Here is a 143,084-nt window from a genome sequence, read left to right as displayed (position 1 = left end):
GGCTGCTTTGGAGGGTGGACTCAACAGAATTATACCCCTCTGAGGTTCCTCCCCTCCCCCCAAACCCCCATCCTCATCCTTCACCCCCAAATCTCCAGGAATTTCTCAATGCGGACCTGGCAACCCCACCCCAGGCCTTAGCTACCCTGGTTGTGTGAGCATCAGGAGAGCTAACAAGGGTAGTTATGGATCAATTCAAATCTCAGTAATTTTGAGAATGTCACCCTGGGGTTTGTTGCCATACGAATACTTCAGAAACGGTCTTTGTGTGAGGGAGCATATAACTCAATGCTGATTAGTTACCCCTTAATACTGGTGAACCATTTGTCATCTGGATTTTGAAAAAGCAGGTTCCCCCCACTTTTCACATTAATAAAGAGGTATCCCTGTGTTAAATCTGGGTTCTAACCCCCATTTCCATACTCTGTTCTTACCAAAGGGTAAGACACGCATAAAGAGGTAACGTGAACCCAAATGGGGACAACAAATCAGGAGCATAAGGCAGAAGTGATGTCTTGTCCATGTGGCATACGAGTAATGCCACAAGGGACATCCGCTGTGTAGAGTGAGAAGCACACCACAGCACAACCAACCTTCTGAAACATGGGATGCTGCCAAGACTCCCTCCCTCCACGGGGCCTCCTCCCTGTGGCAAGGCTGGCCAGTGGCATCTGGCCTGGATAAGCTGAGATGGAGCTTGAGGGCCCCTCCAGGCCCAATACTGTCTCGTTCGCCTGCCTCTCCTATGTGGCTGCATCCCTCCCTCCCCGCAGGCCCAGCCCTCAGATTTCATCCCCTCACTCTCCAGTAATGCCAAACAGTTGTCTGTGGTCGGAAAAGGCTGTTTTTAACCAACAATTTGGAAACTTGTGAGTGTGTTCCGAGTGTGACGGAGTAGAGGGAGCAGCTGAGAAGTTTACAGGCTGTGGAAGTGGTGCACAGAAAAACACACACAACATTTGTCTCTCTTATCCTCTCCCCAAAATATATCTCACTGGACACTGTGACACTAAGGTTACCACCCCGGCCTTTTTCAAAAGGCCCTATCTATTTTTAACTGGTAAAAAAGCCTGTCAATATGAGAAGCTGCTGTGACCCGGCTGCGGCTGCCACTAAGCCTGCCTTTCAAAAGCCACAAGCAAACCCCCAAGTTTTCCCCCTTCATCTGCACAGAATCCTGCAGACCACATGTGCAGTGCAGACCTGCACTGTCTTCAAACCCTACTGGCAAAGTAGCAGCTGACAGGAAGGTTGATGGGGGCTGAGGCATTTGCTCTTGCGCTGTGTGTTGCTCAGCTGACAGGAGCCCTGCCACTGCGCAGTGCACTGGTCCCCTCACAGGGTCCCTGTCAGGAGTCACTTTGGGCTTCTGACATGAGTGCACATTCTTGACAGGACGAAGAGAAGCACCATGCAGGAAGACAAAAAGAAGGAAATTGGGATAAACTTTTATTAAAGGGGAGGGATGGGTGTGTGGAGACAAATTTGTATTTTGCAGGGATTCCTTGAGTGTATCTCTTGTGTTTTCACCATTGCTCCCTGAATCCTTTCTAGCAAGAGGCCAGGCCAGACAATGAGTGATTCTGCACATGTTGAATAATGCACTTCCAATCCTCTTTATAGATCATTTGGAATGGATTTTTTTGCGTGCAGAACAAAAAATCCACCTCAAACGATTGATAAAGTGCATTGACAGTGCATTATCCAACGTGTGCGGAATCAGCCAATGTCAAATGTCACTGCAACAGTGTCCCCAGAGTAGTATAGTTTCCTGTCCCTATCCCTTTACCAATGCATCTCTTTGACCCATTTCCTTACAGTACTGCCCTCCTCCTGATTCAGTTTTGCATAGTTTCTAGAAAGCCAGAAAACCAAGAGTCTCTCTACACAAGACATCTTACATGGGGACGCTCAAGTGACTCGCTTTCTGTGTGGTCTTATATTCAAGTGTACTCTGCCTCCCTAGCTGTGCACGTCTATCCGCAATGGGAGAACAAATGTAAGATCTTTCACTTGAGCATCCCTATGTAAGATGTCTTGTGTAGAGAGACTCTGAGAGCTCTCCTAACCTCATCAGGCAGGCCATTCCACAATTTGGGGGCTACAACAGAGAGTGCACGTGCATCAGCAGTTGATTTTGCCCATTTGCAGGGCGGTACCTGCAGAAGACCCTATTTGGGTGATAGCAGATGTTGGTTCTAGGCTAGTTTGCACAGCACCACAGCAGCATCAATGTTAGGAAATGCTTGTTGCGTCCAAATCCCTTTCCTACTAGTGCCAGGCTCCTTTGGAATGCAGATCTGACAGCCGCCATTCCTAGTTCAAATACTCCAGTTATTTCGTTGTGCCAACTGAGTTCACTTCCATTTGGAACTTTTCACACATTTTCTGGACCTGAAGAATAAAGTTCAGTTACCACAAGCGACAGCTATTAGCCCGTGAAAAATTACCCAATACCTTATCTCTCTGTAGCAGCGGTACGTCCTGAAGCCAGGAAACCTGCATGAATCATGCTTTCAGAAGAATGTCCTCTCTCACCTTATATGATTGCATTGTTCCTGAGAGAGCCTGGTTGAGTATGTGTTAGAAACTCAAATGCAAAAAAACAGTTCTTGCATAATATACCTAACTAGCCCCTGTCTCTGTTATAGTCAGTTTAGTGGTGCCCCACTCCAAATAAACTACTGACAACAGATTTCTAGAATACCACTCACCAGTCAGGGAACCATGCTAGAAATATTTTAACATTGGTACACAGACTGTATTTCACCTGAAGAAATTATGAGCTCCAGCTAACACAGGCAGACTGCAATCTGAGGCAGTTACTCCTGCTAATTGATAGTGTGATGTATTCCAGCAAGCACTTGATGTAGCCCAGAAATCAACATGAACAAAAAAGCCCCTAAATAAAAAACAGAAGAGAAGACAGAGATCCCCAATGTTTTTGAGCCTGTGGGCACATTTGGAATTCTGCCTAGGGCTGCCAGTCCCCTCCCCCATCCCATGAAGCCTGGTGTAAGAGGGAAGCAGAGGAGCTTCTCAGCAGGATATGGTCTTTTGATCCTTTGCAGATACTAGAATGATGTTATAAAACTGGATGTGAGAAATTTATTTGGATGGAAACATTGTTTAACATTGATTGTGTATGATTTGATTGCTCAATGGTTAGAGTATTAGGCAGATACTTCTCTGAATTTAGTATTTATTGCTGTATTTATTGACCTTAAAGCACAGTGCACTTTCAACAGTAACTTGTGATGTTCTTATGTCTGTGGAATTGTAGCACGGTGCATTTTAATTATAAAACAGTTAAAAATCAGCAACTTTCTCCACGGGAGATCTTGTATCTTTCCACTGCTGCAGTTCTCCAGTGGGGGCAGGAGATCCTCCACTCCCAGCCTCTACCCCCTGCTGCCACTCACTTGGCTGGTGGGAGGGAAAGGCCCCAGGGAATGGTCCAGGTCAACATGCAGCAGGCATACTCCCCACAGGCGCAATGACGTTGTTTCTAGGAGTGACATTGCACCCGGTAGCAAGCATGATCCCACCCTTCACAGAGGTCAAGTTTGTGAAGGGCAGGAGCATGCAAAAGCCCCACCTGGCCCCACCCAATTTCTAAAAATAGTTGACAGGAAAGCTGCCAGTGGGTGCAATGGTGCCTACAGGCACCATGTTGGGAACCCCTGACCTAGGACAATGTCTCACATGTATACAGGGCACATCCAAACCAGAAGTACATAATGGCTTGATTTACATGTAATATCAAACTCTGGTTTGGCCCTGTGATTGGGGCATTTCTTCCTCTCTCTCCACTAAGTCATATAGATTACTTCTGTGCAGAGCTCTTGCTCCACACATGCCTCATTGTAGCAGATATAAATTTGGCTTCCGCACGACAACACTGACCTTCCAGATTTTCCCCAGCCGTATAGCAGTTTTCTCCGTATCTACTTTGGTACCATCTTTCCTGGAATATCATATCCAAAGTGGGTTTGGAAAAGTGAGAAGAGAAAGGTGTGGATTTCTGCACCTCCCCACTCATATCCAGTGCCTTTCCCCCTCCTGTCCATCACCCCCCCCCCCCCACAACTGCCAGTAAACTTTTTGCCTTTAAAAAAATTATTGGTAGTAAATATACCAACTACCTACATTTTGTTTAAAAGCTGGTTAAAAGCCCAATGGTGGTAGTGGGAAGTGAAAAGTTAATCTCTATTCAGAAGCTCCGTTTCCACTATGAAGATCTTCTTCACATTTGCTGGGGTGATCAGAGCAGAACAGAGAACTGTTCCAGACAGGGCTTTCTCAGCGGCGCGGAGGGCAATCTCAACTCCCCTCTGTCTGGAGATCAGGGGGTGGGGCCACCAGCCACGTGACCATTTTCAAGAGGTTCCGGAACTCCGTTCCACCGCGTTCCCCCTGAAAAAAAGCCCTGGTTCCAGGGCAAAGCACCCTTAAGGACTTTCACTTTGGGGGCAGTTGTAGCTTGTTGTATCTTCTGAATCAACAAATAAGAGTTGTGCTTTCCCTCCAAACGAGTGTCTGAAGAAGGGGGCTCTGATTCTCAAAAAAGCTTACACTCTGAAAATCTTGTTAGTCTCTAAGGTGCCACTGGACTCGAATCCTGCCCCTCCAAACTAGGATTGCAAACAAGCATTTGAAGCTGGTTTGTTCTTCTGTTTTGGACAGGGACTGCTGCCTGCCTCTTCTCAGTTAGGATGTAGCAGCACACCGTCATTTGTGTCAAAATAGATTCACTAACTGAATAATGGCAAAGACTGGGGTGTGTGTGTGGTCACATGAGCACAGATCCTGTAGCACCAAAGCACTGCATGGTGTGGTATCTTCTGCATCTTCAGACTAACACGCATGGATTTGTCTTCAATGCTAGGGTTCAGCATCTAAAGATGCAAATAGAGAACGCAAGGGGAGAGTGCGTTTGAAAGAGAAATGTCATATCCCACTGATTGTGCCGGTGCATAAGTACTGGCACAAAAGCCGAAGTGACAGGAGGCATGTAGACTGGCCTCCTCTTTGGTTTGCTGGGTAAGCAGCATCAGCACAACCATCTTTCACATAGGATTAAGCAAACCCACTACCACAGAAGCATGCACACAAGTGCAGCTACTCTGCACATAGTTACCCTTCAGGCAAAATCATCAGCGTTGTGTTTCCCTCTCCTCCATCTACCCCCCTGCCCGCCAGTTGATCATTTTTTTTCAGAGATAGGAATAAAGCATACCCTGCAGCGCAGACATTAAGAGTTTATTGATACCAAGATTTATGGACACCAGTTGCATCAAAGGTGGATACGACACCAAAGCATTACACTCCCTCCTCCCCAGTGGCTTCTCCCAAGCCAGACTCCCCTCCCTCCAAACCTTTGACAGCTGCATGAATGGCCTCCAGCACCAAAGCTTCTACTCCTTCACACATGTGCTCCCCCCTCTTCCTGTATTACATGCACCGAACATTATGCTCTCAGGGTGCTTCACTGAAGCTGGAGTTTAGCCTCAGCATATGTTTTTGACACTGTTGCACTGGAAGCGTGGGTGGCAGTGATAAAGAAGGATGCTGTGCGTGGTGACTTGTGAGTCAACTCAATGGGTCTAATTTCTGAGCAAACAGAAATGGGGTTGGCTGGCAGACAGAACTACAACCCTGGAAAAGCAAGTTGCACACAAATTCAAAACATCACATACTTTCAGCTGCACACAAACTTCGTGTTGATCAATGTGCATGCACATACTCTTGCGTGTGCACATGGGTTTGCTGGCAGTGCACGCATGCTCTCTCTCACACACACATGTCCCTCTAACCACACAGAAACACCAAATGACAGCAGATGTATCTGTTCCTACACACAAATGCTTGGGCTTCCTCTGCCCCCCTCCCCCAGGAATGACATGTGCGGTTGTCTGACACACATCTGGCAAGAGGGCTCTGTCGTTCCATCTGGAGGCTTGTGTAACACATTCCTGACACCATGGACTGGCTGTTCCCACGCCCACCACCCCCGGGGATGTTTGTGTGTGACTGTGAGTGCGTGCCCAAAGGGCAAAGCCAATTGGGTTGCCACAACAGCTCCATCCACACATGGAAACAGAATGGCAAGGAGGCATGTGTAGGAGTGCGCCATTCAGAGGTATGACAGTGATGCAGTGCTTGTGCCTCTGGTGTGGAGTCACTGAACCAACACTCTTCTACAATGACACCAACATGGTGTGCAGACAGTGTATGTGGGAGGAATGGTTGTATGGCTGCTCTCTGCAGCCTGGCACCTACCAGTGGCGACTCAAATCACTGCAGTGAGCTTTAAGAGCCCCCCTGCAACAGAGCACCCCTCTGTGACTGGCCAGGGTCACCCCTGACTCATCCCCAAGGCATGCCTCGATCCATTTGAACGCATTCAGTGACATTCCCTTTTCTAGCCCCGATGCCAGGGGGAAAGGACAGAAATAGCCGGGCCTGGGAGACTATGGGAGCCAGGGAACAAAAGGCATCATGCCGGGAATTCCAGGCACCAGGCTTCAAACGGGGGCTGGATCAGGGCAGGCTACAACTTTGCCAGGTGCAGCTGGAGGCAGATCTGAACCGGGAGGGGCAGAGGAGATAAAACAAATCTGACTAGATTTGCTCAGAGGATTGTGTTACCCAGGCCAAGGGTGGGGGAACAGAAAGGGTAAAGAAGGAGAACCAGAGGGCTCCCCTAGGTACAGAAGCAGAAGAGACAGAGATTTGGGGTCCGAAACCTCCCTGGCCTTCTTGACTGAAACTCCTTATCAGAAGAAGAAAACATCAACTGAACAGAACCTCCAGTTTCAAGAGGCAGTGTTATCTCTGAATGCCAGTTTCTGTAGGGGAGGGGGCAACAGGACAAGGCGTGGGTTGCCATCCTTCTGGGGCATTTGGCTGGCCACTGTAGGAAATAGGAACCTGGGCTAGATGGGACTGATCCAGCAGCATTCTTCTTATGTTCAGTAATGCTCTAACTAGTGATGTTGACATCAAGGCAGTGTGTTCTCTGCCGATTGCTGATTTGTTGTATGATATGTCTGCAAAGTTCTCTTTATGGTTGAATGTGCTGTACTGTGTTAGGCTTCCCATTGGGGGGTCAAGACACTGCAACGCTGCCGTTCTTCCAGGCCTGCTGCCCTCAATAAGCCTCTGAGCAAGCTTTCTGTTTATGATCCTGAAATATTGCTTCATTATGGCATATGGAAAAAGAATAAACAGCATACTTGAACATCATTTTAATCATGGCTGATATATTTTCTGACCTTTCATGCCCAGTCTGCACCTGCCCTAATGCTCCCATCCCACCTTAATTACATTTTGAGTACCCGGGAGGTGAGGTGTCCTCTAGGGAGGGATGTAGCCTCTGGTGCATCAGTTCTGCAACCCATCAGGGACAAATTAAAACAAAGGGGATGTGGCATTGGGTGGGTGGGGAGTGGAGATTTTTGAGGCCGGCTCCTGCAGCTGGAAGCCAGATGAGGGCAAGGCCTGTCACACTGTCACTCTTTGATTTGCATCTTCCTTAATCTTTAATTAATGGACAGGAAGAGGCAGGAACTTCCACCCGCTCCACGCCTCACACTTGATTCCCTTCCTGGAACCACCTGCTTTGAAATCCTGCGTTGCGCACTTCCCCAGGGCAGTGTCCTGTGTTCCATATGGGACAGAGAGGTGGCTGGAAGGTTTGTTTGGAATTACTCCTTGCAAAACCTCAGGCTTTCAAACAGGGCCCCTATAGAAGCTGGCTTGCTGTGTGCCCACACCTGTTGGTGAACGGAACTGCTGGCTCTCTCTGCACCTCCTGCGAGGAACCACCAGGCAGGGGGGGATAAGCAGATCCTGGTTATGACCTTTATGTTGGCCACTAAAAGGCCCACATTTTCCAGCTATCCCAATGGGTATAATTTGTTGGCTTTCCTTTGGCAATGGGCCATGGGAATTGCCGGCTCATATCCTATAATTTGCTGTTCTGAGTGGGTCATGTATCTTTACAGTCACGTCTACTTGGAGACTACCAATTGCATGTAATGGGAGCATGCGCTACCTGCAATCTGCCGAAAACATGCAGTCATCATGTTGTGTGAACAGGGGCTAGATGTGTATTTACCATGTGCTGTATAGCCTGGATACTCATTAACAGGAACGCTGAAAAATCCAGTGGTCAGTTAACATATACCAAAGCTGTATGTGCATGGTCAATACATACACTACCCCTGTTCATACAATATGGAAACTGCATGTATTGGGAGGCTTGCAAGTAGCACACACTCCTTTTATCTGTGGCTCCAACTGCATCTATTTGTATAGCTGTACAAGCTGCATAATATTTTATTTGTTTGTTTGTTTGTTTATAGTCTTGCTTTTCTTACTGAGACTCAAGGCAGATTCCACAGAAAAGTTCGATACAATCACCAGCTGGGGCTTCCAGTACAAAATACAATAGGGTGTAGACTGCAGAAATCTGAAAGCAAGCAGAAATCTGATACAGAGCTGAAACAATGGCTGTTTCCGCACAGCTTACCTTGCTGTGGAAAATAGTGAAATCTCACGCAAAATCAGGCGAGAAGACGCTGTTATCACATCTTCTTGTGTGATAACAGCGTCTTCTCGCGTGATAACAGCGTCTTCTCGCGAGATTCTGCGCGAGATTTCGCTATTTTCCACAACAAGGTAAACTGTGTGGAAATGGCCAATGCTGAAATAAAATATCAGCAATTTGACAACATAATAAATAACAGTAACAGACAGTGCATTTATTTATTTTATTTTACTTACTTTTTTTACATAATTTATAGTCTGCCATTCCCTCCAAAGGAGACCCAAAGACACTTACAAGGTCAGTCCATTATTTAAATCCATTATTATTATTATTATTATTATTATTATTATTATTATTATTAAAGTCAGTTCTGGCTGCTCACTTAGATGGCTTTAAAAGGGGATGAGACAAATTTGTGGAGGATAGATCTATCAAGGGCTATCATGGTTCTATGCTAAATGGAACCTCCATGTACAGACACAGTATACCTTTGAGTAATGGGGTTACCACCACACCACGTACTACTTGTGAGCTTCCAGAGGCACCTACCTGATAACCGCCAGAAACAGAATGCTGGACCAGATGAATCCTTGGTCTGATCCAGAGTGACATTCTTACCGCTGGCCCCCAGAGCCGCTGAAATTAAAAGGCCGCCTGGTTCACCCATGTAGGAGAATGATGGAGCCGTGAAGTGGTAGAGCAGATTGTGCAATATTTAGAAGTCCAATTCATGTTTTATTTTATAGCCAAAGTACAAGAATCTGGAGGAATTCCAGACCACATTTTATTTGGGGCGCAGGATAAGCCAGCTAGGGAAACAGTGAGGAAGGATTCTGTGAGGCCTTTTTTTGTAGACTGTGAATAAAGTTATACCATGTTCACTTAAGAAGACCCAGTGCATCTTCCTGAGTGATCGCAGCATCTTACAGACTACTGCTTCGGACCGCATGAACCAGATTACAACTTCTAAGGTTCCTTTGCACAGAACGCCCTGTGCAAATAGAAAACTAGCTCCTCAAGCAGCCCAGGTTCCTGGTAAGGAATTGGCGGCCCATGAGCAACATCAGGCTTTCCAATGATTCTTACTTATCCTATCTCTTGCTTCTGCCTTTCCTTTGGCTAAAAGATGCCTTTCAACCCTCAGCCAATCTTCACGAAGGCCGATTTCCTTCTGCAGTAGTTCCCGCCCCTCCCCTTCACACAGGCCCTTGGTGTGGCTGGGCAGGGTACCAATCTGGGGCTCCTAACCTCAGCCCGCTATAAGTATCCTGGAGCCAGCAATGAATTGAAGGAAGAATGTGGTTTGGCAGCCTGCCCTTGCTCTGTCCTAAACAGGCTTGCTAGTGAACTCAGATTGCCCACCACGGCTGCATGTGGCTTGGGGGTGATGTGAAATTCCTTGAGTGTTGAGGCCTGGGGCAAAAGTGAACCGCCTTGCAGAGAGCAGAGACATTTAAGATGCAAAACCCGGCTTGCCCAGAACGAGTCTTGCTTGAGGGTTCCTTGCTAATGAAAGAAAAACAATCCTGGGTAACCGGAGCGGACTCTTCAGTGGTTTGTCAAAGCCTTTGAAAACCTTTGCCCAATCCTGCCTACAGAAGTCCCCCTCCCTTCTATCACCCCACAAATGCTGGAATGGACACAAAGGAAAGAGCGCACTGGCCACAGGGCTGTGAGAATCTCATGATGCTGCATATGTCCCTCAGCAGCAGAAAAATGAAATCCTGCCCGCAAGTCATAGCTGACCTATGGCAATCCTGTTGGTTTGCTATTGCCTGCCTCTGCAACCCTGGTCTTCACTGGAGGTCTCCCATTCAATTACTAACCAAGGCCGACCCTGCTTAGCTTCTGAGATCTGATGACATCAGGCTCTCCTGGGCTATCCAAGTCAGGGCCAGCAGCAGAAAGGGGTACAGAACATGGCATCCTCAGGATCTTGCATTCTGGCTTTTTTTGAAAAACAAGTTTCTAGTCCCCAGAGCTGCAACAGTCAGCTTGGAAGAGTGTTAGCAATGCTTGGTGATCTCAGAATGCAAAGGAGTGTCTTTCTCTCACCACAGAATAAACCCAGCCAGTCCCTTTCTTTGAGATTAAAGGAAAGGTCTGTAGGCCAGGGCAGGGCTTAGAGCAACCCTTGTATGTGGGTGTTGGGAGGAAGATTATATTCTGTGACTTGGTTTGTTTCTTGAGTGTATGTTTGACTTGGCAAGAGGGCCTGTGAGGTATAATGGTTAGAGCTCTTGACTAGTATTGGAAAGATCTGGATTCAAATTTCCACTCCGCCATGAAGCTCTTTGGGGGATTTGGGGCCAATTCTGTCTAACCTGACTTGTGGGTCTGTTGTTCAAATGTTCAATCAAATGGAGGAGGGGAGAGAATCATGTATACTGCCTAGCAGGGCTTTTTTTCTAGGAATTCAGTGGTGGAACTCAGGACCACACAATGACGTCACTTTGGGTCAGCTGGAACAAAGGGGGGTTAAAGTTTAAGTCGTCCACAGCGAAAATGTGACCATTTTCAAGAGGTGCCGGAACTCCGTTCCACCACGTTCCAGCTGAAAAAAAGCCCTGCTGCCTAGACCTCTTTAGAGAGAGAGCAGGAGAAAAATGTACTAAATAAATAAATAATCAATTAATAAAGCTGGTCTAAACTCTTTTCAAAATGGGTTACTGAATCCCTTGGCCAGTAGATTCAGAAACTGTCCATTGTCTAACCATTTTTGGTTGGAATGTGTGGAACTGGCAATTTAGTGATCAGCCAGGAACTCGTCTAGGAACTAGACACGTTCTAGGAATATAGGTCTATTGGTGGCTGTTCTCAGTGATGACTGAATGGAACCTCCATATTCCGAGGCAGCGTATCTCCGCCTATCAGTCGCTGGGGCAGTCAAGGGCCATCACCCTTGTATATTTATACTATGCTTTTCTTTACAATGGGGACCCAAAGGGAAGTACCGTATTATCCTCCCTTCATTTTTGTCTTTTCACCTCCAGGTATTTTTTGGTTTAGCTAATAGCTTCTGAGATCTGACAAGATCAGGCTTACCTGAACGATCAATCCAGGTCAGGGAGATTTCCCATGGTATTTCATGGATTGTATTCTTGGCTTTGGGGGGGTTTACTTCTGGATTGACATGGCTGTAAATAACTGGTCACTTTCTCCAAGGCTTGGCCCACTGTCTGCAATATAGGAATACTAAGTAAGGCCTACTTTACAGGGCTGTTGGAAGGATTACAAGAAGGTAACAGAACTTTTCAGACAACACAGCCGTGCAGGCCAAAGGTCTGCCAAGCACACACAGATCCTCTCAATATGCACAATCACCATATTATGTGAAGAGGAGTAAAAACACTGGGTGTACACTGACCACTGGGTGTTACAGGGTTCACATTCACACATACTATGGCTGTATGCACATGATAAATATGCACATTGCCCCTTTTCACACATCATCGTGACAACACATATCGGGAGGATCATGGTGCATTTGAGCCCCAACATTTGCTCAGTGCATTTGAGCCCCAACACCTCTCTTTTTAGACCAGCCACTGGGCAAAACTCCACATGGAGTCAGGTGCCTGCCCACAGCATTTATCTGGGTGGCAATCATCAGGGGCCTGGCCCCTCCGGTATATTCTAGGCCCATCCCTTCCTTCTTTTTTAAAAAAGAAAAGTCTCACAGCTTCTGTTCATGTGAAGATATAAGGGAGAAACTACAGAAGGTTTATTATTACCCTGATTACTCACAAAGAAAAAAAACCCTGCTTTCTTGCTCTGGAAGTCCTGTGACTTTTCCATCCTTGGCCTGTTTGATTGGATCCAGCACTGCAAGAAGGAAGCCTTGCTTTTTGAAAGGGCCATCTAATTGAAATGTTTTATTACTGTTTAATGCATGATTTAAAGCATTAAATGGTACTTAGATTGGATTTTTGCACTGATTCATCCGAGTCCTGTGTACCCTTTCATGGGTACAAGTCTGACTGCAACTTCTGTCCTCTTCAGTGGCATATGTACCCTGAAACAGTTGCTTTAGGTAGCAGATTTCAAGAACAATCCTAAGAGCATCTGCTCAGAAGTCAATTCCATTTATTCAGTGGTGCTCACTCCCAGGAAAGTTTCCTCATGAACTATTGCCCATCAACTTCATTGGGTGCCCTGAAGTTCTAGTATTATAGGAGAGGCTGACAAAGCTCTGTCTGTTTTCTCCACCCTATGCATAGCTTTATAAACCTCTATTGTATCTCCCCTTAGCCATCAGAGTGCTATTAAAAGGACTGCCCAAATGTCTATTAAGATCCTGTTGTGAGAGTTCTTCAAATGCTTCAACCCAATGTGAAACCACTATGTTCAGAGGCAGTATACCTCTTATTTCCAGATACTGGGGGCCAACAACAAGATATGGCTGCTTTGATCATGATTTGAGGAGTGTCTGATTGGCTACTTTTGGTGTTGGAACTAGGTGAGACTTTGATTGGATCGAGCACTGCAATTTTTGTACACATACACAAAGAGCATCGAAGTTGCATGGAGAACTGGTGTGCTGTAAAGTGTCAGAGTAGGATCTAGGAGACCTCGTGAGAATCCCATTCTGCTGGGGAGATTCATTAGGTTGCCTTGAAACAGTCACTCTCTCTCAGCCTAACCCACCTCACAGGGTTGTGAAGATAAACTAAGTATTATGAATCTAATTTATAAATTTTTAAAATATTTTAACTATTTTCTTTCTAATATATTAAAGTGCAAAGTGCTAACAACGTGCAATAAATACATATAAACAATACATTCATATACTTAATAATCAAGCCACTCCATAACAAAAATAAATAGTAATAAATAGCTATTGAAATGTTCATAAATAGCTATTAAAATATTCAGTCACAGTCCAACTGGTGAAAAATCAATAAGCTGATAAATATCCATTTTTTCTTTTGTGGGTAGTAACTCCTGTTGTAAGAAACTTACAACCCTGTGGCAGGCGACCTTCACAATCCACTGTAAATCATTGTTCCGTCAGCCTGAACCGACTTGGTGACAAGCTATTGTACTGTATGTGACCTTTAATTTAACAGTAAAGTCTACGAAGAAGTGTGGACGCAAAATGGGAACTTGGAAATATGCTGGCAAAGCCCGTCGACTTTCTGATACATCTGGCTTCGGTGCTTTCCTGATTTATAAATAGCTATTTTAATTGCTATTTATGAACATTTTAATTGCTATTTATTACTATTTATTTATTTTTGTTATGAAGTGGCGTGATTATTAAGTATATGAATATATTGTTTATATGTATTTATTGCACATTGTTAGCACTTTGTACTTTAATATATTAGAAATAAAATAGTTAAAATATTTTTAAAAATTATAAATTAGATTCATAATACTTAGAGGATTTTGTCTTTTCACCTCCGAATATTTTTTGGTTTAGCCTGGTGGAGCCTACCTAGGTTAAGATCTCAGAAGCTAAGCAGGGTCAGACTTGGTTAGTAATTGCATGGGAGACCTCCAAGGAAGACCAGGGAGACAGAAGAAGGCAATGGCAGGCCCCCTCTGTTAGTCTCTTGCATTGAAACCCCCAACAGGAGGTTGCTATAAGCCAGCTATGACTTGATGGCACTTTCTACCACCAATGCCTTTTATGAGGATCAACCCAACAGCATGTAACTGGCCTGTCTGCTTAATGATCTCACGACAGAGGCAACATTCAAAAAGGGTTTCAGGTAGGTAGTAAAACAGCATGATTTGAGTCCAGTGGCACTTCAGAAACCTACAAGGTTTTCAGATTATAAATTTTTGAGAGTCAGAGCTCCCTTCTTCAGATTGTTCTAAAGAATGCTGCCCCTTCATTTCTGAAGAAGGGAGCTTTGACTCTTGAAAGCTATAACCTGAAAATCTTGTAAGGTGCCACTGGACTCAAATCCTGCCATTTGAAAAGGAGACCTTAGGGACCACAGCTCCTTCTTGTAACTGCTATGCCCCATGGCTCCATGTGCACCCCTCTGTATGTGCGAATGCGCCTGTTACTGTGACTGGTTGCTTGCCGTGCTACTCGCAGGAATGTAAGTAAATGTGTGGTTGTTGTGAAGTTTTGGAGTTTCGCCTGGAGGATCTGAAAGTTGGTTGTGTGTCAAGACTGGGATTCTTCTCTGCTTCAGTGTTCACAGCAGCTTTATTGTCAGCGTGATTGATGTGCCAATGATCTCTTGCCTTCTGATCCCCCTCCCCAACACACAAGGCTACTGCAGCTAACACCTGGGGCCACTCCCCCCATCCCCAAACCCCTGGGGGAGATTCCAAGGCCCTTCAAAGGGGCAGGTTCCTGCAGGCCCCAAATCCCAGCTGGTTTCTGCTCCCTGGGTGGAAACCCCCTCAGCGAGCATCCCAGGCTGCCAAGAGACACCACAAACAAACCACATCACACCTAATCCCCCCCTTGATCCCCAAGAATCAGCTTCCCCCTCCCCCCTTTCATGGCTTTGAACCTGAAGGAAAAGGAATAGATGAAAGAAGGACTGGTTTGGGGTGTGTGTGTGTTGATCTATTCTGCAATCAACCCAAACAACTCCCTTCTTACTCCCTCCTTCTGCCCACCCCCCATCCACAGATTCCTTAATCTTGCCACCCACCTCTGCAAAAGTGGCTCAGTTCCAACTAATGGGACCACTGCCATCCGTCAGTAAACCCCTCACACTGACACCCTCATTTACAATAATGCCCCTTAATCCCCACCAGCGCCTCCTTCCATCCCACCTGCCTCCCCCCCCGCCCCGCTTCATCATTTGGTTTCTGAAGGCTGATCAGCCCACATAAGTGTTGGCAAACTTCAAGAAGAATCACCCAGACTGTGGCCAGGTGCCCTCTGGGTTCAAGAGGCATTATCCCACTGAGTGCTAATCCCCAGGCAATCAATCGGCCGAAAACACAGCACCATTAAGCACACTTCAAGTTAAAGATTACTTTAGGCCTATTTCTCACTCACCTAAGTCTGGGCTATACCAGTGCACTGAGGACTCCTATAATGGATTGGTCCTCTGTACAAAAACAACCCCTGCACACAGAAAACAAGCAAGTCAGGGAGAAAGCTAGACTATAACATTTTGCTGACATCTAGTTTTCCATGAGGAATTTTTTCCCCTCAGCCTACAAGCTGAAGCCTCTCTGAGACCATATACTGAAGCACTATAGTGTAGAATTGGGCTCAGTGTCACAGTAACCCTGTGAGGTAGGTTACATAGGGTTGCCAACCTCCAGGTAGTGTCTGGAGATCTCCCAGAATTACAACTGATCTCCAGGCCATAGAGACCAGTTCCCCTGGAAGAAATGGCTGCTTCAGAGGATGGACTTTATGGCACTATACCCCTGCTGAGGTCCCTCCCCTCCCCAAGCCCTCCTTTCTCCAGGATCCACCCCCTAAATATCCAGAAATTTCCTAACATGGAGCTGGCAAACTTAGATAGGTAACATAAGAGACTGTGATTTTCCCTTTGCGGATGAGCAAGGATATGAATCTGGTTTTCATTAGGTGATGATGATACAGTATTGACAAGCGGGGGCCATGGGGTGTCATGGGAAGGGGCAACCATTTGAAAACCTCATCCTTCATCCCAGGGCTTTTTTCTGGGAAAAGAGGTGGTGGAACTCAGTGGGTTGCCCTCAGAGAAAATGGTCACATGGCTGGTGGTCCCACCCCCTGATCTCCAGACAGAGGGGAGCTGAGATTGCCCTAAACTCCCCTCTGTCTGGAGATCAGGGGGCAGGGCCACCAGCCATGTGACCATTTTCAAGAGGTTCCGGAACTCCATTCCCCTGTGTTCCCCCTGAAAAAAAGCCCTGCTTCATCCTTTACCCTTCTCTAAACTCTCATGAGGCTTGAACAGACTGACCTCAGTGTTGTGTAGTGGTTAGAGCGTCTGACTAGCATCTGGGAGACCCAGGTTTGAATCTCCACTCTGCTGTAGAAGATCACTGGGTGACCTTGGGCCAGTCACACTCTCTCAGCCTAAGCTACCTCACAGGGTTCTTGTGAGGATAAAACGGAGAAGAGAATGATGAAAGCCACTTTGAGTGCCCATTGGGGAGAAAGCGGGGTATAAATGGCATAAATAAATAAATGTAACTTTAAAAATTCTCCTCCTACTCTCTTTCCACACCTTAAATCAATTCTCAGCTGTCCTCAACATTCCATCCTTGCTGGGGCATCTCAGTACTTATCAAGTCATTTTGGCCTCCCCCTCACCTTTGGGTTAATTTACAATTACGTTTTCCTTCCTGCTCCTTCTCAGAGCCGAGGGGACTGTGGTATCTTCTGGGCATGGAGCAAAGGTCACTCTGTGTGTGTGAGAGTGAGAGTGAGAGTGAGAGTGAGAGTGAGAGTGAGAGAGAGAGGAGGGATAGTTGTGAACTTCCTGCATTGTGCACGGGGTTGGACTAGATGACCCTGGAGGTCCCTTCCAGCCCTATGATTCTGTGATGCCTACCTTGCTTGTGGGTGGTCCAGTGCTGCTGTTTTTATCACCTGGCTGGGTTCTGGCCACTTTAGTATGAGACAGGGTGAGGATCCAGCAACTGTTCCAAGCACAACATTTTAGTACCTTGTGAAAGTGATGCTTTCAAGCAGCATTTTGGACCCTGGAGGACTTCTGAAAGGTCAGCAAGGGGGGTTGACAGTTAGGGTGCTGTCCACTGCAGAACACGACAGTGGTGGTTGGGCAGAAATGCTTGGGGAAGCAGGTCAGAATAGCCTTTATGGTCCCTCCCACTGTTGTAAGCAGGGTTTTTTTTCTGCGGGAATGCAGTGGAACGGAGTTCTGGCACCGCTTGAAAATGGTCACATGGCTGGTGTCCCCACACTCTGATCTCGAGACAGAGGGAAGTTTAACTCCCTAAACTCCTCTCTGTCTCGAGATCAGGGGGCAGGGCCACCAGCCATGTGAACATTTTCGTCGAGGACGATTTAAACTTTTAAAAACTCTCCCCTTGTTCCAGCTGACCCAAAGGGACGTCATTGTGCAGTCCTGAGTTCCACCACTGAGTTCCACCACCACTTATCCCATAAAAAAGCCCTGGTTGTAAGCAGAGGCAGAGTGATAAATGCCAAGGTGTCCGCTATGACCTCCGTCCTCTTGCAGATGCCCCAGGTCTTGTGGGGGGATGAAGGCATCCATGGAGCATGCACGGCTTCCCGCGTACACTTTGAAAAGGGCTAATTCCTTGCCCAGAACATATTTATGTATCACTGTTTAATAATACATAGCAACAAAATAAGTTAGCATGCTAGTGGCAAATTACTTTATAAATAAAAAAATCAAACTTTTCACAAACAAGGATTTTTGTCTTCACCTGTAACAAAAAATGAATAAGTTTGGGGGGGGGGGTCCACAAAAATTTTAAAAATCAAAATGGGCCTCGTTAGGTTGATTATGTTTCATTGCAGCTGCTATCGGAATGAAGCTGGTGGTCAGGACTCACAACTGGGATGCTGCTTGGCCTTTGCTGGCCCACACCAACAACTTTATCCCCATACATATTATGGGGGAAATGAAGATCTTGGCTCGTTTGTTGATATCAGCAAAACCAAAATGGGCTTCTCTACGGGAACCCTCCAGTTTGCCAATGCAAATAGCTTGGCAGAAAGAAACCTGGGCTGTCACCTTGCTAGGAGAATTATTACCGAAGACCAAAGAAGAAGACTGTATCCACATGGAGAGGATTTGCATGTGCATTGCCACTGTGAATGCAGAAGCATGTGCATTGGCAATGGAACTCCCACGTGGGGTTTGTGCGCAAGCTTTCCTCCATCGGTCGTCATTTTCTGCGTATTTTCTATGGCCTGGAGATCTCCAGCCACCACCTGGAGGCTGGCAAACCTAAACAGGGAGGTGAGCACAACCACCAAATGTCTACCACAGGAGGTGGAACCAACTGCAAAATGTCAGGGAACGAGGTTACATGTAACTAGGGTTGCTGACCACCAAGTGGGGCCTGGAGACCTCCTGGAATTACAACTGACCTCCAGGCTTCAGAGATTAGTTCTCCTAGAGAAAATGGCTGCTTTGGGAGGTGGGCTCTATGACATTATACCTGATGAGTTCATTCCCCTCCCTAAAGTCCACCTTCCCAAGGCTCAACCCCACCAAATCTTCATGAATTCAAAGTTGTCAATTCAACACTTGAATAGTACTCTTTCATGTTTCAGGAAGAAGCTCTGCTTAACAGAATGCCTTTTAAACGAAACATATTGTTTTAAAATACTTCCTTGCTTTCACACCGTTCACCTTCAGTCACACAGTGAAGATCCTTCTGATGCGGTGGCAGCTGCTGCCAAAGCAACATTTTAAAAAATTTGTGCTGCCAATCAGATTGCCAATGGCCAATCAGAAGCCCTGTTGTGCAAGAGCCCCATCTGCCCCACCCCCTTTCTTAAAACATTTTGCAGGCACCAGGAAAGGTGTTGGTGGGTGCAATGGCACCCACAGGGAACCCTGCACTAATGTGTTACAGTGCTATAGCAATTACATGGTGGTGGAGAGTGCCCTGAAGTCATAGCTGACTTATGCTGCGCCCTGGTGGGGTTTTCATGGCAAGAGATTAACAGAAGTGGTTTGCCATCGCCTGCCTCTGCAACTCCGGTCTTCATTGGAGGTCTCCCATCCACTTACTAACCAAGGCCAACCCTGCTTAGTGTTTGAGATCTGACGAGATCGGGCTCACCTGGGCTATCCAGGTCAAGGCTTAGCAATTACATACTTTTTTTAAAAAGGTTTTTTCAAAAAGCCATCTCATGGCACAGCAGGAAAAATGGCAGCTACAAGGATTTGAAAGATGGAAAATGTTACTAATGTGGGCATCACCTTGGAAAATGTGCACCTTCTTGTCCACACAGCATGCTAATGTGCTTGGACTGCACTGTTCCCCCCCAAATCATAGCAAAACAGGTTTGGGAAAGAGCACAGAGCTACTGGAGCACAGTTAGAGCACAACATTGTGTGGATGCTCTCCCTCCCCCCAAAGCATGCTTCGACTTGGAGGTGAAAGCAAAGGAAATCCCTTGTGTGGAAGCAGCTGGTGTAACCAGATTCCCCATTCTGCAATGCAGGACTCACAGTTAATTTTCTCTTGGCATACACCTATTTACATCCTTCTTAAAATGTCTGCGGAAATATGAAGGTGCTACGATCCATTTTAAGCAGTCTGTGACCCACTTGCAGATTCCGACCCATCAGCTGAAGTTTTTAGGAACTCAGCCAGAGAATTTGCAGTAGCCTTATAAAATTTGCAAGACCTAGGATAATATCATGGTTAGAGTGCCAGCGTAGAAATGGGGAAATCTAGCTAGAAAGCCTACTCAGCTATAAAATTCACTGGGTGACCTAGGACCGGCTGCTCTCTTTCTCTGCCTAGCCTACCTCACAGGGCTGTTGTGAGAGTAATATGGAGGGGGCTTCTTGGAGGAAAGACATGATACAAATGTATGAGGGGAAAAATAATGATAGATGAAAACTGTCAGGATTCTCTGGGGAAAGCCTCAAACTTGTTTGAAACTGGTTTAAATTTTGTAGTGTCAACGTTCCGGGAACCACACTAGATATTAATTAGATAAGATGTGAAGATAGCATCCTTAGAAGACGACAAGACACACTCATCCCCATAATCTCTTTTTAGCTCCAGGACTTGACTCTGGGAAGTGGAAACAAGGAACAAAAAAGTGACCTTTGAACATGGACAGAGTGAATGTCCCTGCAAATGTGCCATCAGGGCCTGGCCTGGCACATGCTCAGTTTTCAGCTACTGCTGCTGGTTTCTGAGCATCAGTGTGCGTTTTTTAAAAAAAAATAGCAGCCACAGGCCACTGTCTTTTAAACACTCAGTGGGGGTCCTTTGGATTAATTACTCTGGAATAAACCAGGGACCATATCCTTGCTGAATTGCTAGCTGCTGCAAGGATTCTAGTTTCGAGATCACCACTGAGTGTTGCAGGCTGCTCTTGTTCTTAGGTTCTTTCAGTAGAGGAGGAGGAAGAAGGAGTCAAAGTGGCCATCTTAGAGTCGCCAACCTCCAGGTGGGGCCTGGAGATCTCCCAGAATTAAAACTGATCTCCAGGCGACAGAGATCAGTTCCCCTGGAGAGACTGGCTGCTTTGGTGGGTGGAATATGCCCTTGTATCTTGCTGAGGTCGTTCCTCTCCCAAACCCCAAGCTCCCCAAGGCTCCAACCCCAAATCCCCAGGAATTTTCTAACCTGGAGCTGTCAACGCTAAAAGCTTGATCGGTCAGTGCTTAATTTAAAAAAAAAAAAAAGAAGGGAAACGGCTTGGATTTCTGATTTTCCCCGCCTTTCCGGGAAGCTCTTCCCACTCAACGGCACATGCGCTGGGCACTTCCTGGGCACTTGGGGCGAAGAGAGCAAATGGGCCAGGCGAGACGCCCCCCTCCCCCCGCCCCCCGCAGAGCTGAGCCTCGCTGGCATCGGAAACCGAACCCTGGGCAAAAAGCCTGGTTAATACGTCTTAATATTGGGGAAAGTCCTGGGGTGGAGTGTGGGGGCAAACCAAACTCTTCCCTCTTGGGCGCAAACCAAACTCTTCCCTCTTGGTTGCCAGCGCACCCCGGCGAGGCACTCTGCACGTGTTCAGAGGCACTCGCGGCTCCCGCGGCTCCCGCCTCCTGAAAAGGGTGTGTGTGTGTGTGTGTGTGTGGGGGGGGGCTTGGCCCCAAGGCGACCCCTTCTCCCCCCCACCCCCGCCCGGCTTTCTTCCCGCTCCCTGCCGCCTCCTCGACTCCCCCCTCCCGCCCCGTCTCGGATTTCAAGGCCGGGCGCAGAGATGAGAGCGAGCGAGCGCGGCGCCCGCGGAGGAGCCGCCGCTGCCTCCCTCGGCCCTCCCCTTCGGGATGGGACGTCCCAGGGGCGGCCGCCGGTCGGGGCGGGGAGATCTGCTGGGAGCGGGGTGGGGATGGCGGGGGAGCCGCCTTCCCTTCTGCCTTCGGCTGCCAGGGGAGCGAGCGGCGGGGGGACGCGGAGCAGAGCCGAGCCGAGCGCGGCAGAGGCGGCAGCAGCCCGGGCGAGGAGCGGCCGCATCCCGTGAGAGCCGAGGCGGGGGAGCCCGGGCCCTCCGACGGGGCTGCCGCAGGTGGAGCTCGGGGCCGGAGTCGGAGGGGCGGCCGGGAGGGCATCCGATCTCTCCCCCCTTTCCCTCCAGGCCAGCCGAGCGCCTCGCCTGCCCGCCGACGGCTCCCCTCGGGGTCCGCTCTGCCTGCGGATTGGGGCTCTCCTCCTCTGAGCACCGCAGCCTCGCAGGCGCCGAAATCCCGTTGGGGATGGAAGAAGCCCACCTGGTCCCACCTGGCCAGGACAAGAACTGAGCCCTTCCGAGGAGACTCCTGCTCCGAAGAGACTCCGGATTCACACGAGCAGAGCACGGGCGTGGGAGGGGGACGCAGACGAGGGAGAGAGTGGGGGTGGAGGAGGACAACTGCAAGCATCGCTTCTGGCCAGAGATCGACTGCGTTCGGGATCTGTTGGGGAGGAATCCGAAGACAGGAAGGACGAGACCCCCTCAGCTACATGGCTGGATCCTCAGAGCCCTCGGGGAGATGATCTTCCCTGCACAGAACCCATCGGGTTCGAGATCGGGCAGGCAGCTCGGAATGCGGCGGACTCAGGAGGGGACCCTCCAAGATCACTCCGTCTGACGGGAGGGGAACGTGTCTTTGGTTCCCATGCGTTTGAGCCAGCTGGTCACTCGGGCCAGGAGAGGAATCCCTTGCCGCTAGCCTTGGGGATCCCCAGACGAGGGGGGCAGGGACATGTGATCCCCGACCAGATCAAGGCTCCTCGAGGACAGCAACTGAAAAACAAGTCAGGCGGATTCCACTTGCCCCTGCCCGCCATGGCTGGAGACTCTCTCAGCTAAACAACCCCCAAAGTAGGAATCCTGTAGAGCTGCTGGGATTGCCCGCTTCTCTGAGCTTCCTAGTGCCAAGCAATCTCCCAGGATCCCAGATTGGCTGGCACTTTGACAGAAGAGACCCACTCCCCACCCCCACCCACTGCAGCCCCAGCTGGGACCCTGGCTGTGCCAGCGCCATCAAGTGGTGGGGCAGCCTCAGTGCCCAGGGCAAAGGGGTGACTCTGTCCAGAGATGCCCTGGGTGGTCTTTGGCTTCCTGCTGCTTCTGCTTCGAGGGTCACGGGCTCTCCAGAGGGCAGGTGAGTGACTGGGTCAGGGCAGGAAAGGGAAACTGGGTACAGAAGAGGGAAGAAGTTGCAGTGTACTGAGGGGCAGGACTCCTGGGTTCTTTTACTAACCTGGAAGGGGGGAACCAACCACACTCCTGAGTCCACAGGTCTAGGGGGGGGGGCAGAACTCCTGGCTTTTCCATTTGTGGTGTATGTCTGTCTCTCCCTGTCCATAAGTGTGTGTAAGAATGTTAGAGAGCTTTCCAAAAGGGCAGTGAGGGTTTTTTTGAGGGGGGGGGGTGCTCTCAAGCTCAAGGGCATGACTACCCATGTGCAGAGCTGCTTGGATAGCGGGAGAGTGGGGTGGTGTTTTTTGGCATCAGGCCCTTTCCTCTCCTGGCCTGGCAGGACCCCTGCTGCCTCCCCGCCTCAGCTTGGCCCGATGAGCCCCCCAGCCTCTTCTGTGGCCACCTGTCCCTTGCCGACGGCAGACAGACGGAGCCCTGCTGATTTCACACTCGGCCCCAGGACAGCTGCTGGACCCCAGTCAACAGTCTCTGGAAGGAGGGAGCCTGTCGCCCCCCCCCCCCCCCGTCTGCCTTCACCCACACTTTCGTGGCCAGACGGCCTGTGCCTCTCTCCAGACTGCTTTGGCTGCTATCCAGGATACCTGTCAGATGGGAATCCCAAGTGCTAGAACTGGCTGAACAAGGTTGGGCAGGGTTATAATTGAGGAGGATGCCGTCCACAGTGGTGCTGACGGCAGGGGCGGGGAAGAGAATTTCCCCGCCAGTGCGAGATGCTCCCCCCCCCACAGAGGGGACCTACCGGAGGGGGTGGCCTTTGGGCACTTCCCCTGTCAGCTTGGAAAGTGATCCCAAGGTTTAAGTGACATTGTGTGGGAGAGCGAGTCAGCTCTTCCGGCATCGTCTTCAGTAGCATCCTAAAGAATGTGTGGGTTCTTTCCAGGGAGTGGGTTAGAGCAGGGAATAAATTCTAGTTATTCTCTCCCCCACATTGACTTTACCACTTTGCAGCTGGCCAGTGTGTGAAACAGGATGCTGGACTAGATAGATCACTGGTCAGATTCAGCTGGTACCTCTTCTGTGCTAACAGCAATGCAAGCAGGATGAATTTCTTTAAAGAGAGTAGATAGAGAGGTGCGGGGACTCTAGTCCCGAAGTCACAGCTTTGCATTTTGGAAAGTCTCCTTTCTGCTCCCAAACTGGTGGGGTGGTTCAGGACTGGGTCTACTGCCAGGAGGGAGGAAGCCTTGAAAAAGACTATTGGCATATGTTCAGAAGCTCTTTTTTTATAACTGCTGCACACTTTCCAGAGCTAAAGCCCTGATGCTGAAAACAGGTTTTGAAGCTAGACCCAGACACCAAGAAACAAATGGAGACGGAAGTTCCAGGTTGGTCCAAAGAAAAATCCACAGACAAAATCAATGTAACGCCCTTTCTTAAGCCCTGCCAATAGGACACAAGCTTTTGCATTCTCCAGAATTCCTCCAAAATTCCTCCTAGGGAAAAGCAAAGGGACTGAGCAGGTGTCTGCTTCCCTTCCTTTCACACAGCACTTTTTGAATTGCCCTCTTCCACTTCTGAAATTGTGTTACCAATAGCCCCCACCCCAATGCCACATCACTCATCTTTTTCACAGGTGGATGTGCAAAGCGTCTGGCACCTGCCACTGCATGCAAAGATCTGTGGATAGGGGGTATTTATACCAGTAGCAGAAGGGGGAAATGACAGCTCTGACCCGCCCCCCACCCATAAAACCGCAGGTAACAGGAAACTACCACTAGAACAAAGGAACGTGTCTTCTTGAATTGCCCACTGCCCAACCATACTGGGTGAGAGAGAGCCAATATCTGACAACAACAACCCCCCCCCCCCTCCATTCAATGAAGATCTTCCATTATGGTAATGTACTGCAGCCGGGTCAGTCAGTCCCCTTTATTATATGATCAAAAGTTCTCTTTCAGAGGTTACAAAGTACAGCCATTATCAAAGTTTGAACAAATACTGTTCAAACAACTTCATCATCCAGCATCTTGCTTCTTTTACAGACCATGCCATCCTAAGTAGAGTTACGTCCTTCTAAGTCCACTGAAGTCAGTGGGCTTAGAAAGGGTATAACTTTGCTTAGGATGGCATTGTGAACCTATTGCTGGACAAGTCTGGTATACTGGCCAAAAGGGAGGCAGATATTTTCTACCTAATCCACTCAGGTCTTGGGAGGTAGGAGGAGGAGGCCTTCACTTGCTCCAGGAACTTCTCCTTTCCTAGAAAGCCCCCACATTTGGAGAAACATTGTTTAAACAGCTGGATGCAAAGCTGAAATCTAGCAGGTAATGCTTTTCCTGACATGCAAATATTAGTGGATGGCAAAAAAAATATTCAACGACTGAATTTCTTCTTATTTATGAAAATCTAGTGGAAAGGGAGTTAGCAAGTCTAGATGCTACAGAGCGCAATATCCAGTTTCCTCTTGGTCCTCTTACCCATAACCAGCCACAGTTTCTATGCCTGTTTCAACACTGGCAAGGCATCAGAGGGCGCTGTGCTTCAGAGAGCAGTTCCGTCTGTATTTTCCTTCTCTGATCCTTATCCTCCCAGGGTACCCCCTTCTTTTCTTGCAGTGATGGTTTTTAACTCTGTTTTGGAGTGCTTACCTATATCAGCTTGATCAGCTCCTGCTGGCAATATGTTTTTTGAAGCCCTGTTGAAATCCATTCATTTTGCTACTTCTTAACTTATGTTACCCACAACAAGCGGCACAGATTTACATTTTTTTCTGCTTTTGTAGTACATGGGTGTGAGCTGCCCCCATGGACCTTTGGTGGTTGCAAGGAGAGAACTGAGGTTATTCTGGATTAATGAATGCACACTGGCAAGGCATATTCCTAAAAACAAAACCCTTTAGGGGGAAAAACTGAACCAGCCAGTAGCCACCTTGTGTTTATGAACTCTATCAGTTAATTATGGTCTCATGCTTATTGGGTGAGTTGGGGCTTCAGATTCCCATTAGCTATTATGATTTGGAACATGGAACCAGAGGGCTGGTACTTACTGGAGACTGATTAATTAGTGCAGAATATTTAGCAGTAGGCTATATCCATAAGATACTTGGTTCTGCTGAATTATTCATAGCTGTGCAAACAAAACTGATTCACTGCCTTCAGGCCTGGACACTTGGCCATGCTCACCCAAGTTACTCTGTAGGACATCCATCATTTGCTCTTATAATGAAATCTACTGCACAGATCAAATTGTCTGTCTTTTGAGACCTCAGAGATTAGCTGAATCTTGCGGGTTTTTCTCTCCCCATCTGTTGTAGTTTGCAGAGTGCCTTAGGTTTTCTCTGACCCCTGAGTCAACTCCTCTTTAAGATATCCCGTCTTGAAAAAGCCTGATGGCTCCTGAAGGTGGTTGGGTCATTTTTTGAGGCTGAGAGGTGTCTTGTAGATCGGTTATCTGTGCAGTTCAAAGCAGGACACAGACTGTATTTATAAAGTGGTATGTTTTGTAGTGTGTGTGGGGCGGGGGAGAGGGACCTCATTCCAATGTACACACAATCTCATACCTGCCAAAGTTTCATAGATGAAAAGAGATACTTTAGTATACTTTTTATCACCCTTGTTTTTACACTGTCTACTAGGATTGTCTACTGTTCTGGCAAAAATTGTGTCCTGTTCCTTTAATAGAGGTTTAAGGATATGTTATTTATCTCCATGCCATGCAAAACATCAGATTCCCATTTCTACATATGATGCCTCTATTAAAGGGACAGGACATCTTTCTCCATGCCAGTTTGCAACCGTTTTGACTTCTCTCCTCCCCATGGTTATGCATTGTGGAAAGTATTGTGCTGTGTGGTGCATTTCATTTAAAGGGGCAATTTATTTATTTGTGCTATTTTTAGTCCACCTTTCTCACTGAGACTCAGTGTAGGTGAATACAATCAATGGCCGGGACATTCAATAAACATTCAATAAAAATTCAATAGGATAAGGATTGCAGAAAAACAAGGAGAAATCTGATACAGACCTGAAAATAAAACAAAATGTAAGCAAATTGACATGACATATTGCACGATGTGGAACTTTCCAGTAGGAATATACCTACAGCAACAGAGTACACATTGTTATAGTCTACAGTCTCTGTCCCAATCCAGATATGGTTTGAAGGGAAATGGTACGGAACTTGAAACCACCTGATAGAGCTAAGTTAAGTCTGGATCAGTCATCTAGGGCAGTGTGTTGAATGGAAGATTGCACACAATGTGCTTTAGTGTTCATGTGCAAATGCTGTAAAATCAAGCTTCATCTACCTTGCTATCTCAGACTCAGAAGAATGGGTGGAGAAGTCTGAGGAATGGAAAGTAACAACAACAACATGCTTATATACCGCTCTTCTAGACAGATAAGTGCCCCAATTAGACTGGTGAACAAAGTCAGCATTATCATTATCCCCACAATACAGCTGGGGAGCTGGGGCTGGTAAATCCAATCACTGATTCTTAAAAGGAATTATAGCCCTGGGATTTTACTTCCACTTTTAGTATCACACCTTGTTTCAAGACACTCAGAATGGTGCAGATTTTCTTCCAGTTTTTCCTCACAACAATCTTGTGCGGTAGGTTAGGCTGAGAGAAAGAAAGTGACTGGCCCAAAATCATTGAGTGAATGGATCTTCCCAGTTTGAATTTGACACATTCGCTGTGTCGCAGTCGCTGTTTTTTTTAAATCATGCTCATAAAAAGGACATTTAAAAAACCCAAAACATCTTGCCTCACTTCTAAAACTCATCAGAGAAGAGGTCTGCTCCTTGCTCTTATGATCTGAATGGAGGGGCCAAAGCAAGCCCACACCCCTGCAATTCTGGAAAGGCTAGGTTCAGATAGAAAGAATATACTAGGCCCAGATCTGGCCATACAGGGCTTTGTAGGCAGATTGCACCATTTCCTTCTACGAAAAAAAGAGCGAATTAATGAAGTGGCAATTAAGTAATTTATTTGTCAAGACCATAAATCATTATAATGATAAAAGAGTAAGTTACAGTTCCATAAATCATAGTATTATGCATCATGACAACCCTCCATTTATGTGTTCTGCTTCAAGCTTTTGATGTGCTTTGGTGGCTCTGGAAGGAAAAGAAATGATTTTCTGTACAATGGGTTGATCTAAAGGTGCCCTTCCAAACCCTGGAAGATTCTTTCAGTCATGAAAAGAATCTGTTTTGGTGGAATCCTTTTGTAAGTGGAAAGGTCTTCCTTAAACTGAAAGATACCTTTGGAGTCAATGCAGTGTCCACGTTTCTGTCAATAAGTAACAATTTTTGGTATCATAATAACATGCGACAATGAGTTCCACGGGTCATTTGGGCATGGGTGAAGAAAGAGTCAGTATGGAGCAGGGGCTAGAGTGTCAAAGTGGATCCAGGAAAACCCATGTTCAGATCCTAATTGGATCATGAGTCTCACTGGGTGACCTTGGGCCAGTTGCTTTTTCTCAGCCTAAACTATCTCAAAGGGTTGTTATGATGAGGAGGAGGTTCAAATGCTGAGTTGATTACGGACTGTATCACTTTAGACTGTGAGTGGGGAACAACACTTTGGATGTTGCCCCTGCATAGAAAAACCCTGGAAACAGAAAATTAGCGTAACAGAGAGAAAGAACCTTTATCTACTTTGCTGGCTTTCTCTTTGCAGTTAGGGTTTTTTAGCATAGGGAAATATTTTAAAAAACGGGGTTCCACAGCTGCCAGCAGAAGTTATCATCCTTCCTACCCACATCAGCATCTACCACCTCATTCTGCTGCGTATGCTATGTGCTACCATACTTTAATCAGCTCTCAGACGATTCCTTATTTTTGTATACACAAAACACACACACCAAGCTCCTTCCTTTATAGCTTCTCTGGCTCTGTTCTTTTCCCTTTAGAGAGCTGAAGGGTGGGTAAACAGCATGCCAAGGCAGATTTCCCCCCCTTTCAAATTTTACGGTATAACACTTTCTGCATCAACTTGTCAGCAGAGTGTCTGCCACAGACTCACTTCTCTTGGCAGAGGATTGTGAGGTGTGTTTCAAGGCATACAGCTGTTGATTACATTTTTATCCTGCCTCCCTTCTAAGGATCTCAGAGCAGTGTACATTATTCTTCCCGCCTCTGTTTTAAGCTCACAGCAACCCTAATGAGGTAGATGCAGCTAAGAGGAAAAGCCTGGCTCCCAGTTGCCCCAGCTTCCTGACTGACTGAGGATTTGGCCCCTGGTCTCTGCTAGAACCTTCCATCGCATCACACCACACGGTCTAGGCCTTGACACTATCAACCTGTATGTGAGGGCCCGGCCTAGAACAGCCCCAGTGTTCTCCCGCATCCCCACAAGGCTGGGGGAAATCAGTGGTGGATTTTCAAGGGAGCTTGGCTGCTATTACTGATGCCCTTGCTGAAGAAGTGTCCAAGGAATTCCAGGGGTCCCTGGAACACACTTTAAAAACAAACATACTTTGAAAACAACCGTGTGAACGCACTCCCTGCTATGCGGATATATATTTAGTGAGGATATGTTCTGAATTCTTGTCTATCCCTTTCTGAACAGCCTCTCGGCCTTTCGACAGCTGCAGCCCCAGCAGAGGAAGCCTTTCACAATGGTCCCAAAATAACTAATCCTACGTTTGTCGGAATCGAGTTATTTTCCCTGGCCGCGTGCATTCACAGCGTATTTCTTCAGCAATCCCACCTCCACTGGCCATTGCAGAATCCTGGGCCATTTGCCCCTCTGATGTACCCCCCCAGTTCTTTGTCTGCCCCCCTACTCCCTCAAGGCCATCTCACATTCTCCCCTTCATCCCCCCCTCCCAAGACAGCCCCCCACTGGGCCCAAGCAACCGCTAGAAGCCTCAGCTGCCAACAGGCACCACCTGCTAGACTGCCAGGCTCCGGCCTCCATCGGCTTCTCCACATCCCCCCATCCCTTCTCCCTCCGGCCTCTAACCCCTTTTGCTTTATATCAGCCACCTGTTTATTATGTTCTCAGCTATTTCCATCCCGAGCAACAGGTGGGGCCTGCTTGTCCCCTTGGGGCTCTGGTCTGCTTTGGCTGGAAAAGCATCTGGTTACACCCCGAGAGGTTTGGGCTGGGGCGGGGGAAATGGTGACAAGGGAAGGGAAGCAAAACTCCTGAGTCTATTCCCAGCTGTGGAAGGTCTTTAATATGTCTGGGATCAGACCCGGAAAGCTCAGAGCCAGGACTTCTGGGTTTTGTGAGAGACACAAAGCAAATGGATATTTCTCACAGTCCCGTGGCCTGAAGTGGGGGTGGGGTGGGGGTGCGTTCTCTCTCTCCCACAGACCAGATTACATTGACACTTGGTATTGGGCCTGATTTGAGCTTGAAGGATTTGCACAAGGTTTATGCAAAAAGGGGAGATGTATAGAGTCCAGATTCTGCATCTATAACCTTTGCATTCTGCAGTCCGTTTTAAATGGGCACATTTACATGGGTTTGTAATTTGGGCAAATGGATATTGCTTCTGCTGTTCCTAAGAAAAGGGAAGGAGGTATGTCAAGCACTTGACATTGTTTCCTCTGACCACTGAGAATCTTGTTCTTATCCCCCAGATTATACTTTTGGTTATTTCACATTCCTAATACATATACACAGAGCACCCATTGCTGGCCACAATCCTGACAGATGGGCACTGCTGAATTTTTAAAGCAACAGGTGTGAGGGCTTCAACCGTAATTTCTGATTTGGCATCTCTGCCTCCTTGATTCTAGAGGACAGGCTATGATATATCAAGAGGGAGGGAGAAAACACTTTATGCATGCCCAGAAGTGCTCTGTCCTTTATTGTAACCACTACATGAGTTTGGGGGGATTGAAAAGAAGTTCTCTGGGGCTGAAAAATAGCTGATGAGGACTAGCTTGAAACCCACTCTTGGGTCAAAAGGACCAACTGCTGACCTTGACAGAGGTCAAAGGAATGAATGGAGGGGGGGGGATCCTATCTGCCTCCTCCTCCCTCCACAGCTTCGCCTGCACTTGACTATCTTGGCACGGCTGATTAAATGTGCCTTTGAAGGCTTTGATCCTCCTCCATCCCCTCCTCCCCAAGTGTAAGATCTAAAAAGGTCTCCTGTGTTTCTTTTGCCTACAGCCAAGGCTCACACGACACTCTCCACACCGATTCCCTTTGAATCTTCAAAGTCTTAGCATGCTTTAACCGATTACACATTTAGCATCTCTAATCTCTTTTGGCCCCCACCCTGGAGGCAGCCTTGGGACATGTCCCTCTTTTCTTTCAAGCTTGTCTTGTCACGCTTGCTCTGATGTTCCTCCAGCTCCGCATGGGGGGGGGGGAGTTGAGAGGAGGGGCAGCTGAAAGTCCCTTGTGAACTCTCAAAGAATGGGAGAGTCCTTCCCTACACAGGTCTTTTCAAGTCCTGCAAATCTGACTGATATTTGGGGTGCAGGAATGGCTCCAAGCCTTAGTTTGGATCTAGCCAGCTCTTTCGCTAAATTCTGCCCATCTTTATTATAGCCCTTGTCTCACATATGGCTTTTGTGATGCAGGCCCCATGACTCCAGCATAGCCTTTTTGCTGGTCAGATGGGACTCCCTTTTCCCCTCTTCACCAGTGGAAAAGCTGGCTGGATCCAGGCCATTATTCCTTTTTAAAAACAGGCCCAGGGGGACAGTGTTTTCCCTAATAATATGATTCCCCTCTGGAACTCAGCCACCAGATCTAGTTTTTCACCCAGTGCTTTAATTTGTGGTCCAGTGGGATCAGGAATCTGCTCATTTGCCCATCTCCCCAGGCCTGTTCTCTTGGGCTAGGGTTGCCAATTGACCAGGGAAAAAAATCGCTCTGGTCTGTTTTTGTGCCTTTAACAGCAGCTTGAGCGAAAGATATCGGCAGGTAAATTTTTTACCACACAGAAACAAATGCAACCAAATGCTAAGGTTTGCAGAAGCTTATTTACTTTTACCTCACTTTTCTCCCTGATGGAGACCCAAAGCAGATTACAGTATCATTTTCTTTTCCTTCCTTTCATCTTCACAACAACTACCTTGTAAGGTAGGCTAGGCTGAAAGAATGACTGGCCCAAGATCACCCAACAAGCTTCCATGGTAATGTGGTGATTTGAACCCAGGGCTCCTAGTTAGGCACACTTTTTTACAAAGTTGGTGTTCCTACTGGGGGCTGGCAGAAAAGGAGACAGGATGCCGGGTGTTTGGGAGATGTACAAACATAAAAGGAAGATCAAAAACAGCTGTGGAGAGATGCTGAAGCACACATGAAAAAGACACCTGCAAGTATTGGCAGTCCAGACATGTTTAGAAAATATCTTTATCAAGGGAAATTATACATATGATTTCTTCATGAACCTGTTCAACAAAGCTGCATGCGGCTGATGCTTCAAACAAACCCCATCTATGCCTGTTCCTCAGTGATCCTGTGGGATATGCAGAAACCTAACATGAGTATTACATGGTGATTGGCAACTTCTACCACCCCCATTGCATTTGGGACATCAGCTAAGAAAATCCACAAAGGATTCTTCAAGAATCGCCTTTTTCAAGAGTTTTAAATTGGCACGTCCACCTTCTCATAGTGCCACCTGGGAATTTTAGTGCCAGGGTAGGCAGGCAGCAGATCTTTGTCTAAACAATTGAGTGATGCTTTTGTGATGACGGTCCAGTTCTTGGACTGTAGATAGAGCTGGGCCAGTTGTGAAGGGGGACTCTTATTGATTTAAGCTATCCGTGAGGATGGTTACTGTTCGAGATCAAATAAGGGGATAAAGTAATCAAGTTCCAAGACTGCACCAATCATGGCCAGCCTCTACTGCTTGGTCTGATAAATAAGACTTTGAATCACTGATTCGTTCAACCTACTTCACAGGGTTGATGTGAGGATAAAATGGAGGATGGGAAAGAAGTGCCCCTGAGCATCTCGAAGGGCAGGATAAAAGTGTGACAATCATATACTATCTCCAAATATGTATTATTATCAGCAAGAGGTCAAGGTAACCATTATTAGGAGCAGTTAAAAATTCGTTATCATGAGTTGGAGATTGTCCAACTTCATCTATGGTGGTTAGGAAAGTAGCCAATTATTTTATGGGGTCCAATGACTGTGCTTGATCTGCAGACATTAGGAACCAAGGCTTTCAAGAGCATGGTTCCAGGTCTTCTGAAACCCTAGAATCTCTATTCCTAGAAACTGAGCACTAGAAATCAGGACTTGTGGGTTTTATCAGAGCTGGTGTAATGCAGTAATGGAGACTTCCATGTCAGGAAGTTCCTTGCAGTAATAATTTCTTTCATTGTACAAAGCATTTCAGGTACTGTGCCTTATAAGCTTTGCAATGGACCTGCAAGGTAGGAAATATTCAGGCCAGCCTGTATCTGACACTGGAGACTTATGAGTGGAACTCTAAACATGTTATTTTGCTAAAAGCAGCCATGCTGGCTCTGATATGGATCAGGGTTGCAGAACTGGGGAAAGGTAGGTTTAAACTCTTCCCTTTCCCTGTATTCTGACCAAACCCAGCTTATAACTGTCTGAGAAGGGCCAGATAGCACATCTGGCATGAATTTCCAATTACAGAACTCTGTCAGGTGTCATTTGACCTTTATTACCACCACATTGCAGATGAGATGTCTGGGAGAGAATGACTTGCTTGAGGCAAACTGGGGAGTTCAGAATTGTGGTAAGATTTGAACCAGAGGCCTCCCAGTGTAGTGGAGCCTGGCACTACACTAGCCAAGCTCCATTCTTTGGCAAGCTCATTAGAAGGCCTCCAGATAAGCATCTCCAGCCTCAGTTTCCTTTCTCTCCCCTTCCAGTCTCCAATGCAACCATAATAACACCAGCCAATCTTACAGAGATCAAGTGGATGCAAAACACTTAGGCCGTTTCCAAACTGCCTTAAAATAGCGGCAGGCTCCTGGAACGCTGGCGGCTTCTTCGTGCGATATGAACTGAAAAAACGCCCCTGTGCCTCTGAACGATTCACATATTACAAACAGGTGGTTGTTTCAAGGTGAGACCCAACTGCCAATGATGTGTCCCACCTGGCAAGGTCCTTCTCCATTTTCCTGAAACGTGGGGCAGGCACCCCATTTGAGAAACAGTGCTCAGAAGAGTCACATATGGCTCTCAAGCCACTGAGTGAGTACCATTGAGATAATCCAAGGGAACATTATGGGACACTGTTCCACTGACCATCTCTTTCTCCCACTTTTCTTCCATTCCCCAGAGTTGTCCGAATGTTTTATGGTGAATGGGGCTGATTATCGAGGAACGCAGAACCGGACCTCACTAGAGAGCACTGGGCGGCCCTGCCTCTATTGGAACCAGACACGGGAGCATGTTTACAACACGGCCAAGTACCCCAATGGCGAATGGGGATTGGGTAGCCATAACTACTGCCGGAACCCAGATGGTGATGTGCAGCCATGGTGTTATATCTCTGAGAACGAGGAAGGGATCTACTGGAAATATTGCGACATCCCTACCTGCCACAGTGAGTGCTGAGAGGCTGGGCAGCCAATGGGAAGGAGAGATTGTTGCCAGGCAACAAGAGGAAGGAGACCCAGAGTGTCCAGCTAAGAGTTACATCAGGAATATGACCAGATGCGAGTGGGGAGCCTGGAGGGACCAGGCCTTCTCAGGAATATTCTAGTCCACCTTTCTTGAATATTCAGCTGTGTGTGTTTTTAAGTCTTTGTATCTTAATAATAAATAATAATAATAATATTTGATTTATATACCGCCCTTCAGGACAACTTAATATCACACTCAGAGCGGTTTACAAAGTGTATTATTATCCTCACAACAATCACCCTGTGAGGTGGGTGGGGCTGAGAGAGCTCTGAGAGAGCTGTGACTGAACCAAGGCCACCCAGCTGGCTTCAAGCAGAGGAGTGGGGAATCAAACCCAGCTCTCCAGATTAGAGTCCTGCCACTCTTAACCACTATGCTAAACTGGTTCTCTTATACACAAGATACAAAGAAAAATATGCAGAGACGATTCTACCGAGTTGCACTTTAGAAATTAAATTTGCCAGGGCCCAGTTGATATTTTGAGAGTGACAGATACTGTATTGAAGCTATGTAGGTATAATCACCATCATCACTATCACCATCATCATAGTACATTTTTATCCTGCCCTTTGTCCAATTAGCTCAGGGTGGTATATATGATTCTCCCCTTCTCCATGTTTCTTTCACAACAACCCTGTGAGTTAGGTTAGGCTGAGAGAAGGTCACCCAGTGAGCTTCAGGCAAGAGTGGGGGATTTTACCCAGAGTTTTCCAGATCTAGACAACACTCTCACAACAGTGCACCCAATCAGCGATCGGGATGGGAATCCATTGGGAATATAGTATAAGAGAGAAATACTGGGAGATCGTCTGACTACAATCCTTCGTTCTCTCCAGTGCCTGGTTATGTCGGCTGCTTCCTGGATTCTGGGACTCCTCCGGCGCTGAGCGGAAGCAGTGGCACCTCCACCAAGCTCACGGTGCAAGTATGCCTCAGCTTCTGCCGCAAGCAGGGCTATAAGGTAAAGCCCCCTTCTCAAATAGGGAGCATGCTGGCACTGCAAATTTAATCCAGTTGAACGCTTCCTCTCCCCAAGGGAAACTTGAGAACTGTAGTTCTGTGAGGGGACCTAAGGGTATCTAACAAACTCCAGTTACCATGATACTTCTGTGGGAAGCCATGATACGTTGGTATAAAAGCAATAGACACTTTAGTACAATCTAGGACTTTGAAAGTTGTCAGCTTTTTTATTGGTGCTTACTCCATGTCTTGGGAAGCTTCACCAGCTGATTTCTGCAAGTTGAGCTGATAGAGGTACAAAAGCAGGCCTCTTCTGGTCTGCTGCCCACCCTAGAGGCCATGGCCCTGTCTTTCCAATCTTTCTCTCCATAAATTATCATTCAGGTTACATGCAGCCAAGCAGTGTACAGAACTGGAAACATTGTCAAGGTTAGGTCTAGGGGTGAGAGGGATCTCCCTCTATAGGTGCAAACCATTGTTGAGGGGAGGCTTCCTCTTTGCCCCAATTTGTCCACCTCAGAGTGGGAGAAAATTAGGCAGGGATAACATCACATATGTCCATGGTGTTCTAGGAATTTTTCCAATCTCGGTGGTCTTTACCATAGAGATTGGGGAAATTCCAAGAGTGTCATGCCGCATAGTGATGTTTACTTCTGTGTTCATCGCATCATATGGTGTTCTCCATGCCCAACTCCCAAAAGTGTCCAGGATTGCCAGGCACAGGCCTGGCAACCCGAGTTGAGAAAGATGTGAATCCTTTCCTTCAATTACTACCCTTACTGGTGCTGTCTTTCTTAGAGAGGTGGCTTGATAGGAGGTAAATTTTAACCACTCTCTTACTGGTACTCTGTACCATTCTCTATGTGTGAAGTCACCACTGACTTATGGTGACCCCAGCAAGGCAAGTGAGAAGCAGCGATAGTTCGCTATTGCCTTCCTCTGGAGAGTCTTCCTTGGTGGTCTCCAGTCCAAGTACTGACCCTGCTTAGCTTCTGTGATGTGACAAGATCAGGCTATACCATGCTGCCTTCCATACCATTCTGTACCAGCCTCCTTTCATCCCTGAGAGGTCCCCATTGACCACCAAAAAGATTGTGCTGGGGATCATGGGACCTGAGTCATGTAGGACGTGGGCTATAGTAAGGAGAGGAATTGGATGACAGAGTGAAAAAGCTCTCTGGATGCAGCCCTATGTCTTGATTCATACAGATCTCCCAGCCCCCTTTCCTGATCAGCCTGGTAACCTTCTGTGTCTCGGCCAGTTGATGAGAGTGGAAGCTTCCCAACTGGTCTGCCTGATACTTGGCCAGGAATGAGATGGAGTAGCATTTGTTTTGTCTCCCAGCCTTTCCAGACTATCAATTTTTATTGGCGCAACCAATGCACAGTTGTTAGCCATTTGTTGCGCTTGGTTTGGACAGCGGCCCTTGCAGCAGTATGCGCCTGTGCCATAGAGACGGCATTTCCTGATCATTTCCCACACTGTATTTTCTACCTGGGAAAATGCTGTTCTCCCCCCTGCCCAGCATTTGCATCCCTTCAGTAATTCTCACAGGAAGGGCTTAGTAATAGACGGGGCTTGTGGAGGCCCAGTGGGATATTTTCAGCTCTTTCCCTCTGAATTTTCAGCTGTCTGTTTTTTAATTTAAAATGTTCATGTTCCTTTTATTTATGGAAACATGGGTGGGGAGGGGACAAGGGGGTATACAGAAGCATTATTCCACCCAGTTGCTCCATAAGAAATACATTTCTGCTCCCAGCTTCTAATGTTCTAGCCAATGGCTTGGAACCAAGAGAGTGTTTACATGCAGGGCATGATTTCCGACAGGGGAGTGCGACTTTCTCACCTCCCTCTTGCTGCTGCTGCCCAAAATGCCTCGGAAAAGCTGTTCCAGGACCAGCATTCTGGAGGGCATTTGGGGTTGCAATGGGAGGAGGCAAGTGAAAATGTTGAGCTCCATACGCAGAAACTGTTCTAGCCATGGAAATGCTCCGTCAGAGTCCTGCCATTGATTATAGCAATGCTGGGGCGATGAGCGAGTACTCTGACATATGTTTTTGTTCAATTAAGATTGTATTGCATTTTATGAGCATGAGGCAGTGAAGGAAGTTCAGTTTAAACACATGCATAATTTGCATGCTGCTTTGCATAGAATTATGGACCCTCCTGTGTCTTCTAACCTTTGAACCCCACACCTAACATGTCAGCCAGGTGCCTGCAAGCAGCTCTTGGGTGTGGCCTGTACCTGCTGAAGCAGCTTTCATAGACTGAAGCCATTGTGAACTTTTTTCCAACTTTAATTGTGTCCGTTTCATTAAGGATTCCATCTATTTTGTTTATGATGCATTTTAAAAATACCCATGACCAGACATTGCTCTGCTATACCACTAACCTTTAAAACATTGATAAAATTATCATTTGAAAGAGGCATTGCTGCTGCTTGGAGTATTTATTTATTTATTAATCCGTCTTTCTCACTGAGACTCAAGACGGATTACATAGTGTGAGATTAGTGCAGTCAATATCAAGGACTCTTTTCTATTTTGCTACTACAGACTAACATGGCTAACTCCTCTGGGTCAATATCAAGGACGCTCCTCCATATTTATTTATTTAAAACATTCCAATGTAGCCTTTTGATCCAAAGAGTGCCCAAGGCAGTGAACACTAAAACATATCAAACATTTCAAACATTGAAACAACATTTAAAATACAAATTATATATAAAATGTTTAAAACTATTAAATAAACATGTAAACAGATAGACACACTAACAGCAGAGCCTGTTGTCTGAAAAAATACAACGGGCTCTAGCAGCGGGGCTTTGGGAAGGCTGTGCTGGTGCAGCCCTTCTGAGGCATCATAGCAGCTATGGAGGCAGCAGAAAGCCTCGCCCGCCTGCCCCCCCCGGCCTTCCTGCCACCTCCGCGGTGTGTTGGAAGGGATGCATTGGGAGGGGCACACCACAGCGACCATGGAGGTGGCGGAGAGCCTGCCCCTGCCCCGTGTGGCCTTCCCACTGCCTCCATGGTGTGTTGTGAGTGACGCACCACAGCAACTGTTGAGGCGGTGGCGAGCCTGCCCCCCGCCCACCAGGGTGGCTGCAGGGCTGCGATACGCCTTCCCACTGGCTCCACCAGGGCTGGCGTGTCCATGGAGGTCTGGCAGCCACCTCGAGCACTGAGGCACCGGAGGGGGGTACCGGGGGGTGGGGGCGCGTGCTGCAAAGCTGGCAGCAGCAGTGCTGGTGGCTGAGTGGAAGGGCTGGGAAGCTGCCCGCGCATTGCCCTGGCTGCCTGCTGCACCTGGCCTGCAGCTGCTGTGCCTGGCTGGGAGCATGTGCTGGCGGTGGCAGCACAGGACAGTCTGAGTGGGCAGCCTCCCAGCCCTTTCTCTCAGTTGCTCTGTGCTGCCACCGCCACCTACACACAGCTGTGGGCCAGCCGCAGCAGGCAGCTGGGGTGGTGGGGAGCAACTGAACAGGAGGGCTGGGAGGTCACCCGCATACCGTCTCAGCTGCCTGCCACACCAATGGGGCTCAAAATTAACACAGGAGAGAGGTGCGGGATGAATCAGCAAACAAACTGTATAAACCGCACCCTACTAACTAGATTATATGAATATATCAACTTGTTTAATAAAGCACTTTCATAAGAATCATTAATACAAGCATAATACAAATTCACATCATCTGAGGATCCACATCCATCATAACCCAATTCAAATATATAATTTTTGTTGTGCTGTGCAAGATTCTAATATAATATAATAGCAGTTACCTTTATTATTATGCTTGTATTAATGATTCTTATGAAAGTGCTTTATTAAACAAGTTGATATATTCATATAATCTAGTTAGTAGGGTGCGGTTTATACAGTTTGTTTGCTGACACCAATGGGGCTGGCTCGCAGCAGCATGTTGCATAATGATGTCACATGCAGTGATGTCATCACACAGTCTGGGTGCGAACGTGCACACACAAAGCGTGCGCGCGTGGGGGCAGCAACAGCCCTGAAGCTGCCCCTGGCCTCAGGCACCAGGAACTCTGGCACTGGCCCTGGGCTCCGTGGTCCCTCAGAGGCCTTCTGCAGGTGGCACAGAAGCCCTGCGCAGACCTCTGAAGGCCCTGCCACGCTGTGCCAAAAACTCACTTTTATCCTGGTGCAGGCAGACCCGCAGACCCCTCAGTGCGCCTGCGCCAGGCTAAAAAGTGAGTCATCGCCAATATGGCTCACCTTTTATGTAGTAAGATAAATAGGGAGGGAGGCTAACAAGAATTAGTGAAGGAACACCAAACGAAACAAAAAATCTTAACCCGCTGGTCGAAGGCAACAATAGGAGAAGAAAGACAAATCTCTGTGGGCAGGGAGCTCCAAAGTTTTGGTACCATGATTGAGAAGGCCCTTTCTTGGGTCACCCCCCATCTAGCCTCAGATGGTGGGTTAACTGAGACAGGGCCTCTGAAGATGACTGGAGAGGTTGGGGAGGTTCATATGGGAGGAGGTGGCCCTTCAGGTATGTTGACCCCAGGCCATATAGGGATCTAAGGGCTTTAGCCTCTGGTAAAAAGTGTTGGCAGGTTTTTTTTGCATTGTTTTCAAACCTGCAACACTTATTTGCTTAGAGGCATTAGAGATAAAAGAACTGTATATGAGCACACTGTGAGGTGTGAAACTGCTTTGAAAATGTTTTCAGTTCCTTTAAAAATTGTTGTCTGATTCCAGTTTAACAACCTATGGATTGGGATTGCTCTTCATTCTCTTGCCAACTTCCTCTTTCTTGTCTTCTTTGCTTTAAGCTTTTTGTACATACTTGCAAATGTCTATGAAAGCCTTGTTCCTCTATATCGAGCTTCTACTCCTCATTAGAACCTTCACTGTGAAGGTAGAAACCCCTGTAGTTAAACCTATGAAGATATTTCTTACTTGTGTTTCTTTCCTCTTCATGTTTCCTGCCCCATCTTCTTCTGTTACATTCAAGTTTTTTCTTGACGCAGGCTGCACCTCTGTTCATGGTTGGTGCAAACACCCATGTCATGCTTGTGTACTCCCTCTCCTCAAGCATCATGATTGAAACCTTGTTTTATTTATTTATTAAAGTAAAAAAAATTCAATTAATAAACTCAAACACATAAGACAGAAACTAAAGTAACCTTATTTTATTGAAAACATTCTGCCTTATGGCCCTCAAGGTAGCTTACAGCCGACATAAGAATACATTAAAACCTCAATTTCACTTTTCCGGTTTGGGAAATCTTTGATCAAATTCCACTCACATTTATGTGTTACAGAAAACCGAGCACAGTTTTCCCAAACCAGGAAGCCTTTCTACTGCGGTCCCTTTGAAGGGAAGAGCCACATTTGAACCTGTTGCAAAGAAACCGAGGTTTGTTGTGACATCTGAGACATTTTTTGATGTTACAAGCACGCATGCTGAGAGCATACCAACCTTGTGTGATGGGTGTGCATGCTATCTGTGATCCTCCTAATATGCACAGTTGCCATGTTGCTGTGAACAGGGGCAACATGTACACACATGGTAAATATGCATGTTGCCCTGTTCATGTAACATGACAATCATGCATATGGGGAAAATTGCAGGTAGTGTATGCTGCTGTTATGTACTGGGTGGAGTCCTCGTACGTGTGACTGTAACATCTTAAAAGGTCTCTGATTGCAGCTGCATAATATTTATGTCATTTATAGTCCGCCTTTCTCACTGAGACATCTGTTCATGGCTTTTCCCACTTGACCCTGTCTATGCTACTTTCCTTCCCACTGTGAGCAGAACCACAAGTGACGCCTGACACAGGTTGGACACTTGTCAGCTTCCCTCAAGTTTTGATGGGAAATGTAGGCAGCTTGGCGGAATGTTGGACAAGTGACAGTTGAAAAGTCCATTGGACAGCAGTCAGAGAGCGAAGCTGCGAGACCAGGATGCCTACATTTCCCATCAAAACTTGAGGGAAGCTGACAAGTGTCCAATCTGTGCCTTTTGTCACTTGTGGTTCTGCTCACGTCCTTTCTTCATCTTTATATTAAGGCAGGGCTTGTTAGTGTTTAATTTTTGTACAGCCACTAATTACTTTAGACCCCTTTATAAACAATAATTATGCTTTCTTATCCTATGATCCACAGCCTCAGCCATGTGATTTAATAAACCCCATCCTAGGGTCATGGGTAGGTTGTAGAGAGAGATTCCTCCTCCTCACCTGCACATTTTCCTATCATCTCTTTCTCTTTTCTTTGCAGTTTGCAGGGGTAGAAGCTGGCTACGCGTGTTTCTGTGGCCACGAGGGGGATATCCGCCGCAGCCAGCCAGTGAGCGCTGTGGAATGTGACCAAGTCTGCTTTGGCAAGTCCAGCGAGCTGTGTGGGGGGGACGGGCGGATCGGTATATATAACGGTAAGTGTGCAGAAGCACAAGCACCATTCTGGATAACTCTCTCAACCCAAGTGTATTTGATTTAAATCAGACGTCCATTAGATGGCAGAAAGACCCTAAATCTGTAGCCACAGAAAGTAGTGGATGATATTTTGGGGTCTGCAGTCACACTGAGGAGCCATGGAATTGGGCAGGCCTTGTGATTTTTGTCATGAGATGTTTGGTTTGGGCCTGGGTGATGTAATGGGGGGAATCATTTGTGGGCAGTGCTGGCTAAACCTAAAGGAACAGAACACTCCATGCCAATCTTGTCCTGTTCCTGTCAGCAAACGTCCAGGCTTTGTGTGATTCCAGTATGAGAATACTAAAATCTCATAACCTGTGGGTAGGGTTGCCATCTCTGAGTGGGAATTTTGTGGAGCTTTGGGGTGGAGTTTGGGGAAGGATCTCAGCAGGGATGTGATGCCATAGAGTCTGCCATTTTTTCCAGGGCAACTGATCTCTGCAGTCTAGAGATCAGTTGTGATTCCTGGAGAACCCCAGCCCCCTTCTTGAGATGGGTAGCCTCAAGTGTGGGACCATCTACGCTTTTAAAGACCTTTTTAAACCTCCCCCCAACTTCTGCTTTAGTACTTTACCTTATTTTAGCCAGCAGACTGTTTCTCCTTTGTCAGAATCTTGCCCACTTAGTAAGACCTTGCATGAACCTATCTGGATACTCCTGCCTTCTGTGGCAAGGTGTTTGGTGACCAGGAAGAGGACTTTTTGGTAGTGGCACTATGTCTTCCAATTCCCTCCCTAGAAAGTTCACTACTGTCCATTTTGGTTTTAATTAATTTTAGTTTCGGGCCTTTGTATTCGTAGTTCCTCCGCTGGAATGTGCTGCTTGTCATATCACGTCATTTGTGGGTTTTAATGTTATTCTTTTAGAAATTATTCTTTGAACAGTAATTTCTGTGAAGTGATAGGATAATAACCCATCTAAGCCCATCTGTGGGGAAGGCGGGGTATAAATTGAATTAAATAAATAAATAAATAACCACTTTGATACATGGCTTATCTTATGGACAGTCTGAGTGTTGCCATTCATGTTGTTGTCTGATTTCTGAGGTAATTTATTTGATGGCCTTGTGATGACCAAACATTTTTTACAAATAATCTTGACTGATTTCCTTACTGGCTAGAGCCAGTGTGGGGGACTAGGCCTGGGAAAAATTGTGTTCAAATCCCAACACAGCTACAAAGCTTACTGGATGACTTCTCTATCTTGCTTACTTCATGGATAGTTGTGAGGATATAATGGAGAGGGGCCGAGCCAAGTATGCTTCTAGCTCCTCAGAGGAAGGGATGCATAGAAATGTGATAGACACCTGTTTTTCCCCCTCATATTCTTCCATAAGTAATAATGAATTATATCTTTTGTTTCAATCTCTAATATTGTATTGTCGAAGGCTTTCACGGCTGGAGAACGATGGTTGTTGTGGGTTTTCCGGGCTGTATTGCCGTGGTCTTGGCATTGTAGTTCCTGACGTTTCGCCAGCAGCTGTGACTGGCATCTTCAGAGGTGTAGCACCAAAAGACAGAGATCTCTCAGTGTCACAGTGTGGAAAAGATGTGGGTCATTTGTATCTACTCAGGAGGGGTGGGGTTGAGCTGAGTCATCCTGTGAGAGTTTCCCACGGTGTGGAATGCTAATGGCGGGAGGCTTCACTGTATCCTGGGGAGGTTCTTTTGCATATGGATTGGTACTTGATGTGCTAATCTTCTCTGCAGGGCTATTGTCGGGTGTAGAGTGTTTTGTTAGCCTGGTGTTTTTCAGAACTGGAAACCATGCTCTGTTCATTCTTAAGGTTTCTTCTTTCCTGTTGAAGTTTTGCTTATGCTTGTGAATTTCAATGGCTTCCCTGTGCAGTCTGACAAAGTAGTTGGAAGTGTTGTCCAGTATTTTGGTGTCCTGGAATAAGATACTGTGCCCTGTTTGAGTTAGGCTATGTTCAGCCACTGCTGATTTTTCAGGTTGTCCAAGTCTGCAGTGTCTGCAGTGTCTTTCATGTTCTTTTATTCTTGTCTGGATGCTACCAGGGACCACAAAGCGTAGCATCCAGACAAGAATAAAAGAAGATGAAAGACACTGCAGACTTGGACAACCTGAAAAAGCAGCAGTGGCTGAACATAGCCTAACTCAAACAGGGCACAGTATCTTATTCCAGGACACTAAAATACTGGACAACACTTCCAACTACTTTGTCAGACTGCACAGGGAAGCCATTGAAATTCACAAGCATAAGCAAAACTTCAACAGGAAAGAAGAAACCTTAAGAATGAACAGAGCATGGTTTCCAGTTCTGAAAAACACCAAGCTAACAAAACATTCTATCCCCGACAATAGCCCTGCAGAGAAGATTAGCACATCAAGTACCAATCCATATGCAAAAGAACCTCCTCAGGATACAGTGAAGCCTCCCACCATTAGCATTCCACACCCTGGGAAACTCTCACAGGATGACTCAGCTCAACCCCACCCCTCCTGAGTAGATACAAATGACCCACATCTTTTCCACACTGTGACACTGAGAGATCTCTGTCTTTTGGTGCTACACCTCTGAAGATGCCAGTCACAGCTGCTGGCGAAACGTCAGGAACTACAATGCCAAGACCACGGCAATACAGCCCGGAAAACCCACAACAACCAATCTCTAATATTGTTATTATCAATCCAATAAACCATAATGTGTGTGTGTGAAAGAGAGAGGAGGAGACAGGTAAAGAAAGGTAGTGATAGATTTGTCCTGCTATAATTTCCTAGAATTTGATTAATCAGAGTTATGTTGCCTTGGAATGTGGCATATGGAATATGGAATATCTTTTTTTGGCAACTGGCTAATAGCCACTGAGGCTGAGCACAGTTATCATTTATCAGATGACGCACATGATTTCTTTTTCTTCCCTGTCACCCCAGGTCAATCAGGTTGTGCAGATTTTGAAAACAACACAAAGACCAGAGGAGAAAATGGGATGAATGTACATTCCAAAAAGCACCCTAATATTCCCTGAAACTGTTAACAGCATATGTGTGACTTAAACTTTGGATCGGGATCCAGGGTTCATGACAGCAAGAACCCATTTGTGTAAAAATGGCATCAGAGGGATTACAGAAGCTATAGATTTTAAACATCCTCTGAATTATCACCTGTAAGGTTGCCAGGTAGCAATCCAGAGAGCCATAGTGTACTTTTACATTCCCAGAAGCAGCAGCAGCTTTGCCTAACCAACACCCTCCTCCCCTCCATTACAGCAGGTGACGGAAGCAGAGAACAGGGTTGTGAAAAATTGAATCTTTTTTGCTTTTTCTCAAGCCTTAACAGGGGATTTAAAATCCAAGACTGCCTACGATAATTACTGTAATTACACAGTTCTTCTCATTTTGAATACCCCATTTGCAAGGGTAGGCCCTGTCCCTCTTGAAAACTATAACCCAAAATAAATTTGGAATGCAATTTCAGAGAGTTTTGTGTCTCCTGGACAGCTTTTGTCAGGGGAGGGCAAGAATGGTGCTCTTTGCCTCAACTGAAGGAGATAAGTATTGATAAGGAGGAAGATTCCTGATTTGAAACAGAAAGAATGTATGAAAGGCCTTGAGCATATTTTGGTTTGAAAAGAAAAAAAATTAGGACTTCTCCAGAGTGGATATCATTTTGCCACTGTTCTTCCAATTTCATGTGCTAAACATCTGGATTTTATTGATTGATTTATTTTTAACAAATGTTGGTTTTCCAGAAGGGTTTTGTTTTTCCTGTTTTTCAGACACTCGGCTGTTTTCTTTCTTAGTTTCCCCCCTCAACTTTGAGAGATGTTTAGGACATAGAGGAAGCTTTAACTGCTTAGAGTTCTAGCATTTTTTAATAATTCTTTTTTAATAGCGCAACAGTGCGTTCCTGGTTCTCTTCTATTCCTACAAGCTTGGTGCTCAGTTCAAATTGGGACCACAGTGCACGTGGACAAGGGACTTCAGGCTTACCCCTCCCCATGCCCTTTTCCTAAAATGATACATCCTAGGGCCAATATTTGGCCCATTGGGGCAATCCACAAGTATTCCAGGAACAAATTGCACCCCTGATTGTTTTACGTTGGGAAAATGGTGTGTGTGTGTGGGGGGGAGTGATGTTGAAGCCCCTTTGCCATGTGTACCACATCCCCAGTCCAAATTGAACACTGCATGAAGAGAACCTACAACCCACTTTTGACTATTACACAGGGTGGGCACCCCTGACCCAACCTCTGTACTTCATAAAGTGTGGATCAGACTAATATATAGAGTCCCTTTGAGGCACTGCACACAAAATTCCAATGCTAGGGCTGTGCAGTTTGGTTTGGAATTCGGATTAAAATACCAAAATTTTGACTGATTCGGTAAAATCCAAATATTCTGAATTGAAAACCAGGTATCTTGAATTTTTAGCGAATTTTCAGAAAAAAATGATAAAATTCAGCCATTATTTTCTAAGGAAAATCACTCTGGGGGCTATTTGGTGGGCTAGAAGTTGACCCATATATTCACCCAAAATGATCATAGCAAATTTCATTTCTATTTTTTAGAATATTTACATTCTGCCTTCTCCACAGAGCCAGAAGTGAAAACTGGAGGTGATCAAACAATTGATGAAAGAAAAACTCATGCCCAGGGGTTTCCCTATTGATTGATTTTAATTCAGCTGTTTCTTCCTTGAGTTTCCATATCTTTAGGTGCATGCCTGTGGCCTGTGCTGTCTTCCTTGCCACATAGGGTGGCTATATTTTCTGGTTGGGCTTCTAAAAAATGAATGGGGGGATCAGTGATCTCCTCATAAGCAACCGATCCTTATGGAGCCTTCTTCTTCACATCTCCAAATGTTTATACATATTTTAGTACTTATGAACATGTTCGTGTCAGAAACGTTTAATAAGACTTGTTATTTTTTTAGCAGTTCAGGGCTTTTTGCCTGCTTGCAACCAACGCCTTCCTTCCTCAAGTTACTCATTGACCCCCTTTCAGCAACCTGCCAGGCTTACAGCCACAGTCGCGGAGGGGGGATTTGTTTCAGGATCACTTACATCTGATGAGCGTGAGAGTGCGCTTGAAAAATCTGTCCTGAGCCAGGAGGATGTTGGGTGGGGGCGGGCAGGGTGAGTAGTGTTTGGAGTACCAACACTTTGTGTGGAGGCCAGCTGTTGCTGATAGAGTGGGGGGAAAGCTTGACTTTTTCCTGTTCATAAGAGAGGCCTATAGACTTCAAACCCTAGCTATCATGTCACAAATTTAAAAGCTTGCTTTTCACAAAAAAATTCTTGGGTAGGGCAAATCAGTGCTCCAGGCACAGTGGTCCACCCACAGGCCTCACCCTGGCTACATCTTGAGCTTCCTTCCCTCTCTCCCATCTATTAACTGTCTTCCATGTCATTTTACTAGATGTTTCTTTACTAATTGTGTACCCCAGTTTTTAACTGTTGCTTCCGAAGCAGTCTGCAGCTTAAAGCCACTCATATAATTGCATAGTAAAGATGCCATATTAAAACTAATAAAACCTTCACAGACTGTACTGGGCAGCAGGAGGATAAAGCAGGAAACCATTATCACCTTTAAAGGCTTGGCAGCATAAGAAAGTTTTTGCCACTCGAAAAAGGTCACGAGAACTGGGGCTAAGCAAACTTCCTATGTTAGGACATTACAGAACCTCAGGGCAACCACCCCAAAGGCCCTGCTGTCAGATAACTAATGTTTAGAGTTAACAGCCTCAAGATGGGGCTTGACATTCTCCTAGAATGATAACTGATTCCCAGAATACAGAGATCAGGGCCTCTGGAGGAAAAAGGATGGACTTTATGGAATTACATCTCTTTAGAGCTCCCTCCTCCCCAGCTGCCCTCCCCAGCCATTGTCTCCTAATCTCCAGGAATTTCTCAATTCAGATTTGATAGCCCTACTTGTGTCCACGTGGGCCTGATTGGATCGGGACCACAGCATGCAGGGAGAGGGAGCTTAAGTCTCCTCCCCTGCGTTTTCCTTACCTGACAGAGCGCTGGGTAGATGCCGTCTGTTCCATTGGCGAAACTGATTTGTTTTATTTATTTAAGTCATTTATGGTCCACCATTCTCACTGAAATTCAAGGTAGATTACATAGAGTGAGGTTAGCACAGTCAGTATTAAGGATATTTCAATAAACAATGCCATAGGATAAATAAATGCAAGTTTACAAAGACATAACATTAGCAAAAAATCCAGTACAAAGTAGAAGAAAAGTTAAAACAGAGCATAAAAAATTCTAGGACTGACATTAGACAACATAGAACTACCCAAAAGGGTCATACTTAAAGTAATAGATAGTACATAGGAGCACATACTTAAGATCATGGGACGTAGTACATCCATAGTACATAGAATATAGTACATGTTGCCATAGTACATACAACTTTACATAGTGGTAAAGTCTGTAGCCCCTGACTTGTTAATGAAGCATCTGCTTGAGATCATCCCTCTACTGTGGTGGACACATGGAGGACAAGAGGGCTTTGTGATGTGTGAAGTGGCCCTAAGTCAAAATCATTCTTACTGAAGAAAGCAGACTTATTCCTAGAAGAATGCACTTCTTTAAATAAGAACCTTGTCACAATGCATATCCTAACCAAATGACTTTTAAGAAGGATCGAACAACCGTATGGAAGACATCTGTCCAGTAGTTTCCATGAGCTTATGAAGCTGCTTTATGCTAAATCAGGTGGCTTCTGCATGGAGACAGCTCCCCATTAAGCTCTCATTAATACTGCCAATCACTGTTCTGCCCCAACTGTTCTGAAAAATCAGTGTTAGGCATACCTAAAACACTATAGTGTTAAACCTACTGCTGATTTTTTAAAAAATCTGGTACAAAGCCCACTAATGAAGGTGGTTGCGGAATGGCGAAATCATGCCAGATGTGAGTTGGAGCTGCAGAAATCTGCACCTTCTTGTCCACCCGGATCCTAAATGCTCTTTTAGTAGGATCTTCCTGGAAAAATTGTACCAAAACAGGTTTGGGAGACCTTGCAGTGGAGCCAGAGAAAACCCAGAAGGTGGACAACAATGTCACAACAATACCGTACAGAAGCCTTCCTGCCCCCTCCACTGTGGTTTGTGGGGGGGAGAATATGGTGCAAGAGGTCTCTATGGAAGCAACTCTGTACCTTGACCCCCCTCAACTTCTATTGTGATTGGCAGCAGCTGTCAGGCAGAGAAAGGGCTTTCTAGATACTGGCTGTCTTTACTGGCTCCCTTGTGTCTGAAGATGGGAGCTCTGACTCTTGAAAGCTTACACCCTGACAAATCTTGTGGGTCTCTAAGGTGCCACTGGACTCAAATCCTGCTATTCTACTGTAGACCAACACCACGACCCACCTGAAACTATGGCTGTCTTTAGTGGAAGATGCCAAGTACTGACCCAGGGACTTTTTGCATGCCGTGTGGAGGCTCTTCTACTCACTCATGGCCCTACCCTAACATTTGTTAGTTATTAATTTTGTGGTATTTGGGCTCTAACTAGCTGTAATGACAACAACCTGGATTTTCTATAGAAATGCTTTGTGATTCGGTTACCATGAAAATTGTCAACAGTCCTGAGTATTCTGTTCTTTTAAGTTCTAATCAATTGATTAAATTTTGCAGTGTTCAACAAAACATTTATCTTCATTACTGCCACTGTTTTTTTTCCCCATTGTGGGAGGGTGTCTGGAAATCTTGCCTCAGTTCACTGGATGACCTTAGGCCCGGGTGCTCTCTTCCCGCTTCTGCTGCCTGTGTATAAATTGAAGATTACCAGACTGGGCTACAAAATAGATAGTGGAAGTCAACGTGGCCTGGGATCCTAGGGATGTGGGTTCAAATCTCCACTCAAGCACAAATGCCTAAGTCCGGTTGGCTTTCATGGTCTCCCCTGTGCCTGCCTGATCTGAACTGGACCCCCCACACATGAAGTTTCCAAGCACAGAATTTGCGATTCATGTCTGTTCTAAAGGATCTGGGTAGATATAGTGGGGAAGGGTACACCAGGGCTATGTAACGTATAGTTTGACCCAATAAATGAGGGAGGATGACATATGCCACCTGCAGTTTCTTGGATTAAGGGTGGGCTAAAAAAAAATCTAATATAGATACATTGCACAATGTCCAAGGAGTGTTTGGAGCACTGCGCAAGGCGCAAGTGTGTTTGCAACAGTCTTCTTCTGACCCGTTCCCCTACCTCTTTCTACTGCACAGTATCCATGGGTGCCTGTCAGGGAAACTTCAGCGATCTCTCTGGAGTGATCTACTCGCCGCAGTTCCCAGATGATTATGAGGCTGACACCAACTGCACCTGGGTCCTGCACCCCCCAGACTGCGAATCCTTGGAACTGATTTTCCGGATCTTTGACATGCATGATCCCAACGACCGCCTGGAGTTGCGGGATGGACACAGCAACCTGTTGCTGGCCCAGTTTGATGGGCGATGGAGGCCGGGAGCTCCCTTGCTGCTTCCCACTGACTACCTGATCCTTTCCTTCCAGTCGGACCAGCTCTTGCAATCCCAGGGCTTTGCCATCTTGTACAGGGGTAAGCAAGGCCAACAGGATGCAGCTGCCTCTGGAGCAGAGCGGGCAGGACGAACCCGTTCTGCTTGTCTTGTGTAATGTGGTGATTCTCTGCAGAGTGGAATCTAAAAATGCAGGCTCTTCCAAGGTGGGGGCAGCTGTGGGAACACAGATGGGGCCTGGCTAAGTACAGATGCAAATGCCTTTGTACACAGAGGATTGCAGAGGACTCTGTATGTACGGGCAGAGCGGGGATGTCTTTGAACTCACCCCAACGCCTGCCAACCGTTCCCTGAGGCTTGGAGTCAGAGTCTCTAATTAGAAGCCATTGCTTCCACACCTGCAAGGGAGGGGGGTGAAGGAGGGACTGTCCCTTTGAACTGAGGCCCTGGGAATAGGGAGGTGTTTGGGGTTGGTTCCCCCCCCCACAACCACAGTGAAGCTCTTGTGTGTGTTATTGACAGGTATTTGCCTTACCCCTGGCTAGCATGGCTTCAAATAACAGCCCAGTGCCCTCCATGCAATAGGCACCTTATGGGCAAGTTTATCCCTGCTTCTCTTTGAAATGCTAAGGGACCCCCACTGGAGATCACACTTTCCACCTGTTTGCCCCTCCTCAGTGGATCGCATTGGAAGAAATCCCTTCTTACCAAGCCCTGGGGCAAATTTTTATATAGAACAAGCCTGGCAAAAGTGTTTTGGCATTGAAATTAAAGCTTGGGGAAGCTGATCGGGGCTCTTCTAAAGTAAGGTTTAATCTGAGCTGGGGTTCACCACAGCTAAACCGCAGTACCAGTTTTTCAACTGGAGGATTCTATGACGTCCTTCCACTAAGGGTTCAGCGCCACATAAAACTAGAAGTTGGGCAGATGGCGCTCCTAGCATTTTCCCCCTGTGAAAAAGCTGTCATGTGTGGGCCTGACTTGGATCGGGGCTGTAATGTGAATGCGAGGAAGGATTAATCCCCCTGCCCCAGTTATTTGTCCGCCCTGAAGTGGCCCCTGGGTGTTGCTATTTGCCCTGCTTTTATCATATTTTACTTGTAAGCTGCCTTGATTAGGTTTCCTGGAGCACCAATATAGAAATGTTCTAAATAAATAAATAACAACTTACTTACACCTCTATCAATATATGTCAGATTCCCTAATGGGGCATATCATGGTGCCTCCCTAGCAATTTTTTGGTTAGGAAAAACACAGCTGATGAGATGTGGGTGGGCATGTGGGGTCTACCTGAGCTGAAGACTGCTCTCCTAGGTTGTATTTATACAGCACAATCCTAAGCAAAGTTACTCCAGTCTAAGCCAATTGATTTCAACGGGCTTAAACTGGAGTCACTCTGCTTAGGATTGTGCTGGTAGTGTGGGTGGGTGGGTGTTTTCATCTGTTCACCTTGCCTTGGCAAATAGTTTCTCACCATAGGGCACATTTAAGCAACATATTCATCATGAAAAACGGATATGGTAAAAGCCATGGGACCAATGAAGACCTTCATTGCATCTAAAAATAATGATAACCGATGGGGCCTTTGGGAACAGGGTGTGATAAAAAACCCTGCAATCTTTAAATGGAAGATTTTGGTCTCCTTGCAGGGGTGAAGGGTCCCTCAATCAACGGAGCCCAACGGACGCTCCCAGGTGATGGATTCCGTCTTGTCCCGACTTCCTCTGAGTGGCTGAACTCTACCTGGACTTACAGTGCCAATGATTCTGCTATAGGTGTAGGAGGTAAAATAAACTAGGCTGCTGCCATTTGTCCTAATGTCTCTGATGGGGCTTTTTTTGCCTTAGTCTGAGGAACCGGAAGGGCTATACATTACACACAGGCAAGTGCAAGAGAATCCCAGTAACACAGATATGAAGATAGAAGCGTCTTGGTCATAGGAGAATGTGGATATAGCAGTGGGTTGTGTGCCTTCCTTGGTTCACCCTGACTTGGCAAATAACTGTTTCTGACCATGCAAGGTGTGTGTGTGTCTGCCTGTGCGTGCTTAACCCTTTCCTGCCTGCCATTTCTTTGCTTAGGATCCCACACACATTTCCGAGAACACCCCCTCCCTCAGATTCACTTGTATGTGTCAAAGGTGAACATATAATTGGAATTCCTTGAGGGGAGAAAAAAAATTCTTGGGTGAACCATTTGGAATGCAGAAATAGTGAGCCAGGTAAGGGCTAAATACATGCTCAGGCTGCCACTACTGTGCTCAGAAACAAAGTTAGGGTTCCCTTACACATATTTGTGATTGTGAATAAATACACTGTATTTCTTGCATAGACCTTGCTGTGATATAGTATTGGCCACCAGGGGTTGCCTTCTACCTTTCTCACTTTACACGGGGCGAAGTTATATGTGTACTTCCCCATATAAAAGAAAAAAGAAAACCCAGAAGTGATGTCACACCACTTTAAGAATTATTGGTAACTCTGTGGTATTTCCATACAGTTTCTGGCAATTCCTAGAATGGTGTGATGTTCGGCCGACATTTTTTTAAATTTATTTTTTCCTGCCAGCTGATAGAGCAGGTTGGTCCATCACGGTGGGAGACCTGACAACCCAGCCCCACTGAGTTCTATGGAAGGAAGGTGGGATAAACATTAGGTATAATTTGTTCTTCTCTGTCTTGTGCCAAAAGTCCTGTGCAGCCCCAGGTGCTGGCTTCAGCAGTCTTAGCAGTGCCACCACATTTTCAGCCATAAGGGCTAGAAACTTAGAGGAAAAATGTTTGTCAAGTTGCTGAAGTCTGAGCTTGCATGGTGCACATCAAAGAGAGGAAGAATGTACCCTATGAATCTCATCTGCCAGCATGCACAGAAAGAGAGACACATAAATGCACATATATGCAGAGGAGTTAGCCGTGTTAGTCTGTGGTAGCAAAATCAAAAAGAGTCCAGTAGCACCTTTAAGACTAACCAATTTTATTGTAGCATAAGCTTTCGAGAATCAGGTTCTCTTCGTCAGATGCATGGTACATCTATACCATGTTTATGTCTCTACCATGTCCTAAAAACATGATCCTGAGTAAACCTCTCCTTATGTTGGCCAGGAGTTTAAATCCAACTTCAGGATTCTTCTGGACTGCCCTGTTCTCCAAACAGTGGTGTGGGGAATGGAACTGTATTTTCTTGCACCCCCCCCCCTCCCCACTTCATTCTCATGGGCTGCATAATACATTTTATGCCACCTAGTGGTAAGGACCCTGTACTACTCCATATTGTGAGTACTTCTTTTAAGAGATGGGATTTGTTTTTTTCACCAACCGCAGCCACTGAAACGGTGAGAAGGGAAGTTTCTTAACCTTTTCCTCTCAGGCTGTTTTTTTCCCATCAAAAATCAGCACCACTAAACTACTTTGACTCACACTTTAGTCAGTTTACAGATGATTGTTTTTCTTGAGCATAGTGAAACAGCTTGGGAGGGTGCGTTTTCAGTGGGGAAGCACCCCAAGGCGAAAGAGTTAAAATATCCTTCTCTGGCCTCCCAAACTCAGCAGTTGCATTTTGTAAAAACACAAATACATCCCTTTAAAGAAGCACAGAAAGAGACGGATTGTTCTGTCTTCAACTTTTTGGAATGTGCTTGAGACAGCAAATACAATAAAATTTCTAAGAGCAGCCCAAGACGTCTCGCTTTACAGAGTTGCTGTTGGCCTGTGGAAATGTCAATTTAACCATATAAGCATTTTTTTCTTGCTTGCAAGGTCTGAAATATGTTTTTCTTTTTTCAGCAAATGAACATAACTGTTTAATCTTTACCATGCTTCGAGTAAAGTTTGATCAAGCTTCTTCGAGTCAGATGAAATTGCTTTGCTGATCTGGTAGATTGGCCATCCCAGCTCTCAGCTTTTTCATGCTAGGAACATGGTTCTTTTTCCATCTTGTTATTTGGGATGTTTTGAAACTTGTTTGGAGGTGGCAGGTGTTTTTTGAAGGGATACTGCATCAGGAATGGGCAAATCCTTCCCTGCTCAGCAAGGGTCCTACACCATAGAGTGCTTCGCTTGAGGGTTAATCCGGCCTGTAGTGTGTAAAGATTTGGGCGCAAGGTCATACACTAACAGATTCCTCTGTTGTTTTGTAATGCAGCTTGGGTCATGTACACAGCCACGGGCACCTTCGTCTTAGCTGTCCTCATCATCTCATATCATCTGCGCAAGAGGTAGGTTGGGAGAAGAAAGAAACAAGCACGATTCTTGGGTTCCGTCCCCGGTGGGAAAGCAGGGTCCTCGGGACGGTGGGCACTCCCAGCAGTTCAGAGTCCTGGGTTCTAGCCCTCAAATTAAGTTTAGAAGACCGGCTAGTGGACTATGGCAGACTCGGCAGGAGAATTTGAGGGAAACAAGGCCTGTAATGACATAAGAAAAAGTGTTGTATAGTGTATTGTCGAAGGCTTTCACGGCCGGAGAACGATGGTTGTTGTGGGTTTTCCGGGCTGTATTGCCGTGGTCTTGGCATTGTAGTTCCTGACGTTTCGCCAGCAGCTGTGGCTGGCATCTTCAGAGGTGTAGCACCAAAAGCTTTTGGTGCTACACCTCTGAAGATGCCAGCCACAGCTGCTGGCGAAACGTCAGGAACTACAATGCCAAGACCACGGCAATACAGCCCGGAAAACCCACAACAACCATTGTTGTATAGTGGTTAACATTCCAGGCTATGTGACACTGAGAGATCTCTATCTTTTGGTGCTACACCCCTGAAGATGCCAGCCACAGCTGCTGGCGAAACGTCAGGAACTACAATGCCAAGACCACGGCAATACAGCCCGGAAAACCCACAACAACCATCATTCCAGGCTATGATTTATTTTTATTTTTTTATTTTATTTACTTCATTTATGCCCCACCTTTCCCCCCAGTGTGCACCCAAAGTGGCTTACATAATTCTCTTCTCCTCCATTTTATCCTCACAACAACCCAGTTGGGTAGGTTAGGTTGTGAGTGTATGACTGGCCCAACGTCACCCAGCAAGCTTCCATGGCAGAATGGGGATTTGAGCCAAGGTCTCCCACATTCTAATCTGACACTCTAACCACTACACCACGCTGGCTCTTAGAAGACAGCTTCATATCCTCAGGCAGCCATGCTGCTTACTGGATGATCTTGGGCTAGCCACTGGATTGGATCCACCCAGCTTTTCTGGTGATGAAAAAGACCATGTGGACCCTTTGACCATCCACAAGAGCTATGCTGGAATTCATGGGACCTGCATGGACAATCGCCAGGTGAGGGCAGGGCTGCAGTAAGGAGAAGAGCTGAGTGAGGTTATCAGGTGTCTCTCCCATAGTCATCTATTCTCTAAACTAAACAGCCCCAGTCTTTCCTCATAAGGAAGGTGCGGCAACCCTGGGGCCCTTGGCAACTTCCCTCCCCTGCCCTCCCTCTGATGTGCAGGTTAATTGGCTGGGCTGAGCTGGATCCAAGCACCATTGATAGGTGCCTGGCTGCTTTATGTCCTCCCTCTAAATAGTGACTTCAGAGGGTTAGAAAAAAACAGCAAGTGTAAAGTCTTCAGCTTGGTATTCAAATACATAATACTCTTATCATCAGTGAATGGCTTAAAAGGAAATCAATGTCTCTTACGATCATATCAGACCTGATTTAATGGCTTATGCTTCCCTGGAAGTGGAATTCTAAAACTGAAATTAGAAAATCTGGAAACTCAGCATTTGGTTTCCATTATCACTTGCATTTCATTTTTATCCCGTTCGCATATTTCTGTATGTTTGCACTTTTATCTCGTCCTTTGTCCAGGAAGCTCAGGGCAAGGGACAAGACTCTCCCCTTTTATCCTCATAACAGCCCCATGGTGTCTGGCCATATCACCTCCAATGTTTCAGAGGGACGTGCTTGTAACACCCCTGTTCCTGCGGAGGATCTCTTTGCAAGTCCTATAGTTCCCTTGTTACTCCTAGTTGAAGGTGTTCCACTGCCTTTGTTCACTTACTAATTGATTGACCTGTTCTCCACTGATTTCAAAAAAGAGAAGATGATAGTTAGATAAAGACAGGCATGCGTATGTGCCGCCAAGTTGCAATCAACTTACAGTTATTCTACCAAGAGGCTTTCAATGCAAATTAGAAGCTGAGGTAGTTTGCCATTGCCTTCCCCTGCAGAGTCTTCCTTGGTGGTTGCCCATCCAAGTACAGCTTCCAAGGTCTGACTAGGCTATACCATGCTGCCTTCCCTCCCGGATAAAGACATATTGAGGGGGAAAACGGTGTTATCAATAGATCAAAATACACGTTTGTAAGGAATACAAGCAAAGGATCTGCAAGGGGGGATCTCATTTTCCCCTCCCTACTATTTCCTCTTTCCCCTCCCTGAAAATCCCCATAGTCTCCCCAACTCTCTCTTTCCCACTCACCAGCCAACCTATCTTTATCTGCCCCCCCTTTCAGCTTTCTCTCCTTCTCTCCCCCTGGCAGCCTCTATCTGGGAAAACTATGCCTGAGTTGTGCAGTGCTAGTTGCTGAACCAGGCCCATCTCAGACCAGGGAACCTGCAGGTCTTGCGAGGAGCGCATCATTTCCCCCTGTATCACCTCCTTCATATTATTTCCTCTTTCCCTCCTCCTGGCAACCCCCATATCAGTCTGGGATCTGGGAGACTCAAGGTCAAATCCCTGCTCTGCTATGGAAGTTTGCTGGGTAACCTTGGGCAAGTCCCATGCTCTCAGCCTAACCTACCTTACAAGGCTGTTGTAAGGATAAAATGGAGGCAAGGAGAATGATGTAAACAGGTTTGGATCCCCATTGGGGAGAAATGACATAAATGAAATGAAATGAATGCTACTATATAAAAGGCTAACCGTGTTCCATACAACTCACGTCCTACCCTGGTGCGCCTCCAGAGGGCGCTGCCATGGAGGGAAGCCCAGAAGAGGCAGTCTGTCTCTCTGAGAATGCATTGCGGTGGGAAGCCCAGGCTGGGATCAGGCGTGGAGAGGGTGGAAATGCCTGCCCCAGCCTTCACCCGGCTGGGATCAGGAGTGGAGCAGGTAGCAATTCCCATCCCCTACCTTCACTCAGCTGAGATCAGGAGTGGAGCAGGCAGCAATGCCTGCACACCAACTTCACCCAGCTGGGATCAGGAGAGGAGCAGGCAGCAATGCCCGCACCCTAAATTCACCACGCTGGGATCAGGAGCAGAGCAGGTGGCAATGTCCGCCCCAACCTTCACTCAGCTGGGATGAGGAGTGGAGGAGGAGGCAGTGCCCACCTACCCACCCTTCCCTTTCTAATTTCCCCCCACAATGGGGATTGTTACTAGTGAATGAATAAAACAAATCCTCACCTTTTCCTGCTTCCTTCACTCCTTCCCACCCACCCACCAACCTACTTTTTTGTATTCTCCCCATCTATGTTATTTATTTACTTAATGTACACCCCTCCTTACTTCAGAATTTGGACCCAAAGCAGCTTATATCATTTCCTCTCCTCCATTTTATCCTGAAAGCAGCCCTGTAAGGTAGGTTAAGCTCAGCATGTGCGACTGGCCCAAGGTCACACAAATTTCCATGGCAGAGTGGAGATTTGAACCTGGGTCTCCCAGATGCTAATTTGAAACTCTTAGCAACTACACCACAGTGGCTTTTGTTGGGTGACTGCTGCTGAACAGTAGCAAGAAGCCAGGCCTGGGTGAGTCATGCAAGTTACAGGATATCAAGTCACCCAATGGTTACTGCCAGTCTTGGCCCTGATGAATCTTTCTTCAAAGGCCAAACAGCCCTGGAAGGGGCTCTGCTCCACTATTTGTTACTGGGAGTAACCAAGACTTGAAAGCAGGCAATTCTGTAGTGGTTGCCAGCAACCCTCACAATAGACACTAAAGAAGGCATTCATTTTTTCAAGGGTTTTTTTTTAAACCCTGCTCTCCCAATGTATTTGATTTTAGATTTCAGCTTTTTTTTTTTTAACTTCTGGGGCTTTTCTCAGGTTTGTAGAAAGATCTTTCTTGTTTGTCCATGGCTCCAATCTCTGGATTTAAGTATCCACAGCTATGAGAATTAAATATACTGATTATGCCAGTTGGTGGTGTGAATTCTTGTCTCACCTACTTCTGCTGTTTACTTCATTGCTCCTTTCCAGGACTTGCCTTTTTGTGCAGAAGAAGACCGGCAGTTCTCTGAGCCCTTTCTCCTCCAAAGGCCCACGAAGTCGCTGCCAGTGCCTTGGGGGCGAGGCGTGGGCTGTGGCCTACCGACACACCCGTGTGGTGATCTGTACCACACGTGGCACTCCACATCACCGTCCCCTACGCAATGGCGGTGGGGTTGGCGGGGACGACGAAGCCTCCTCTGACTGCTCCTGCCTGTGCCACAGTTATGAGAACCTTTCTTCTACCAATCAATCTTCTCTCAAATCTCTCATCTCCACCATCTGAAGCCATGGGGCTCCTGTCGTTTTCTGTTTTCACCACTACATTTGTCCAGGGACAGGTTCCCTTTCTGTTGACAGACTTTACATATTGACTGGGAATCAAGTGATCCGAAATCTATAGCCATATCCCGTCAGGGCGGGAGTTATAACTTATTGGGAGTTGAAGCCTGGCATGTGTGGTTGATGGCAGCTTTCCAGGAAACGGGAGACCCTTTGTGAGCAGACAAGCTAAGCAGTGTTTTCTGTGGTTGAGAGAGCCTTGATAAGCTGCCACTGAAGCTAACCCTATGGGGAGTACAAGGTGACGGGACCTTATAGCCATTTCTCTGGGGAAAGACGTATACACCTCTTTTGAAACTAGTAGGCCCCTTATTGGTGCTGGAATTTTGTGAGCATCTCCTGTTAGACAGAGATGGTTGGGAGGGATGCCCCCCCAAATCTGTAGAAATCTTCACTGCAACAAGATTCGTGCCCCTGGGCAATGTGGGGAATTTCAGACCATGAGATGTGCAGGGAGTCAGAGCTCCTCCTAACACCCCATTTTGCAAAGGCTTAAGCAGGGTGGAATCCTGTGACTGCATCCTTAACAGCATTTTGAGGCTGGGATAGGTAGTTCATTGCAAAGAGGGTGGCTGGCTCTGCAGACGCTGAATGGAAAAAAAGCATCCTTGGTTATGCGCTGAGCCAATCACCAATGTTGACATGAGCCTATTTGGGTGCAAACTGAGTCCAGAATCCATGGGACACACAGAAGAAGGGATGTTCGTTTGGCTCCAGGGGATGCAATAGAAACATCAGAGAAGAAGAGAGGAGATGGAAACCAGCCCTTTGTCTCCTGTGCCCCACAGGCACAAATGGACTTTGGAATATAAAGCTTTAATTAAATTATTTTCATATTGGTGATAATGTTTCTCTGTTGTTGTCTGCACAAATGGGGTCGAGGGTGGGACGTTAAAAGGATAAAGATTTCTAGCTCTGGTAGGGATATAAACTTCCAGTTGCCAGGAACATGGAATAACATTCGTGGATAAGGTGACTAATTTCAACAAGATGTCTCTGTTCCTCTTATTCATATTAATGTGTAGAAATCCTTGGTTCAAGCCTTAATGGATGCAGCAGTAAAGACTTGGGACCAGGGCTTTTTTTCAGGGGGAACGCAGGGGAACGGAGTTCCGGAACCTCTTGAAAATGGTCACATGGCTGGTGGCCCCGCCCCCTGATCTCCAGACAGAGAGGAGTTGAGATTGCCCTCTGCGCTGCTCAGTGGCACGGAGGGCAATCTAAACTCCCCTCTGTCTGGAGATCAGGGGGCGGGGCCACCAGCCATGTGACCATTTTCTCCGAGGGCAACCCACTGAGTTCCACCACCTCTTTTCTCAGAAAAAAAACCCTGCTTGGGACAATACTGGCAGGAGAAGGCTAGAACTTGAAAATGAGGGTAGGGTAGTGGGAGGAAACAAGGGCTGAGGGCAGCAGGAATCCTTAGGGAAACAAGGTGCAGGTGTCTTTAGAAGCCTCCGAGCCAAGAGAGGGGAGCTGGAGCGCTTGGTGCTAAATTATATTAATGGTGGGTATCTCAGGGGAGCCAGTGAAGAGGGTGAACTTTTTGGGCTGTCCTAAAATCTGACATGTCTTGTTTTTGATGTTTTCATGGTAAACCATACATTCATATACATCATACTTACTCTGGTGCTGAAATGCCGTGGGTCTCATTTGAAATTAGTTCAAAATTGTCCATCAAGTATATAGAGTTATATACTCTAGAGTTACAGCTATATATTCAAGACTCATGAGAGTCCTATGTCTTGTTAGGGTTGCCAACTCCAGACTGGGAAATTTCTGGAGATTTGGGAGCATGGGGAAGGTAGAGTTTGGGGACAGGAGTTAGCTTAGTAGGAATGTGGTGCCATAGCATCTGCTCTCCAAAGCTGCCATGTTCTCCAAGGGAACTGGTAGCTGCAGTCCAGATCGCAGTTGTGATTCTGGGAGAACTCCAGGCCCCACCTAGGAGGCGAGCAACTTTATTTCTTGTCCAAAAGCAAGAAGTACCATTAAAATCCAGGGCAGATTTGTATTAATTAATAATTTCAAAAGTAAATGGATAGAAAATATAATTAATAGGTCAGTTCAGATTAGTTTACACATACCCAAGATAGATCAGTGTGAATTTAGATGTAGACGGTTGCATATGTAAGTCAGCACATATTCAAATTGTAATAGTGAGCTGCATAAAAAAAGTTAATGTTTGTTCATATTTAATTGCAATTGCCGTTGGTTTTGGAGGGAAGGAAGATACTGTGTACACTTCCTTACCTGCTAGGTTACCACAGGGAGATTGCAAATATAGAGACCCTCGTGCTAGTCTAATAACGCAGTGCTAATAGTAATTAATGTATTAAGATTATTGCTGTCCATCTCTTTAGTCTGGTTTTCTTCTATCACATCACTGTATTGACTAGTAAAATGGATAATCTCTTGTGCAAGTGATGAGAGCTACACAACAGGACCACTCACAGGTTACCGGAGGGATTTCCCAGAATTGCAGAAAAATGTTTCTTTGTTACTCTTATGAAGAGGGGAATAAAAGCCCTTTAAAAAGTCCTATGAGGACTGAGTATGCCTCAGAAGGATGGAATATGAGAGCAATTGAGAGTTAAAAAGGGAAAGGGGGGGAATCAGCCTGCTCAAGGCTAGAGAATACTGTAAGGGGAGCTTCTGAGGAGGAAGGGGATTTTCAAATTGTCTCCACCCTCTTGCTGATTATGAATGTGAAACTAGCTAGGGAGAAGTGCCTCCATTATTACTAATCGAAATTCTGCAGACCAACATGTCCACCTGAAACTATGCAGATCTATGCATGCAAATGTGAGAATAGCCCATTCCCATTCTGCACCAGACTTCGTTTGCGGTTAATTAGCAGGGAGATCTTTTAAGTGAGTTGTTTCTGACTGAGCAGTAAGCCAATCAAACGTCACCTCTGACTGGGATTCACTCTGCCTCAGTTTTCCATCTGCAGTATGGGCATAATCACAGGCATGCATTACAGGTTCTTCGTGGTGGCAGTAATGCCTACATCTGAGTGCTCTAAACATGGAGAACATACTAAATACTACTATTGCTATTACTCTTGGATAAAATCCGAGACACTGAAGGACTGCGATAATATCATGTGATGATTTAAGATCTTGAGACTTCAAATCAAAATGGAAAAGAAGCTAGAACATAATATCCTAGTTATTATTGTGGTTGAATGTAAGGTCAAACTGATTGATGTGGCAACCCATGTGACAGTTGAATAGAGGAAAAAGACTGAAAAGATAACAAAATATCAAGATCTAAGATCTGAAGTTCAGCGTCTCTGGGAGAAACATACAACGGTTATTCCAGTAGCTATAGGAGCACTTGGTGCTATTTCAAAAGGAGTATGTAAACAGGTAGGCAATTACCCGCATAGGCAGGATAACAACCAGCCAGGTGCAAACAGATGCACTACTCAGAACCTGCCATATCCTAAGATGATACCTCACTAACTCCTGGATTCTTGGATAAAATCCAAGTCGGTGAGGGATCAAAAATTCCAGCCCAACCATCTGGAGGACTGTGGAAAGTAGAGATGATGAGAATGATAGCGATACCTGCCTGCACAAGCAGCATTATCTCAGTACGGATTTTGAAAGGAATAAAAAGCAGAATATACAAATGATGCTGCTTGAATCACCACGCCGTTTAGGAGCAAGACTAGAGTGAATTCGCAAGTAATTCACCACAGCATTACGTGCAACCTTCCTGCCTGGGGCGGGTGTGTGTGTGCCTTTTGCCCACATTGGGCGCCCACAATCCCCCCCGGATCCCTTTTGCGCGCGCTTCTAATGCCAGGCACAGAGGGCGGGCTCCTGGGGGAGGGGGCGTGTCCGGAAAGGGTTTATGCTAATATCCGAATTCTAAGATTCTGAGACCCCGACGTCAGGAGTTAGTTATGCTAATAATGGAACGGTGGGCGGGCAGCTGAGAGTGATCGGGGGCGTGGCTTGTCCAGGCGTGGCGCCCCTTACGGAGTCCCGGCCCCGGGCGCCATGTGCGAACCACACTGCGGTGCAGAGATTGTGCATGCAAGGGGGTGGGTGGGCGTGGCTATGCAGAGCAGCATGCAAAGGAGGGCCACGCGGGGACGCGCTGCAGGCGAGCGTGCGGCGTGGAAGGCAGAGGGTATGTTAATGAGGCGGCGGTGGGCGGGGCGAGATTGTGAGCTCAGCCGGGGAGGGGAGAAGCCAAAGGAGGAGCCGGCGGGTTGCAGCAGCATCGGCAGCAGAAGGAGGCGGAGGGAGAAGGGCGAGGGATGCAGAGCCCGGGCAGCAGCTGACCCCGGGGGGGGAGCCCGGCCATGGCCTTCCTGGGGGGGCCCCGGCTCCTGGACTGGGCCAGCTCCCCCCCTCACCTGCAATTCAACCGCTTTGTGCTGACGGGCTACCGGCCGGTCAGCTCCGGGTCCGGCTGCCTCCGCAGCCTCTTCTACCTGCACAACGAACTGGTCAACATTTATACCCACGGTGAGCTGCAGCCTGTCTCCCCCCCTCCCCCAGCTTGCCTCCCAGACCCCGATCTCTGCGCGCACCGGCCGTCCCTCCCCGCAGGGCCCTCCCGGCGACTGCACGCTCCCTGGCAGAGAGCAGGCTGAGAGTGCGGCCGAAGCCCCGTTCCATTGCCTCTCCCTCGCTCCGGGTACCGAACGCCCCTGCTGTGTCTTGGAGTATTTTGAGATCCTCGGTTGGCGTCCTTCTTTCCCGGCCGATCTCACCTACTTTCATGGCCTGGACCGTCCCTCCTAAAGGATTTGGAGACACACAAACCCTGCTTCAGCCCCCAAGACCCCCGTGCTTCGACCCCTTTGCGCACACTTTGAACCCCGCTTCCCTTCACCCTTCTTTCCCGTGCTTTCTCACTCCCATGCAACCTGATCCTCAGGTGCAGAAATCCTATTGCAAGCCAGCCTCCGTGGGCGATGGAACTGAATGCCCGCTCCATCTCTCTGCCACCCCCATCTTGAGCTTCAGGATCCCACCTGCCCAATTATTCAGAATTAGTGTTACCCCCCTACCATACCTGGGGGCATACAGGGACATCTTCAGGAGTTAAGGCAAAGTAACTTGAGATTGAATCTGGATTTGGATGCTTTATGTCCTTTCAGAGGTCAGCTTTGAACTTGGATTCTGTGTGGTTTTGTAGGAAAAACAGACTGCTTAGAGAGAATAATCTGGGCTGGATGGCTGAGCACATGCTTGGCACACACAAGTTCTAAAGTCAAGTCTTCCAATTAAAAAAAGGGTTTCTGGTAAAGATGCTAGTAATAACCACAACCTGGGGAGGTCTAGGGAAAGCCACTGCTTGTCAGAGCAAGCTGCACTCAGCTACCTGGTCTGAGAACCAATTCACATGTTATGGTGTGCACAGGTAGGGTCCTGAGTGATATGTGTACTCCTGAGTGATATGTGTACTCCTAAATTCCCACTCTTTAATTCCCATAGATTGTGAATGTGGCACAGGTGGGGAAGGGGTTTCAGCCTCCCCTCCCACACCGTTTTCCTGACTAGAAACAGTGTGTGTGGGGGTCACTATTCAGCCTGTAGGGGAAACCCATAAGTGATCATGTGAGTTTGACTAACAGGCCTTATAACATACCCCTGGGACCATTGCAGCTGAGGAAAACAGACTGTGCAATAGTTGTGACCCGAATTGGGCAACTTCTGCACAGGAACTGAGAAGACCTGCAGCTCATGTGTGACTCGGATAAGGACTCTGGACCCAACATGTGTACTTTATAATACATGAATTGGCAAGTGCAACTTCATTGAGAGTATTTCAGATTGAATGTGAAGGAGCTTTGAAGAATCAGAAGCTTAGATGTGATACTGCCCCTTTCTGCATTTCTTAGTTTTATAATTTGTGAAAATAGGCCACAACAGTGTTTAGGAATTTCTATTAATCAATGAGCTGGGCTACCAGACCAGTTTAATATGAATAATAATACTTAGCATTTGTATTGTGCTTGTACATTGTAGATATTCTTCCAACAACCTTGTCAGGTCGGCCAGTATTATCCACACTGTGTGTGTGTGTGTGTGTGGGGTCGAAGTGGCTTGTCTAAGGCCACTTTGTGGCAGAATCAGGATCCTGGGCTCTTCCCTGGAATACAAGTTACAGGAGTGATAAAAAAAACATAATGCACTTTCACTGCTGGTTTTGATGAGAATCTGCCAGGAGATGCACATCTTGCTATACTTGAGTAAAGTTGGCTCCATTCTTGCTTGCAATCCTAATCTTTGTGCTCTGTTAGTATTTCCCGTATGGGAACAGCAAGTGAGAGCAACAGCTGGGGTTTGCATGTCGCCAAGGCATCACTCCATTCTGGAGAATGTTTCCTTTGAGTAAATGGGGTCACAAAAGTTTCTAGCCCTTGCCGTTGTTCACGTTAACACTTGATAACATATTGCTTGCTTGAAAACATAGATATTGAATGATGGGGACAGAAAGCATATCTGTAAGGCCTGCATGGTTCATAGCCTGCACAACACAAGGGGCTCTGTCAAACACCTGACGTTGCTGCTTGTCTGGCACGCCGAAAATGGGTGTGTGTTGTCGTGATCCAAAGTTAGCAGGTTTCATTTGGTGACATACAGGTTGGCCAGGCCTAGTTTAGACAGAGTAAGGGGAGAGAGCGATAATGAGATAGGTAATAATGATGCGTATTTAACACTGTATGAGATTTCATAGTAATTTTCTTATTCTTACAACAACCTGTGTTGCAGAGAGCAGATTGCCTAGGGTCATATGTACCGGTGCTGTGGCTTAAACCAAGGAGTTCCCTGTACTTATGCTGCAGCTTGTATTTGAAGGAATGCCATATAATACGAATTCCAGAAGAGGAAGTGTTGTCTTTAAACAAGCAGGTGTCTCTTGGTACCTTAAAGATGGATAGTTTGTTAGTCTAAGATGCCACAAAACTCCTGTTTACAAAAAGTAAGATGACTTTTCTCTCTTTAGTGTTGTGGCTCAGCTCTGACACCTGTGAAATAATAGGTGTGTCCTCTGAGCATGTGCAGGGTCTCAGGGTCCCCAAGTGTAGCCCTAGCATGTTTCCTAAGGGACTAAACACTGTTTTCTTGCTGCTTGTGAGAGGCAATGCAATATAGTAGCTAACCAGCTATAGTGTCAAGAGTAGGATCTGGAGGCCCAGGTTTGAATCTCCAGTCTAACATGGAAGCTGTGCTGTGTGTCTTTGGGCCAGTCTCTCTACATGGTTGTTGTGATGATAAAAATGGAGAAGGGGAGATAGTGTTGTAAGCTGATACCCTTGCCAGGTTTAAAAATAAAAAATAAATACATGTAGAAACACCTTTCAGCTGCATATTTGTTTGGAGCGGTCAGGAAAAAATGAATGGGAGGCAAGTTAGGCAACAGAACAAATTGCGAGATTTCTTCCTCTTAACAGTTCTTAACCGAGCCAGTGGATGAACCAGCTTTCCATGTAAGGGAAAAATCTCTCCTGCCCTGTTCTTATCTGTCTCTTGCTGGATTAAGCCACAGCGGATCTGGCCGGCTGCTTGCTGTTGTTCGCCCTGGGTGAAGGGATCAGTGCAGTGGCAGTACTGGTTCACACATGCAGGAGAACAAGGTGGTACTACTTCAGACTGAGGGTGGTGGAGTCCAGCTTGGACAGTTCTTTTGCATTTAAAAAAACCCCCAAATCCTGCAATAGCAGGGAGAAAGATTCTACCTGCCCCACACTTGCTGTGCAGGTTTTCTGTTTACAGAATGTTAAGACGGGTGGGTGGGATTTCAAAACAAGAGTCTTCCTCTGTGGTTAGGTGTTGTGCAGCCAATTCGACCACATTCTTTTGCATGTTTGAATGAGGATCAGATTAAACCATCTTTTGGGCTGTCCTAGAGCAATGGGTCAGGGTCATACTGAGTCTGATCCCGCCATGAGAACTGCAGCCTTGGAAATATCCAGGCCTTGTCTCTGTGCCCACTGAATGTCTCACAGCTCCACTGTTTACATGCTTTTTGTTCTCCTATTTCATTTTTTAATGAATATTATTTATATTTTTATTTTACTTCATTTATACCTCACCTTTCTCCTCTGCGGGGACCCGAAGTAGCTTACAGCATTCTTCTTCCCTCCATTTTTCTTCACTACAAACTGTGTGAGGTAAGTTAGGCTGAGCGTTTTGTGACTGGCCCAAGGTCACCCAGCAGACCTCCATGGCAGAGAGGAAAATCGAACCTGGGTTGCCCAGCTCCTGGTCTATCACTTTAGCTACCACGTCACACTGCCCCTCCTCAATATTATGCATTTATAAAAAGATTTTGAAGATTCAATGAACTTCTCATACAGTGTAATTGAGTTTAATTTTTAAAGAAACAAACTCAGAGGTGAGGGGATATCAGCCTGGGGAGGGAGGGGAAAGCTTTTTGCATCTCTTACAAATTGAATAAGAGTCAGGACTTCCTAAAGAGTGGGTTGTGACCCCTTTGGCAAGGATCAGGCTGGCTTTTTTTGGGTGAGGGTCTGGTTTCTTTGTGAGCACATGTCACTGTTCTAGGTAAGCTGTATTCATCCACGTGCTTTCCACCCACCTTTGCAACTACAAGGACTTGCAACTTGCTCCATTAAGAACAGAAAAAGAAAACTAGGATTCAGGAACTTGAACTCGATGTCCACCAATACACACTGTGCTTTCCCTGTGGAATTGTATAGCCACGAGATGATAACTATACTGTTGTAGCCTGGGCCTTCTGGGAATATTGTTCTTGCACTCTCAAATGAGGTCAAAGAACGACAGGAAACAGTGGTGCAATCCTTGCGCTAAGTGTCGAGAGGAAGGAAGGAGGTTGTAGAGACTTGGTAAACATTTGCCAGCCTGGTTCCCAAAGAAAGCAGTCAAAAGAAGCAATACCTAGAGAAAACATATGCTCAAGGGGGTGTGAGCATTCAAGGGATCAAAATCCCACAGAGAGCCACGACTCTTGGGTTTCTACCAAGCTCTTAAGAAGAAAGTGTGGCCCTTTAGTCAGAGCTGTTGGTGTCAAATGATTGGCTGTGAGAGAAACCATTCCTCATTGATTTAACCTATCAAGGAAACCACTGTGGGCCTGCCATGGAATCTGCACATTGCAAAGGATTCTGGCCAAGATGGTGCTACAGCTTGTGTGAGACGCTACCCAGTCTTCGGAGCCTGGCTGTTATCCCCTATGAAATGAGACTGTACCATAGAACACTGCCAACACTCACCTGTGCCTTTTTGTCTTGGGGGAGATTGGGAATGGCTGACGCTCTTTTCAGGGTCTCCCTTTGCCAGCTGCCTGAGCAATGAACTAGGACTCCCTGGAACACAGTTGGAAAACTGCTGGGTTAGAGGGATATCTGTGGGTTGTGTACAAGCTGGGATGACTTAGCCCAGAAAAGTGTAGGAGTTTGCTTACAGGAAGTCAGTAAAGTTGCTGTGCTTTGGCTTTGCTGAGCCAAGTAGAACTGTGCCTGCAAGCCAACTTAATAAGGCTTCCCAGGGGAAATGCCTCGTGTATACGAAACAGTTCATTTGTTAGCATTGGCAGGGTGGTGATCTCCAGGGAGTGGCACATACCAAGCACCTGGGATCTGCTTAGCAGTGTCGGTGCCTAGGGTTGGGCACCCAGAAAGCAAGTGAAGAAATCAGGGAGGGGTAGCAACTTCCTGGCTATATGGAGCCAAAGTTTGGTCTAGCCCAGTGTTCTGTTTCCAGCAGTGGACAGCCAAATGCCTCTGAGAGCTCATCAGCTGATCATTGAGGTGGTGTTCATTCCCTGTTGTACTATTATCTGTTACTTGGAAGTATACTCTCTCTGGACATGGAGGCTCCATTTAGCTGTCAGATAGGGGATGCTGCTTCTTTATTTTGACCACTTGGGCCTACTTTCCCCCAGAATGGGTCATAGCTCATGTGTTTTGTGTGCAGAAGGGCCCAGGTTCGATGGCTGGGGAACTAGAAAAGTCTTTTAACCTCTGATTGTAGAGGACAGCTACTAATCAGAGTGTTGGTTTAGGTGCCCTGATTCTATTTAAGGTGGATTCAAACACATACTTTTGTGTGTCCTGGAAAGTTAGAGTCTTCCTAGCTGATTGCGTTCCCTCAGAGAACCCAGAAGTCCTGCTGAGAATCACCTTTCCAGCCCCCATGGGTTAAAAACTGTTGATCCTGTTTAACCGAAACAGAGAAACAGATTCTGTCTCTTTGCTCTCCTGGCCCAACACTAAGAACTGGCTGGGAGAGGCAGATGTGGAGTTGCAGTTCCCAAGTGATTAGAAGGCCAGAACCCTTCAGAAAACTTTTTAAAGTGTTTAATGCCTTCTGCTTCTGTGGGACACATTGGTGCCTCAGAGGGCCACAAGTGAGGCATAGGATTCTTGGTGATGGCAGCCAGGGATTCTGGTTCTTTCCTTGACACCCTTTTTTTGCCCAGGAGACCCCATGAGCCTTTAAGTCCTGTAGCACAGAACAAGGAGTTGAGGTTCCTTCAAGATCCAACTGTTCGTTCCCCTTGAGAGAGCAGTACTTGATTTGTGTAGTCCAAGGGAGGGAGGGAGGAGCTAGGCATGTTTATAGATTGGGTATGCCCATGCTTGATCAAGGCTAGAGTGGGTGACCCCTTTACTGGATGCCCTTAAAACTACGGATGTCAAGTGATTGACAAAGCCATAGTTGACAAATTGTTCAAATGTTACTAGATTAAATTTGTATCTGACTCAAAGCAATAATGAATTTATTCATAACAATATCCAAATTGTCCAGAAAAATAAGCTCCAGCCCTGCCATAAAGCCCCTGGTCACCCCAATTGTAGATTAAAAGCTTGTTTTAAAAGGAAAAGTTTGAAACAAAAAGCATAGCATCCTTGTTTTTCAGATGGCGTGTTTGTGTATGGAAGTGAGCATCTTCTTAGAGGCATTCCCTCCTGGGTGAGGGAGTTCTAAGAAGCCAAATTCCAGAGGGGTAGCCATGTTGGTTGGTTTCAGCGGAAGCAAAATGGAGTCTTTTGGCATCTTAAAGATTAGTCGTTTTATTGTAGCAGAAGCTTTTATGGGCCAAAGTCTTCTTCATAGGATGCATGAGAAGACAAAGAAAAGGGTCAATTGTCTTTTAACCTCACTTTTTACAATTTCCCCCCCTTGACAGATTTATGTCCTTGGGCCAACTGAGGGCACACTTCCTGGATCTCATGATAGGGACCTTGGTCCAAGGAACTTATGCCACAATAAATCTGTTCGGGTGCCCTTTTTTTTCTCAGATGGTTTGTAGTCTGCAGTTTTTATAAATGTTTGTATTAAAATACTTCTTTAAAATATGCTGCCTGATTTAATCAAGGGCTCTTTTTTTGACAATCAATACATTTTTTCCCCAATCAATTCCTCCATTAGATTAAATGTTGTTGCCCTAATACAACTGGTTCCAGCATGGAAATCAGATGAAGCAGAAGGATCCTTTTGGGTGCTCTTAACACTCCTCTTTCTAAGAGAGCTTTCGATGCAGTAGATTGAGAAGACAGGTAGCCCTGGAAGCAAGATCCCCAGGGTCTGTACAGTGTTTTTCCTGATGCTGAGGTCAGTGGGTTTAAATTCGCCAACTAGATTTATAGCTAGATGTTAGGCAATACTATCCTAACATTAAATAATGAATGCCCAGGAAGAGACTATAAGAATGTTGGAAACGCCCTGCCAGATCAGACTGAAGGTCCAGCTAATCCAGAATCCTGGGTTGGATCCAGTCAGCTTTTTCACAAAATCTTGTACAATCTCCTTCCTTACTGTGATCTCCATCCCACACTTTTTTGTCCAGGCAGGTCCTGTGATGCCCAGCAAAGCTTTTTTTGGATGGTTACAGAGGAATGCCCTCCTTTCTTTTTCACCAGCAGAAAAGCTGGTTGGATCCAACCCCTCTGTTTCAGACAGTGGTCACCCAGTTGCCCTGGAGGACCAACACACACGGCATAGTGGCCGCAGTCTTCTCTTGATGTCCCCCAACTCCTCAGTTCTGAGCATCATGGTTATTGTGAAAAACTTTTCTGTGCCTGAGATCGGGGAGAGCTGCCGCCATTCAGAGTAGACTATATTGAGCTAGATAGATCTATTAAATGTAAGACCATTTCTTATGGTTAACTCTCGCACCATTTTTCCTGATAGTCTGTGCTGTTGTTAAAGCTGTGTGGCAGACAATAGTTCAACAGGTGCAGTTTTTTTACTACTGCATTTTACTGCTGCTACTTTGTTGGGTTCATTTTTGTTTTCATTTTAGAATTTCATCTGTTATGTTTTAAATTGAGCCAATCCAGACATAGGAGAAATAGAAGTAGAAACGTCCTGAATAAAATAAATGGGGGCTCTAGTCAGTTGGATTAATCAGTTAAAAACATTTTGATAGACTAAAAAGGTTCCCCCATCCCAACTAATAAGGTCATGGATTTTGATGTCTTAAATTATTTTTTAAACAAAAATACTTATCAAAACAGCTAGTAAGTGCTGTCTTAGAAGAGGCATTCTGTGGGAATGCCTCTTCCAAAATGATGCCTGCTGCAGTAATCCATGTTGCCACCCTCTAAAACAGTTTTTTTTTTGTTCGAACTTTTGGAGTTGGATCCTGTTCCTTTGTTTTGCTCCACCAGTGTAAGAGGCTCTGCTTTGCTGTTCACAGAACACAATTGTAGGATCCAGCCTGCTGTTTTTCTCATATGAGCACACACACTTGGATCTCCTTTAAGTGTGAGCTCTCAAAATAAAGATAGGTCCATTTCATTCCCCCTGATTTACTAGACATGGGGAGGGAATAATTGAGTACCATCAGAGCTGCTAGCTTTGCCCCCCCCCCACAACTCTTCCAGGTTTCACCAGGGACTGCACACACCTTTCTTTTCGAAGTCATAAGGTCTAGAAACCTGATCCTCTCTCTCTTTTTCTTTTTTTGATGAAATCTGAGCGACTTTGGATGCTGAATCCTGCTCCGGATGCCAGATTTTATGCTTGTGCAGAGCATTCACAGATGCACAGAAACCCAAGCCCTGGGTGGAAGGGGGAAGAGTGGGAGGCAGAGGCAAAGGGTTTGGATCAGCAGAGCTGGGTTTTCAAGTTAGCTGTGTTGCCCAGTGAGCACTGACATTGCGTAGGGAGTAAGAGAAGAATTGTTCTGAGCTCCTTGGAGATAGAGCAGGACAAAATGAACTCAATGGGTAGCAAAGGCAGGAAACGTGTCTCAATGGTTTGGGGACCTAGGAGTAGCTGAGGCACTGTGGCCTGTTGGGGCACATACAGGCTGTTGGAAGGGAGGCAGGCAGCTGTGCCAGTAATGTGAGCTGTTCCAGATTCTCTTGACCTCATTGACTGTGGGGCCAAGAGGTAGAATGAGGACATGGGACCGGATTCCCCCTTGCTCCATCTGCTGTGTCCCCCTGCATGTATCTAAAAGTAAGACTGGACTCACTCATCCCCTAGCTGAGAGGATGCCATTTAAATAGCGTGAGAGACACAATCCCTTGACATGCTTCAGCGTCTTGCCCTTTAAATAGTGGTATGAGTGTTTGTTTTGGGTGCTTGGGAGGGGCCGTCTTTGGTTCTCACAGGCCAGAGAAGTCATGACTTGGCTACTCAGGGAGGGAGTCCTACCTGGCTGGATCTGACCAAAGGTCAAGGGAATCTTGAGGAAGCACCCAGGCAGAGTGTGAAAAACATTTCCTGTTGTTTTTATCCCCAGCATCTGGTAAATGGAGGCATACTGCCCCTGATGGTGGAGGCTCCATTTTCAGCCATTAAACTATGAATTGTAGGTTTCCACCAGCCTTAAAGCCATTTAATGCAACTTGTGGCCATTGGGTTTGAAGAAATGCTTCCGTTTCTTTCTGGGAGCCTAACTATTGGCCAAGAGTCAGTCTTGATGCTGATGTGGAAAGTTTCCCAATGTGGGTCTTTTCCTGCAACCTGCCACCTAACCTTTTCTCAACTTTTTCTGGTAGCACCGTTATATTTTCTGTGCCTTTTCTAGAACAGTATTTAGCTTCTTCCAAAGAGCTAGCAGTGATCCTGTTAAGAGCTTACCTCTTTTCTCCACCTACCTTCCTGCCTGCCAGGGGTCCAGCGTCATAGAGGGCTGTGGAAAGAGGGCAAATCCTGCCCAAGATATGCCAAAATAACACACACACACACACACACACACCCGGCTTAAGTGACTTATACTTTAGGAACTACTGACCTTGGGGGGGGGTGGTAAGGAAGGGCTGTACTGAACTCTTGCCATGGATGGGCCATAGGCATTTAAAAGTAAAAACCCTAAGCTTCAACTGTAAGTGGATTTGCAATCCCTCCCTTTAACGTCTGGCTATTGAAAGGCCTCTCTTCCTTTCCTCCTCTTCCTCTGTCAAAATTTATATTGTAAACTCCTAGGGCCACAGCCCTCTCTCTCTCGGTGTGTATTGCTCTGCAAAATGCTGTGCACATTTCAAATGCGTTACTGTCTCATCTTTTAATATCAAACATGATGGTCCTGTGCGTGTTGCTGGGGGGAGCAAGACAGGGGCGCCAGCAGAGAGAGAGGACGTTTTGGTGTGCTTTAGAGATTTGCCTAGGTTGCAGAAAAAATTACTTTGTAAATTTTTTAAAAGGAAAAACCTCTTGTCACCCCTCACCCCCCTCCCCTGCCTGCCACCTCCTATGAGGACTGAGCGTGCTTATTGCCATTCATGAAGCAAAGAATTTTAAAGGCAGTTGAGTGTTATTTAAAAGGTGTGGGAGGAGAGAAATAGTATATAATATTGTGGATGGTGTGAAGCATCCCTCTCCAATCAGTTTTCTAGGGCACCCCCCTTCACACTGTACAGAGAGTTACAACTGATGCTTATTTGTTTGAATATTCATATGCCACTTTTATCTGAAAACTGGTCTGTAAGTAGTTTACAAACCAGATTTTAAAATGATCCATCCCATTATAATACCCCACAAATCTGGAAGGAACCAGCTCTGCAAGCCCTAGCAGAGTGTCCCACTAGGCTGCCCTGAGCATCAACAATTGAACCGTTTCAAAGGTTCATTTATACAATCCAGCTTTGCACAATCCCCTGAAGGGCTGTAGGTTAGAAATCATCCTGACTTGCTCCAGCAAACTATTCCAAAGTCCCTGAGCTGCAACAGAAAAGGCCTGAACCCAGACAGAACAGATCTCACTGCTTTTCCAGAAAAGCAATGTTAGTACAGTTTGTGACAATGGCCAGAGGACTGTGTGGAGTATGTGTGGGGAGAGGCAATCCCAGAAGTATGAAGATCCTAGTTCATGAAGGACTGCTTTCAGGGTGAAAATCAGCACTTTGAATAGAATGTGGATGCAGTGGGGCACCCAATGTGAAGGTCAAAGGGTAGGGATCACGTCCACATAACGCTTTACCCCTGTTAGCAGTTGCATTGCTATGTTTTGAACCAATTGTTGCTTCTGCATTTTTTCAAAGGCAGCCCCACATGGCAGCTTCTTACAGTACTCTAGTTTTGACATTACCATACCCTGGCTTAGCATGAGTTATGATGCAATCCTAAAGAAAGTTATGCTTTTCTAAGCCTATTGACTTAAGTGGATGTAGACAGGCATAACTCCACTTAGGGTTTCATTGTAAAATGAGCTGACTCCAGGAAGGGAGACCATTTGCATGCAAAATAAAGCTGGTAAAAGGCACTCCTTGCTACTAGATGCATTTGTTTCTCCAACAGAACAGCTGGGTCCAGTATGACCTCTATGCTCTTAACCAAGTCTGTCAAAATGATAACGTTCTGCTCACATATCTTGAACCTCTGCAATCAACACTATAGGGCAATTGCAGTAGTCTGTTGAGATTTGGGAATAGATGACCAGGATGCCACTCATCAAATCTGGTCCCAGAGATCAGCTGCACCAGAGGGAGGCAGGAGATCTCACGGTTAGTGGTTGCTGCAGTCCCTGAAATTTCTTGCAGACTGCCCCCCGTCACTTGTTCCTGTTATCCCTATGTGTAATAGCATACTGGGTGGCTCCCCCATGTGGATGACAAACCTAGCAAAACTGGGCCACCCTCAGACAAGGTAAGGATCTCCACCTATTCTGGAGACTCTCCGGTATGCAGAAGACTGTCAGTTGGCCAAGAGCTGGGAGCAGGCAGCAGTCCATTGAGGACTGATTGGCTGTGTGGGAGATACAGGATGTGGCCTCATGGAAGAGCATGTGCTTAGATCAGTCCCTGGCATCTCCAGGTGAATGATTTTGAGGGAAGAGATGGGATCTCAAAATGATTTCGCTCCCTCCTGTTCCTCATGGGATACCCTGCTTCTTGTTAATAACAATAAAATAACAGCTTGGCCCAGCTGTCAGCAACAGAGGTTGCTCATGTTTCAGCTTTGGGAAAAAGTTAGGTATAATGGGGGAGGAATGGGGGCAGGATTGCTGGCTGCTCTGGGAAATGCAGCGGGGGGTGGTGGGTGTGGCGGGGGTGGTGGGGGTGGGCACCAGCGAGTGGCGGGTCTGGAATCTCCCAAATGCCGACACTGTACAGTCTTTTCCCTGCCTGAGAAGCTCTGGCTCAGAGCACAAAATCATGACTGATTAATGTTACACAGTCTCTTGATGCTTCCGGGTGAGTTATCCGATCTGCAACACGTCCCTGGGGAGGAGAGCATGCCTGGGATTGTGCTTCCATGACAGGTCTGTAGCAGCCAGTACAGAGACCTGGGAAACAAGATGCCAGGGAGGAGAATTTGGAGCAGGGGAAAACAGGCGTCAACGCCCCCCCCCCCCCATCAGCACCAGTTCCTGGGGCCTGAGACCAGAAGAGACTGTTTCAAGAATTGCTGCCCTTCTCAGGAGATTTCTGGCTATAGCCGAAGTGAGGTGCTGTGGCTTTGTGGTGAGCATGTGCTCAGTATGCAGGAAGCTGCAGGTTCAGTCTCTTTAGGCATCTCCACATGAAGGATCTTTAATAGCCAGTACCAGCAAAGATCATACTCCTGATTGGTGGTGGCAGCTCTCAGGGGTCTCTGGCAGAAAAGACGATACTGAGTTAGGTGGCTCAATCAGCATACGCCAGCTTCATAAGTTCATCATTTCAAGAGTGGCATGAGTTTTTGAATAAAGCATCTGCCTAAATCAAGGTATCCTCCAAAAGTACTTCTAGATTTCAGGATTGGCTTCCTGTAACTGAAATGTTTTGGCGCAGCATCTGCAGAAGTGTCAGGGCTGACTTTTGGTGCTTAAACAGTGTGTTGTAGTGGATTGTGCCCGACTAGTATCTAGAAGGCCCAAGTTCAAATCTCCAGACTGGGGATCCCAGCCAGTATGACATAGAACAGGATCTGGGAGACCCAGGTTTGAATCTCCGTGCTGCCATGGAAGCATGCTTGGTAACCTTGGACCAGTTACTTTCTCAGAGTAACCTATCTTGCAAGGTAGTTGTTGCAGTAAAATGGAGGAGGGAAGAAAAGTGTTGTAAGCTGCTTCGTATTCCCATAGGGGAGGAAAGCAGGGTATAAGTAAATTCAGAGTATAAATAGATACATGGTTTGCTAAGGAAAGCTGCATTCTGTATTCGTTAGTAAGTAAACTTGGACACAGCCTGTCTCTTGTGCAAGGCTGCCCAGTGGACTTAATGGCTGATCAGGGCTTGCATTTCAGGCTGTGCAATACAAGTACAGCATTGTGTTGGCTAAATTATGTCCTCACAGTACTAAGGACTAGATACTTGATAATTAAAACCAGAGCCAAGATGTTTAGGCTCCTGAATTCTGCTCCCCCTACCCACTTCTATGGTGCTGTTGCACAATACATACAGCAGTGATGATTCTCCTGCTTTCAGTACCTCTGCTTTATCACTTTAATACCGAGATTTTTAAAAATTATCACCTGTGCTGTGTGGGTGACTGCTCTCCACAGTTGTCAGCATCCTGCTTCACCTGGATTACCCAGCCTTGAACACAGGACTCCAGACTGGGTGCGGCCAGCATCCCTTCTCCTGGTGATTTTTGCCTACTCTTCATTTGGAGGTGGGCAGGGTATGTGGGGCAGCAGCTGCTCCCTGCGCCAGCTGGCTCTCTGGTACCTCCTTCCGAGGCTATACCTTCCCAGCCAGGACCTGATTTGGATGTCTTTCGGAGGTCTTTGCGGTTGTGGAGCTGGCATTTGGGTCCCACATCCCTGCTGTCAGCAGAATGCATATTTGCAAGTTATCTGCTGATGCAACTTCCCTGTTGACCTTGGGACTGTCATTCCGCCAGGTGGGGATGCTGGGAGCCAGCAGGGGCCAGGGTGTGAGTGTCTGAACAAAAAGTCTCTTTATCAGGGTGCCTGCAGCTGCAGTGCAAGAGGTTGGTTATGCCATTTGCCTGCTGCTTGCACTCAGTAGGGCTGGAGCTCCATGCTATAGTACATCCTTGTGCCCGAAAACGCCTCCCCAAATGGCTATGTGATGCTGCCCCTCTCCCTTCCTTCAGATCCCTTCTCAAAAGCCACCATTCCCATAGATCCCCTCTCCCCTATTGAAATGACGCCCGAGCCGTGTAAACTAGGATTACCACAGATACTTCCCCTCTTTATCCTTTCCCTTAGTCCTCTCCCTTAAGTCTGTTTTAAGCTTTCAGGCCCCTCATGCTGTGCATGGCGACGTCACCATAGAAATAACCAAACAGTGGTGCAGTCTCGTGGGTCCCTGTGTTCCATCTCCTGAGGTGAGGTCAAAGGGCTGTGACCAGGGAGGGTTGTGGGCTAGAGCAGCACTTTTCACCCTTTCCTGTCTTACATCCTACCAATCGCTCTGTCAGAGAACCTGATAGCACTGTGACAGAAACAAAAAGCCCACGTTTCCCAAGAGCATTTGTATGTATACAGGCATTGTTGTTTTATTGATCATTTGTAAGTTTTAAGGATGTGAAAAATGGCAAAAGCACAAGGGATATAATTCACAGCAGGCAGGGTTGACAGGAAGAGGTGTATCAAAAGCACTCACTGGTGGGCAGGGGGAATGGGGAATTAGGAGAAACGTGGAGTGTCCAAGGTTGTTACTGCCATGACAGAAGGTGGATGGATGGATAATCTGTGGCAGGAGACAACATATTTGCAAGTGGTCATGGGGAGTGGAGTGGATTCTCTGTCCCACTGGTAGTTCACATGCCACTTGTTGAGAATCACTATGGCAGAGAATATCCAACACTAGTGGAAGTGGGGGGGGGGATGTGTGTGGAGGGGCATTCCATTATCCGGAGCGGCTCACAGGTTGGATTTCCTGGCATCTCCCATTAAAGGAACAGGTGCTGAGGCCAGGAGAAGACCTTGATGTGTGGCCCTTAGAGAACTGTCTGCATTCAGAGTAGAAAATGCAGAGCTTGATGGATGAGTGGTTTCACTCTGGATAAGGCAGCTTCATACAGCTTCTGAGGAGAGGTAGTGACTCAGTGGGAGAGCATCTGCTTTGCGTGCAGAAGACCCCAGATTTAGTCCTTGCCATCTTTGGAGCTCAGATGGTAGGTATTGGTTCTTGGAGAGCCACTGCCCATCAGAGTGGACAGTAGTGAACAAGATGGCCTGAGGCAGCTAGTAAGGGTCTGTAGCTCAGTGGGAGACCATCTCTTTTTCATGCAGAAGGCCCCAGGTTCTATCCCAGGCATCTTCAGTTAAAAGAATCAGATAGCAGGTGATGAGAAAGATACTGACCTGAGACCCTGGGAAGCCAGTCCACTGCCGGTCAGAGCAGACAGTACTGAATTACATGTAACAATGGCCTGGCTCGCTCTAAGGCAAGTTCACAGGAGGTCTTAAAAGCTTCTTATAGGAAGGAACCAGGGCTCAGTGATGGAACACCTACTTTGCACTCAGAAGACCTCAGGTTCAATCCTTTCTCATTAAAAGGAAGCTGCCAGTTAGAGTAGGCAGGGTTAAGCGGCATTTGTCCCAACCTGGCCTACAAGTGGCACAACAATATAATGAATAAGGCTAGCAGTCTGAGTGGGTCTAAGGCAGTTTCATGTATGATTCTTTTTCCACTGTGGGGCTTTAGGGCTTCTCTGTCCATTTGAGTCTTGGCGGAGTTTGTTTCACAGGTGATAACCTGCAGTGGAAGTGCTGAGGAAACCACACCCCTGTTGAATTTCTCCCACCCTTGTATAGCTCTAAGAAGGTCAGATTATTTGCACAAAGAAAAGTTGGCAGCCTAAAGCTGGGGTCCACAGTCTTTTTGAACCTATGGGCACCTTTGGAATTCTGAAATAGGTTGGTGGGTGGAAGCACAAAATGGCCATCACAGGAGGTGGAGCCAACCACAAAATGGCTGCCACAGCAGGTAGAGCCACACATACACAGGTTCCACCCAGTGGTGGAAGCTACCACTGAAACAATGTTATTTCAATTTGCCTAGCCAATCAGATCTTCAGTAGCTTGCTGGGCAAGAACCCCATTTGGTTCTGCGCATTTTCTTAAAAAACTTGGTAGGCGCCAAGAAAGATATTGGTGGGTGCTAAGGTGCGCATGGGCACCACCTTAGGGTGGAGACTCCTGCCCTAAAACGATAAGAGGGTGGCTCAAGCCTGGTTCTGTTAACATGATGAAAGAGTGGCACATCTTTTCCTTGCAAGGAGATGTAGCAGCAAGAAAACTCAACTTTGTTTTCTGAATTTTTGTTTGTTGCTGTTGCTAAGGAGTCCTGCCAGGAAAAAAAAAGTTGGCAACCTTTCTGGGCGATAGGAGCACTGGTTGCCATTGCTACTTCTGGGTCTGCTGCTGACTCAGTCTCCCTTAGGCTCCTTTTCTGCCTTTGGCTGTAAGGCCCCTAAAGGCGGCCTTCTGTCCTCTTAATGAACTCCAGGGGGGTGTTTATCACATCACTAATTGAGATCTGGCTTCGGGCAGCCTCAATTAGCACAGTAATTGGGCTCACGGAGACCTAATCTGTTTGTGTAAAGCTGCAGCCTCTGGGGGAACAGAGGATGCCAAAGGAGAGGGAGGCTGAGTGGGGATAAAGGGGGCGAGGGTTGGGACGGGGCCTGCTGGACAGACATGGATGAGGCTGCAGCATTTGTGGGGAGGAAGGTGGGAACAATGCAGTTCGTACTCCACTGAAGGGAACATGGCTTTTTAAAAGTAGGGTAATTTTTTCTTGTAGGCATCTTTATCTCAGTGTCTGTTAAATGTTTCGCAACACATGCCTTAGAAAATTCCCAGGTTAAACAGGTGAGTCACCTGGGAAATTGTACTGGCTCCAAAGCAGATGCAAGTTGGGAGTGGCGATGGTGGTAGAACAGTTAGGGTTGCCATCATTTCATGTTTTCCCTTTGCTCCTGTGCTTTTCTCAGCAGACCAGCAGAGCACTTGGTCATGTTCCAGTAGTGGGTCTTGAGGCCGTCTCACTGGGAGTCGGGGGGGGGGGGAGCAAATGGGACAAACTTCGATTTGCCGCTGACTGATCAAGGCAAATGGGAACCGGTTGTCTCCCCCTTATCCCAACACACCTAAACATGCTGCAGCTGGCAGATCATTAAATGTGATAGTTCAGGGAATTTCGTCCAGAGTTACGGTATGGTTGGAAGAGTGTGGTTGGAAAAGAGGTTGTGGTTGGAGGACAAGAGATTGTAATGGTGGGCATTGGAGACCTAAAACGGAAGATGCATAAGATCAACTTTACATTGCTGCATTTATGTAGGAGAGACTGAGTGTCTTGCAAACTGGGGTCGGTGGTTTCCACTGCTGTCCCTCCTTAGAGACAGAATAGTGGGCTAGCTTCATGCATGTTCTTCTCTCTCCTTTCCCTCTTTCAGGTATCCCTCTGCTGGGGTTTCTCTTCTTGATGCCCTTGACCATTCCATGGACCCGAATCTCAGTAGCATGGCTAGGAATAGCACACTACTTGGCTTGTATCTTTCCACAGCTGGGCAGTGTGCTCTACCACCTCTTCATGAACCACGAGGGAGGCCCAGCTGTTTACCACACCTTGCTCACCCTTGACATGTGTGGGGTATGCATGGTCAACACCTTGGGTGAGTTAAACACATGCTCTAGGAGGAGCAGATGCCTGGGATGGACTGACAGTTGTTTGATAGGGAGGGGGTGTGGGAAGCAGGGACAGTGGTCCCTGAAAAGGGAATTGGGGTGAGAGTGGATAGGCTAGATGCAGAAAACAACAAACTGAACTTGGTATATACGTTAGAGGGCCAAAGTGGTGGTGAGACTCGGCTAAGTATAGAGTACTTTGTGTACAGAGGGTTGCATCTAACCAGTTTTTCTGCTGGAGAAAAAGGGGGCAGGTAGATCTCCTTTGACTACTTAAAAAGATTGTACAGGGGATCATGTACAGGGACTGTAATAAGGAGAGCAGTTGGGTGATATTGAGTCAAAAAGCTGGCTGGGTCCAGTCCAGGTTCAATCTAGGTAAAGGTTCAAGGGCTTGCAAACATCCTTTCTTTACCCGAGATCCTGGAAAGCTGTTGCCACTCAGAACACAGTACTGAGCTGGGTGGACCAATGGTCTGACCTGATGCAAGATAGCTTAATCGGCTCATAAATCTTGGGGGAAAGGAGGGAGATAAGGCAGATTAAGCAATCCTGGGTAAGTTTGAGGAGGAAATGGATGCTTCCAGACAGGGTGCAGCAGCCAACATAGACTGATGGTAGACATTAGAGGATAAGCTACTGATAATGAGATGGGCTGACCTCTCTCTGGGGAGGGACGTTTGAGTTTAAGTTTGATTTTTAGCCCTCCCTCCCCACGAGTGGGCTCATGGCAGGTTACCACATGAGGAAAATACACAGGATAAACAATAAAAACAACAATCTCAAAATGATAAGCTTTCAGTGTTGAGAATCAAGAATATAAGTTCCAACATCCCAGGATGGGGCCCCTTCACACTTCCCTGCCCATCAAACATAAAGGAGAGAGGTGCAAGTTGATAGTGCACTATGACATCACATGTGTGGGGGGCAAGCCCTGTATAGAGTGAGTTACAGTAGCCCAATCTAGAGGTGACTATTGCATGGATCACTGTCATTAAGTCATGGGATGAGATGGGGGCAAGCTGCCTGGCCTGCCAAAGATGGAAAAAAGCAGACCGGGCAACTGCCGCAACCTGGATCTCCATTGATAGAGAGGAGTCCAGGGTCACGCCAAGACTCCTGACCGATGGAACGGGCACAAGTGGCATGGCACAAGTAGCCCAATCTCATCAGACCTTGGAAACTAAGCAGGGTCAGTACTTGGATGAGGGACCACCAAGAAAGACTGCAGAGGAAGGCAATAGCAAATCATCACTGCTTCTCAGTTCCTGTGAAAGCCCCTTGCTTGATAGTACATACATAAGAACGTAACCTACCTCTCTCTCTCATCTGCAGGTGCTCTGCCAATCATCTATTGCACGCTGGCCTGCACCCCATTTTCCCGTGCTGCTGCCCTGCTGGCCTACACAGGCCTGTCAAGCTATGGTATCTTTTGTGCAGTGACTGCCCGTTCCAGTGTCCGGCGCCTGCGGTCCTTTGCCTGGCAAGCCCTCTTCCGCTTCTTCTTCTTCTACCTACGCTGGGTGGGACTGGGCACCGGCCACCCTTCCTCTCTGCGTTCGTACCTCATAATGGATGGCTTAGCTCTTCTTGGGGGCGTCATCAACATCTCAAGAGTGCCTGAGCGCTGGAAGCCGGGCCGCTTTGACTACTGGTTCAACAGCCATCAGATTATGCACGTGCTGGTGGTGGTCAGCATTCTGTATCTCCACTGGGGTGTAGTGGCTGATCTACAGTGGATCGCCAACTATGCCTGCCCAATGGAATGACTGCACCATGGGGCATCCCTTTCCACAGAAGAACTCCACTGATTGGGAGGACTTCTGAGGTGTGGGCCGTAAGATTATTGTTCAAAGTCTTCTACAAGGGCTGTTGAGGACATGGAAGGACACATGTATGCCTTCTGAATATTACCTACTTGGGTCTTGTTCTTGGGGGCTATATTGGTCGAATATTTGTGGATCAATGTGTGTAGGACTTGGATACTTCCAGTTATACAATGGATTTCCATTGGTTGAGGTGCTTCTAAATCAGCTTGTGATGTTCAGCTGTTCTTCCAAATTACCACCATGGTGAGATGGGATAGTGGACAAAGGTTCTTGGATGGCTGATGTACAGTCTCATAAGCTGTAGAAAATCAATGGTAATCACTGATACGAAGGTTCTCCATGAAAACCTTTTACTTCAGCTCGCATTGGCTGTACACCTATACACCTTTACACTGGCTGGGGTGGTGATTTAGGAGGAATATCATTGGACATCTCTACCTGTCTTGGGGGTGAGGTATGCACTTGAAAGAAGAAGGGTCTTAGTAGAAGATGCTTGTTTTTTGGGTACAGCTTCTCTGCTTTATAGAGACAGTTATTTAATAGACTTTTTATCCAGGTATCTTTCAGACACCATGCAATACTTTTCTTATTTTTTTAAAAGGGCTGTTTAGACACCTGGGTATCAAGGCCTGCTGCACTGAATGGCAGGGAGGATTTGTCAGGGGGCGGGGGAAGGAAAAGTATGCCTGGAATGCTGCTAACCAGCTTATTGGGGGTGCTCTGTATGCATTTTTTTTTGCTCTGAAATGACTTGAAGCACTGTACCAGCCCCCCCCCAAAACAGGGGCAATTAGGGGCCTTGAAAAATGGATTGGGGTGGACGTTCAGGGAGCTGTGACCCCCAAGCTTCCATTTCTGGCTGTTTTCACCAAATCTGGGACTGTGGCTTCCTTTGCAGCATGCCTCAGTTTCCCACTTCTCTCCTGGTAGAGAGACTTAGGGGGAAGGTCAGCCCCTGAATGTATCCATTCTTGGGTTCATCCTTTATTTTCTCTTTTTGTTTCCCCAATTATACATCTATTGCAGCTGGTGCTTTCCGGAGCTTAGTTTAGCATACATTTGAAGAGCAGTCTCTGCTCCTCTTTCTTGTGGCTGCACTTGCTGCCACCGCTGCAGTGACAGGGACCCTGTGAGGGAGCTGCCTCTGCTTCCTCTCTCCTCCTTTCTTTATGGGCCACAAGGCCACTTAACGTTCTTCCTTCATTTGGCCTCCTAAATTAGTCCAATTGATCCATCTTGGAACAGCACAGTGTTCTGTTTGCTTCACTCTGACTAGCACCATCATTTTTTTTATTACGAATCTGAAAAACGAAGAGCCAAGATTTTGTAGGTCCCCGATCAGCAACCAAATTTCTAGGAAGGTGTTTTTGAGACCATAGGCAGGGTGGCATGCCAAACCCAAAGCAGCTTTCTAGCAAGTCCTGCTGCCATAAACATCACTTCCTTTCACACTCCTTACTGCTGGATAGGGAAAGGGAAGTAAAAGTACCAGTTTAAGTAATCTCACTTAGTACAAATGAAAGCCAGTTGCTAAGCAGTAAACCACAGTCCAGTGACATACTTTTATTGTAGCACTTGTGCATGAGACAACCTGAGCTCTTATCCATGGCAGCATTGGCTAGAATACAGTCGTTAAGGTGCCACTAGATTCCTGACTCATGCTACAATAGGCAAATAGATCTGGAATGATCTAAATCAGTTGTTTTTGGTTGGTTGCCATAATGGTCTTCATAATCTAAGCTCTAAATGGGAGTTGCAGGGTGATCAGTTCCTTAAAAGTACATGGTTCATCATATGGAGGTGGTTTTTTAAAAAAAAAAAAAACTGGTGGGTTTTTCCATCCGCCAGGCCTCTTGTTCAGCCACAAAGGAATGTATCTAAACCAAGGCCGTGAACATCAGCATCTCAACCCATATTTGGGGGCCATTGTAAATAAAGATAAAAATATTTTAACATTTAATTTAACATATATTTTAACAGATTACAAGGAGATGGAAGATGTTCTTCCCCATCCAACTGGGATTCTATATTTTCTATGCAGTGCCACTTTAATCTTAATCCATACTGTATACAGTGGCTGAGAAACACAGCATGTATGAAAATAGTTAAAACCTGTTTTGGAAATTCAGATATCTAGTTTTCATGTAGTAGGGCAAATCAAACTGGATTTGGGTCTGATTCGGGCCAAATTAGGCATGATAAATAGTTGGGCATTTATCTTTTCCCTGCTGTTGGGTGGGTACAGTCTTGAAGGGGGCTAGGAAGTTATTTGTATATGTTCCCCAGGAATCAGAAAAGCAGCTTGCTAGTAGCCAGGTCACAGAAAAATCGCCAGAGGGCAAGTAGTTAGTCCCTCTTGCTTATCCCTTTTTAAACTCCTGGCTGCTTAAGGCTACTCCCCCCACCCCCAAGTAAGCAGCAGGGGAAGAATACATGCAGCTGTCTTATGTATTGTGTGAACCCTAATCTTTGTATTGAATGGCTGATCTGTTGTGGGGTGGGGGAACTTTGGCATTGCTGCAGACAAAGCTGCTACAAGCCATTAAAATGGCAGATTTTAAAGGGTCTTGGCAGGAATAGTTACCTTAAAACATGGCTAAGGGTTAGAGATGCTTCCCTTGAGGAAATATTAAACCTGGGCCATTTGGCCATGGGTTATCTTTTGCAAATGGAGAAGATAGTTGGCAGCCTTAACTTGGTGGTCTGCAGCAGAGGGGAAGGACTGACTTAGGCCTCCCACATTGGGGTGTGAAGTATGTTTTCTGCTCTCCCATTTTGGGTCTGGGGTTTCACCTACTCACAGCCTAGTCTTGTCTCTTGTTATCTCAGGGTAGACGGACATAGTTAAATGTTCGCAGCTTCCTTAATGAAGCTACATCTCTTTAAATAAGAGCAAGGCACCAAATAATTTTAAAAATGCACTCCAGGCAGGTGGGAGGGAGAGGGGGAGACTATAAGTGCTTATGGTCAAGAGCCCCCTGTTGGACAGATAGCAGGTCTGGGCTTCTAATAAAGAGATGTCTAAGGACAATTGTGTCATTTTTCCCCCCTGCCCTGTTTGTTGTCTTTGCTGAATCTATTCCAGAAACTTTCCTGGGTGCTATCTGAGGCATAATCTACATCTTGAAACACACACTGAATTTCATTCTAGGCCCTTGCAGGTTTATTGAGGTTGGGGGGGGGGGAGTTAAAAGACCTTTGGCCTTGGCTCCAAATGAACTTGACTAGCTGCTGAAGGGGTGCCCCCCTGGATACATTATAAGTGGCTCACCTTGAAATCAGGTGTAGTCTTCTCTGTTTTCTTGGAAAGCACTAAACTCCCCCCAGGTTGTGGAAAAATGCTTAAGGAAAATTCTGCAAATGCCATTCAGAGCTAGTTATTAACTGAATTTATTTTGAAAGTAGTGGAATTATAGATCTCAGTTAATCATCTGATTATGCACTTTGATTCCACGGAACCTAAGCCTGAGAGACTTGCACTGGCAAGAACACTGGGGTTTGCTGTAACCCTTCCCTCAAGGGAAACAAGTGCATTTTGCTAAGCTAGTGTTGAGGGAGGGGGGTGGTCAAGCATATCCTGGACCGAAGCAGGCAAGCACGGACTTTTGTTAGTATGGTCACAAAATGCCAGTTATTAACAATAGAATCCCAGCACTGTGCAGCAATCCTTACACTTCCTTTCCAGTTGCAGAACAAGAAACCAGAGCAGATTGCAATTAGGGCTAACAGAGGTCATTATTACTTTTACAGTCTATATCTGTCTATGCAAATCCCTCTACTACGAGGATGGAATTCTTTGCCACAGAAGTTCAAGTGTGGCTATAGAGCTAAAGCCCACATAACAAGGCAACTCTCTTGGAGAGGAGGACTTCATTCACATTCTAATTTTCATTCGGCAATATAATTTATGAAGGACTAGAACACTAAAGAAAGAGTAGAGGACATGAGTGCCCCAGTCCAAGGTATGCACACTCCAAAATAAATCCCACTCAGTTTAATTGGCCTTACTCCCAAGTATAGATAGGAGGATTACAGTCTCTGTTAACAGACGAAGGGGAGCTAGGAGACTCACAGTGCTATCCTATGTAGACTTACTCTATTTGAACACCTTTGATTTCAGTGGTCTTAGACTAGAGCAATTCTGCATGGGGTTGAACTGTAAATTGTGAATGTTCCAAGAAAAATGTTTGGGATTAAATCAGATTAGAGACAAACATCCACTACCCAAATTAGGAACACCTTCTTCCTAGGGCTGAATCAGATAATATGCTTGGAAGTGATGGAGAAACCCAGGACACAAGTCTGCGAGTTGGAAGCTGTTCCTGGATGAAAAGGTGCCTGGTTCAAATCAACTCGGTCAAAAACAAGGGGTATTTCTTTTTCCTTTCTCTCACTATTTTGGCCAAAGTTCAATAATGAGTTACAATCAAGTCATACCTGAAGAGAAGAAAAACACTGTTTTATGGCCATTTCAAAATGCTTTTATTATCAAGTCATATAGCTGACACCTTTGTCAAATCCCAGCATGAAAGGGAGGCATGTTTAAAGCCCCCATTTCCCACAGCAGGCAACACATCCCTACCTCACAGCCCAAACAGAAGGGACAGACAGCTTAAAAAGTACACAGGTGCATTCAGTTTATCCCTCATCCCTACATAAAAGCAAGCCCTTTCCCCTCAAATGACCTGACAGCATACCCTACTCTTGCTGCCTGCCAGCAGAATACAGTAGGATGCCTGTGTAATCTTGATTCCCTGAAGGTAAGAAACTGCACAGCAGCAGCAACATGCAGGGAAGCATCCCTGGAGGGCCTGCCTTCCTTTTGCTAGACTGAGCTCTAGGCCACCAGCTTTGGGTATCCACTTGAGGGAAGGCGCTCCTCTGTTCAGCCATAGGAGTGCTAAGCAAACCAGAAACTAAATGAAGTTCTCATCAACTCTGGCACTTCTGTTCAGCCACCATAGAGTCCTCAAACATGCTTAGCAGGTTTTTTGGCTCAAATGTGGAACATTGATGGGAACACTGGGCAAGAACTGCTTCCCACTGGTTGATCCTGTCCTCATCTTCATCCTCAAAAGCTAGTGTACGGCGCAGGCTGCTCACAGGCAGAGAGTCTGATGAAGTGAGGCTGTCACCAGAGGGCTCCCGGCTGATACAGCTAAGGTTAGGACTGCCTTGGAGGGCCACAGACCTAGAACAGACACAACAAAAGGCAGGCAATGAAATCAGGCATCAGCCCCTACAGAGTTCTCCAAATAAGATTTCACCTTGAGGGAGCCAACTTACCCAGCCACAACTTCACAGCAAAGGAAGCCTGGCAAGACCTCAAAGGTCAGGACATCATGCCCTGTACAGTATTGGAGAGGACAACACATTTCCACAAGGATAAATGAGTCCAGTGCTACAATTACTGCCTGAGTCATGAACAAGTCTGGGCACAGCTTTTCATCTTCAGTTTGCATGCACAGCTGTAGGAAAGAATCCAGGAAGGTCTTTTGCAGTCTCCCCAGTAACCCCCATAAGCTCACCTGTTCTTCCTGCCACCAGTCTGCTGTGGTGTAGGGTGTCGCGGAGTGGAGGTGCTTCCCATGCTGGGGCATATATTCAGCACTGGGGAGTTAGGAAGTCTGCAAAAGAAGCAGCTGCTCTAAGGCATCTGTTTTTCTCACCATAACCTTTGATTTCTTGAAAGGGAAGCATGATGGAAAAGAGGGCAGGGAATCCAGGCTAGCTTTCAACACTGGAACTATTTATGCATGCATAAGCAGCCACCCTGCTCTCCTCTTTATCATAGGAAGCTGGCTAGATGCGTCCTCCTCTCCCTTTCAAAAGCCGCACCCAGCAGCTCTTACAAACTTCTGCCTGAATAGCCATCCTTCCCGTTCTCAAGACTATTGAGTCATTTTGGTCATCCCACATTTTGGGGCAGGGCGGGGGGAGTACCGGCAAAGAGAAGAGTGATTTGACCCGGCAGAGTAGGGGGCAGGACTTGATTCAAACATTGGGGAGCAAGGATAGCGGAGCTGATTCTACTCTTGTTTTTAAATATCACCATTCTGAAACACATACCCGCTCATGCACAATTTTTAAACAAACCCTTCTTCCAATATAATGATACCATATGTTACAAGAACAGATTATAACCAGAAGATGCCTGATTTTAGTTAAAGACAATTCTGAGCACAGGAACTGACAGTTGATCACTATCCAATGGTTAAACATGCACATGTAAGGATCACAAAAGGGGAAGGGCGGGGGCTCAGAATTCAGGGCTGTGTCCACATATCGTTGGATATGGTGCTGTAGCCATCAAGTGCAACTGGATTTTCCTTTGTGGGTAAGACAGTCTAGGAGATGATTCTGTGGCATGTAGTTGGATAAAAATTCTGGAACAAAATGGTCACAGGAGCAAAACACACTGCTGCTATTAATGAAATCTGTGGTCAGGAAGAATTGGTATCCACTCTCCTCTTGGGCTTCAGACTGTCACAGCTAGATCTAGGGGAGCAAATTTGATAGTGTGGATGCATGCTAAAGGATGAAGAATTTCCCCAAAGCAGAGTGGACTGATGAGCAATTTTATTGCACATTATATCAGACATCAGTTCAGGAAATATTGCTTCCCAAGACAGACTGGCTGGTGGTCCTGTGGTGTTTGAGTAAGCACAAGTTTGTTTTCTTCAGGGGAACGACAGCTCATTATACTTATCTGAATGGGTTCTCTTCTGCCGAGCCTGCGCCACTTACTTTTCAACAGGCCACAGCTCCACAGGACAAGTATGGTTGTGAAGTCCAGATGCCTCTGTTAGCTCAAAGACATCTTCACCAAGGCTCCCATCATTCTCATCTTCATCTCTCTCTTCACCCCAGTCACTGGAGAGGCTGCTGTCTTCCAGCGGGCAGGGGAAGGGTGAGTGAGGGGGTGTGACTGGAACATTCTGATGCCAAAACAGTAGCCAATGAGCTGGGCTGCATACAGTCCCCCAAAGCCACTGCACAAACCTGAAAAGGGTCTGGGAGGGATAGAAAACAACATACTGAGTCCTGAGGAAAGAAGCAACAGGTGGAACAGCACAAGTGCCCTGAGTGACAAGTCAAAGCTGACAATGAGGCCTCTAATAGCTAGGGGCAGGAGGAGCTCCAAGACCATACAGTGAGCTGGTATGAATCACAGCACTTCCTAGCAGGCAGGCAGAAAGAATGAACTGCATGATGGCAACAGGAATGTGACATATGCAAGCATTTATGCTCAGCAGCACAAAATGATTCAGTGCGACGAGGAGGTTTATTTCCAGAAACAACTAGGAAGGATTGAGGCACGGGCCTGGATCTAGGAAGGAGATGACTTGGAAGTACCATATAGAGTTCATATTGTTGCTGTCTCTGACAAGGCCCCTGCTCACCTGGCATATGGAAACTCCGTGCTGGATCCCAGATTGCACCAGCATTGTCAGCTTCCGTCGCCCCTCAGCCTTCTGCATGAGCGTAGTACCAAGCAGTGCCTCCACTGAGGGCCTGAGCTGATGGCTGGGTTCCAACATGGCTCTAAGGAGAGTCTGCATCTCACCAGAGAGACCTGGAAAGGGCAGGGACAGTCAGTTGCCTGCCCAAGCTTTTCTGAAAAAGAGGTTGAACCCTTTGTCACCAGCTATCTCCCTAGGCCCTTCTGTCTTCCAAAACCACTTGGTCAGTCTACCTGCTTCATATGTAGACTGGCAGCAGGGTCCCTACACTGGCAAATACAACATAAAAGATGCCCCTCTCCCTTGTTCTCACTCACCTGCTGTGAACTCAGGAGGCAGATAGCCCTGTCGCAACTGCTGCCAACCTTCCCCTCCATTGGGGAGCTCCATATTACAGGCAATCTCCAAAATCGTCATGCCAAGGCTGAGGGGACAGAAACATCCTGATCAAGAAACCAAAGCGCTATAGATTTTCAGCATTGGTTTCTAAAACCAAATGCAAGCTGAACATGTTGAGGTGAGGGAACAAAGAAAAAAAAGCAAGAGGCTGGTAGTTTTCTTGGGCATAAAAGAATTTAGGTCCCTCCTTCCTGTCTCAACCAGTACCTGAAGACATCAGCAGCCTTGGTATACTCTCCTCGCAGCAACTCGGGGGCCATGTAGCGAGGATCCCCTTCTTGGGCATCATTTAGATCTCCAGAGTCCAGCTCAAGCATCAGCCCAAAGTCACCCAGCTTACAGACATTATTAGAAGAGAGGAAAATATTAGCCGGCTTGACGTCCATGTGCAGAAGGTTATGACTGTGTAAGTGACGTAGTCCTTGCAGCAGGTCCCAGAGGAAGGCCCGCACTTGCCATTCTGGTAGTGGGCCATGTTGCTCACAATACTGCAGAAGGCTGCCTGGGCACAATTCTGTCTGGATGTAAAGCTGCCCACGCTCCTCCCAGGCCTGCACAAAGCTCACACAGTTGGGGTGATGTCCCACACGTTCATGCTTGCGCACCTCGGCCAGTTTGCGCTGCCTGTCACCTTCACCCCGGAAAGGCTCCATAGAACGCTTCACTGCATATAACTGTCCATCCTCCTTACAGCGCACCTGTAAAAGATGAAATAGGAGCTTATCAAGCTCTGGATGCTGAAAAGGCCCCAGGCTGTTCGGGAAACCTCACCCTGGGATAGTACCCAGGAGTCCTAACAGACCAGCTAGGGCTGGTAGGATGCTGCGCCAAAAAAAAATCAGATTCTATGCCAAGAAGTTATGTTCATCTCATGTTGTGCAAGTTAAGAAAAACATATGAAAAGTATATGCTATTTGTTCTTGTTTGAACCTAACAGAAGCTTCTAAAAACACCAGAAATTAAGAGCATATAATAAAAAAACAGGGGACTGAATATTGAAGACATTTCATTGTAATACTCTTCTAGTTGCAGAGTATGCAATTTTCCAGGAAGAGTGTGTGGAATGGATAACAGAAAAATAACCTCGAGTTAAAAACCAAAAACTTAAGAGCCTTGCTACATAAGACTAAGGGTCCATGTAACCTCAAATCAAGTTTCCAGTAATAGTGAAACAGATGTTTCCAGGAAACTTACATGTAAGGCATCAGATCAACAGCTCTCCCTCATTGTTTTTTATCCAGCACAACTGGATATTGTTATCTTTGGGCAAAATAGCTAACAACTGTTCATAGATCTATCCTTCATACATTTTCCAATACCCCCTCCCTTTGCAGTCACCTAAGCCAGTGACCATTACCACATCTCATGGCAGCAAATCTGGCATAGTTTGGCACTATGGGAAATTCTTTTTTATACCTGACCCAAACCTACTGCCAATTATATTGTACACAGAACAAGTTATGCAAATACAAGGTTTACTTATTTTATGTACTGACTCCCAACTCTACCCATGGGAACCAACCATTTTCTAAAATCTGCTTATATGTTTACAAACATCTCTTGCAGAGTGGAAAAAGATTCCTAGCTGCTCCTCATCCTGCAATCCCCCCAGGCAGCGAGATAGTCCAGAATTCAACCAGCCTTTGCTCTCCGCATCTCAATATTTACTTTTAGGGCTCCCACAATACTTCCATTTACTAGGTCCTGCAAAATCTCAGCATCTGAAAGAAGATAGCCTTTCATGTCAAAAAGCTTGTGGTGCTTTTGCCATTCTCTTACCTTGTACACTTCACCGAATGATCCCCGCCCCAGACGGCTCAGCTGCTGGAAGCACTGCCTGAAAAACAGCTCTCTCTTGGAAGCATCATAGGGGCGACTATGCAGAGATGGTGGCTGCCTCTGAGCTCCATGAAAGGACACACTGCGTGGGTGGGGCTGGGTCCATGGCTGAAGCCGGCGGTCAGAAAAAATTCGGCTCACAGTTAGCGTGCTCTTGTGGCGTGGCCGTGGAGGGAGGGTGTAGCTGAGTGGCTGATGTGCCTTCTTGACAGAAAAGCTGCATTCTGCTTCATGGAAGAAGGCAGGCACTGGCAGAGGAGTACGACTCAAGTGGGTCTCTGCCCCTGCACAGTCAAGAGGTACTGGCATGCCTGGGTTCCACCACAGGAAGGTGCTGCAGGAAAAGAGCAGAACTTGTAGTCATTGGGAATAATAATAATAATAATAAAAGGATCCATCTATCTGTGGCAAGCATAACTACTCTGAAAATAAAGCTAGGTCTCTCAGAATTGGCCACTAGCATCGGGATGATGGTGTAAGTTGCAGTGCCAAACACGAAGGAAATCAGGACATCCTAGCCCCAGATTATCTCCAGAAGCATCCCCCACAATGCTATTTGCAACTAAAGGCTCCACCCCTCTTGCTAACCCCATTGCTCACTGTGCTCGCGGTATTTAATAGTAATTTGAATCCTAAATGAGTAGTTCTACCTCCTGCCAAAAGAGCTCCAGCAATACTGGATGTAGCAACAGTCACAGCAATCATCCTTTTTTGCTAATGATAGACAAAATTACAATAACGAACATTATACCCACCTTTATCCCCAGTGGGGATCTAAAGCAGCTTACATTGCTCTCCTCTAAATTATATTCTCACAACAATCCTGTAAGGTAGGTCTGACTGAGAACGTATGACTGGCCCAAGGTCACCCAGCTATGTTCTGTGGTTGAGGTGGGATTTGAAGCTGGATCTCCCTGATTCTAATACACAATAACTTATTATCAATGCTGCCTGCACAGAAAACAGAATTCACTCTGGACTATCAAGAGTTCTTAATGTTTAATGTGAGTAAAAGGGTGGAGGTGGGAGAGGAGAGAGAAGAATGTAAATAGAAAATGAAAAGTATTTTCAGGCAGATGCCTTAAAGGAAATGACATGAGAGCCCATCTGAAGTAATGGGAACAGAAACAGAATCCTTATGGAAGCTTTGTCAAGCGACGACTAATACCTCTTGAAATAAGCTTTAGGTAAAAGGATTGTCCCACAACTGAAATTCAGTATTTTAAACTTCTCTATCTGTAAGCTGTATGAAAGTATACATATAAAAGGAATCAGTTTCAAATAATGGAATGACCACAAGTGGTGCACTGGAACTTGAAAATGCTATTTAATAATATTCGATTTATATACCGCCCTTCAGGGCAACTTAACATCCGCTCAGAGTGGTCTACAAAGCACGCTATTACTATCCCCACAACAATCACCCTGTGAGGTGGGTGGGGCTGAGAGAGCCCTGAAAGAGCTGTGACTGACCAGGAGCTCTTGATGTCTAGTTCCCAAATATGACTGCATAAATAAGTTTTTACCCGGCACGAGTCACTTAAAAATATGTTCATTTGCAGCTAGAGTCTTTTTCCTGTTTTTTGAAAACACACACTTTCAAGGCTCCTTCTACAACCAGCCTGACTCTACCCGGATACTAGAAGTCCTGTTTAAACAGCTGCAATACCCAGCAGTCTACTGAATCTAGGCACCAGCCATTTGGGGAGCATCTGAGGTAAGAGGCATCCCATCCATCTGCTGCAATTGTCATAAAGCCATCAATAACAGTGATGGAGTTTCTAATGGCCTGTGTGATTGAGATGAAACTGACAAGACTGGAATCAGACTCTCTGGAGGAAGTCCAAGCAAAAGCAAATAAAGCAGTCAGCATAGTCACAGAAAAAAAAGCAGCAACAGAAAACTACAAGGAGGTTTCAAAGGACATCAGAAATCCATGACTTGCATTATTAAGTTTAGTGTGTCAAGGTTTAAAAAGACAGGATCTGGAATGAATAAAATAAGACAAGACCCAAAATTACTCTCTTTCTACCAAGGAACACTGAGAATAAGCAGTACATAGAGTTACCTTTCAGCAGCTATATATGGGATAAAATAGAAATTCTAATCCAAATTAGTATTTAATGTGTACAGGACCTGGAAGTGGCAAGTGTTCTGGAGTAATTCACAACGGGGCAATCATAAGCATATTACATCAGAGCCTTCAGCTGATCACTTAACACAAATTAATTATTCCTTATTGGATTTTATCCATTTACATGTGTATGTGCTTATTTATTGACAGCTGACTTTTCGTCTCAGCAGGGACCCAACGTAGCTTGTCCTTAGAACAGGCCAATGAAGTAGGTTAGGCTGAGAGTGCACAACTGGCCAAAGTTCACTCAGCAAGCTTCCACTGCAGAGTAGGGATTCAAAACCTGGATTTCCCAGATCCCAGTCAGGTACTCTAGCCACTACATCACACTTTCTTAACCATAACTCAGTGTAATTACAATCACAACTTCAGAGAGAGAGAACAGTGATGTTGGCTATATTTACTGACCACCTAATCAATGCATATTGGTAGGTAAACTAAATACTAATTCAGTTAATAGTTGCATATACAGATCTAGAGGATAAAATCCAGACAGCCTTGAAAATAAAAATATAATTCTAAAATTCAGTACTAGCCATACCAAAAAAAATTGTCTAGAATTAGGGATGCCATCTCTGGTAGGAAATTCCTGGAGATCTGAGGGATGGAGCTTGGAGAGTGCGAGGATTGGGGAGGGGTCTCAAAAGGGGGTATAATTGGCATAAAGTCCACCCTCCAAAGGAGCCATTTCCTCCAGGGAAACTGATCTCTGTGACCTGAAGATCATTTGCAATTGTGAGCGATCTCCAGCCCCCCACCCGGAGGTTGGCAACCTTACCAGTAACACATATACACAGTCTAACTAAACTTACAAGCCACCGAAATGTGACATATAATAAGACTGAAGGTTACCCACTTCTTTGGTATCTGACAAGGGAGCTTTGACTCTTGAAAGCATGAGAGCGGGCAACGGCAGTGAACCCCACAACTCCCTCCACTGCCACTTGGGAAGGAGGCCAAGGGGGCGTCTCACCTCTTTCCCTTCTCCGTCTCCTCTCAGTCCCCCAAAGGACGGGGTTTTGTAACGAAAGAAAAGCCTTGCTCCCCTTTGCGAGTTCCTGGATGCAGCAGGCGCTTCCCTGACCCGTCTCTCAGTCAGTTGGGGGGAGGGGGAATATTGTTCCTACCCTGAAGCGCGCGCGAACCCAATAAACCTCAACGGCCGCTCTCGCGCCAAAATTCCAAACGGCCTCGCCCACTTCCGTCTTCTACGTCATGGTCAGGGCACGCGCACGCGCACAGAGAGAAAAACGGGGTGGGGCAGAAGGAGAAGGAAGCGCGCTCGGAACAGACCTATCCTCGTTCCTGGCCCCCCTCTGTCCCCGCCCCTTTCCCCCTTTTTTAGTTGTAGCCAATGAGTAGCTGAGAAAGACTCTTCCGGCCAGAAGGGGACACGGCCCTGCCCCTTTCTTTATCTCTTTTGTTCACCCTTGGAGCGATAACTTTAAGGCTGTTTGTTCGTCCGTCCGCCGTGGTGTTAGGTTTGCCAACCTCCAGGTTGGGCCTGGCGATCTCCCGGAATTACTACTGATTTCCAGCCCCCTGGATAAAATGGTTGCTTTGCACTTGAAGTCTCTCCCTCCGAAACCTTGATCTCCCCAGGCTCTGCCCCGAAATCTCTAGAAATTTCCCAACTCAGAGCTGGCAACCCTATTTCTAGCACAATGCAATGGAGAAACCAAAGTTAGGCCAACATTTCAAACTTTTGCCACTGTCGAACCTCAGGCAAGCCTTTTGAACTTGAATACAGGGACAGAGAATGACTTTATTACACCAGCCATGAAGAAAAGTTTCAGCATTTTAAAGCTTAGTGCCTCCTTATGAGGATTATTTGTCTATAGATAATGTGAAAATAATGGGAAACAGCTAGTCTTTGTTACAAGTTAGAGAAAGGCAGGATGGCTAAGGGTCATTAAAGGATAACTAATTTGCATTAAATTGATCACAGATGCCTAAGGAATATCACACAAAACTGATCGAATGTATTCATAAATATAAATGACACCTATTTTTACTGATGCAGAGGAGTTAGCCGTGTTAGTCCGTAGTAGCAAAATCAAAAAGTCCAGTAGCACCTTTAAAGTTGGTTAGTCTTAAAGGTGCTACTGGACTCTCTTTGACCTATTTTTACTGCAATAATTATATACAAACATCTCAAAATTGAATAAAACCTTTCCAATCAGTAGCAAAATTCTAAGTGCAAAAGGAGATGAACAGTACCAAATTCAGTCATTAAATTCAATCCCAGTTTATTTAGAATATTTTAAAATGAAAGTTCTAGTAAATTAAAGACCCATTTGAGCAGGAAAAATTCCTTTTGTGGTTGAAAGAAAGGTGAATGATCTTTCATGAATATAAATTGAAGATGATGAATTGAAGTGTTGGTGATGGAATTGAATGCCATACAATAGCCACTGATAAAGACTGGAGTCTGACAGCGCAATCCTAAAAAGAATTACTTCAGTCTAAGCCCAGTGAAATCAATGGCTTTAGACTGAAGAAACTCCACTTAGGATTGCACTGTAAATGCATCTGGCAACTTTTACTGGATCCAATTGACTTGTAAGAATGAATATTTGTTTGGGCTCTTTGATCTGTTAATTATTGCTTTAAAGACTGATTATATTGGAAATAGATTTTATTAATGTTGGCATATGGATATGATATTAAAGATTAGAATATATTTATGCATATAACTAGCAGCACAGTCCTGGGGTGGGAAGGTGAAAGTGCTCAGGGAGCTGCCCAGCCACTACGCCAGTGCATTTCCAAGATATGCTGATGTATTTAGGAAATATATTGGTGTAGCGCCCTGCTGCTGTGTCATCGCCAGACATCAGTGTGGCTAAGCCATGGACCCCTTCCTGCCAGCAAGGGGTGGGGCAGCCCAAAGGCAGGCAGGAGTTAGTCAGTTCCCTGAGCAGCCCTAGCCTGGTAACAGCCACTTGAACTTGTGTAAATTTATGTTGTCAAAAACTGCAGTGGAGGTCATAGGTATCCATGCAGCTGAAAAGGCAATTTTGAACCCAGTACCTGACTGGTAACCAATGAAGTGTCTGCAGAGTGGGAGTGATATACAGATTCCATTTTACACCCATAGTAGCTGGGAGTCTGTGCTATGTATCAACCAGAGTTTCCAAGTTGTCTTTAAGGGCAATCTCATGTAGAGTATATTACAGTAGTCTAAACCTGAAGTAAGCATTGCATGGATCCACATGACCTTGGCCAAGTCAAGGTAGGGGAGCATTTTCTGAGATAAATACAGCTGGTAGAACACAATTTTTGCAGCTGCAAGATCTTCTCCAGCAATAAAGTTGGACCCAGAATTATCCCATGGCTCTTAAGCAAGTCAGGGAGTGACAGTTGGACCCCATGAAAGGTGGGGAGCCCCATTTTTATTATTTATTTATTTATTTATTTACGTTATTTATAGTCCACCTTTCTCACTGAGACCCAAGGCGGATTACACAGTGTGAGATTAGTACAGTCAATCTCAAGAACATTCCTATAGGGTAAATAGTTGCAAGTTCACAAAAACATAGCATTAGCAGGAATCCAATACAACATAGTGGTGAAGTGTATGGTTCCTAACTCATTAGTGGATCATCTGAGACCCCCTCCCTACAATGCCACCCTCCTATCTGAGTAAAAAGCCTTTTTGAATAATTCGGTTTTGCATTGTTTGTGGAAAGGCAAGAGAGCAGGGGCTCTTCTGACCTCCTCAGGCAGGCCATTCCACAGGGTAGGGGCCACCACAGAGAAAGCCTGTGTACGAGCTGCTGTTGGTTTCACTGCAGGGCAGCACCTGCATGAGATCCTGTTTGGAAGAGCGAAACTGCTATGGAGGAGCATAGAGAGGGTCCCGTAGGTATGCTGGACCAAGGCCGTGAAGAGCTTTGTAAGTGATAACCAATACCTTGAACTGAGCATGGTAACTAATGGGTAGAGAGGGGCACGGACCGGAAAAAAACTCCAGGCGGTTCGTAGTTCATCAAATTTTATGAACCACTAACTTTCACGAACCTGCCCTGGTTCGTGAACCGGTTCGTTTGGTTCGTGAAAACATCACATCCAGGCCAGAAAATCATTTCCGGGCCAGCAGCAGGTCACTTCGGGCCAGCAGAAGGTCTGCAGGAAGTCCATCCCCTGTTGCCTAGGAAACTGATTGATTGGCACCAGCCTGTCTGCAGTTACGAACCAAAAACCGAACCAAACAAACCAGCCTAAAGTTTGTGGCAGTTCATCAGAAATGGGATCTGATGAACCGCGGTTTGCGAACCACGAACCGGCCTAGTTCATGCTTAATTTTGGTTTGTATTTCGGTTCATGCCCATCTCTACTAATGGGTAGCCAATGGAGTGACTGCAGAATGGGAGTGATGTTCATGCTTCTGTTCGCTCCTGATAACAGTCGAGCCACATATCCTTCATAGCCTCTGCCTTCTCAATCAACTTTATCCCTGTCTTGTCAGGAATTAGTTTCAGTTATTTCAGCTTTGTAAGTGATAACCAATACCTTGAACTGAGCATGGTAACTAATGGGTAGAGATGGGCACGAACCGGAAAAAAACCCCATGCGGTTTGTAGTTATTAGTTATTTACCTTTAGCCATTCAATGACAGGCTTTAGTTCAGAGACTCTAGAGTTATCACCAGGCTATTTGGATAAAGAAATATAGAGTTGGATGTCATAAGCATATTGATGGCACTCTATTTCAAAGCCACACAGATCTCAAATCTCTTAAACTAAGACAAAACGATATTGTAATTCACCACTAGTTATGTTTTTCACCCACCATTCTTCTCATATCTTCCATCATGATCAGAAACCTGATCATCATCTTGAAATTACAATAGAACTCAGAAGTACAGTAATGTAGCATGTTGCTAGGTCTATGTTGGGAAATTCCTGGTGATTAGGGGGTGGAGTGGAGGCTGGAGAGGGTGGGGTTTGGGGAGGGGAGGATACTCAATGGGGCATAATGCCACAGAGCCCACCCTCCAAAGCAGCCATTTTCTCCAGGGAAACTGGTCTCTATGGCCTGGAGATCAGCTGTAATTCCAGAATCATGTTGTATAGTATTTGTTCAACTGATAGATGCTATTTCAAATCTTCTTGTGGATGTGGGAAAAGTGGGAAAAAATATGAACACAACTGATCATAGTACTAAGTTCAGAGCTATAGTAGAGATCAGCGAGTGCACAAAGAGGCTTATTAGTAATCAGCTTCTTCGGCCTGGGGATTGCAATGGTCAGTAGGGTTGCCAACTCTGGCTTAGAAAATTCCTGGAGATTTGTAGGTGGTGCCTGAGAGGGTGGAATTTGGGGAGAGGAGGGCACTCAACGAAGGTGCAATGCAGAACTTAGATTATAGGGTATAGCATAGACTATGCCCTCTGAAGTTTCCACTTCCTCCAGGAGAACTGATCTCTGTAGCCTGGAGATGATTTGGAATTCTGGGAGAGGTCCAGGCCCCAGTTGAAGGTTGGTAACCCTAACGGCTAGGCTAGTTGAGGGCTGGACTGCCTCAACCATGGTCTCTCTCCCTTTACATACATTGGCTAGAGAAACCCACACCCACTCTAGAATAGGGCCACCAGTGGCTTCTATTCATGGTGACTCCACCTTCAGAGGCAGTAAACCTCTGAATACCAGTGCCAGGAGGCCACAGCAGGGAACGACACAACTTATTTGCCCTGTAGTTGACCTGGAGTAACCAGTTGGCCACTACGTGAGGCAGGATGCTGGACTAGATGAACCACAGGTCAGATCCAGCAGAGCTCTTCTTAGGTTCTCATGTGTCTCTGGCTTGAAAAAAGATTTCAGGCAATAGGTGTTAGAAAAAACTCTTCTCCCTTCGAGGCCTAGGAGAGCCACTCTTCATCACAGCAGCTGACAAACCTAGGCTAGGTGGAGTACTGGACCATCACAGCATGAGGCAACTTCATACAGAGCCTTAAAAACCTCTTATGGAAAGGAGCCAGAGATCTGTGGTTACAGCATATGCTTTGCACAGAAAAGATCTCTGGATCAATCCTTGGCTACTGCAATTAAAAGAACCACAGGCTGTAGGGCCGGGATGATTCCTTCCTTGTGGCCCCAGAGAGCAGTCAGAGTAGACTCTACCAGCTATGTGAGATGGATGATCTGACTAAGGCATGTTCCTCTGTAAATCTCAAGAGTATTTTTTAGAAACACAATGCATTTATTTCAGGCAAGCCTTCATTTCCCTCGTAGGTATAAACCTCTGAACTTAAAAATTGCTGTTCTTATTCAACGTGTATGTTTCTGACACAAACAACTCGTACAGCTAAGTTTTCTCCCCTGGTGTGGCTTAAAGCACAACGTGTCTGGAGTTCCATTCATGGTGTTGGACCCAGCCAGCTTTTCCACTAGTGACAAAGGGAGGAGGGGTCCCCTTTGACCACCCCCCAAAAAGGCTATGCTTGCGATTTTTGAGTCTTGCATGGTCAAAAGCTACATAGGATGGACAGTGTAATAAGAAGGGAAATTGAGAGTGAAAAAATAAGGACCTGGCCAGATAAAACCCATGCAGCTATAGCATCACATGGCCCTTTCGGGATGGATGTAGAATTAGTGGCTGTAGGATTATAGAATGGATGTAGGATTATAGACATTCTTGCTGGTTGTGAAGGAATCATAAACCCTGTCTTTGTTGAAGAAAGCTAGCTCATGCCTCAACTGGAGGATGGCTTTGCCATGTTTCTTTGCCTTGACAGTTGGGTACCATAGAATCATAGAGTTGGAAGGGGCCATACAGACCATCTAGTCCAACCCCCTGCCCAGTACCACTTCAGAAAGCCACACTAATTTTGCATATTATTCGGATTTTTGGGGAAACCCCCCCCCCCCACACTACTATCCACGCTTCACTTTATTTTTCTAGCTGTCTCACATACTATGTACAGCTTTCATTCTATGTACCTGGGCAGGATGTTTATTTGGGGGAAACCCAACAGCAGTTGAAAAAGATTTTCCAAGGGATTTTTGGAAACTCCTAAGAATGCATAAATAACCACAAACATTTGTTTGCTTCTCTGTCTGAGGACAATAAAGGCAGAGGACAACCAGATTCATGGATTTTAACTTTTAATTGAAAAGGCACTCCTGCTCGGCATCCAGATAACAATGATTTGACCGTCTCTTGGTTACCTCCAAAGAAGTGGAGTTGGAATTCCTTTTCATACAAAGGTGTGACCTATAGATGCTTCTATGTCTGTTTCTGACATATTAGCAAAAAGGGTGCAGACCAAAGCATGACCCCCCCACCTTCTCCTTTCAAAATTAAAGATTTTTACAAATAAAAACACAGTAAGAAACAAGAAAGAGATGATAATTTATACGGGGAGACATGGTTGTATTGTCGTCATCGCAATTAGCACCAAAAGCTGATGGGATGCCTGAATCATGTTGCAGGGAGTCCCACAGAGTGAGTGACACCTTCCTTTAGCATTTTCCAGAAGGGCAGCGTCCTAGGAAAAAGAGAGGGGGAGGGGAGGATGGAGATCAAGAACCAGGCATTAGTCCTGATCATTTCTTCTAGCAGGCTGTTTACAGAAGCAGAGTTCAGAAAGGGTGAATGGCTCTGGAAACATTTGGCCCTGATCACCAAATTATCAGACAAGAAGTAATTGTGTTTTCTCTTAGCAACTAACTATACAGAGTTACCCAGTCTAAGCCCATTGCTTTCCACGGACTTAACCTGTGGCACTACATGACAGCTGGGGGGAAAAACACAGGTTCCTGCCAATCGAAACACAAAAAATAAATTTAAGGTGGGATATAACCAACATAGTTGTCCGAGCTCCCCTCAAAGAATCATGGGAACGGCAGTTTTGTGAGAGTGTTTTGTTCAAGATCCTGAAAGCCAAGCTACAAGGTGGGATATAACCAACATAGTTGTCCGAGCTCCCTTCAAAGAATCATGGGAACGGCAGTTTTGTGAGAGTGTTTTGTTCAAGATCCTGAAAGCCAAGCTACAAGTTGATCAAGTGGAGTGCAAGTGAATGGCAAGTGAACAGAGAGGTATACACATGAGTCTGTTCACTTGCCAGGCAAGTGTCATTCATCACTTGTAGCTTGGCTCTTAAAGGGCTATGTACAGTTGCTAGCTCCAGGTTGGAATATTCCTGGAGATTTGTGAGTGGAGCCTGGGAAGAAGAAAGTTTGGCGGGGAGGGATCTCAGTGGGATATAATGCCATAGAGCCAAGCTACAAGTGACGAATTACACTTGCCTGGCAACTGGGTGTCATTGAATCTGTTTCCCATGTTCTATTATACTGTTTATTTTATTCTAAGATCTGAGACAAACTTTTGAACTCCCTTCTTTATTCATGGTGTGGCCTTTCTGATAATGTCAAGGTCCAGCGATTACTATCTGGTTACAACTTTTCTATAACCTCTAACGTATCAGGGAAGCTACTGAGGAATATGGATTTAAAGAAAGGGATTTTATATACTAATTCTGTGCCTTTCAGTATTACATGCCTTGCACTTTTTCTATGCTCAGGAGCCAATGTAGTATTTGTAATGCAACCTGTAAGAATATGACACTTGAAACAAGAAGACCAAAGAAGAATGTATGTTAAAACATGTTAAAAATTCTGTAAAAACTGATTAATGTAGCAAACTAGGTCAGCCGATTTTAGTATCATCTCTCTCTCAAGGCTAAGAAAGAGAGAAACAGGCACAAGGACAGATAAGTGGGGGAACATTCCTTTCCACCCACAGAAGGTGTCCTTCCGAGGGGAACAGGAACAAGGATAAGATAAGGAACTGCAAATCTTGGAATTTCCCCAATTACGTAGCTGACCTAGACTTGCGTCTTCCAATCAAACTAAACCTAGACACCTGTGTCAAGACTACAAGCCAATAAGATAACAAATATTAGAATATTGTAATATTATTATAATTAACCTGAGAGTATAAATTGCTTTGCGCTTCTATTGTAGCTTTTATGAGCTTTGGACACAAGGAGACCACCTACTCCTGTGTAAATTGCTCCTCCATTGTTTAAATTAAACAATCTATTCTGCTTCAATTCAACAGGACTCCGTGGTGTATGTCTCTTATTGTGATTGGCGAGAGGGACACCTAGGGCACAAGTTTGTGCATAACACTATCAACTAATTTTAATGTACCTTTTTTCGCTCTGACATGCCAATAAAGGTTGTGTGTGTGTGAGAGAGTGGCATCAAGGCCAAATGGAGTTTGGGATCAGCTACATTGAGTAAAAACTTGCCTGGCAAGTGAACAGACTCGCGTGTATTCCTCCCTGTTCACTTGCCATTCACTTGCTCTCCACTTGATCCAAGTGAATGGCAAGTGACCAGGGAGGAATACACGTGACGTGAGTCTGTTCACTTGCCAGGCAAGTGTAATTTGTCACTTCGATGAATGACACTTGAACAGCAAGTGGATCGGGTGGAGAGCAAGTGGAGGGCAAGTGAACAGGGAGGAATACACTTGCCGTTCAAGTGTCATTCGTCACTTGTAGTTTGGCCCTTAGTCTTTCAAGTGACCACAACTCCCTAAGTCCCGTGGGGAGTGGCTACTGTGAGCCAATCAAATATAGTGGTTAGAGCATCATATTAGGACCAGAGCGATCCAGGCTTACATCCTCCGTTCAGCTATGAAGCTAATTGAGAGACTTAGGGCCAGTCACTCTCTCAAGCCTAACCTATCCCACTGGGTCACTATGAGAATAAAATGGGAGGAGTGTTAGGATATGATGCCCGGAGTTCCTTGGGGAAAGAGTAAAAAATCCAGTAATAAACCAGTAACTATTAAAATCATCCAAGGCTGTGGTGAAAATGAAGCCACTGATTAGCTAGAAGAGATTTTGGCTGAAGCAGGAAACAGCACTGATTGTGAGAGAATAATGTAGTCCCTTAATACACTCCTTACCTCTATATCCATTTCCCAGAAATCCATTCATTCCATACTTTGATTCCTTCCCTCCTAAAGCAAAAGAGAAAACACTGGTGAAGAGAACTCTGAATAGGCCACGGATGCTCATATCCTACTCATTGCTTTCAGTCTACACGGGCCCTTTCCCATTGAATCAAACAAAAGAAATTCACACCAGAGCATTTGTGGCCTGCTTCTTTGCCATTCATGACACTCATAATCTCCTGCTTTCTTGCAGAGAGATATTCTAGGGGTGCCAATTTTAAAATCCCAGGGATATGGTGAAGACTAAAAATCAGAGGCCACTGCACGAGGGAGACCTGCTTCCACGTCACACTAGAGATTTTTTTTCGCTGCCAGAGGATGAAAACAAATCTTGCACCACCTACCGTATCCACCCAGTGCTTGACCGGGTCCCAGTGATGTGCCATACCCTCCCGGTGCTTGCCCTGCTGCAAGCGGTCCATATGCACCACCTGCCAGACAGAGCGAGAGTCCACCCTGAGCATTGCAAAGGCAGCCCTTGGCTTTAAAGCCCAGCCATACCAAGAGGCCCCCTAAGAGCAGTCTGGGGACTCCCTTGGCAGCTTTTTGGCCCCTGAATCTTACCTGCTCCCAAACCGTTAGCTTGGGGATCTCCACCATTCATATATCCCAAACCATTTCCATTGCCTGTATAAGATAAAGAGGAAGCAGAGAAATGAAAAGGGAGGAATGAATATAACGAAAAAATCCCAGACCCACCCCAATGCCCACATTTACAGTCTTCTTCCTTTACCATGGGCTCTGATCTTGGGAGTTAGGAGAAGCCAAGGGTCCTGCCATCATTCTCAGTTCAGGAGGAACTCTAGTTTAATGTGAAAAACATCTCCATCCTAGAAGCTGAGCATGTAATAAGAGCCCTTTTGGAGAAGAACAAAGGTTCATCTAATCCATCATCTTGTTTCCTGCAGCAGCCAGCCAGGTGCTTCAAGGAAGCCACGATCAAGGCCTGAAGGCCTTCCCCTGTTTGTTCCTCTCAACTGCCCCTGGACATGGAGGTTCCATTGCGTGATCATGGCTAACAGCAGTTGATGGCTGTGGGCTGCCTCAAGGTCTGGAGATGGGAGTTGGAAAAATTTTCAGAATAAATAGCTAGACCTCCATGAATGTATCTGGAAGATTTAAATCCACTGGCTATCTCTGGATCTTGAGGGAACAAACAGGGCCTCAGCCCTGAAACACATCAAGTAACATTTTCTTAAAATGAAGGAGTAAAATGAAACCTCCCTTGGCTCATCAGACAATGTACTGAGACGTTTCCCTCCGATGGGCAAACCCCATATAAGCTGTCATTTCAAACAAGCTTGAGACTTGACTCTTCACCTTCTAGACATAAGCTAGCTTTAGCTATAAGATTTAATATTTAGATATTTATATCTTGCTTTTCTTCCGCATGGGGGGCCTAAAGTAACTTACAGCATTGTTCGTCCACCCTCCATTTTATTCTCACAACAACAATGGTGTAAGATAGGTTAGGCTGGGAATGCGTGACAGGCCCAAGGTCACCCAGCGACAGCGAGTGTCCATAGCAGAGTAGGGATTCCAACCTGGGTCTCCCAGATCCTAGTCCGAGAGCCAAAGTAAGATGTTCACTTGTTTAAAGAGTTGGGTTCCCGGACCCAACTCAGGTTCCCCACAGCCACACAGCAGCTGCACAGAATGATTATTAAAAAATAAAGTAGAGCCCTTTTGGGCTCAAAATGCTACCATGGTGAAGAAGGGATCTTCCCTCCCTCCCGTCCATTTTGCACACCAAAATAGTACTGGGAGGAGTTATTTCCCTGTTTTTGCTGCTCCTTATGCACAGAATACTCCACAAGGAGCAGCAAAAACAGGGAAATAACACCCTCCAATGCTGTTTTGGCATGGAAAGCAGCTGGCAAAAAAGCAGGAGCCCTTCCTTTCCCTTCCCACTCCAAACTGACTCTACTTTATTATTTAACAGCCATTCTCTACAGCTGCTGTGTGGTTGTGGGGAACCCGGACCCAACCTCTTGAAAAAAGGAACGTATCTATTTTGGCCCCGATATCCTAACAATGCTGTCTCTCTTGTTACCATGTAGCCTTGCTGTCTGGGCAGCTTGCAAGCCATGTATCAGCTGCCCTGGCCCACCTGGGTTAAAACAACCCAAGAACAAGAGAGGTGCCCCAGGGTTCATATCTGCCCCAAAGCTTTGTCCTATGACTTGAAAGTCATTTGCAGTGTGTTGGCTATATAAACAAGCCAGCTGTGGTGTCATGAGTTACAGTTAGGGTTGCCAACTGCCTGGAGAAAAAATGTCCTCTCCTTTTAATTGAGGCTTAATGGGATGTGATTTACCAGATTGTTATTTACTTCCATAGCAAAAAAAAGTTTCAGCTACTCATTTCCACAGTAAGGCTCTATTAAAGGGACTGGCCATTTTTTCTTCAGTCCTTGTGGCAACCAGAATGGAGAAGTTAAAACTCAGAGATTCTGTCAAGCAGCAGTCTTGAGATGTAATCAATTTCATCACAGCTAAGGATGGGGAGCAATAGGATAGTCTTTATTCTTAAGGAATGAAGGTGACTGGTTGTAGGATTGTTGCTTGCCAAGGTCTGCCATTTTGTGGTCTAGTTAATTTCACTTTTAAAAGGCAGCTCACCCCATTTCTGCCATGATGAAATTGACTAGACCACAAAATTGTGGCTTGCTATGATCTGATGGTCAGGAAGTCAGGCAGGAAACCCATCCAAAGATGATCAAAAGGGAAGATGCTGAGGTAGCATGAGAAAAAGGGTAAGAAGGAAGCACCCGAAAGGACCCTTACCAAAAGGTCCCAGCTTACCCTCAGCACCCAGGCTGGCAGGTTGGACACCGTAGGGCAGCTGGTTGGGTTCTCCTGTGGGAAGGAAGGTTTTAGCTCACGTAGGGCAAAGATGTGGTATGCATTGCAGGTTGCTGCCATCGGCTGCCTAGTAGCTCAGTCTAGCTCTCCATTAAGACCACTGGCTGCTATCCAAATCCAACTCATTCTGACTATACATCCCACCCTCTTTGGATTACCATTTTGTTTCTTTGACAGAGGGTTTATAACAGCTGCACAACAGGCAAAAATTCAACAGGCACAGCAGCCTTGCCCCTTGTTTAATGGAGAAAAGGCTGTTTTACTCAGATGTACTCTTTGTCGCCCTCTGGTGGCCAGAATACAGGACTGCAAACATTTAATAGCTTTTGCTGGTCTACACAGTGTTTTTACACAACTGAACAGGAAGACTCAGGTCTAGTAGCACCTTAAAGACCAATTAGATTTGCATGATGTAAGCTTTTGAGAGTCAAAGAGAGTAATCAGAATCTCAAAAACTCATACCATGGAAATCTAGTTGGTCTTTAAGTTGCTACCCTGACCTATATAGCCTAGGTGAGCTGGATCTCTTCAGATCACAGAAGCAGGGTCTGCCTTGATTAGCAATTGAATGGGAGACCTCCAATGAAGACCAATGTTGCAGAGGCAAGCAATGGCAAACTACCTCTGTTAGTCTCTTGCTGTGAAAACCTCGCCAGGGGTTGCCATAAGTCAGCTATGACTTGAGGGCACTGCCCACTTTAAGTTTCTATTGGACTCGAAACTTGCTCTTCTACTGCAGACCAACACTGCTACTCACCTGAAACTTACACAACTGTCTATTGCTGTCTCAGGGATTGAGGGTCTCCAGAGATAGCAGCTCCTATACTGTGGAAGAATTCCAACTTAATTTCATCGCCTACTGGATGGCCTTGAGCTATCCTCTACGTGTCTCTCTATGGAACAGCAAGGAAGATGTAGAGCCCCTGTTTATGACTGGGTTTCAGAAGGGTGTTAATCAAGAGTCCCCTGATATTGTCCAGGGCTGCAATATCATTTCCTCATTTGATCTCTTGATGTGTAAATTATATAGTGGAAATTAATTCAGGGGTTATCATCCCAGGAGTCCAATTTGTATATAAACATTTAGTATAAGGGCTTTGATTCTTTGTTGTGACATCAGAAAATGAAATTTGTTGGTAATTTCTACAGATGAAAAGCACAGGAGCAAGGGCAGGTTAAAAAATTGGCAACCCTTTTTCATAGACACCGGCCAATCTTTTTAACCTCTTGAGGCTAATTTGTACCTTACCATTCTGCTTAGTGATTAGTAAAACGAATGAGAAGTTGGATGTAGCTGGCCTTCGCTGCTCTTGTTGCAATGGTGGTTGTCTGGTAAAAATGCCTATGCAACCTGCAGTAAATGCTGCTGAATTTTAACCCTGCATACAATTAATGCAAAGATTTACTTATTTCCCTACTACTGGATGAAGAGTTCTCAAAAGCTGGTGTATTCCCATGCTAGCCTAATTATGAGTGAATGTCTGAATAAATGTAATTTTATGTGCAATCCTAACCCCACCCAGTATGGTGTAGTGGTTAGAGTGTCAGAGTAGGATCTGGGAGACCCGGGTTCGAATCCCCACTCTGCCATGGAAACTTGCTGGGAGACTTTGGGCCAGTCACACCCGTTCAGCTGAACCTACCTCACAGAGTTGTTGTGAGGATCAAATGGTAGTGAGGAGAATGATGTCAACTGCTCTGGGTCCCCATGGAGGAAAAAAGAGGAGTATAAATGAAGTAAATAAATAGATATCCTGGTTCCACAATGGGGTGTGTGTGTTTCTTTCACCTACCGTATTTGACTGCCGCTGGGTCTACACTGATTCCACCAGGCCCTCCAACTTGGGCTCCATAGGGGCTCTGAGGAGCTCCTAGAAAGCATGAGAAGAAGCAGGGAGGACAGAGGGGTATTTTACTTACACACACCTCCAAAAATAGATCCCTCGCTCATCTTAGAACAAGACGCAGAAGATCCTCTCTCTCTTTTAAAGAGTCTAAAAGTAGCTAGGAGCAGGGGATAGCACAGTTCTTGGGATGAAGGGGCAATATTTTCACCCTACACCTTTCCCACAAGCCCACTCATTTTTCCCATGAGATGCTGCATACATACAAGTGCCTCTAAGTTTAACCAAGGTGGGGGCAAATAATAGCTCCAGGGTTCTCCCCATCCCCCAGCACTGCATTGCATCTCTGATTTGCTTCTTGCCTCCCCTTCATCTCCTTTTAGTTCTCGCTTCCCTTCTTGTATCCTACCATAGTTCAGAATATGAATTTACAACCCTGGACCATCAAGGGGTAGAACATACTCTGTGCTAAAGAAACAAAAATCCCGCAGGGAAGGAACCCAGATTTCTGCAGGCTCTTGGTGCTATGCAAATTAAGCACATTTGCATATCCTCATTTGCATAACCGGTTCTGCTTTCAGTAGCCATGCTGGAGGACTTGGAGCCAAGCTACAAGTGATGAATTACACTTGCCTGGCAAGTGAACAGACTCACGTGTATTCCTCCCTGTTCACTTGCCCTCCACTTGATCTACGTGATCAAGTGTAATTCATCACTTGTAGCTTGGCTCTTGGAGCTGTACAGGCTACTGAAGTCCTGCCGCATCTCCTCTCATCATGGCACCTGCTTCGACTACACATTTTCAAACCCTTTCCCCACAGTCAGAGTTAGAGGCTTGAGTGTGCTTAACAATGGAACCTGATATGTTAATTATATTATGGAGATAGATGAAGATGGGTAGTCGAGTTTGGCTGTCTGTATCAGTAGAAAAGAGTGAGAGTCCAGTAGCACTTTTAAGACTAACAAAATTCATACCCTATCACAAGTTTTGTTAGTCTTATTTTGTTAGTCTTACAGGTGTTACTGGACTCTTCTTCTCTTCTGATAATAATCAGGGTTATTCACAGAATTTGAATGAGCTGTATTCTCTTTTCTTACTATTGTTAACAGATATGTTAGTTTCTCTTTTTTTCTATGCATTAACACAGTTCTTTCAACATCGATTATTAATATACTTAAAATGCTGGGTCAGTTATCTAAAATGACTAATAATTTTACTCGTATGCATACATAATCATCATACACTGTGAAACTTTTAACCTGTTTCTACTATTCATTTAGAAATATTTAATTTTTTCAAAAGAAACTCAGATAATCAGGACACACTCAGTTCAGGACCTGAAATCAAATTCCTTCTTCCTGTACTTGGGCAGGGAAGAAGCAACCCTGGCCAGACCCTTATCTTCTCCAACTCACCGTATCTCCCATTTCCATAGTCTCCTCCCAGGCCCGTAGTCTCTGGCTGCTGTGGTTGTCCATTGTAGGTGAGCTGTCCTGCACCTGTGAAAGAAATGAAGATCAGAGCAAGGGCCGCCAAGAGTGGCTAGCTGGCAAGGAGAGCATCCCCTATGGCGGGGGCCTCAGCTAATGGATTGGGATCCTCAGGAAGGCCACTGAGCCCCTCTAGAACCACTTTTTCATTGATTTTCAGTAGGACCTGCTGCTCATGCAGATATATACAGAAAAGAAGAGGCTTTGCTCTCCCTGCCTCTCTTTGCACACAATTGGAGAGGAGAGGTAAGGTTGCTCCATGCTAGAGAGGAGTCCTTTTAAGCACACCCAGGACTCCTCCTCTTCCTGGCACCCACGGGACAGAGATCCAGCTCAGTGACAGAACATCTTTTCAACCAGAAGGTCCTGGGTTCCGTCCCTGCGATCTCCAGGCAAGAGGATTAGGTAGAAACATAGAGCTGGAAGGGACTCCAAAGGCCATTTAGTCCAGCCCCCTGCACAATGCAGGACATTCACAGCTATTCCTCCTCCCTCAGTGACTCCTGCTGTATGCCCAAACGAAGGCAAAAAACCTCCAGGATCCCTGGCCGATCTGGCCTGGAGGAAAATTCTTTCCTGAGCCTAAAGTGGTGATCAGCATTACCCTGGGCATGTAAGAAAGGGCCACGAGAGCCAAGCACCAGCTCATCCCTTCATGCAGGCAGTAAGTACGAGCTGTGAAGGGACCGCGACCTGAGCTGCTCTCAGCCAGAGTAGACAATGCTGACCATGAGAGACCGAGGGTCTGACTTGCGCATATGTCATGTGCTTGGGTAAGTCAAGGTACTTCCTGTCATGCGCTTCTAACCCTGTGGGTTTGGGCAGTTGGAAGACCGCTGCCCTGTGACCTACACCCAGAGCTTTTTTTCAGCAGGAACGTGGTGGAACGGAGTTCCGGAACCTCTTGAAAATGGTCACATGGCTGGTGGCCCCGCCCCCTGATCTCCAGACAGAGGGGAGTTTAGATTGCCCTCTGCGCCGCTCCAGCGGCGCGGAGGGCAATCTAAACTCCCCTCTGTCTGGAGATCAGGGGGCGGGGCCACCAGCCATGTGACCATTTTCTCCGAGGGAAACCCATTGAGTTCCACCACCTCTTTTCCCAGAAAAAAAGCCCTGCCTACATCTATCCTTCCCATGACTTAGGGTGACTCTGCAAATTCTCCCATACTGACAAAGGGCATGTTGACACCACCTATTCAAACTGGTTTAGCAGTTATTCCCTGTCCTCTAGGAACCATGGGAGCTGTGGTTCTGGAAGAAGGGCTGGAGTTCGTTCTATGAACAAGCAAATGTTTTGTTTCTTTCTGTATTCATTTATAGGTCTGTCAGCAGTTTCCATTCTTTGCTCTTTGCTGTTGATTCAGTGGATACATTTCGGCTGTGATTGCATGTTGCCAAGTTTTTGAATGGTATTTGTAAGTATAACGTGCGTAGTTAACATGCTTAATATGTATCACACCCCATGCTGATTTATTGACACACAGATGATGTTGAAAATGTGTACATTTTGCGGAGAAATTTTGGTGCAAGGGGATGGGAAAAGGCAGCAGCATAAAGAATCATAAGCTTGATTTGTGTCATGAAGACACACAACCAAAACAGGAAACTTGGGGTTGAAACAGCAGTGATGAGAATTTCTAACTCATCCTAGTTCTCTTACAGGGAAATCAAAGTACAGTTCCAGGGTTTTGCTGGGTAGGCAGGGGCCGTTTCCAGACGGCTCCCCGCTGCTCGGAAGAAGCCGGAAGATCACGAAAAAAACGCGGAAGATCGCGTTTTCTCGCGTGAGATTTGCGCGACGTCACATGACATCGCACAAATCTCACGCGAGAAAACACGATCTTCCGCGTTTTTTTCGTGATCTTCCGGCTTCTTCCAAGCAGCGGGGAGCCGTCTGGAAAAGGTCAGGGAGTCAGCACAAACAGATTGATATGAAGCCAATATGAGATTGCATCTGACGAAGAGAACTGTGATTTTCGAAAGCTTATGCTACAATAAAGTTTGTTAGTCTTTAAGGTACTACTGGACTATTTTGCTACTACAGACTAACATGGCTAACTCCTCTGGAATATGAGATTGTAATATGGAAGTTGTGGTTAGACAGCTTCAGGGTCGATTTCTCACATCAAGCTAAATCAGACCAAGCCCTTTGTAGGTCAGCTCCTTTGACAACTTCAGAAAACATAATTTACTAGTCAGGTCATATACAAACCCTAGGGACAGACACTGTTTCCCTAAAGGAGCATTAAAACTTACCTCCATATTTGGCAGCGGTGGGATCCCCAGAGGGGCCTCCTAACTGACTGCCATACGGAGCCTGGGCACCTGTGGATAGGATGCAACCAAACAGTCAAACACAGCCTTTTTGTAGAAGGCCTGAAGTCTTAAGATGTGGGTGAGAAGTTGCCGCTGTTCAGGAGGAAACCGAGGGCGCTCAATGTATGCTCAGAGGTGTTCTTTTAAGCTGTATTTCACATCTTCTAGGAGTGACTCTCAGAGAGTTCAAGCCCTATCCCCTCCAGTTAAAAATTCTCAGGCAGCAGCTACTGGGAAAAACCTTCCGGAGACCCTGAAGAGCTGCTGCAAGGCTTAGCTAGATGGATCTCTGTTCGGCCTTGGTAAAAGGCAGCAGAACATGACCGCATGGTCAACTTAAGCCTTGAAAATTTTCTTCTGTATCTCCACCCCGATACTGATAAGCTTCAGAATTGGAGGTGCAAAATCCCCTCCTCCCCTTAACCCCCCCCCCCACTTTTGTTACTAGATATAACCAAGCATTGCATATGGCTTTTAGGGTTGCCAACTTCAAGTTGGTCCTGAAGTTCTCCTGGAATTACAACTGATCTCCAGATCTCAGAGATCAGTTTCCCTGGAGGAGCAACCTCTGTATTCCTGCTGATCTCCCTTCCCCCTCAAACTCCACCCTCTGCGGGCATTGCCCCAAATCTCCAGGGATTTCTCAAGCTAGAGTAACCTTACTCTTCTATGTTCCTTGGATAAGCATTTAACAGAATCAATTACCATTTCCATATCCGCCTGGCTGAAGCCCAGCACTAGGGAATCCGTTGCCTCCAGCTCCATAACCTGTGGGAAGAATCAAGATCTTGGTGTTTTTCTCCAAGCCCAGAGAGATGTTGAATCCACTAGGGTCAAACTTTCAGCAGGTTTTGAGGAGCAGGCAGAATTCAGGTTTTTTTAAAAAAAGGACCTCCTGATTTCTCAATATGTTGGTCAACAGCGCCCCCTTGTGGATTTCTCTTTTTATTGAGGCAAATAAGCACAAATCTGATTCCTAAGGGCATTACTTTCATTATAGCTTGCTTGTACTATTAATCTACTAGCTGCCAATGCACGCACACGCCACAATCACCTGGGTCAGTTCTGTGAAAATCATACCAGATTGGACACTGATTAAATTTTCTGCTAATGGGACGGGCGGGGAGCCCCTTTTGCCAATTCTCCCCTCCTGCTGCAGACCTCCCATTCATCCCCTCATGATGTTCCAGTAGGGTCCCGTCCCCCATGAACCACACTTCAGAAAGATCAGGGGGCTCCAGCAAAACGGGAAAGGCAGGGAAGTTTCATTCTGCTGCCAGAAGTGAGTGTTGTTAGCAGGAAACTGAGCTAGATGCAATCTACCATCAGGTTTGCAGGTAAGCGGCCATCCTCTGGGAAGGTGGAGGCAGCTGTGGTGCCATTTCAGACACAAGAAGCTGCTCGATACTGCTTAGCTCAGCGTCATCTACCTTGAGCAGTCCCATTGTGCAAAGCATGTGCACTACCACTGAGCAGTGGAGCCTGGTTGGAACAGTGGATGCACACGGCTATGCCAGAAGAGGACAGGACCTCTGTCACTAGCCACACTAGAAGCAACATTCTCATGTCACAACCAACCTCTGTCTGTTGGTGACAGGCATGAGCGTGGCTTATCTGATGTGCTCGGACACTCCCTCCTGTTTCCTCGCACGCACGCCGCACATAAAATCTTCCTGATTTGGAAAACCTTTGTTCCAACTCTAGTTTGCCAAGATGTCCAAATGTGCAGGAGTCCCCCCACCCTTGCAAACCCTGGGAAGAAACTCTCCTAGGTTTGTAGCAAGGCAACAATTTGCCCTAGGCCTGCTTTTGGATGTTATGACAAATGGGATTTGAGCTGAAAGCTATCCAAATTGGGCGACAGGAGATTGGAGGGAGCATGGGCAGGATGCCGTAACATCTTCCTGTGGATGGCAACTGCCGCTGGACCTCACCCAAAGGAAATTCTGTCTGTTACTCTCACCGTTGCCATAGCCATTCTGGAGTCCATTGCTTGGATAGCCTCCGGCTCCAACTCCACCTGGATAGGCTGTTGAACAAAGTGTGGTGAAGGGACAAAAAGAAAACAGAGAAAAGGTACTTCTCCTCCCCACAGCCTCTGCAAGACTTGAGTTGGAGATCAGAACTAATGTTACCACCAAAATTAGAAAACAAGCTGCAATGAATTTCCTCCTTTGGCCATATTCAATTGTATTTCAAACTGAAGCAGCTTTCCCCTGAAAATCATGCAAATTACAAACAGTAGCCCAAAACTATTCCAAATTTATCTGCAGGACTTGCTCCTGCGAGGTCTGCATTCCTTGGATGAGGCAAGCAACAGCTGCTGTGTCGGTGCACGTTCGTGGATTGCTGGAACTGACTCAAGCTTTTTAAAAACAGGAATGTCTTGACTTGAGCATTCAATCTGGCTGGGAATTTCCAAGTTAGAAAGATTCACATAGGGCCACAGGGCAGGGCAGACAGGCAGGAAGAAAGCCAATCAGAAGAAAGAAGAGTATGGCGCAGTGGCCATGCGCAACCCTCTGCCTGCCTCGCCCAGCCCCCACTCTGAAATTCCCAGGCACTTCTTGTGTGAATCAAAAAGTTCACTCAATTGAGAACTCAGACAGCAAGCTTCATTTCAGCATTTGGCAACAAAAACTAGCTGATGTGGGTTGGAGAAGATATGGATTGGGGCGATGAGAATGGGGAACAGCGGGTGATTAATTCTTCCGCATGTGGTTTCCCTGATTGAAAATACTCCTAGAGAGTTGTTTTAACCCTGGTAAGGAAAACACAGAGACTGTATTGAGCCTCTTCCCCCCATCTAAAGCAGGAAGTTACATTCAATTAAGGAACCTCTGTGTGTGCACGTGCGTGTGCATTCACAGATCCCCAGTATCAATGGATTGAACACAGTGATAGATTTCTGCTAACAGAAGGGTGTTTTTTGCCATTTCCCCCCTTCTGCTGCAGCCCTCCAACTCACCTCTCATGCTGATCTTGGGAGAGGGGGTCCCCCGTCCCACAGAACAGCATTTCAGGGCGTGTTCTGGATTGTAGCAAGAGGAAAGAAGTCCTGTCTGCTGACAGACAGGTCTTCCACCAGCGGGAATTACTGCTGGATCCAACTCCATGCACAGACACATACATAGTTTGAGCCTTGAGAGATATCAGCTGGGAAGAGGGAGAGGGAGGTACAGAGAGGAACATTTTTGGCTGCATTTTAAGCTGCCACTGGGATGCTCACACTGTTCTCTAGCAATCTGCCCTGGAGGGCTGCCTCTTTGTCTCCACTTATGCTCAGATAAATACCGCCATGGTAGTGTAAGCCTCCAAGGCTCGCTCTCTCCCAAAATAAAGTAAATTTGGCTGTTCCTGGGACTTCTCATGGAAGCCAGGAGTGTGTAACACCAATAAAGAAGATTAAGGAAACACATCTTGCCCTCTGGGGTCAAGAGGTTCTAGGTCAGAGGACCTGTAAGAGGACAGATTGAACCTTCCAGCACATTTCTTAGGAGAGATTCCCCAAAGGAAAATCCCAGCCACCACATCCTCATCTGTTTTGCAGCCACTGTGCTCTAACCAATCCTTACCCTGCTGTGCGCTGGCTCCTGGGTAGGCACCAGGCCCTGCCCCATAGCCTGCAGGGGAAAAGAGAGTGGAAGAAATCATTTTCTAAGAACAAATTAGGTTGTCAATAAGCTAGAGCTGCCAAATGAGGTTTCCTGGAGCAGGATCAGAGGGAAGAGCCAGCATGGGTCAAGAGGAGATGGCACAAATGACGTAGCCACACGAGCACGGCTGAGGAGGGAGGATTTCAAAGTTCCCATCTTTGCTATTTCAAGTCTCAGGTCTCCTGTTTTGATTTTGCTTCTCTCATGTGCACATTGTGCACACACACACACACACACACACACACACCGTTTCACTTCATGCCATCTTCTGCCCAAAATTCCCACATGCATTTTCCAACATTATTTATGTGTCAAAAACAGGCATTAAACATTGATGCACATAAATTAATGTATTTATTTATTTAGCCATATTTATCCCCTGCTTTTCTCTCCAGTGGGGACCCAGAGCCACTGACAACTTCATTCTCCCCGCTTGCCTTTTGGCCTCAGGTTAGGATGAGAGACTAATTGCCCAACGGTCACCAGGTGAGCTCCCACGGTAGAGTGGGGATTCACACCTGAGTCCTAGTCCAACAGTTAAACCATTGCTCACCACCCACTTTTGTTTGGAGAAAAAGGTGTAGAAGGGAATTATAGAAATCCCAGCAGCAAGGAGACACTCGCTGTGTTAGTCTAATGCGGCTGAAACAAAGGCCGTTTCCACACGGCTTACCTTATTCTGCAAAATAGCGAAATCCTGCGCGAAATCTCGCGAAAAGATGCTGTTATCACACGAGAAGACACTGTTATTGCGTGAGAAGACGCGATAACAGCATCTTCTCGCGAGATTTTGTGCGAGATTTCGCTATTTTGCAGAATAAGGTAAGCTGTGTGGAAACAGCCAAAAACTGAATCTTGCGGTGCCTTTAAGACTGATCGATATATTGTGGCAGATGCTGCTGTGGGCAACAACCCATGTTGTCGAGTGCCCCGATGCAATGGGCTGTGGACCACAAACACTTGTGCCACAATAGTTCTGCTAGTTTTTAAGGTGGTGGCCCACTATCTTCAGGAAGAGGAGGAGGATGGAGCCAGAAGGGTTTGTAGAGAGGTGGGCAGGCAGAGCTCTGGCATTCTGCATGGAAGCCCAGCAGCCAAGAAGACCACGCTCTTTTGCTTACCTTTTAAATCTGCACGCATTTACAGTGGTTTGGGTGAAGTTGATGCACTATGCATGCTGACTCTACTTGCTGGGTTTTGTACAAGGGGGAATTCTCTCCCTCTGGAGATCTACCTGGTACCTTTTCTGCCTATCTTTAGGTACTAGGTGAATGTGGGTCATTTTGAATGGCTTTTGGTTAAGCTTGTTGGCACCGGTTTAACTGCTCATCTGCCTTTGTCGCAGAGTGAAATCAGCTTCCTTCGAGTTTTTTGATCTACAACTGTGAGTTGTATCTCTTGCTAGTTTATTTGATTACACGAGGTTTTATGAGGTTGGTTTGAAAGCTGCTGTGAGCTTTAGGAAAAGTGGGATCAAATTATTTTTAAGTAAACCGCAGTACATTATGGACTAGAATTTTGCTTTGTTTTTTAAACAGAAAAGAAAAATTCTCCAGAGCTTGAGTTCTGTGCCACTATGGAACCGCATCAGACACACAGTGTTGATGCAGTGGAAGGAGTTGGATTTTTCCAAGTGCTCAAAGAAGAATCCACGAGAGGAGCTGATGGCTGAGAAAGTGTTACCTGTTTTGGAAGGCTTGCCTCGGGCTCCAAGACCTGCAGAGGGAGAAAGGGAGAGCAAGTCAGGCAAAAAACTAGAAAGCGTGGTTGCGTACTTTGCGCTCAAAGGAAAAAAGATCTTGCACAAAGAAAATCAGAATTCTGTAACTTGTATACAATACGCAAATCAGACACATTTGCATACTTACACTTGGTTTGCCTGATTCTGATAATCAGGATGAGGGATAAAGACTTGTGCAGGGAATTGTCCTGTGACGAGCATCTTAGGGTCTAGACACTTCCTTTGTTTTTAATTTTAAAAGTTCCGTTTTCTCAGCGTAATAAATTCTGAGTGAAGCTGCAGGATATACTCAGTCTACTAAAGATGTAATGGTGCAGCGGCTGCCACATCAAATGATGAAGTACTTTTGAGGGAATTCCCCAAAAGTTAACTGGACGAAAGCGTAGGCATCAAAATCACCACATGATTCAAACAACAAATCCTAAACGAAATCATGTTCACGGCTAATGTCCTGGACGCTGGATCCTTCGCCCCTGGACCTTCAGAGGGAGGAAGACAGCTAACTGATTTCAAAAGGGTCAAATAACCAAGGAGGCTGATGCCTTGGCCAAGAAAGGTAATGAAGTCACATAGCAGACAGCTGGTTTGTAAAAAGACTTGCAAAGAGCAAAAGTAAAGGGACTGTCAAGCAAGGTATGTTTGGCCACCAGAACAGTGGGGGGCGGGGGAGAGCAGGGAGACAAGTATTTCTTTCTTTCAGTAGTTTATATTCTGCTTCACCAAGGACCGGGGGTTGGCACGTGGAGGAAAGCAATGGCAAAACATCTCTGCTAGTCTCTTGACTGGGATGCCCGGTGGATTGGCAACGCCATGAGTCAATTGCAACTGGATGTATGTTCTCTCGCTTTCTACTATTCAGCTCTTCAAGATAGCTTCCAAATCAAAGTTATTTTCAGTTTCACCATCAGGAGTCACCTTCCATGTGTAGACTCTCCACTCTAGAAGGAGGAGGTTTCTTCCCCCAACACCTAGTATCTATGCCAAAGGGACAAGACCCTTTGGCATCATCTCAGCAGCCACAGGGGAGTGAAGAAAGACCCTCCTTAGAAGCATCCAACTCTCCCAGGCTAATCTGGGAGTAGAACAGATAACAATATCTGGTTTGGCAGCAGGGAGCAGGGTGCTCTTACTGTACAGCGCTTCCTGAGGGCAACTGGGTCAATATCCGTTCCCTCCCTGATGCTCATGATGTTTCTACTCATCTCAGCAGAAGTAAAACTTCCCTGGGAGCTCTCGCTGATTAATCAGGGAGTGGATGAAAGAACGACATCTGGGCAGCACATTGCTTCTGGCTAGGCCTTACTTCCCACAGACCGCGGAACTGATGGCAGTCAATGAAGGGGACCTCTGAACCTGGAAGCTATCTACTTCGTACATTTTAACCCTACCCTTTCTCCAAGGAGCTCATAGCACTGAGTTCTCCCTTCCCCATTTTTATTCTCACAACAACCCTGCGAGGTAGCTTAGGCAGAAAGTGAATGACTGACCCTAGGTCCTCCAGCAAGGACTTGAGGATTTGAATCCATGTCTCCCAACACTCTAAGTACTATACCACTAGCAAGAGTTGGAGTGAAGAAAGAAAGGGCTGACGGTAGCTGGGGGCTGCGCTTACCTCCTAAGGGGAGGCCGCCACGGGGGTAGCCAACTCCTCCGTAACCTGGAACACAGATTTATCATGAAATATAACAGGACAGAAACGTCATACAATTTTTTTTAATAGAAAAAAAATTATTTTGGTTAAATTTCTTTCCCTCAAATTTCTGTTTTCATTTTGAAACATGCTAAAAAACAACAACACCTTGTAACTCTCTTGGACCCTGATCTGGATGGCCCGGGCTGTTCGCCTTGGAGCTCAAAAGCTAGGCAGTGTTGGCCTTGGTTAGTGCTTGGATGGGAGACAACCAAGGAAGTCCAGGATTGCCACGCAGAGGCAGGCAATGGCAAGCCAACATCTCTTGCCTTGAAAACCCTCTGGGCTTGCCACAAGTTGGCTATGACTTGATGGCACTTTACACACAGAAGGCTCCTGGATCAATTTTAAGAAGCGGCAAACAGTTAAGTATATCCAGAAGCTGTACAAAATGACATCAATGAGACATGCAGATGAACTGACCAGCAGGGTGGGGGTGGGGGTGGGGGTCAAAGGACTTTAATGCTAAAGACGAACTTGCCAAATTCTACGGTCTGATTCCACTAACAGCGGCATTTTCCTCTGGCACAAGGAGAAGAACATCCTCTCAGCGGGAGGCTCCATCTGCCATAGGAAAGCTCTACCATTAGCAGAATGGATCCATGGGATCCGACTTCTGTTCATTTCCAACTATGAAGTCCCAGTAAATCCATAATAATGAAGGTTGTTGGGAAAGTTTTCTCATTCTTTTTGGAAGGGGTGAGAAATATGGCACTACAAGAATTTGCTGGAGACATTTCTTGTCTAACAGATCTATCACAAGCCACCGGAAAGCAGCCCTCGTTGTCCCTCCAGGTTGTTCATAGTTACCTGGCTTCTGCTTCCCAGCCTGTGGATAAGCACCTAGTCCTGCAAGATGACAGAGACGAGGGCACATTATCTTTGCTTCAGCCACATCTCTGGCGGCTTCCACCCTGGGCCCCCAACTTAACCCTTCAGATGGGAGAAAGCGATGGTCGTAGACCATGACCTGCCCATCTTTGCCTTCACTGCCCTTGCTGCAGCAGCAGATTGAGGCAGGGGCTATGAAAACCAGCCCTCCATTTTCTCTCACTGCCCCTCCTTCTGAAGACCACCACCCATCACAGAAGGAGGGGCTAAGGCAGCCAGCCAAAAGTAGGTTGGAGAGGAGGGAGTGGCAAAGGTGCCGCAAGCCAGCTGTTCTCTGCGTGCTGCGGCCACACAGAGAAAAAGAACTGCAGGCACATTCACGGTGCTGTGAATCTCTGTCTTTCCCATGGAAATATACTGTCCGCCCAAGCACCGAACCTAAGGCCAACTGTAGTGCTGCCTCTAAAATGAGGCTGCAGAGCCTGCTAAGGCGGAGGGATCACCCTGGATGGCAGTGTACAGGGGTGGTTAAAGGTTTGGGGTCCCCGGGCAGAGAGTGGGGCCCCCTAACTGCCACCCCCATTGCACCCTTTCCCATGCACCTGCTTACCCACCAAGCAGGTGCCCAAGTGTGCGTCATTCCCCTGTGAGCCCTCCCACCGGCTGTGCTCCCAGCCATATGCATCACCTGCTTGCCCTTTCCCTGGTGATGCTGGGCAGCCTGTGCAACCGGGTGGCAGGGCAGCTACATGGGCAGGGGCGGGGGGAGTCAGTGGCAGTGGACCCTGATGGAAAATCTGGACTTCAGCAACTACCCCATTTGGGGATACGCTGATGCCAGCCCTGGAGGTGTGTGTGTCCCTTATAAGTATCAGCTGCTCGGAATCATTTCACCATGTTTGCCCTGGGGGACACGTAGAGTACAAGTACATGGTAGCAAACGAAGAGAGAATGAGCAGTTATCGTACCTCCTCCGTAACCTGCTGGGACACCATAGCCTATGGGGAGGCAGAAAGTGTCAAAGAAAAAAGGCTCAGAAAAGAGGAAAGGGGGGGGGTTCATGGTGCAGAAACAACAGTTTACCCCCCATTTCACAACTGCAAATAGAAACATGCTTGTACGACCCTAATTCTCAAACCAAGAACTTGGCATGTACGCCCCCCTCCCCAGTTACATATACTGCTGAAAGTTTCACTCTGTCTGCTGATTTAGCCTGTGATAGCTTCTCCCCCACTGATCCAAAAGCAGGTGTTTGTTGTTTTGCTTGAAGACATACAAGAAAAGCACAGTCATTATTAGGTCGTTTTATTCAAAACACACTTCAGCAACTGCAAGTGTGAAATGGCAGGGTGTGCACTGCATGATGCCTCAGTGTCTATGTGCACACACATGCATCCATTCTCTACTTAGATTTAACTTCTGAAGAATATCATTGATAGCAACACACACTAACAAAATTATCCCCCAACAGGACAGTGATTTGCCAAGAGATACAAGAAAATACAGACTGTCCCCATACAGCATCTATATCTGAGAAGGTTTATGTCTCTTTAAGACCCCTGGGAACGGTCCCTTAGATTACAAGTTCTCTGGGCCCAGAAAAGCCTGCCTTTGTGCTCTGCACCATCTTTATCTTGGCTCTGGCATCACTTGACAGATGGAAGATCCCATCCTGCTAGGACTGGCTGTGCTCACCTGGTCTGCCCCCAAAGCTTGGTCCAGCCCCAAATCCATTTTGGGCTCCTGAAAGATCAGAAACAAGAAAGGTTAAAAGCTGGAGATGGCATTGCACCAAGGAGAGAGAGACCTTTTGTTCCAGTTACGATTGGCAGGGGACATCCAATGTACCTATGATAGTAGCTTGATTGAGACATACACGTGCCATCCCTACGATGGCAAATGAAAGCATTTCTTTTTTGTTCAGCTTGCAACATATTTAATGGTTTTTCTTTTTTACTCTTGTGGTATTTTATGGTAGTCTTACCCAGTCCTGTCGGCATTCCTTGGGCTCCATAACCAGGATATTTCCCTGAAAGGAGGGAGAAGACAGGTGGCATCAGAGGAAGAAAATGAAAAGAATAATTATGGAGGGAGTTGCACTGCGGATCACAATGTACAGTCTTTTCTTTACCTGACACCAGGTAAATGCAAAGTGGGTTTGTTAGTAAAAGAACTAAACACTAGCACCCCCACTACGATTGCTGTGCCAAGTACAAACCTCAATGGAAAGACATTTTTCATACAGGATTTCTGGGAAAAGGTGGTGGAACTCAGTCGGTTGCCCTCGGAGAAAATGGTCACATGGCTGGAGGCCCCACCCCCTGATCTCCAGACAGAGGGGAGTTTAGATTGTGGCGCGGAGGACAATCTAAACTCCCCTCTGTCTGGAGATCAGGGGGCGGGGCCACCAGCCATGTGACCATTTTCAAGAGGTTCCGGAACGCCATTCCACCGCATTCCAGCTGAAAAAAAGCCCTGGTATTGCCAATCTCCAGGTGGGACCTGGAGATTTCCTGGAATTACAACTGATCTCCAGACAATAGGGATCAGTTCCCCTAGAGAAAGTGGACATTTTGGAGAATGCACGCTATGGCATTATAATCTGCTGCACTCCCTCCCCAGGCTTCAGCCCCCCCCCCCCCAAATCACCAGGAATTTCTCAGGCCACAGTTGGCAACTCTTATTGCCAGATCCACTTTCCACACACACACTTGCTATGGAGATGCTTCTGAATCCTAGTTTAAGCATATTTCAGAAGCGGCATAGCAGATTGCGATGGTTTTAGCTGCTGTAATAAAGGTGCAAAAAGTATACCAGATTTTGGTTTCAAGTACTTCATGACAATAGATAGCAAATGGCAGAGATCGCTATTTTTTAAATTATCTATGGAATGCAGGGAGGATCCAAAGATCTTTGAATCATTTACCTGCTTTGGCTCCAGATGGTCCCAGTCCGGCTCCTGGCTGCACTCCTCCTACGCCTGAGTGGGACAGAGAACACAAAGGCTGAACTCCCCCTTGTATCGAATGGGGCCCTTATGGGTGTTTAGCAGTAAGCACCTTTAAGACTAACCAACTTTACTGTAGCATAAGCTTTCGAGAGCCACCGCTCTCTTCGTCAGATGCATCCGACGAAGAGAGCGGTGGCTCTCGAAAGCTTATGCTATGCTACAATAAAGTTGGTTAGTCTTAAAGGTGCTATGGGACTCTTTGCTATTTTGCTACTGCAGACTAACACGGCTAACTCCTCTGGATCTAGACTGCAGAAGAGAGTGCTGGTGACAAAGGGAGCTATAGGTCTCCTTTGACCACACGAGACAGCTATGCTGGTGATCAGGGGACCTAAACGAACAAAGTGCACATGAATGGGGCAAGAATTAGAGAAAAAGATGGCTGGATCCAGCCCAGCCCCTACCTGTTGTTTTTTGATAACTCCCTCCCTCCCTTAGCTTTTAGAAGACTACAAGATGGGGGACACACAGGCCAAACATGGAAGGGTGAGGGGCCACATGAGGAAAGCCCAGATGAGACTGCAGGCCTATGATACAGTCCATCTATATCACTACAGAAATAGATTTTTTTTCTTTCATGAGTCATGATGAGATTGTAGATATGGGGTAAGAGAGAAAGAGAGAGAGGGTTGCCAGCCTCCAGGTGGCATCTGGCGATCTCCCTGGATTACAACTAATCTCCAGACAACAGAGATCAGTTCCCCTGAAGAAAATGGCTGCTTTGCAGGTGGACTCTATGTTATTGAGGTCCCTCCCCAGGTTTCACCCTAAAATATCCAGAAATTTATCAACTGGGAGTTGGTAACCCTATTAGAAATGAAACTTAGGCTCCGCAGGGGCATGATTTGGTCAATATTTATTAAGCTCTCCCCCTTTATGCGTCTCCCAATAATTCTAAGCCTGGGTCCAGAGGAGCTATAGGGGGCCAAATGAGGCATGGGATCTCTGGTAGACTTGCCATGTGGTTTGATATCTCTTCCAGAGATACAAATCAGCCATTGTATATGTATGCACGTAGGTTAATTCCATGCAAATCTACACAATTTTAAACCCACCCATTCAGTGGCATTAAGATGGACCTTGAAAGAAAAAAGCAACACCAGTGTGTGAATCTGTGTGTTAGATGATGGTGCAAGGGTGGGGGTGCATAGCAGAGGGCACTTACCCCTTATCAGTGATGGGAAGTAAGGGGCTCCCCGGCCATTTCCTTGTGGCTTTACTGCTGTAATATATCAAAAAAAAAAGTAGGGGGTAATGAGTCACATTTATATCCTGGAAAATTTTGTTGGCCTCTAATGTAACTACTGAACTCAGATACTGCTACAGAAGAACATGGCTATCCATACTGTGAAACAATATGCTAAAATGAATAATTATTTTTCATAGTATGAACAATTGGCTATTTCACTTCATTGGTATTTTTATGATCTCCTCTGTGTTTTTGATGCTATTCTTATGATTTAAATCCTAGTCTGGGTTTAATGTTTTCACCTGCTATTATTATAGTGAGTCTTTAGTCTGCTTTTCCTTTTCCTTTTTCTATTTTCTGTTTAATTATTTTAACCACATGCTTGTAAGCCACCTTGTATGTGCCTACATAGGAAGAGTAGGGTATCAATATTCTAGCAAATACAAGTATTATCCAAACTTTGTATAAATATGCAGTGGTCTGGTGGCTATGAAACATCATCCAAAGTTCATGGATTTAAATTATTTTTCCCCAATGGGGATCCAAAATATCTCATTTCCCCCTCCATTATTTTATCCTCAAAACAACAACCCTGTGAGGTAGGTTAGGCTAAGAGAGAGTGACTGGCTTAAGGTTACTCAACAAATTTCCACAGCATACTGGGTCTCCCAGATCCTGGCCTGAAATGTTGGCCACTATATCACACTGACTGACCGATGAGATGCTGCGGAAAGGAAACCCTCCTGTGCTGTTTTTCAACAACCTATATGACACATAATTGATTCTTATGCTGTCAATCAGCTCTGCTCTATTTCCCTTATTTATCTGCAAGTTTGTATAGTGAATGTCTACACAAATAAAGATCCAGAGAAAGTTTAAAGGTGCCACAAGAATCTTTTATTCTGCTTGCTGAGAGCGTGGCTTTCTTGCATCTGGTGGAAAATATCCGCCATGCCAGGTCTGGGGCTTTCCACAAAGCACCTTTCACAGCCAGGGCCCCCAATGCCAGAGGATTATTTAATCTCATTCAGGCCTGTGGTCCACCTGGGACCCACCCTGTCTCCTGGCTCAGGGACCTGGCCTGCCTGTCTGCCTGCCTGCCTTTGCGGCTTTGCAGGGGGGTGTCAACCCCTCCCCCCCAATGAGGCCACTAAGGAGGCTTTTGTGTGCAGGGCTGGCAATGGCACAGAAGGAATGTGGCATCTTTGTGCCAGACAGAGATGTGACGTGAGAGGGGGCATATCAGCCCCTAAGCTCTCCTCGGGTTGGGATGTCATGTTAGACCAGGAGCCATGGAAGGGTGGGGGAATTATTAGTGACAGGCTGGGATGTGGGCAAGATTTTTAAAAATCTCCTCTCAGCTTTCCTCCCAGAAACTCAGGATGACATACAGAGTTCTCGCCTCTATTTTACCTTAACAACAGCCCTGTAAGGTAGGCCAGGTAGAAAGAAATTGACCCAAGGTCACTCAGTGAACTTCATGGCTGAGTGGGCATTTGAACTCAGGTCTCTCTAGTCTCCACTATAAGAGCTCTCTCTCCCTGAAGCCTCCTCTCCCTTCATTCTACACAGAATACCCTTCAAAGGCAACATACAGAAGAGTTCACACTTATAATCAGTTTTGATTAACCTGGAGTTACTGACTACTGTTAGTTCTGGACTCCAACACAGGCCCAGTGTTCTTGTTTCGCCAAGCAATATGCATTCATAAGAACCTAAGATTTTCCTTCTGGAAACAAGCAAGAATCCATCAAACCCAGTACTCTCTTTCCTGTGCTGGCTAGCCAGATGGGTGTGCTGGCAACAGTCACTCTCTTCTTCCACCTTAGCAGCATGTATTCAGAGGTATACTGCTTCTAAACATGGAGGTTTCATTTAGCTATTGCAGCTAATAACTCTGGTTTCCATTAATTTGCACAGATCTTTCAAAAACATTGGCAAACCCTAAGGACTCTGAATACAACTCAATACAATACAACCTGCAACAATGGATGGGAGCTAGTTTGCTGCAGTGGTTAGTGCTTTAGACTAGGAACTGGAAGACCTGCATTCAAACCTTGATTCTGGTCACCAGTGACCTCAGGGCCAAGCTAGAAGTGACGAATTATACTTGAATGGCAAGTGAACAGACTCGCGTGTATCCCTCCCTGTTCACTTGTGCTCTACGCGATTGCGTGGAGCGCAAGTGGAGCGCAAGTGAATAGGGAGAAATACATGATGTGAGTCTGTTCACTTACCATTCAAGTGTAATTCATTGCTTCTAGCTTGGCCCTTTGTTAGCTGTTCTCTTTCAACCTAGTCCACCTCACAGGGCCATTGTGAAGATAAACTAGGGAGGAAAGAACTGTGGATAATGCCCTCAGCTTCTGGGTGGGATGCAGAGGATAAAAATGTGATAGACTCTACAAGAACTACGCAGTGTGTGGAGAAATGCTTGCTTTTATCTACCTCCTATCAATTGATTTCATTGTATGATCTCTCCCTCTCTCGACGCTGTTCATAATCTTCATAGAAAAGTCAGCTCCCAACATTCTGTCATGCTTTAGAGCGACCAAGAGACAGAAGCCAAAACCGGGTTACGCTAGAAAGCAAAAGGCCTGATTCTCATTGTCTGGAAAACAATGCAACAAAAGATGTTGGAGTGCCAGCAAAGGAGGAGGGGGGTGTCCTTGGCCAGACATATCGGGAACAAGCCGAAGCTCAGCAGCTACTACCTCAGGAGTGTGGCCCTGACTGGCAGCCATGCAGGTTCAGGAGACAGTGACAGGCACAAGCCATGCCTGTTGTCTTCTCCCACACTACCCAACAGCACTCCTGCTGCAGTTCATCTCTCTCTTGGGCAGAGAACTGCTGAGCAAAATGGTCCAAGCATGCCACTGTTTGGCAAGTGTGCCAGAAGTTGCCTACTTCGGCTCTAGGAACCCCAGGAGCACAGATCCATTTACTTCCCACCAGAAAGACATTCCTGACTGAACCCCTTTGCTGCCTCCCATGTAAACGCCATTCCTTCCTATGGGGGAAAGTGCAACTCTTGGGGGACACTGAAGCCAAAATTTTCCTGGTAGCCCTGATGCTGGCAGGCCTTTACTGGTGAGGATCCTGGAGAGGGTCTCCATGACCAGAAGAACCAGAGACACGTTCAGCCACCTCTACCCGAGTTTTGCAGTGCAACAAACCCCTTTCCTTTCCCACATATTTTTGGGTGGGTAGCCATGTTGGTGTCTAGTAGAAGAGCAAGATTCAGGTCTGGTAGCACCTTAGAGACCAACTAGATCTCCAGGGTGTGTGCTTCTGAGAGCCAGAGCTCCATTCGTCAGATACGAGGAGTAGAAAAAGCTCCACTCCTTGTACCTGATGAAGGGAGCTTTTACTCTCAAAAGTGCATACCCTGGAGAACTAGTTGGTCTCTAAGGCACTACTAGAGGTGAATCTTGCTCTTTCTCACATATTGCTGGGTCTCAATCATAAAGATGGGTGCTGCCCACTTTACAAGTGGGGAATGTTCACCTACTATGGCTGCTCTGAATGGTTACTGTTCTTGTAGGCATGTAGAAAAGAAAGACCTCTGCCTGAGACCCTGAAGAACTGCTGCCTTGACGGGCCAACAGTCTGATTCAGTATAAGGTAGCTTTGTGTTCGGTATCACTTTGGTATGGTTCCAGGCTGGGATGTGGTCAGATGAGATACAAATCATTTATCTTGTGAAAGCTTAAGGTCTACTTCTGGTCAATGCTGGTCAATGCTTGCATGGGAGACCTTCTAGGAATCCTATACAGACCACCTTGACTATCCCAGAAGAAAAGAAAGATAGAATGGAAAAATATACATACACTTGCTTTGCTGACTGAATGTAGCACCAACGGAGTCTTGGGAAGGGGAAGAGAAATGCCCTAAACCAGAGATCATTTCGTAGAAAAAGAGCTGGAGGAACTCATTAGCATAACTCATATGCTAATGCCACACCCCTTGCCATCACTGGAAATGTGTCCTTAGCATAGCTATTTGCATATGCCACACCCCTGATATCACCTATCCTGGCTGTTTTGGACCCAATCCTGGCCATTCAGGGCCGAAATTGGGCCCAAAATGGCAGAAAGGGCTAAAAATGGCCAAAAAGGGGCCCAAAATGGTCAGGATCAGGCCACTGCTAAGCAGGAGAGTGATCCACCACCCGTCAGAGGCCTGATCTGGGCCAAAATGGGCCCAAAATGGCCGAGAGTCAGGTGGGTGGGGCCATCTGTCATGTGACCTGTTTGGGGAACTGCCGGAACTGCGTTCCAGCACGTTCCCCCTCGAAATGAGCCCTGCCCTAAACGTTAACAGCAGAAGGAAATTCTGCTTCCCCAAATGCTCTTAAGGTGAGAACAGAACTGGAGAACATCACCCCTCAGAACTTATAACCAGTAGGCTCTGATTGAGTTTGAGGGACAGGAGATTCTTGAAGCACAGGAGGCGAAATATTTTTATGTCTCTCTCTCCAAGAATTTAGTAGGCTAAAAGAGGATTAAGAACTCAGAACCCAGGCTTATGAGCTTAACGACCAAACTGTTAGCCTAAACCCTTCATTTACTCCTTTCCTGTCTCTGTGGAAGTTTGGTTGCAGTAGAGGAGTGATGAAAATTTAACATGCAACTTCAGTAGTGAAATGCAAGCCTGAAGGTGGGTGAGCTCATTCTGTATTCCCATATCCAAATATCTAACACATTCCCTCTGTGCTGTTCCCTTAAGACTCCATTTCTGTTAACATAAAAGCTGCCTTGCTACATACATCAGACAAAATTTCCATTTTTCATCTAGCACTCAGCAGCGCCCAAGCAGATGTTGGCAGGACACTGCCATGCGCCGCTTGATTGGTTGATCTCTTTCTTTAATGCCCTTCAGTTGAGGAGTCCTGCCTCTGACCATGAAGGTTATGTTCCTGGCTATCTAATCAGCAGACCGATCCATTGTAAAAGGTCATTAAAGCTAGCAATGGTCATCATCTCATCTTGTGTAACTGAGAGACAGCATGGTGTAATGGTTAAAGTGTCAGGCTAGAATCTGGGAGACCCAGGTTCAAACCCCTGTTCTGCTAAGGAAGCTTGCAAGGTGATCTTGAGCCAGCCAGCCAGCCAGCCTCTCTCTCTCTCGCTCTCTCTCTCACACACACACTCACTTGAATCTCCCTCACAGGATTGTTATTGTGATGATAAAATGGAAGAGAGGAGAATGAGGTTGTAAGCAGCTTGAGACCTTCATTGGGGAGGCAAGGAGGTATAAATACCTAATGAGTAAAATGAATTGTGTTACTGAATTCCACAGTGCTGGTATCAGACATTTGGGAGTATGTACAGGAATATTTTCCCTGTACTTGTATTGAACTTACCGCCAATTAATTGTACTGGAGATAGTCCCCCTCCCCTGCATGTTCTAAGAGAGATTCTCTCATTATTCTCTCTCCACATAATAATTTCATAAATATTTGACATATTCCCTTTGGGAATCATTTTCTGAAAACCAAAAATGTCATAATTGCACGTTTTTCCATTTTGAAAAGAGGTGCCATCCCTTTGATATGAAGAAATTAATTCATTCCCCCCCCCACACACACACCTATCCTCTTTCTTCCCTTTTTATATATACACACTGTGCCTAATCTGTCCCCGCCCCCATCTTCCCCCGCCATCTCCGAGACTTACCACCCTGCAGGCTTCCTCCGGCCAGGCACAAGAGAAGAAGCGAAGTGCAGAGATTCAAACTCATCATTGCGAAGCTGCAGGAACTTCTCAGAGTCCCAGGACACCACAAGGGGCTCAGGTGGGGGGGCTTCTCCTTTTATTCCCTGCTCCTGCCTGCCTCCTGCCCACCTCCTCCTTTCATTGGCTGCTCAGGCCACACCCTTTTTATTCCACCCAGTGGGCTCTGAGCAGACCCCCAGAAGAGAGGTAAGCAATACAGACACAGCAACACCTTGCTGCTAACCCAGCTGTTTAACACACATTCATTCACACCCATGTTATCTGGCAAGGCTAGAATATACATCTTTGCACCTCTGTGTGCATACTCAACAATCCAGACTCACACCCACACAAATATCAGTATTTCTAACTTCTTTATAGAGCACTTGCAAATTTAAAAATCCACAGAATGCTTTAACCGTCTCAAGTGCATTGGCTCATCCACCAATTTTGTCAGGTAGGTCGTTGTTATTCCTGTTGCACAGGTGGAAAATGGAAACTGAGAATCATCTCGAGTGTCTTCTGTTCATTTGCAGTACAAGTAAGGAACATGTCTGCATTAAATGCACAAAAAAGCTCATACCTAGTATACACCTAATCCAACTTCCTCGAGCCCATGCAACACACTTTCTTGGGCAAGCAGTTGCATATCTCTGCCCATATCACCTTTGCCTCACATAAACCTTCTTATTTTCCCTGTTTTTATCTCCCACATGCCACAAATACATGATCAAATCAAGCCTGAGTTCTCCCTAGAAGCTAAAATGATGAAAAGGAAGCTATTGTATTTTGGTCTCATCACAAGAAAAAAAGACTCACTAGAAAAGACAATAATGCTAGGAAAAGAGGAAGGCCCAGAATAAGATGTCTTGACTCAATAAAGGAAGCTATGATCTCCAGTTTGCAAGATCTGAGCAAGGCTGTTAATGATAGGATGTCTGGGAGGGCATTCATTCATAGGCTCATCTTAAGTCAGAAGCAAATTGACGGTACATGACACACACATACACATTTCACTCCAGTGCATGACTTCTCACCCAGTAGTCCTTCTTTGCTGATCTCAGACATTTGGGAGTAGGCTGTGGCTACTTGCTGGAGAAAGGAGGAAGCCACTCTGTATATGGCTGAGCACAGGAAAGGCCCTGCTGGGTCAGACCAAATGTCCTGTGACTGAATCCTGTCCAGGCAATCAGGTGAGGCAGAGCAGAGGAGTTATTAAGAGTGTTGGACTTGGTTGTGGGAGTCTTGGATTCAAATTCCCATCCTCCCATGAAGCTTGCTGAGCAATCTGAGAACATAATAGGGAAGAGAGATCCAGGTGGTTAGAAAGTTGGACTAGGATCTGGGAAACTCAAGTTCAAATCTCCTGTCATGAAAGCTTGCTGGGTTACATTGGGTCAGTCACACACCCTCAGCTGAAGCTACCTTACAGGATTGTTGTAAGGATAAACTGGAGGAATGATATATTCTCTTTTCTCACTGGGGAGAAAGTTGGGGTATCAGTTATTGGGCTCAATTCAAGGTATTGGCTATCACATATGAAGCTCTACCTACCCTTGGTCCAGCATATATGTGGGATTGCCCTCTGTTCTACCGTGGCAGCTTTGCTTATCTGGACAGGGTCTTCTGCAGGTGCCACCTCACACACGGGCAAAATTGCCCATATACGTGCATTCTCTGTGGTGGTCCCTATCTTATGGAACAGCCTACCTGGAGGTCAGGAAAGCTCCTCAAACAATGCAAAACTGAATAATTCAAGAGGGCTTTTTACTCAGATCGGATGGCTGTACTGTAAAGAAGTGCTCTCATAGAGATGAATCAATAAAGGGATAGGGACTATAGACTTTACTGCTAGGTACTGTCTGTTGCTCTAAGTATGACCCTACTGGTTGGCTCCTATGTTGCTTAATATGTCAGCCATGGAATTGCTTACGCTCTGTTTCAACATTTCTTCCACTCTGTATTTTAAAATCTATTACATGTGTACTGAAATGTCTCTGAAATTGACTGTACTGACTCACACTGGGTAATCCACCTTGAGTCTCAGTGAGAAAGGAGGACTATAAATAATGTAAATAAAAATAAATAAATAAATGAAGTGAATAAATGTACGCTACCCTGAGCTCTTTGGATGAAGGGCAGGATAACAGGTGCTGGGGTTTAGCCCCGGCACAAAAATGGCCCTGCTTAACTCACACCTCTGTGCATTACCCACAAACATCCCATCTCTAAACTTCAACTCTTTTGACAATCTCTATCCTGCAGGGATCTTTTCAGAGAAGCAATCTGGCCAGATGTTCCACATCCTCCCCATGCAGTCACTTCAACAGTGTGAAAAACGCTTCCTGACAGCTGTACCAGAACACCAGCCTCCCGGTCTTTGAACGACTCTGGTTCTGCAGGCCCCCTTTGATAGCCAGCCTACCCATCCTTCCAGCACTGTTCTCCACTCTGTGTCCTGGCAGCTGGGAATTCCTCCTCCAGTCCTGCCCTTAACAATTGATGTATTCAGATATTTATACCCTCTTTTTCTCCCCAATGGAGATCCAAATTAGCTTACGACATTGTTCTTCTCTCCTCCGTCTTCTCCTCACAATGTCAAACCTGTGTGGCAGGTTAGGCTGAGAGTGTGTGGGTGGATCCAAGCACCCTCGAAGTAGCCTTCTTCCAACCTAAATGGCTCTTCTGCCATTGCATAAGGATTCCCCCCAGTGACTGGCTCAGGGTTACTCTGTGAGCTTCCATGACTGAGTGAGAGGTCGATCCAACACTATCCTACCTCTTCATTGAGAAAAGTTGGAGGAAGTGACACTTAAGTTGGAAGAAGGCTCCTTAGGTTTGAGGAAGGCTCCTTGCAGGGTGGCAGGATCCATCCCAGTGTGGGGAAGGTTTGTTTCTCAGATCCTAGCCCAACACTCTAACCACTATGCAGTACTTTAAGCTTTCTAAAGATACAGCACCTCTTTCTCTGCCGGAACCAGCTCACTTGGGAACTGAATTCATGACCTCTTGTCTCCAAAGCAGGAATCAGACCCCCCTAGACCAACAAGCCACCTTCTTGTCTGGCAGGGCTTCTGAGCAGCGCAACAGACTGAAATTCACATGTTATTTTAGGCTTTTGAGGTGCACGGTCATTCAACAAATTCAGAACCAGTAAAACCAGCAGCAGTAAAACAGCGCTAAAACAATCTACAGGAACAACAATGAAACTTTTTAAAAGCACAAGAAGATAAAACGATGGAAAATAATATATACTTTAGTAGTAGGAAAAATCCAACAGGTGCAGCTTGCCCTATCATCATGCCACAGCCCTGCTAGAAATGCTTCATCTGTTGAACTCCTGTCTGTTGCAAAGCTCCTACAAACATGAACCTTTGGGACATTAAAAAAGAGTGACTGAGCTAATTCTACCTGCCCTGTGGTCTTCAAAGCTGCTCTGTAGGGTCATTTGCAAAACCTGCCATCCTCATCCAAGATAAACAACCGCTTGGCGTCCATCCCTAAGCTGTAATGCAACCGCCTGCCTGTTTGGAAAACTCATATCCAGCCAGCTGTGTCATTCCCCCCTTTATTTCTCCCCCTTCCCAGGTCCCAAGTATGTTTAAACTGTCTGGTTGCTGTGACAGCCGTTAATCAAGGGCTCCCTGCCAGCTCTTGTTCATGGTGTTGCCTCAAATCCACACTGCAAGACTGGGAGATTGGGAGAGGCAGGAACACTTAATTGTGGAAGGCAACACTGAATGGGTTTGCAAGTTACCCATTTTCAACGCCACTTCTGAATGGCTGCGCTGTTGCTCAGGGCCTGAGGGAAGCCACTCTGAAGCCCCCGTCCAGCATATAGGGATGACAGAAAAACAGAAGCAGCCAGAACACATATTCTTATGCTAAAGATAGTCCTGTGCCGATCCATAGTACAGTGAAATTTTGGGGGCTGCTGACAGATGACACACGGGGTTTGGTTGGTGGGCAGAAAAAGACTAGAGGCCTAGAGAAAGCTTATAGGCCACCTAGGCCGCCTGCTGCCTGAGAAATCCAAAACTAGACCATTCCCAACAGAAGACTGTCTAGCCTTTTAAAAAAAAAGACGGCCCCACAAAATGACACTTGATGAATGAGCATGCTCAGTGCCCTTTAGGAAGCACAGGAAGTTGAGGGCAGCTGAGAAATGGTCAAAAGGAAAAATAGAGGGAGAGGAAAATTACTCCCTTTGATACTTTAACAGCATGGCTGATTCTGCACGGCTTACCTGAAGCCGGGACGTTGCGGAACATGCCGGAAAAAAACACGGAAGATCGCGTTTTCTCACGTGAGTTTTGCGCGATATCATATCTGGAATATTTATTTATTTACTTCATTTATACCATGCCTTATTCTCCCGAAGCAGCCTAAATCATGCCACCCCACAAGGGTTGCCAGGTCCTCCTAAGGGCAAACTGGAGGACAGTGAGGGGCACTGGAAGTGGCAGATACTCACCTTCTTCCGCACATGCAAAGTGCATGTATGTTCCCATGTTGCTAGAAAATGATGTCATTTCCAGTGCAACACAGAAGCGATAGGTCTCGCCGTGTCTGAGTCTCTAAAACTCCACCCCAAATACCTTGAAATCTCCAGGAGTTTCCCAACCTGAAGCTGGCAACCCTAACACATCCCATCCCCACTCCACTCACTGCTGCTGCTCCCGTATCCCCTCTTCTCCCTATTCCAACAGTGGAGAAAAACAGACACGTCTTTGTTGTGCTGGGATGCCCTAAAGCCCATAGTGGCAATGGATAAAGTGCTCACATGAACCATGGATGCTCCCCTACAGCCACTAATTGGATCAAAGTAGGTTTATTTTTGATCTGCTTTAAAGTGGGAAACTGCCGAAAGAGCATGACATCATGTGGACATTCCTCCTTAAAGGCAGGGGCTTCTTGCTCTTCTTGTAGGGAGAAAATAATCCCTGTGCTTGAAGCAGCCACAGAGATAGCACTGGCCTATCTTGCAGGATTGTTGTATGGATCACTGAAATTATCTGCATCTGAAATGCTTCAAAGACATGAGACACATGGAGATCCTTCATTCCCACTGTAGACCGGCTGGGCTGGGCACTGAGTTTTTGCTTCTTTTTTCCTTCTCTCTGGTCTTTGCTGACCTCGGGCTGTGACCCATCCTGCTTCCTGGCATGCAGTTTGCCCCCTTCCCCAATAAGCACGACCTCCATATGGATTCTGAGGCCAACGCACACACAGCCCTTTTCCGTCTTTCTTGGCTTTCAAAAGGCACGTCAACATTCCTGGTCTATGAACTGTTCCTTAAATCAGGGCGGCTACATGGGGGCTTATCCAAATGGTATTGGTGCGTGGGGAGGAATGGTGGTCACCAGAGTGGACAGAGGGCAAAGTGAGGATGGAGGGGGATGCACAGATAACCACTCTCCTCTTTCCCTTGCAATTCAATTTTAAACAACAATCAAAAACAAAAGAAGACCCTCTGAAAAAGAAATCGAAGCTGTATTTTATGTAGATATGGCATACATCGGTATTTCCTTGCCTTGTTTCTTTGGCATTCAAGGCCATTGTTGGATACAAAGGTGCTATCCCATTAATGTTGGAGTCTTCCTCTGGTCCAAGAAGGCTTTCTCCAGGGGAAGAAGCGTGGTCCGGCAATGGAAAGCTCCACCATTAGCAAAACGGAACCTTTGAATTCAATGCAGGGTTCCCAGAGAGCTTACTTTCCAGACGCCAACCAGACTCAGACCTGGGCCTCTTCCACAGAGGGATGTGGGAGCAGCAGCTAACAGGGTGGAGGCACATGCGAATGATGTTCAGAGACCCCATCCCCATGCCCATATGCATAACTATTGCATTAAAATTTAAAAAACCAAAATATAGATTTTCACGCAAAAGGAAAATGCTTCAAGACACCTGACACTTTCATATACCTTTCTGTCTTAAGTGAAGTTGATTAGCCCACACTGCAACATGGTCCAATCAATTTCACCACTGTGTTGCCTACTTGGGACACTGAGAAGCAGTTGCTCCTCCTGAGCCCAGTAATACCATCAGAGCTGGCTTGGGAGAAAGATGAGTCAAATAATGGAGCATAGCAAGTTAAGATGGGGCAGGATGGGCTTTAGCTCCTCTTACCTGCATGCTTCCTTTCCTGGAAAAACAAGAAAGAACCACGACAATATATACATGATACAGAGATGCCCCACCACATCTAGTCTGGTGAGAGTTAGCTCTGATTTTGCACATTTCACTACACCAAAGTCATCTTCTTGAGGGAATGAAATCCAGCCTGTTGCTTCTTTTGGCTCTGTTGCTCCCAATGGCTCTGTTTTTGTTACTGCTACCACAGTTGAGGCTGCTTAAAAATACCTCTGCTCCTGGCCTCCAAACTGGGGTGGCTCCAGGACACAGTTGAAAGAAAAAAGCATCCTGAAAGGAAATTTTCCATGCTTGGAAAGTGCCAGGAACCACCAATAAATCCCATTTACAGTCCACCTGGTCAAGTTGGGTTTGAGAAGAACGGAAAGATACAGGAAGGCTGGAACGCAGCCAGAATGACACATAGAGAAGAGGAGAAAGGTCCTTTGGTGTCCACTCCCCATTGGCCTTGCATGTGTGTTGCACCTGCTTGCCAGCATTCTGGGGATCTCTGGGGAGGGATGGGGCAGAGAGGGTCAGAGCTAAAGGACTCCTGGGGTCTCTGTGTGTAGATGTGGAAACCCGTTTTCTGCTAGGTGTCCTGCCAGAGAGAATTCTCTGGTATTATGTCCAGAAAACATGGCAGCCTCGGTCATACCTGAGTTTCACAAAAGGAAGACCCCCCCTCACCCCCAAATATTAGGAGAGAAATTCTTCTGGGCATTAAACTGAGGGCCAAGGATTGGAGGAAGGATGACAGAATTTAGGATTTAGATAGTACTTTAATGACCCCATATATTATCTGGGTACGGTAGGGTTGCCAACCTCTCAATGGGGTCTGGAGTTCTCTGGAATTACAACTGATACAGAGTTCAGTTCCCATGGAGAAAATGGCAGTATTGAAGGGTGGATGTAGCATCCCTGTTGCAAAATAGTAAAGAGTTCAGTAGCACCTTTAAGACTAACCAACTTTATTGTAGCATAGGCTTTCGAGAGCCACAGCTCTCTTTGTCAGATGCTGGCCAGCCTGCTCATCAGATGCATCTGACGAAGAGAGCTGTGGCTCTCGAAAGCTTATGTTACAATAAAGTTGGTTAGTCTTAAAGGTCCTACTTGACCCTTTACTATTTTGCAACTGCAGACTAGCATGGCTAACTCCTCTGGATCTACATCCCTGTTTAGCTCCTTCCACTCCCCAAACTCTGCCCTCCCCAGGCTCTATTCCAGTCTCAAGAAATGTCCCAACCCAGAGTTGGCAACTCTACACTACACATATTACTAGTTCTATGACTGGAAATCCAGAGTGTAATATGCCCCTAGAGTTCCCAATGCAGACCAGGAAATGGGTCAATTCCCTCCCCTGTGCAATTTTTCAGTTAAAAAATGCCCCCTGGGCTGTTTTTAGCCCTGGTAAGGAAAAAATACAAACACCCGTATGGTCTGTCCCCACCCCCTACCCCGCAGATCAGAGAAATGGAACTAAGAAGAAAGAGTTAAGCCTACTTCCCCAGCAACATGGCCTCAATCCGTAGAGGGTTCCCTTGATACAGCTTTGTAGAGCCAAACATGTCTGGACTTCCACTCATAGAATTCCAGCATCACACACTGTTTGGCTCTAATGTCCGGTGGTGAGTCCAGTGGGGAGGGGACACCTAACAGCACTGTGAGATACGTTATTGAACTCCATCTTGTAGCCAGGGGATAAGGCTGAAACCACAGTAGTTTGCCTCAAGTAGTGAGTTCGTGGTACAGGCAGGGTTGCCAGGTGTTCAATTTTCACCTGGACAGTCTGGTATTTGGGGGGACTATTTGGGGAAACCATTCCCCAAAAACTGGACACTTAGCCTCTCCCCTTTTCCCCTCCCCTCCTCCAACTATGCAACAACACTGGCTGGAGAAATGGCCAGTCAGCCCCAGCGCTCAGCTGGTCTCCTGCAGCTGCACAGGCCAGCCAGCCCAGCCGGCCTCCTGTGGCTGTGCGACGCTGCTCAGGAGTGGCACCCGGAAGTGGTGGTGGTTCTGGCATGATAACATCATCACACCACCTCAGAAGTGTTGTACACATGAAAAAGTAAGCCTCCCCACCTCTCCCTGAGGTTCAGTATTAGTCTGGAGTCTGGACTCTAACTGGCAACTTTAGGTAGAGGTGAGGTTGATGTTGGTTCCCATTTCACAGTATGTAGCTGGAAAATGCACCTGCCCCAGTTTCTCATCTAATAGATCTTATCAATGGAACCATTTGTAATTCCTGGGAGTACCCATAGGGTTGCCAACCCTGGCTTGGGAAATTCCTGGAGATTTGGGGACAGTGTCTGGGGAGGGGCTTCCATTTCTCCTAGACTCTTTGGTAGACCATATGGTAGAGCTGCCATTTTCTCCAGGGTAATGATCTCTGTAGTATGAAGATGAGGGGTAATTCTAGGAGAACTACAGTCCCAGCTTGGAGGTTGGTAACCCTAAGTTCCCAGCTTAGAAGCCCTTGGCCCAGAAACCAGACTTTGGTCTAGAGCAGATCTATGTCACCTTACAGGGAAAAGTCCCCAGAGAAGGATCTGCCAGTAAGGAACTGGGAGCCAACTTCATCCTTGTCTGGCAGAAATGAGATTTCAAGCCAAGGTTACATCTTTGCTTCTGTGTCCCACCACCTTTCACAAACTAGACCATAAACTGTCTCTTACAATGCTCGCATCCAACATTTGAAACTTTCCACTACCCAACACTCTAATTTACGCTCTGTCAAATACTGCACAAGGGTGTTCCAGTGAGGGTCTGAATTATGGGGGGCAGGGGGTCACCCTGTTTGTCCCTGAAGGGATAAGCATCTTGCAGCTACTCCATCAAAAATCGGCTGCTCGTGGTGGGAAAGTCAAACAGCAGGTACATTCCTGGAAAAGAATGTAGCAGGTGAGTGCAATGTTTGTGAATTTGTGGGGGAAGAAGAGCAGGCCGGGACAACATGGGATGGCCAGACAGGCACACAAGGTCAAGAGGAAAAAGGAAAGAATGTGGCATGGCTATTCAAGGGGGAGATGCCAGGACCCTTAGACTGGGAGCGCTGCCTAGTGCTTAGTGCAGAAAGATGTGTGTTGTTGGGACAAACACAGCTGGCTATGTGGCGTGACACGCCATTCAGATCAGTGAGACTCCATTTAGACCAGTGAATCCAGACCAGTGTGACTCACAGGGTAACTGCTTAGAAGCTAACAACCCACCTCCAAAGCACCCATTTTCTTCTAGGGAACTGATCTCTGTAGTCTGGAGATGAGTTGTAATCTCAGGAGAACTCCAGGCCCCACCTGGAGGTTGGCAACTGTAGTGCAAATGTGGTTGTGTGTGGTAACTGGACAGGTGCTTGACTGGTGTTCAACAGTAGATGGAGTCTTAGAGTTGCCAATTCCAGCTTGGGCGCAATGCCTGGGAATGGTGGAGTTTGGGGAGGGGAGTCTATCCTCTGAAACTGCCGTTTCCTCCAGAGGAGCTGATCTGTGTCATCTGGATATCAGTTGTAATTCCAGGAGAACTCAAGGCCTTACCTGTAGACTGGCCACCCTAACTGGAGTGCTAGAATTGAACTGGGTTCAGATCCCTGTTTGGGCCATGAAGATCCACCCCTCAGTGACCTTGGGCCAGTCATTTTCTCTCAACCTAACTTTTCTCACTAATAGGGTTGCTAGATCCCTATACCCTCTCAAAGGGAGGGGGGGGACCTAGTACTTACCTTGTTCCTTGGCCTGGTTGTTTTCACATGCGTGTGCACCAAGCACACATGCACTCATGACAGAGCCAGTTTGGTGTAGTGGTTAAGAGTGCGGGACTCTAATCTGGAGAACCGGGTTTGATTCCCCATTCCTCCACTTGAAGCCAGCTGGGTGACCTTGGGTCAGTCACAGCTTCTAGGAGCTCTCTCAGCCCCACCCACCTCACAGGGTGTTTGTTGTTGTGGGGATAATAATGACATACTTTGTGAACCACACTGAGTGGGTGTTAAGTTGTCCTGAAGGGCTGTATATAAATCAAATATTATTATTATATTATCATTATTTGTGTGATGATATCACTTCCAGGAAGTGATATCATCACACCAGCTACAGACATGTTCCCGTGCTTTGCACGAGACAAGTTCAGCCCATTCAGGGCCAAAATTGGCCCCAGCAAAGAGCAGCAGCATGCCTGCAGCTGGCGCAATGACGTCACTTCGGAAGTGACATTGTTGTGTCCCACCAGGAGTGCACCTATTTCGTGATTTCCTGGGTTACCAGCCAGTGGCAGGGGATCTCCAGGGGTCTTGCCACCTCCCACCAAGGCAATGGAGCAACCCTGTGGGAGATCACTTGCTACCAGCAGGCAACTGGAAAGCCTACTCACTAACATTATTGTGAAGGGGAGGAAAGGAGATCACCCGTCTATGTACATCCCTATGATCTCCTTGATTCAGCAGTTCCAGGCAGGCAAAAAACAAAACAACCCCCCACCACCATAGATGGTTTATTGAGTCCTGTCCCCAATTAAATCGAAATATGAAATTTGACAGTGATGAGAGACTGGAGAGATAAGAGAGGCCAGTTGAACATGAGAGGAATGTCAGGGGATGACTGAAAACTGAAGGTAAGGAAGGAAACAAGAGGTATTATTCTTCAGTCTAGAGCAGAGGTCCCCAACATTTTTCATCCTGAAGGTACCTTTGGAATTCTGATACAGGGTGGTGGGAGCACCCAAAAATGGCTGCCACAAAATGGCTGCTGCAGATAGGATTGCCAGCTGGAGTTTGGAGAAATACTGGACCTCGGGGTGGCATTCACCTCTTATAAGCATTATTTGCATGTGTGAGCTCCCAGCCCCAGTGCAATGACTTCACTACTGGAGTGATGTTATCCCATCTGCCTCATGTTCAGGGCAGGTGGATGGGCAGGTGACCACCCACTCCCAGGCAGCACCATTCAGGAGGGCAGGCAGGCTGGCTGCTCACTCCCCCAGTAGTGGTGGTGTGCAGGAGGGTGGGTGGGCAGGCTGGCTGCTCACTCCTCCAGCAGTGTGCAGGAGACCAGGTGGACAGGTTTCCGGTATTTCAACTATGTTTCCCCGGGACAGTCCTAAAAAAACCCAGACAGTCTGGGTGAAAACCAGACATCTGGCAACCCTAGCTGCAGAAGGCAGACTCAGACACAAAATGGCTGCCTTAGCTTACCTTCAATCACACAGTGAAGATCCTCATCTTGTGGTGGCAGCTGCTGCCAAAGCAACATTTTAAAAAATATGCACAGCTAATCAAATCTCCAATGGCCAAACAGAAGCCCTACTAGGCAAAAGCCCCACCTGGCCCCGCCCATTTTCTAAAAACACTTGGTAGGTACCAGTGCCCATGGGCACCATGCTGGAGATCCTTGATCAAGAGCTTGCAAACACACAATGACTTGTATCCTGCCACCACATTTGAAGCCTTTCTTTGACCCAAAGAGATTCTGTCCTCGGAGGAAGGCTCGAAAGTGGTGAGCAACGTGCCTCTGAAGTCCACCTCGGTTTAGAGTTGCCAGCTGACCAGGAAAAAAATCCTGCCTGGATGTTCTTGTTATTTTCGCTTTCAGGTCTCTTGCCAAAGAGCAAGGGACAGAGCTGCTTCCCTCTTTCTCTTTGCTACTTTTTAAAAGCTATCTTAGGGCCAAATTAGATGTGCCACAGCAGTCAAATGTCTCCCCCATTGATATGTTAAGTATGTTGGTGGGGTGGAGAGTCTGTTTTTTTCTCAGCTAAGAGGGCGGTACTGTAGGAAAGGGGTCCCAGATGTTTCGCTAACGAGTTAGGAACCATAGATTTCACCATTATGTTGCCTTATATATTATCTGTTGCTTTAAACATGTACTATACTACCTGTGCTTCATGTTGTTTAATGTAAGTCCTAGAATTGATTATATTCTGTTTCAGCAATTCTTCAACCCCATATTGGATCCTTGCTAATACTATGTCTTTGTAAACTTGTATTCATTTACCCTATGACATTGTTTATGGAAATGTTCTTGACACTGTATGGAAATGCCTGCCCCTGTCCTTGCCACTGATTGTACTAATCTCACACTATGTAATCCGCCTTGAGTCTCAGTGAGAAAGGCAGAATACAAATGACCTAAACAAACAAACAAACAAACAAACAAACAAATAGGAGCTGTTTGCAGTGGGATCTGTCCATTAACCTACCAGAAGGAATGCTAGCTTCTGTCTCTCTGGACCCATTAAAAACTTCTAGGCTCTAGTTCTGGACCCACCCCACC

At 46.3% G+C, this 143,084-nt stretch overlaps 4 protein-coding genes across 4 annotated transcripts; 2 read left to right on the top strand and 2 right to left on the bottom strand.

The window, feature by feature from the left end:
* Positions 1 to 22,665: 22,665 nt before the first annotated feature.
* KREMEN2 (kringle containing transmembrane protein 2) lies at positions 22,666 to 59,537 on the top strand. The gene is made up of 8 exons (XM_054994708.1): positions 22,666 to 22,755; positions 34,001 to 34,267; positions 35,184 to 35,308; positions 41,561 to 41,714; positions 49,961 to 50,293; positions 51,863 to 51,997; positions 54,353 to 54,425; positions 58,353 to 59,537. Exons 1-8 carry the CDS (start codon positions 22,689 to 22,691, stop codon positions 58,645 to 58,647), a joined length of 1,449 nt encoding a protein of 482 aa, XP_054850683.1. The 5' UTR covers positions 22,666 to 22,688; the 3' UTR covers positions 58,648 to 59,537.
* Positions 59,538 to 62,943: 3,406 nt separating this feature from the next.
* PAQR4 (progestin and adipoQ receptor family member 4) lies at positions 62,944 to 85,552 on the top strand. Its single transcript, XM_054994721.1, has 3 exons — positions 62,944 to 63,190; positions 80,471 to 80,689; positions 82,038 to 85,552. Exons 1-3 carry the CDS (start codon positions 63,025 to 63,027, stop codon positions 82,469 to 82,471), a joined length of 819 nt encoding a protein of 272 aa, XP_054850696.1. The 5' UTR covers positions 62,944 to 63,024; the 3' UTR covers positions 82,472 to 85,552.
* A 1,450-nt stretch (positions 85,553 to 87,002) lies between these two features.
* On the bottom strand, positions 87,003 to 95,461 carry PKMYT1 (protein kinase, membrane associated tyrosine/threonine 1). Its single transcript, XM_054994707.1, has 8 exons — positions 95,340 to 95,461; positions 92,173 to 92,566; positions 90,601 to 91,091; positions 90,312 to 90,418; positions 89,935 to 90,107; positions 89,279 to 89,544; positions 88,060 to 88,158; positions 87,003 to 87,722 (listed from the first exon to the last, which is right to left on the bottom strand). Exons 2-8 carry the CDS (start codon positions 92,539 to 92,541, stop codon positions 87,464 to 87,466), a joined length of 1,764 nt encoding a protein of 587 aa, XP_054850682.1. The 5' UTR covers positions 92,542 to 92,566; positions 95,340 to 95,461; the 3' UTR covers positions 87,003 to 87,463.
* Positions 95,462 to 101,457: 5,996 nt separating this feature from the next.
* GREP1 (glycine rich extracellular protein 1) lies at positions 101,458 to 130,735 on the bottom strand. Its single transcript, XM_054994079.1, has 18 exons — positions 130,651 to 130,735; positions 124,949 to 125,005; positions 123,700 to 123,753; positions 122,758 to 122,802; positions 122,469 to 122,516; positions 121,742 to 121,771; positions 119,865 to 119,909; positions 118,195 to 118,227; positions 116,431 to 116,478; positions 114,819 to 114,884; positions 113,561 to 113,623; positions 112,796 to 112,864; positions 110,465 to 110,548; positions 108,998 to 109,075; positions 104,905 to 104,967; positions 104,685 to 104,771; positions 104,293 to 104,346; positions 101,458 to 101,857 (listed from the first exon to the last, which is right to left on the bottom strand). Exons 1-18 carry the CDS (start codon positions 130,715 to 130,717, stop codon positions 101,832 to 101,834), a joined length of 1,017 nt encoding a protein of 338 aa, XP_054850054.1. The 5' UTR covers positions 130,718 to 130,735; the 3' UTR covers positions 101,458 to 101,831.
* Between the last annotated feature and the right edge of the window lie 12,349 nt (positions 130,736 to 143,084).

This window comes from Eublepharis macularius, chromosome 12 (genome assembly GCF_028583425.1).
Source record: "Eublepharis macularius isolate TG4126 chromosome 12, MPM_Emac_v1.0, whole genome shotgun sequence".
In the NCBI taxonomy this organism is placed as follows: Eukaryota; Metazoa; Chordata; class Lepidosauria; order Squamata; family Eublepharidae; genus Eublepharis; species Eublepharis macularius.
This window is presented reverse-complemented; position numbering and strand designations above follow the sequence as displayed.

Coding starts and splice junctions, on each gene's coding strand:
- KREMEN2 (XM_054994708.1), top strand. CDS start 22,689: ATGCCCTGGGTGGTCTTTGGCTTCCTGCTGCTTCTGCTTCGAGGGTCA. Junction 22,756..34,000: donor ACGGGCTCTCCAGAGGGCAG/GTGAGTGACTGG, acceptor TCCATTCCCCAG/AGTTGTCCGAATGTTTTATG. Junction 35,309..41,560: donor GCCGCAAGCAGGGCTATAAG/GTAAAGCCCCCT, acceptor TTTTCTTTGCAG/TTTGCAGGGGTAGAAGCTGG.
- PAQR4 (XM_054994721.1), top strand. CDS start 63,025: ATGGCCTTCCTGGGGGGGCCCCGGCTCCTGGACTGGGCCAGCTCCCCC. Junction 63,191..80,470: donor GGTCAACATTTATACCCACG/GTGAGCTGCAGC, acceptor TCCCTCTTTCAG/GTATCCCTCTGCTGGGGTTT. Junction 80,690..82,037: donor ATGCATGGTCAACACCTTGG/GTGAGTTAAACA, acceptor TCTCATCTGCAG/GTGCTCTGCCAATCATCTAT.
- PKMYT1 (XM_054994707.1), bottom strand. CDS start 92,541: ATGCCAGTACCTCTTGACTGTGCAGGGGCAGAGACCCACTTGAGTCGT. Junction 90,108..90,311: donor GCCTCCTGAGTTCACAGCAG/GTGAGTGAGAAC, acceptor TGCCCTTTCCAG/GTCTCTCTGGTGAGATGCAG. Junction 89,545..89,934: donor ACGGAGTTTCCATATGCCAG/GTGAGCAGGGGC, acceptor TATCCCTCCCAG/ACCCTTTTCAGGTTTGTGCA.
- GREP1 (XM_054994079.1), bottom strand. CDS start 130,717: ATGATGAGTTTGAATCTCTGCACTTCGCTTCTTCTCTTGTGCCTGGCC. Junction 122,517..122,757: donor AGGAATGCCGACAGGACTGG/GTAAGACTACCA, acceptor CTGATCTTTCAG/GAGCCCAAAATGGATTTGGG. Junction 118,228..119,864: donor TGGCGGCCTCCCCTTAGGAG/GTAAGCGCAGCC, acceptor CTCCCTCTGCAG/GTCTTGGAGCCCGAGGCAAG.